Raw genomic sequence first — 144,179 nt, 5'->3', positions numbered from 1 at the left:
AGAGCTGGCTTTTTGAAAGGATATATAAAAAGACCCCTGGCTGGCCCAGTCAGTGGAGCATGTGACTCTTGATTTTGGGGTTGTGAGTTCGAGCCCCATGTTAGGTGCAGAGTTTACTTAAAAATAAAATCTTAAAAAAAAAAAAAGATACACAAAATTGGTAAGCTAACTGAGAAAACTCAAAATCAGAAATGAAAGGGTACCATAGCACTATATAGCATCATAAGAGACTACTCTGACTAATTATATGCCAACATTTGGATAACCTAGAAGAAATGGATACATTACTAGAAACATACAATCTACTAAGACTGAATCATGAAGAAATAGAAAACCTGAACAGACATATAGCAAGTAAGGAGATTAGATCAGTAAACAAAAACCTTTCAATGCAGAAAACAGGAGCAGAGGGCTTTACTGGTGAATTCTACCAAATATTTAAAGAATTGATGCCAACCTCAAACTCTTCCAAAAATTAAAGAGGAGAAAGCACTCCCAAACTCTTTTTATGAGGCAAGAATTACCCTTGATACCAAAACTATATAAAGATATTATAAGGAAAGAAAACTATAGATCAATATCTCTATGAAATTCTCAATGAAATATGATCAACCCAAATTCAACAACACATTAAAAATATCAGACACTTGGGGCGCCTGGGTGGCTCAGTAGGTTAAGCTTCTGCCTTCTGCTCGGGTCATGGTCTCAAGGTCCTGGGACTGAGCCTCTCATCAGGCTCTCTGCTCAGCGGAGAGCCTTCTTCCCCCTCTTTCTCTGCCTGCCTTGTGTATCGCTGTCTCTGTTAAATAAATAAATAAAATTCTTTAAAAAAATAAAAATAAAAATAAAATACCATACACCATGATCAAGGGGGATTTATCCAAGGATTTACCAGCAAGGATGGTTCAACATATGCAAATCAATAAATGTAATATACCACATTAATAGAATAGAAGATAAAAATAATATGATCTTCTCAATAGATGCTGAAAAAAATTTGACAAAATACAACATCATTTCATGATAAAAAACCCTCAACAAATTTGGCATAGAAGAAATATACCTTAACATAATAAATATCTTGTTCTGAAAAATCCCACAGCTCACATCATACCTAGTGATGAAAGACTGAAAGCTTTTCCTTTAAGATCAGGAATAAGACAAGAATGCCCACTTTCACCACTCTTATTCAGCATAGCAGACAGTCAAGAAAAGTAGAATGAATGAACGACATTCTAAAGAATAAAGGAAAATGTCTTTCCCTATATAGATGGGAAAACTCATTAGAATCTGTGGAATGAAAAGGAAGATATTTGGATTATTAACCACTTAATTAAAAGGAATTCATTAAATATGTATTATATCCTAATGTCCTCTCTTCTTCATAACTTGACATTCAGAGACTTCCTGACTTAATCCCAGATTACTCTATCTTTCCATACCATCCACCGCTGCTCTAGCCAAACAGCTACTTATCAGTAAATTAGTGCTAAGGTACTGTTATAATGGCTAAGACAAAAATGTCAACCATCTAGTCAATAAGGAGGTAGACATCCACACAATTTACTAAGATGTAAGATAAATAAGATAAATGTTAATGATAAAGGCATAAACAACATGCTATGTAGTGAACCAAAGGAGCAACTACTTCTTAGCAGAAGATTGCAGTGAATATCATATATTCCAAGTCTTTAAATATGAATCAGTCTTTAACAGGTAGAGATAGTGAAAAAAAAATTGTAGAAGGAGCAATGTGAGCAAAAGTGATGATATGAACATACCTGACATATTTAAGGAATTGGGAAGAGTTCAGTTTGGACTAGAACATAAAATGTTAAGGGCAAAAGTTAAAAGAAAGGAAGCTGGTAAGCTAAGCAGAGGCCAAACAGTGGAAAACTTTGCATGACGTAAGGAGCTTGTGCCTCTATTATATACAGTTTCAGAGTAGAAGAGTAATGTGCTTTGCTCTCTGTAATAAGAAGATGATCAAGGCATCTGTGACTGTGAACATGGATCAGAGAAGTGAGAGAATGGAGGCAGCTTCTAGGAGAAAAGAAAAGAAGACAAGTTAATAATGGGGTTGCTAGTAATAGAGAAAAGGGGCCAATTTAATGAAAAAATAAGTTCACAGAAGCCAAAAAGATTTGGCTAGAAGTCATGCTAGGGAGATGCACATGGAAAGAAAGAAAATAGTGTTCATTGAAACTCTATATTTGGATTACTTTCTTGCAGCCCAGTCTGTGCATGGCCTGAGTGTAGAGAGCAAAGGGAAAAGTGACATAAGAAGAGAGCGCTGGAGATAGTCATGGGGCAGCTCATTCCCATGTAGGCACGTTGAGGATTTGGGAGAATTTTTTATAAGCAGTAGAGCTGCATTGCAGAGATCTTAGCCGGAGAGTGAGATGATCAGGCTCCTCTTTTTGTCACAACTATCCCTATTCTGGCTAGATTCCAAAATACATTATTTCCTCTTCAATTTGTTATCCTTTTCTCAAATCCTTGTCAATCCCTTCAACTTGTTACCTATCTCTTAAATCACTCCTACAAATCATACACTAAACCTTAATCCAGTTGTCTACATTTTCTAGTCCTATACATTGACCAAGTAAAATAGCTTAGTTCTACTTAAATCAATTTTCTTCAACATCATCTTGTCCTTTTATTTGATGAGGGGTTAGGATCCAAAATCCATAAAGAACTTATCAGACTCAACACCCAAAACACAAATAATCCAGTTAAGAAATGATCAGAAGACATGGATAGACATTTTTCCAAAGATGTCCAGATGGCTAGCAAACACATGAAAAGATGTTCAACATCACTCATTATCAGGGAAGTACAAATCAAAACTATAATGAGATATCACCTCACACCTGTCAGAATGGGTAAAATTAACAACACAGGAAACAACAGGTGTTGGCAAGGATGTGGAGAAAAGAGAACACTTTTACACTATTGGTGGGAATGCAAACTGATGCAGCCACTCTGGAAAACAGTATGGAAGTTCCTCAAAAAATTAAAAATAGAACTGCACTACAACCCAGCAATTGCACTATTAAGTATTTACTCAAAGGGTACAAAAATACTGAGTCAAATGGATACATGCACCCCCAATGTTTAAAGCAGCATTATCAATAATAGCCAAACTATGGAAAGAACCCAAGTGTCCATCAGCTGATTAATGGATAAAGAGGAACAGTGTACACACACACACACACACACACACACACACACACACACACACACACTGGAAGATTTCTCAGCCATCAAAAAGAATGAAATCTTGCCATTTGCAACAATGTGGATGGAGCTACAATGTATTACGCTAAGCAAAGTAAGTCAGAGAATGACAGATACCATATGATTTCACTCATGTGTGGAATTTAGGAAACAAAACAGATAAATGTGTAGAAGGGGAAAAAAGAGAGGAGAGAGGGGGAGGCAAACCATAAGAGACTCTTAAGGACAGAGAATAAACAGGGTTGATGGAGAGAGGTAGGTAGGCATTGGGCAAAATGGGTTTTAAGGAGAGTACTTGTTTAGATGAGCACTGGGTGTTATTTGTAAGTTATTCTACTCCTGAAACCAATATTACACTATGTGTTAACTAACTAGAATTTAAATAAAAATTTGGAAGAATAAAAAAAAAATCAACTTGTCCTCAACAGTGCTCAAGATTCTTTCAGTGTTTCCTTGATTATCCCTTTCTCCTATTCTCCACAATAGGTATGTCGTATCATAATATTCTTCTCAGAAGTTCTTCCCTACAATTTACTTCCTCACTCAGTGGGTGACTTTATTTCCTACTTCAAAGAAAGAGTAGAAGCCATTAGAAACTTTTCCAACTTTCTACAACTATGTCTGCAAACAGCATCTATACCCACCTGTATCAGTTAGGAAAGTGACTGTATATATCAGGAAGCATATCAGCAGTTTAAACTTTAAGAGTTCATGTTTTCTCACATAAAAATGTTGGGGCCAGAGACTAGAGGGGAATGGTGAAGACTTAGAATAGTAACTGGGGAACTGGGCAGGTGTACTGAAAATAAAAGGGATGAAAGACCCAGCGTCACTGGCCATCATAACAGAAGATCAGTTAATGGCTACTGCTTTTATTTTTTCTACCATGTTAGTTATCCAAAGTCACAAATCATATCAGTAGACAAGTTGTGACTAGACCAGATTTGTCAATTCCATATACTTTGTTTTCATGTGTGTGTGTGTGTGTGTGTGTGTGTGTGTGTGTGTGTGTTTAAGTAATGTCTACACTGGGTTCAAACTCAGGACCCTAAAATCAAGAGTAGCATGCTCTCCCAACTAAACCAGTTAGGTTCCCCAACCCCAATTTAATATCTTTTGGTAACCCTAATGAAGATAATGTTTTTGACCTAGGAAACCAATGCATATTTAATTCTTTGTAAAGCATTTGCTTTACAAGTGGCTTCTTACACACTGAATCTGTTACATTTATGGCTTCTGGGAGGGGATAATCCACCTAGAGAAAAAGAGAAAAGGGCTCTTTGCTTGGTCTTGAACCTCAAAGCCAACTTTCTGAAGTCCCTTGTGAAGCAATTGTTTTGAAATCCAGGCTTTTCGAAAGGTAAAAGAGGCATCTGAATTCCCAAAGTGTCCCTTTACAAATCAAAAGGAGAGTTTAGTTATTTGAAAGTAGAGTTTTACAATAAGCCATTATGGAGAAAAGATGGAGGATAGTATCCAAGGAAGTCCCACCATATGAAAAGCAGAAAGCACTAGAGAAAGAGTGTGTGTGAGAGACAAGGCAGGAAGAGATGAGACAGTGTCCTTTACTCACAGTGGAACTCAGTGGGTTGATAGTTTTGGGGGAAACTGGGGAGCACCACTGGTGGAGAGGTTAGAAGCCTCTGAGAGAAGCCCTTTGCTAACATGGGGTGGCTACAGAAACAAATAAAAAATTGGTATGGTATGTTAGGCAGAATAGTAGCTAGTTTCTTTCTTTTTTCAAGATTTTATTTATTTATGACAGAGAGATGGTGAGAGAGGGAACATAAACATGGGGTGGCTGGAGAGGGAGAAGCAGGCTCCCCACTGAGCAGGGAGCCTGATCTGGGGCTTGATCCTAGGACACTGGAATCATGACCTGAGTGCAAAGCAGATGCTTAATGACTGAGCCACCCAGGCACCCCCAGTAGCTGGTTTCTTAGAGCTGGTGCACATTGCAGAAAAAATTTAGAGGTTCTTGAGCAATTCTGCAGAGATATAAAGGGTAATTTAGAAATAAGCATTAACATATTTTCCAGAAAGTCACAGCAGAGGAGATCTCAATAGAGGTCTCTGTTCAAAGGAACATCATAGCAGTAACTATGAGTAGGCAGCTCCGAGTTGAGGTCCAGATGGAGGATATTGAGAAGTCTCAGAAGATCAGTAGCATCAGCAGCAGCATCTTCAGCAGTGAAAATCAATGTAGACAGCCTGGGCTGCAGGAGATGGCCGAGTTTCTTGAGAGCAATCACCATGCATTGTCTATACCAAGAGATCAGACTCTTGGTCTTTTTAGCAGAGGTCACAGTGAACATATAGTCCAACTCCCAGAGCCCAGGTGAGGCGAGCTATGTACCAGCCAGACATCATATGCATGCCTGAAGAGGACAACATGAAAACCAGACAAACCCCCCCATCCCCCCGCAGTGTGCTATTGCTAAAATATTATAAACTTCTGTAACCACATCTCAAAAGATGAGAGGGTTAAGAAAAAGAATGGGGGGGGATCTTTGAAAAACTGAGCATTCCATTCAGTTTTCCCTCCCTTCCCCATGGTCTTCCATGCTATTGCTTATGTTCCACATATGAGCAAAACCATATGATAATTGTCTTTCTCTGCTTGACTTATTTCACTTAGCATAATCCACTCCAAGTTTCATCCATGTTTGTTGGGGTCCGTTATCAAAGGAACGAGACTGAGACAAAATGAAAGTTATGCAAAGCTTTATTTTATGTCAAGCATTAGAAGTCAGACTGACCAGCCAGGGCCGCCTCCGAAGAGAGGGACAACTCCCAATCTTACAGGCTCAAGAATTGACTGACCGGTCAGGGCTGCCTCTAAAGAGAGCAACCCCCTCCCAGCCTCACAGACTAACTTTTATAGAGCAAAGGCCATGTGGTTAAGCCTGGCCACACAGGTGGCCAATGAGATTGTAACACACACAGAAAGTTGCATAGTCATGTTAATCTATATGCAGGTGGCCAAATAAATTACAATTTACCCTATAGCAGCTGTTCGAACTAGCCTATCACTCTGGTCAGAACTGGCGCCCAAGTTTGGCGCCCAAAAGGTGGGGTTTACATTCTTTGGTGGTTAGGGAGATAGTATGTGTGCTTTTTACTGATTGGATGTCTCCACCTGGCCTGACTCATCCTTGTATTCTGGGCTCTGTTATCAGGAACTGGCTGACCTGGCCTGATCATCCTTGTATTTTGGGCTCTGTTATTAGAAACTGGCTGACCACATTTTACTGGTTTCCTGGACTTGCTTCTAAGTAAGTTTCTCCGGGGGGTGGGGGAGGATTAATTTAAGTTTACTGCACAAACAACAAAATGGCTGTTTAACTGAGATGGGAGTCGCTTTGGCTAAGTAGACCCTTACATGTTGATGCAAATTGTGGGTATTCATCCTTTCTGATGGCTGAGTAATATTCCATTGTATATATGGACCACATCCTCTTTATCCATTCATCTGTTGAAAGCATCTTGGCTCATTCTGCAGTTTGGCTATCTTGGACATTGCTGCTATGAACATTGGGGTGCATGTGCCCCTTTTTATTATGTCTGCATCTTTGGAATAAATGCCTTGTAGTGTGACTGCTGGGTTGTAGGGTGGTTCTTTTTTTTTTTTTTTAATTTAAAAAAATTTTTTTTATTTTTTTATAATTTTTTTTTCTAATTTTTAATTTATTTGATAGAGAGAGATCAGAAGTAGGCAGAGAGGCAGGCAGAGAGAGAGGAGGAAGCAAGGCTCCCTGCTGAGCAGAGAGCCTGATGTGGGACTCAATCCCCGGACCCTGAGATCATGACCTGAGCTGAAGGCAGAGGCTTAACCCACTGAGCCACCCAGGTGCCCTGGGTGGTTCTATTTTTAACATTAAAGAAACTTCACACTGTTTTCCAGAGTGGCTGTACCAGCTTTCATTCCCACTTTTCTCCACATCCTTACCACACCTGTTGTTTCCTGTCTTGTTAATTTTTGCCATTCTAACTGGTATAAGGTAGTATCTCATTGTGGTTTTGATTTGTATTTCCCTAATGGCTAGTGATGTTGAACATTCTTTCATGTGTCTGTTAGCCATTTGTATGTCTTCTTTGGAGACATTCTTTGGCCCATTTCTTGACTGGATTATTTGTTTTTGGGGTGTTAAGCTTGAATTCTTTATAGATCTTGATACCAGCCTTCTATCTGTAATGGCATTTGCAAATATCTTCTCCCATTCTGTAGGTTGCCTCTTAGTTTTGTTGACCATTTCCTTTTCTGTACAAAAGCTTTTTATCTTGGGGCACCTGAGTGGCTCAGTGGGTTAAAGCCTCTACCTTCGGCTCAGGTCATGATCTCAGGGTCCTGGGATATCACCCCGCATAGGGCTCTCTGCTCAGCAGGGAGCCTGCTTCCCTTCCTCTCTCTCTGCCTTCCTCTCTGCCTGCTTGTGATCTCTGTCAAATAAATTAAAAAAAAAAATCTTAAAAAAAAAAAGCTTTTTATCTTGATAAAGTCCCAAAAGTTCATTTTTGCTTCTGTTTCCCTTGCCTTTAGAGGCATGTCTTGAAAGAGGTTGCTGTAGCCAATGTCAAAGAGGCTATTGCCTATGTTCTCCTCTAGGATATTGATGGATTCCTGTCTCAGATTTAGGTCTTTCATCCATAGTGAGTTTATATTTGTGTGTGGTGTAAGAGAATGGTCCAGTTTCATTCTTCTGCATGTGGTTGTCCAATTTTCCCAGCACCATTTATTGAAGAGACTGTTTGTGATGTACTAATTGGCTGGCTAATTGAACATAATGAAAAAAGTACTAAAGCCAATCACAAATTTAAAAAAAAAAGAAAAAAAGGAAAATTGGGCATTAGTCTTCTGTAAGAAGACTAATTTACCCTAAATAAATTTTTTTTTTAAAGATTTTAACCTAATCTCTACAACCAATGTGTGGCTTGAACTTACAACCCTGAGATCAAGAGTCACATGCTCTACTGACTGAGCCAGCCAGATGCCTCCTAAATAAACTGTTTTACCTTTAATTGAGAAAGCCTGAGTTTTTCACTTTTTCTGCCCATTTTTCAACTTTATATTTTGAAAATTTTTCAAACTAAATCAATAAAAAAGTTGAAATATTTTTACAACAAACTTTCCTATTTTTCACCAACATGCATCAATTTTTAACATTTTGCCTTATTTGATTGTCTTATTTAGCTAGCTAGCTAGCTACCTACTTACATATCATCTATTAATTTTTTTTGCCTAACCATTGAAAGCAAGTTGCAGACATCATGACATTCATGTCTAAATATTATATTTAACCTTGTGAAATTCCTTATGTTTAGTCATTTTTGCATGTTCAACTCAATACTTCAGTGTCCATCTCCTAAGAATAAGCACATTCTCCCACGCAACAATAATACTACCGATGCATGTAAGAAAATTCAATCAATTCTGTAATATCTAACATACAGTCCATATTTTAACTTTTTCCAGTTGTCCAAAATGTCTTTTAGAAGTGATTAGTCTTGCCCACTCTGGTCCAGAATCCAGCTGAGGTTCATCCATTGCATTCGATGTTTATATGTCTTTAGTCTATAGAACAGGTCTTTGTCTATTTTCATGATATTGATTAAAAAAAATAAAAGTCCAGGCCAGTGTCTTATAGAATTGCACATTTTCGATTTATTTGAGTTATTTCCTTGTGACTAGTTTTAGGTTAAATACATTTTTAAGTTTATTTATTATTTTTCTAACTAATCTCTGTACCCAGCGTGGGACTCCAACTCTGACGTCGGGCTCCAACTTCTGACTGACCTGACCAGGTGCCCCATAGTTTTAGGTCAAATATTTTTGATAAGAGAGGCACCTGAGTGGCTCACTGGTTAAGCATCTGTCTTAGGCTCAGGTCATGATCCCAGGTGCTTGTTATCTCTCTCATTGGCTCTCAAATAAATAAAATAAAATCTTAAAAAAAATTTTTTGATAAGAAAACTACATAGGTGACAATTGCATACTTACTGAGTCTCATTAACCAGACACATGACACATTGTTCAACTACTGGTGACGGTAAATTTGTTTGTTTAGTTAAGGTGGTGACCACACAGATTTTCCGTTATACGGACACATTTTCCCCTTTTCAATTAGTAACTAATATATGGAGGGGTGCCTGGGTGGCTCAGTCGTTAAGCATCTGCCTTCCACTCAGGTCATGATCCCAGTGTCCTGGGATTGAGCCCAGCAGCCGGCTCCCTGCTCAGCAGGAAGCCTGCTTCTCCCTCTCCCACTCCCCCTGCTTGTGTTCCCTCTCTCGATGTCTCTCTCCGTCAAATGGATAAATGAAATCTTAAAAAAAACAAAAACAGAACCCTGATATATGGAAAAATATTTTGAGACCATATGAATATCATGTTCCAACAACCTTTTATCCAAAGGCTTTAGCATCTGTTGATGATCCTTAGCTATTATATTGAATTGCCAAATGATGATTTTCAAATTCTGTCATTTCTTCTATACTTATTAGTCCAATCCTTTAAAAAAAGAGGATATAACTCAAATTCTCTCTCTCTCTTTTGAATATCACTGTGGATTCATTCATTTTATTTTAGTCAACATATTATAATCTATTATCATCGTTGTTCTTTCTGAGGTTCAAATTTTCTTTTTCTTTTCTTTTTTTTAAAGATTTTATTTATTTATATGTCAGAGAGAACACAAGCAGGGTCAGTAGCAGACAGAGGGAAAAACAGACTCCCTGCTGAGCAGGAGCTTGATGTGTGGCACTTGATCCCAGGACTCTGGGATCATGATTGGAGCCAAAGGTAGATGCTTTACCAGCTGAGCCACCCAGGTACACCTGGTTCAAATTTTCATATATTTGATCAGTAGGCAACCACTTCAAGCTGGCTCTTTTATCCTCTTGGTTTGATCTCATTAGTCTTTGAGCATTTCCTTGCTTTCTGGCACATCAAGATGTTCCAGATTGACCCAGTACTTTGGGTTCTTCAAGGTTCTTCAAGTACTGGGTTCTTCGGGGATTGTTGTCTCCTTTTAGTGGACAATGGTATTTAGAAACCAAGATCTGGGCGCTAGTTGTGTTCATTGCTGTGGAGTGCATTGCTTCTAAGCCTAGATGGGCTCCAGAGCACATCTGAGTCTTAGTGTGAAAATTTAACTCTCACCCAACCCCCAAATTATATTTATTAGGCTTATTCCAATGACTCATACAGTGATCAGAGTGGTATTTTAAAAGATTTTCCTGCTTAAAATCATCACATACTAAACTTCAGCCACATTGGTCTTCCTTAAGTTCCTCTAAAGCATTAGTCTCTGAAAGTGTTCAAAATAGTCCATTTTTAGAAACATTATTCTTTAAAACTTTCAACTTTTTGTGTATACAATGTACATTATGTTAATACATAGTACACACAATGTAAATATAACCAAACAAATATAGTTGGAGTTGTGCAAGCAAAAGAAATTTCTAATTGATGACATGTCCAATCACTTTGGAATTTGGAAACCACTGCTCTCATTCTAAATTTTCTACTGGGGCTTTTGCTGTTTCCATAAGGAATTTACAGGTTAATTTTGTCTGTCCTATAAAATTATGAATACTGTGTATGTATGGATCATGTTTTACTTCGTTGTATAACCAATCACCTAGAATAGTGACTAGCTAGAATAGTGACTAGCACATAGTATTATTCAATAAATATTTGTTGGATACATGTTCAATAGAATAAATAGAAAAGAGAAAAGGATGGGAAACACAATTTGGCCCATTGACAAAAATATTGCAGAAACACTTAATTATTTTTCATGCCATTTATTTCACACGTGATTTGCTCACTCACATATGAGGGAACCAGTTGGTAGGTAACTGGTAGACTGAATAAAAGAACACTGTAATAAACAGGAATTACCATGGAGGGAGTTACTGTAGTTTTAAAACATTTAGGGGTAAATAGATTAATTAGAAACTAGAAGAGGTTACATTGAACATTCTGCCCTTGAGTAGGCCAACTGGAGTATCAAAACTATTTTAGTGTTTTATATATACTCCATAAAATCTTGATGGTTTAGCTGTGTTTCATACACAACAGACTATCTCTATCCTTGCATCTGTACTCTGCCTTATTTAGGCCACATCTGTGGCACTTCCCACAGAGGAATTTCTGGGTAATTTGAGTAAAGGCTTAGCTTTAGGGTTTCTTGGCTCTCCCAAATTCTTTTTTTGTTTGTTTGTTTGTTTCTTTTGGTTTTCTGTGAGATTGAATTATAATAGGCATACATCTCACTGTGAGTGCAAAAATGCTCTCTGTTAACTTCCTTTTAGAGGGGCATGGTTCTAGAAGTTAGGTGACAGTAAAATGAATTTAGCAAAATTAAATGAAATTTTCTTCTGCACAGATTCAACATGATATTTTCAATTGCTAGTACTGATAGTGGTGTCATGGGTAAGTCAGCTATCTCTGGAGGAGAGGTTTGCTCTGAAATTAGTGGTGTTAGGGATCTTTTTGTGAAGGTTTTCCTAAGAAACCTAGAATTTACATTTAAGCCCCCTAAATGATGTCTCTGAATTTGATGTCTTTCTGTGCGATTCAAATGTGCATAAGTCAAATTATACTTCTTGTGGTCATGGAGAATTAGAATGAAGAGACAAAGACTCTGTAAACTCTCATTCCAGGGGTCCTTCATTTAAATTCAGGTGAAATTTCATTATAATGAATCTGTGTCAGCCTGGTTACCAGAGATAAAGGGAAGAAGCGTTATTTAAGGCTTCATTTAAGGCTTCATGCATCCATAGTGGTATGCAGGAAGGGGAAGGAAGACAGACTCCGTTTCCTCACTCCTTCACATATTGGATTTTGAGCAGTGAAGTCTCAGGTTTTTTTTTTTTTTTTTTAAATGCACTTGTTGACTATCCCACTCTCTTCCCACACACCATCCTTTCTTTCCTTTCCTTTTCTTTTCTTTCTTTCTTTTCTTTTTTTTTTTTAACCTTTTTTAGTTCTAGTCACAGAATTGTAGGTTCCCTTAAAACCTCCGCTGAGGTATTATTTTTTTCTTTTTGCATGTCAATTTTAAAAATAAAAGATTTTTTTTTCAAAAGTGGATTCTTTTGACATCATTTGGTATTAACATGATTAAAATCATTGGGGCTTTTGTTTTCCCTTTTCATTTCCCCTATAGTAGTTAATTTGTAGTTAGACATTCAATATAGAATATTTCAGCAAGAAACACTCTTCTGACGATTATATTTTTCAACCTTTTTAGTGCAATTGCAGTAACATATAATTAATGCCAATTATGCCTTGTGTAGTATGAATTATATTTTCATTTTGGTCTTCAGTATAATATGTATTACAAGTTCATTTTCCCTGTTGAGCTCACTTGCTACTTTCAAATGAGGAACATGTATTCTTTTCCTCTATTCCGATTATCTTTTACTCTATAGGGAGCCTGGACAGGGCTAGAATGATCTAAGAAGAATGATTATACTATGTCTAACTAAAGTTGCCATTTTAGCACCATGACTATTTTTTCAAAGTATTCATTCAGAGCATTTCTGTAAGGGAAGTAGAGATTAGGCCAATTTTATCCTTCTTTTCATCATCATCATCATCATCATCAAATAAAATGTGTAAGTTTCCTTATGCCCAGCAGAATCACTTGTGACTTAAAAATTACTAAATTTACTGTAGTTATTCTCATTGGTGGCTCCAAGAACAGCCAGAAATGTAGAAACACCAATCTCTCAATATCTTTCTTTAGAAATCATGATTGATTGGAGTCAAAATCTTGATCTTTAGTTCTGAGGGCATGTAGATAACATCAGAACCAGAACTATACCCAAGGATTCAGTTCCATCCCTGCTCTCTGATGATAAAACTCAATTGATGAGATGTAAAAACAGGCCCAGAGACACAGCCCATAAGGCTGCAATGTTACTGGTAGATGTGGCTTGTTAGGCCTGCCATGTTTTACTTTGTTTTATGTGTTAATCAACATGAACAAAGGTTTGTTCTAGATTCCTGACTCTTATTGAAAAACCAAAATCCTGACATCTCTAGGTTTCCATTCCTACAAGGTAACCTGGGAGTGTTGCACAGTCCCTATCCTTCACTCAAGTACAGTATATGTATTTAGACTGCTTGTGTCATGTATTTTAATAGGTATTCTACTTGCAGCCATTAATCACAAATATGCAGTGTGGGCTAGTTAGGAAACACGTGGCCTGGGAGGTGGTGTGACTTTGAAGTCCCCAAGTCTGTTTCCTCATCTGTTCAGTGAGGCTAAATAAACCTCTTGATGATCTCCTGTGATAATTGTGACCTCCAACTGAGAAAACACGTGTAAACACACTTTGAAGTGCTACAAGTATAAAAACTTGTTAATTACATCCATATATATATATGTATATATATATAATAGACATAATTTGTCAACTTAATCTTTGAGCTCCCTCTGCTGAGAATAGTACTGACACCATGGAAGGAGTAAGTAGAAAAAAAGGAACCTCTCTCTGGTCTGAGGCAGGAAGATTTTATTTCATAGGTTGGTATCATGGGAAGAGCCTGGTATTGAGTTTGAAGGGCTGCATCAAAGTACTGGAGGCTGTGTACAAGTCAGTGAACCTTCACAAATCTCATTTTCTTACCTATAAAATATGGAAGACAGGACCTGCAGTCTAAACTCACAGGCATGTGGTCGGGATTAAATGAAATAAAGGATGCAAAAGTAATTAATGAGAAGACATTATTCTAAGGAAGGCAATAATTAGTACTTAATAACATATGAAACACATCAAATGGACTCAGAATATTTACAAGCCTAATACTTGTACACCTTAAGAGTTTGAAGAGATGACACAGTAGGTTTGTTGTTGTTGTTGTTGTTGTTGTTGTTGTTTTTAAAGGAAACTCTACCCCCAGGGTGGGACTCAGACTCACCACCCTGGACATCAAGGAAGGCATGCTCTTACTGACTGAGCCAGCTGGGCATCCAGACAGAGAAGTTCTGAATTAAATCAGAGACTGGGCCTATTTTGCTAATTAAAATAAGCTTGTTATTTGTATTTTATATCCAATGCATACCTTTGTTGTTAGAGGGATTGGGTATTTCACATGTTCTTTAGATGACTTAATTCAATACAATACATGATGCAAATTCAGGAAGAGTACAAAAAACGTGTTATGATTTTGGGATACAAAAAAAAAAAATCTCAGGACATTTATTAAAGCTGGATGGAATCTTTGAGATGATATTTTACAGACCAGAAAACAGAATAGAGGACTTCTACAAGTTTTCAGAGGCAAAATTCAAAACCAGGCATTTGAACTCCAGTGTTCTTTCTGCTACACACCAGTGATGCTGGGGCTACTTCTGGCTAGTGGTACTGAATGGAGTCACTAGATATTTAGATAATCAGATTAGGGTGGAAATGTAGGGAGGGAAGGGAAAGAAGTGTTAGTAAGATCACTGTTAATTAGTATGTGGGTTTAAGGGAAAAGTCAGCTCCTGTAAAGGGGGAAAAAAAAAGATGTATTCTTTTTGTACACTGGTAACCCCCTCACCACTCTACCCCTTCTGCCCTTCTTTTGAAGCCTGGTTACTACTTTTACATTCTCAGACGGATCTTAAACTTTTGCATGCCCTTGCAGTCCTGGGTCACTGGCGAGGTTCTTTCTCTGATCAGCACGCCAGATGAGGACAGCTCCTCTAGGAAAATGAAAACTTTCCAAACCCCTAATCAGAAAGAATGCAACCACAGGGACAAAATTTGTACCGGAGACCAAGAAATCACTCCACCCCCACCCCCCACCCCAGTCCCTCCAACATCTGAGAGCTTGAAGTTTCTTTCCTCTATTCCTACAGCCCCAAGGGAACTGTCTAGAGTCCTCGTTTCAAAGAGTTTTAGGGCGTGAACTAGGTCATTCCTTCCAAGTGTCTGGGGGAGGGCTGCCTCCGGAATTAGATTTCCACTGTCTTTCAGTTTTCCTCTTCCCTTCTTGGTTCTGGAGGGGCAGAGGCATTCGCGCGCCCCGGGGCTCATTCGGAACTGGTGCCCCGGAGGAGGATTTTGGGGAAGTCGGTGGCTGGGCCGAGTTGCTAGAGCCCGTGCTCGTTCTCTTGCAGTTAGCGAAGAGTTCTTGTTGGCCTATGGAGACGGGTGTCTTTCGCGCCCGCCCCCCGGCCCCCACACCACGTCCAGCCGCCTGGGAAGGGGTTTCGCAGACCCGAAGGAAAGCAGGCAGGCAGAATGCGGGCCTCACCGGAGTCGGGCTGCCTGGTTTTCCACTTCCTGGCCCCAGAGAGCCGAGGGCTCCCAGCTTCCCCCAGCAGCCCCCCGCTGCCGCCACCGCCGCCTTCCCCAGCAGCGGCTGCTAGATGACGGCGTCGTCACTGGTTGGATTGGAGGTGTCGGCTCAGACGGGACACCGGGGTGGGAGAGTAGGGGAGGGAGGGTGTGGGCAAAGGGGAGGTCAGCTCTGGGCGGGCGCTCCGGGGACCCTGCGCTGCCCCCTCCAGCAGCTGGAGCGGCAGAGCAGCATCTACAGTCGCCACCGCAGCCACAGCGGCCACAGCAGCGCTAGCGCGAGGCTCGCAGCGCTGCGCGGCCGAGAGCAGAGGGGCGGCGGCGCCCGCGCCAGCCGAACCGAGCCGAGCAGAGCGCTCAGCCTGGCCGCCGCCGCCGCCTCGCAGATGCCATCACAGCAACAAAGGGCTTGCTGAGCGGAGAGCCGCGGCGAGAGCTCGCCTGGAAACCGCCGAGCGGGCTGCGGTAGCCCGGCGGCAGCCGGAGGAAACGCGCGGGGGGTCTGGGGGAGGGGCGGGGGCAGAAGATGGCTAAGAAGAGAGGGCCCCCCAGCATCAAGGGTGAGTTCCGCTTCGCTCTCACCTCGGCCCAGCCCACCTCCCACCCGCGGTCCGCCCCGGGGTCCTGCCTGTTTACATCCAGACTCCGCCAGGTGGAAGGTTGCTTGTAAGGGAAGAGTTTGCCTTCTCTGGGAGGTGGAGGGACCTCAGCACTGCTGCACCTCCCTTTGCCTCCGGGGAGACTCTGACAGGAGTTTGTCTCCTTTTTCTAACCTGGGAAAACCTGGAGATTCTTTCTCTCACCCCACCCCTTTCCTACTCCGAGAGCTTGGGTATCTGTTGCGCGTTCCCCCCTGAGGGCACTGGGGAGAAAAGAGACTCCTGGCTCGTAGCGTCTCGTCCTTTTAGGAAACAGGCTGCATGTGTGTGCGCGTGTGCGTGTGTGTGTGCGCGCGCGTGCGCGCGCGAGTGTGTGTGTCAGAGAGAGTGTGAGTTTTTTCCTTGGTCTTTCCTATTCCCTCCTCCCAACCTCCCCTCTCCCACCGCCCCTCCATCCCTAGGGTGACAAGTTCTGCATCCATTTTCCCAACCTCCAGCCTGAGGAGGTAGTAGCTGTCTGCCTTTGTTGAGAGGAGTTGCTACCGGCCGGGTCCCTGCACGCTATTTCCCCCTTCCCGACCTGGGCAGGCAAGCAGTGCCCCCCTGTTGCTCCTTTGGACCCGGGGTTTCCAAAGTTGGGAAGTTCAGGGGAGGAGAAGCGATGGCGGAAAGGACAAGGAAGAGCTTGTTGCTGGGGTGGTCCAGGGCTGCACCCGGGAGGGAGCCTCGTGGGCAGCATCCGGCTTGGCGGGGCAGGGGACGGAGGGGTGCGTCTCCGGGACTCGCAGAGCGCTGCTCAGCGGGAGCTCGTGTACCGGCCTCAGGCGCCTGAAGCAGGGACTCGTAGAGGTCGCAGGTCACCGGCTCCCTCCCATTCCCGCGCGGGAACCGGCGGTGGCCGAGAGTTGTACGCAGCACTGCAGAGAGGTGGAAGTCAGCTCGGTAACCGCGCACGCGGAGGACCGCTGTGTGCCTGGAGATGGGGGGCCGGACCTCAGTAACTTGGGGAGGAGGAAGGGCCAGTGCTTGAAGTTGGATTTCGATCCAATGGGCCTCTTGGACCGGTAGGCGGAGACATACTGTGCCTTAGGGTTATATAAAATAGGACCACCTCTCTGAGATGGGAACCCGTAAATTATTGAATATAACGGCTAGGTTACAGCAGCGCGCTCGGCTTTGACATGCTTCTTGCTTTCCCCCCAAGTCCTGCTTGTGGGAGCTTAGCTCCACTCTAGAGGTCACTTAGCGGGACACAACTTTATCTTGGTGATTCAGCTTTCTTGTTAATTGCTCTGGGGTACTCAAATCACTTACTAGAAAGGGTTTTAAACCATGATCCTTAATCTTTTGGAAGATTTTTGGGGAAGATGTTACTACAAAACATCTGGGATTCTGTTTGAAAGTGATATATATATATATACACACACACACACATATACATATATACATATATGTATCATATATACATATATAATACATACATACATATATATACACATATATATACATATATATACACACATATATATACATATATATATACATATATATATACATATACAGAAAAGGCCTTGAACCTGATTTTTTATTCTTCCAATGAATTAGTATATGTTTATAGTGGTAGACGACTTGAAGAATGAGAGGATATATTCATCTTCAATTTCTTTATGGTAATATCAGATAATTCCTCTATACCCAGATTGACAAGGTGCATTAGTTGCACTTTTGTTTAGCTCCTTTTTTATGGAACCATATGGCCTGATGAGCAAAACAGAAGGATTGTTTTTCAGCACTGCTGATGTGGCTATCCATTGGCAGGAATACATTTCATTTCCACTCCAAACCTTGCAGATTGTAAATGGTCCATGAACAGTGGAAAAAATTTTACAGTTTTTCAGTACATGCTTAAAGACAACCTTACTCTTGAAGTTAACCTGGGCAGAAGCACACACACACACATACACACACACAAATCCAAAGAGACCAAATTAATGAGAAGTGAACCAGTATAAGAGGTTTGATGAAAAGACACCTCCTTTTAATTCTCCCCAACCCACCAAAAAACACCAAGAAATTTTTGCTTGGATGCCAAGATAGGATTGTGTGTATTTCCTTAAATTTAAGTTGATGGTGAAATAATTGAAGAATAGTGGTTAATAGAGTTTTGTCATTTAAGTGTTAACAGTTCTTCTGGAAGAATTAATAATCAAGCTTTCCTAAGATTTGTGGCTTCAAGAAATTTCATTGCAGTTTTTAAAAAATAAGGTTTTCTTATGCTACATGTTTTCCTTAAAGGGAAAGCTATGTTATTTTGCTCTTGCTGACTTGTGGGCATTTTTTCCCTCTCTGCTCATGTTGAATTTCTCTTTCTTTCTTTCTTTCTTTTTTTTTTTTAAACCAGCTTATTTAATTCTTAGAAGGAAAGATGCTTATTTTTCTTTTTTAAGCCTTGGAGTTTCACTTTGGCAAAGCAGGTTTAGTGGTGATACTTTGTAGATAACAAAAGCAAGCCCAGGAAGTTGTAATCCTTGACCTGCCTCAATTTTTCCTTTTAAAAAACCAGCTCTACAAAAGCATCTGACTGCAGGCTTGCAGAACTGCTTGCTTTCAGACGTCTGCTTGTAAGCTACAACTAGCTAAATGGAGACTGCCTGGTAGAAAAATAATTGCTCAATTTCTGGACTTTTATTTTTATTTTTTTCTTTTGGCAGCCTGCTAGGGTAAACTTTGCAGGATAATAAACCATAGGTTTAAGAGTATTCTATGCTGTGTTGGTTATCATCTTAGGAGAGCTGCTTCTCTGCTTAGATAGACTGCATAGGGCCAGAGATCATTTGTTGTGGCATGTGACAAGCAAGTTGCTCATTGGCTTCTGAAGTCCTAGCAATGGGTACTACATACCTAGAACAGCTAGAAATTGGCCAAAGGGAAACTGACAGAAGGATAGGATGAGTTGGCAGCATTTCTCAAGGAATCCTGGCATTCATTTGTGATATCTCATCAAAAGGACAGCTTTTCAAAAACACAAGTAGAGGGGCGCCTGAGTGGCTCAGTGGGTTAGGCCTCTGCCTTCAGCTCAGATCCTGATCTCAGGGTCCTGGTATCTAGCTCCACATCGGGCTCTCTGCTCAGCAGGGAGCCTGCTTCCCCCTCTCTCTGTTTGCCTCTCTGCCTGCTTGTGCTCTCTCTCTCTGTTAAATAAATAAATGAAATCTTAAAAAACAAAACAAAACAAAACAAAACAAAAATGCAAGTGGAATATTTATCAATCCAATATTTATAATATTTTATTGAAAAAATGCTATAGTCCATGATCAATAAAAGTCTTATAAATACAAGTTAGTTACATTAGTTATGGTGACCTTAACCACTGTGACCCCCTTCCAATATTAGTGCAGGATTTCTCAGTTATTTAAATTTAAATGTTAAGTTATGCTTGGATTCATCTTCATGCATTCATTCAGCACATATTTACTGAGCACTGAACACATATCAGATTCTGTGCAAAACATGAGGGACACAGGGATGAGCATGATAGGCAACGAAGAGTAAGTGCATTGGTAAGGGGCCTGGAAAGAGCAGGTAAACAATCACATGAACAAAAAAAACATCACAGTTATGATACCATGAAGAAAATAAAATAGGACAAAGAGGCAAAGGAAAAGAAAAAGAGAGACAAACCCAGAAACAGACTCTTAACTATAGAGAGCAAACTGATGATTATAAGAGGGGAGTGGATGGGGGAAATAGGTGATGGGGATTAAAGAGTACACTTATTGTGGAAACAAAGAAAAGAAAATAGGATGATGTGCTAAAAAGTGATGGTAGGATTACTTTAGGTTGTCTGAAGAGGTGACAGTTGAGGTGGGAACCAAATGAAGAGTAATTTACATGCCAAAAGCTGGAACGTAGCAATGCAGGTCTTAAGGCAGAAATGATGTTGCAGCTTGGCATGTTCAAGTATGAAAAGAAGGGCAGTTTAGCTGGAGTGTAGTGCATGAGGTAGAGACAAGTGGGGAGTGGTTTTTGACCCTAAACAGGAGTATAGATTTTATTTTAGGTGCAGTGGGAAGCCAACTGGATGGTTGAGGTTACTTTCTTATCCTTGAGGCTGATTTCAGAAAGAACAGCTTTCATATGTCGGGGAGCAAGAATTCCTGTTAAACCTCAAAGGTCCTTCTAGCAGGACTAAGAAATTATTGACCTGGGGCGCCTGGCTGGCTCAGTTGGTGGAACATGCAACTCTGGGTCTCAAGGTTGTAGGTTCAAGTCCCGTGTTGGTGTAGAGTTTACTTAAAAGTAAGAAAAAAAAAAAGAAAAGAAAAAAGAAACAGGAACATCTGGGTGGCTCAGTCATTAAGTGGCTGCCTTGGGCTCAGGTCATGATCCCAGGGTCCCGGGATCAAGCCCTACATCGGGCTTCCCACTCAGTGGGAAGCCTACTTCTCCCTCTCCCACCCCTGCTTGTGTCTGCTCTCTCGCTGTGTCTGTCTCTGTCAAATAAACAAACTCTTCAAAAAAAAAAGTTGACATGAAGCAGATTAACAGGTTAAAATGAAATTTATTAAGTATACGTACGGAGATTCCACAGAGATATGGAAATTCAAAAGACAGGCAAAATGAGGTATATATGTCACTCTGAACTAAGGAGAAGGAGTTAGGGGTCTAGAATTCCAGAGGAAAGGAATGCATTTCACAAGGCAATAAGGAGAGCAGATGTTTGTAATTAGATGTTTGCCCTACCATACAGATTGATTATTCAGATAAAATTGATCTCTGTTAATAACCCTTATTCTGGGAAAGACCGCCAATTTGGTTCTTCCGTGTGGCTAAGGGAAGGACAGAGTTTCTCTTGAGCTTGCAGGTGCCTTCAGCTCAAATCAATCCATATGGCAAAGTGGCACATTGTGTGTGTGTGTTGGGGGAGTTGTTGGGGTCTGTCCAGAACCCCTACACATATATCAACTCCTTAGGCCAAGTAAAGCAACCCAATGGACATCACTTTTCTAAAAGGCCTAGTTATAGTCAAGTGTCCTCTCCTACTGCTTACCAAAATACCTACAATATTTTGGGCAGAGATGTTGATAGAATTTCTAAAAATTTCTGCTTGAAAAACAATTCTAAAGAAAACGAGTACTAATTCAAAATTGTGGTAATGATTGTTGGGTTAGTTAGCCACCTAGCAAGACTCACAAAGAAGCCGAATCTTTGGACAAACATACTGTAATGTTAGAAGGGAGAATTATAAAGAGTCTGGAACATGAGTGTGTGGTAGGTGGAATGCGGAAGGCAGCAGGAGGGACTCCTAGGTAACGGAAAGGAGTCCATGAAAGAAGAGTGATGGTGGGAAAGGGGACGTAGGAAAACCTCTACAACAACATCAGCCAATTCATGATTTTTGCCAAGAGAAGCGGAAGCTTGATGTGAGAGTGTTCCAAAAGAAACATTCTAATTCAAACACAAAGTTCAAATCAGGGTACCTTTATGCTTTTGACTGATCTTTTACTTGTGAAGCATTTATAACAAAGCATACAGGCTTTTAAAAGATCACTTTGATTTTACTTAATCATTATTAGGTTGTTCTTATGGATTACAGATCTCACAGATGAAAGCAGCATGAAAGAATTAATGATAAAAACTGTCATTTGTTGGAGGGAGCTGCTTGACAGCTAGTTAGCAGGGAAAGTTTACCCTTGGGTCTCTGATCTTATTGTGGAGATATTGGCAGGGGGTGGGGGAGTATGGGGTGTTTTGGATGATTTTCTACTCCCTAAGCATTTGTGATTAGAAAGTGCTATGGTGTTTAGGGAAGATATAAATTATAAACATTTTAAAGCCCTCCATTGCCTTTTTCCAACTCCAAACTGTCTACTTCTTTGCCAAAGATTAATACTGAGAATATACTAAGAATTTTTGTTGGGTCAGGGCTTTGTTTAGTCCCCTCTGTCTCTTTCTTTGAACTCGAAGTCTCTCTTTTGAGCCTAGCAAGGCTGGTAGGACCTCAGGGATTATGTAACTAAGAATGGATCTGGCCCTTAGTGATACTGCAACATAATGTGTTTGTGACATCAGCTCTTTTTCATACTATTGAGAATCACAGTATGTTTGAGTTAGAAGAAATGCTCAGTGTCCACAGAGTTATTAGAAGAATGATAAAGAGGTGAGTGATGCTGCCACATATGAATAGTGTAGGTCTGTAAGGGATTTGATCAAGATTATTATTTATAAATATATATTCTGTATAAGCCAAGATTTATGTCTTGATTGTATATATGTGTGTGTTTGTGTGTGCATGTATATATACATGCATGCATATTATATATTATATGTACATGTATACGTGTATATAATTTAAAGTCCAGAAATATCTATTTCAAATTTGGTTAAGTTATTCTCTTTTTTTAAAAGGATTTTTCATGTATTTATTTGGGGAGAAAGAGAGCAAGAGAGTGAGCATGAATGGGGGAGGGGCATCTGGAGAGGGAAAAGTAGACTCCCTACTGAGGGCTGGATCCTAGGACCCTAAGATCATGACCTGAGCGGAAATCAGATGCTTAGCCAACTGAGCCACCCAGGTGCTCCAAGTTTACTCTTTTTAAAAACATATTCTGTGTAAGACAGATCTATATCTAGCTCTATTTATATCTCTATCTTTATATGTTACATATATATTTACATATGTATGATAGAGCTCAGTTCCCAATTTATATTCATACTTCACTCTTTACATATGTGAATGAATATTATTTGCATTTTACATATGAGGAAATTGAGATACAAAGACATTAGGTGCTTTCCTGAGGTCTAGGAGTAAATTGTGTACTGTGGATAGAGACATAACCAAGTCCAGTGACTCTTTTTACTTTGTCTACATCCAGTATTTTAATATCTGTTCATTTCCCTCAAGGTTTATCAAATCTAATGTAGAAAGGTAGATCATGTTTTTTCCCTTCTGAATCAAGAGGATGATATATCTTCTTATACTTTCCTCAGAAGTGTCACAACTTTATTGCTTTTAAAATTAAAAATACATTGTTAATAAAAAAACATGCTCACAGATATAGGATGATATTGTATAATGGTTTTATATTATATTATGTATATATATATTACATTATATTTTGCCTCTCCGTCACTAGAGATGAAGAGGCAAAACAAGGTGAATAAATGATCACACTTTTTGAAGTGGTATAAGCAGGAAAAGATGCATCCACGTCAACTCTAAGATGAATTGAGATTATTTTTTTATTTTTTAAAGATTTTATTTATTTATTTGACAGAGAGGGAGATCACAAGTAGGCAGAGAGGTAGGCAGAGAGAGGGGGAAGCAGGCTCCTCGCTGAGCAGAGAGCCCGATGTGGGACTTGATCCCAGGACCCTGAGATCATGACCTGAGCTGAAGGCAGAGGCTTAACCCACTGAGCCACCCAGGCACCCCTGAATTGAGGTTATTTTGCTGTTCATGTGACAAACGATTTGACTGTTGTGGTAGCCAGCCTTCAAGATGGCCTCTATGTCCTTTGTCTACTGGTATTCACACCCTTACATTCTTCCCTCTTACACTGAATCTGGGCTGACCTGTGTGACCAGTAAAGTATAGTCGAAAGCTACATTGTACGTAAAAGCATTGTAGCTTCTGCCTAGCTCTTGTGTATCTTTTGCCTTCCTATGTTGCTTACTTCAGGGAAAACTAGCTGCTGTATTGTGAAAACATTCAAATATCCCTGTAGAAAGGCCCACTGTGGGAAGGAGCTGAGGCCTCCTGCTAAGAACCAGCACCAGCTTGCCAGCCATATGAGCGATCAACCTTGCAAACATACCCTTCATTCCAGTTAAGGCTTCAGTTGTCCATTGCCTCAGTCAACATCTGACTAAATTTCGCAAGAAACCCTAACCCAGAAATGCTCACTAAGCTGCTTCTGGATTCCTGTATCACAGAAACTGTGAGAGATAATAAACGGTTACTATTGTGTTAGGCCACTAAATTTTAGAGTAATTTGTTGCATAATATTAGATAATAATATATTTGTAATTTATTATTTTTGCATCTCTATCTTGGGAGATCGAGACCCTCTCAGGGGTATATATAAATATTAGGGGAGATGCATGTGGAAGAATATATTTTTTTTTAAACACTCCGCTACAATGGGATTAATTTGCTTATTTTTTTTTAAAGATTTATTTTTTATTTATTTGACAGAGAGAGAGATCAGAAGTAGGCAGAGAGGCAGGCAGAGAGAGAGAGAGAGAGGTGGAAGCAGGCTCCCTGCCGAGCAGAAAGCCTGATGCGGGGCTCGATCCCAGGACCCTGAGATCATGACCCGAGCTGAAAGCAGAGGCTTAACCCACTGAGTCACTCAGGCGCCCCATTAATTTACTTATTTTGACAGTTATCTTGAACCCTATCTGTCACTTTCAGTCTCTTAAGAATAAAAGGAACACTCTAGTTCACAATCTTTCTTACTAATCTCAGGCATGTCCTTGAATTTTAGCCATCTTTCCTACTGTAGTGAATTGGACTGAAAACCTAAAGTTCTCTTTTCCTGTTTTCCTGGAGTTTCTTTTAGCAGCCTGTCACTTTCCCATATTTTTTGATCCTCATCCCTAGCCCCTTTGTTTCTCTCAGTTTAGAAGTTACCTTCCAACCAGAAGCCCCACTGAACTAAAAATCATAGTGGTAAAGAGAACATAGAAGTCCTAAAATCCCCCAGACAGCCTGAGACTTCACAGCTGAAACTGAAAAGACAAAAAGTCTCTTAAAACCTATAATCTACCAGTAAAAAGGTCTCCAGTTATATTTGTCTACTCCTTCCTACCAAAGAATCCCTTCTCCCTCCCAGCCCAGCTAGTGCTTTGATGTGTAACCAGGAAAGTGAGAAAAAGGATAAAGAAAAAAAAAAAAAAAAAGAAGGCTGCAATCTCTTCTATTTCAGGGTGGGATATTCATCCATTTTATTTCACTCATTCATTTGACAAATATTAGCTGAAGACGTACTCTGCGCTAGGTACAATTCTGAGGGACTTACCAGAGAAGAAAATGGAGGCTTTTTTGAGGTTTCCATTCTACATAGGGAAGACAGATAATGAATAATAAACACTAATAAGCAAATCGTTGATATAAAAATTGAAAAATGTTGTGAAAAAATGTAGAGCACGGTGAGGAGGATTTGGAACGCTGTTATGGGATGATGGAGAAGATCAGTTGTGGGTAGTAATAGGATGCTTAGGGTAGACCTAATTGAGAGGTAATGTTGGAGAAGGTTAAGTAGTTACTCATGGCAGGGGAATAACCTTCTAGATAAACAGAGAGCAGGTTGGGTGAATTTAGAAAGGAGAATAGAAATAGGAAAGGGGATCAAGAAGATGAGGGAGGACCAGCTTCCATTAGGCCCTTTAGACACTTTAAAGGACTTTACCTTGAGGGTGCCTGGTTGGCTCAGTCAGTGGAGCCCTCTTGATCTTGGGGTCATGAGTTCAAGCCCCACACTAGGTATAGAGATTACTTAAAAAAAATCACTAGCTTATTAATAAAGTGAAATAAAGGACTTTGACTTTAACCTTGAAGGTTTTTAACAGGTTTTTAGCAGGAGAGTAATATGATATGACTTACATTTTATTTTTTATTAAAGATTTATTTATTTTAGAAAGAGAGAGTGTGAGCATGACTGGGTGAGGAAGAGAGAATCTTGAGCAGTCTCCTTGTCCAGTGGAGTGCCCACCACCACTGTGGGGCTCAGTGTCAGGATGCCAAGATCATGACCTGAGCCCAAACCAAGAACCTGCTGCCCAACCAACTGCGCCACCCAGCTGTCCCATGACTTACCTCTTAAAAGAATTGTTGTGGCTACTGTGTTGAGAGTGTCCTATAGGTTCAAGGAGAGAAACCAGAAGACTAGTAAGGTGTTTGCAGTATTTCAGTTGAGAGATGCTGGTGGCATCCATTAGGGTGAAAGCACGAGACATGAGAAATGCAATAAATAACCGAATGTATTCTGGAGGTGAAGCTTATATGGTTTTCGGAACTAACGGTGTGTGGAGGGTGAGAGAAAGATAGGCATCATGGATGACTGCATGGTTTTTGGCTTGAGTGACTAATAGGATGGAGTTGCCATCAGTGATATTAGAAAATTGTGGATGGGGCAAGGTTAGGGGGAAAGATTGGGGGTTCAATTTTAGACATACTTGGGTTTGAAACATTTATTTGATATTCAAGTGGAGGTGACAAATAGGAAGTTGGATATATGAGTCTGGAGTCTGGGAGAGAGGCAGTTTGGGAGTCATCAGAACATAGGTGGTATTTAAGGCCACAGACTGGATGACTCACCGGGAAATGAGTGCAGACTGAGATAAATGACCTGAGCCCAGGCTTGCTGTGTTATGAAGAGGACGGGGAGAAGAGGAGGAAACCGGTAAAGGAGATTGAAAAACAGTAACTAGTAAGTAAGGGGGAAATCAAGAGAGTGTGTGGTCCTGGGGCTAAGGGGGAAAGCGTGGGAAAGAAGAGGAATAATCAGCTGCGTTCAATGCTGTCCATAGGTGAAGTAAGATGAGGCGGACTTAGAAATGGCCACTGAATTTATTAACGTGAAGGCGACTGCAAACCCTGACAAGGGTGGTTTCACTGTGGTGGTGGTGATGGTCTGCAGGGACCAGGTTCCGAGAGATGGGAGGAGGATTAGAGAAGCTTTGTTCGCTCTTTTGAAGGTTGTTGTTGCAAAAGGGGCAAAGCAGAGGTGCTGCGGCTGGGGGTGGGAGGAGAAGAGAATTTGATTTTTTTGAGATGGGAGAAATAATAGGTTTCGTTCCTTGTTGTGTGTTACTCTTTGCTTTTTGAGATGGTCTTTAACCTCTCTTTTACTATTTTACATTTTGGCTGCTTTTTTGACAGTTTCCTGAGGAGGTAAGGAAGAGTTCGTGTAGAGTGACTTTCTATCACTGAGTTATGTTTCTTTTTATCTTTATTTCTTTAAATATAGTAAATATAGCACTAAAAGAGGTATATAAATGGACCTCTGGGCAAACTATTTAATAAAATATGCCACAATAGGAGAAAGTTGCCAGGAGAGAACGGTTTACTAGACATCATGTTTCTGCTGTCGTAGTCCATTCTCCCAGGTGAAAAACTCAAAGAACTAAAGAAAAAATAAAAAATACACTGGAGTCACTTTTGTAGTGTCTGGAGGCCGTCTTGTAGTGTCATGACTGGGGTAGTGGTATTGGGATCTAGTGCATCGACACCAGAGAGGCTAGTAAACATTCCAGAACGCTCAGGACAGTCCCTACAGCAAAGAATGACCTGGTTTGAATTGTGAATAGCACGGAGGTTGAGAATTTCCGGGCTAGCCCCATTATTTTTCCATTCTTCCAGAGGGGAGCTAGGAAGCTATTTCTGAAAAAGGAATCCAAAACAGTTGGCTTTACCTATTTCATTATTCTGTTTAGACGAGGCACAACTTTTTAACAATTAGTGTTCAAAATAAGAACATTTCTCTCTTTGCTTTGCTTTCTCTTTGCCCCCTCCTTTCTCCCTCCGTCTGTTGGTTGCTGATGCAACGGTTTTTCAATAAACTTACATTGTTTCTCATTAAGGTTCGTGATATTAGAGGAACATTAAAGTCACAGTTAAAAATCCCTAGTTCAGGGGCACCTGGGTGGCTCAGTGGGTTAAAGCCTCTACCTTCAGCTCGGGTCATGATCCCAGGGTTCTGGGATCGATCCCCACATCAGGCTCTCTGCCCAGCAGGGAACCTGCTTCTTTCCTCTCTCTCTGCCTGCCTCTCAGCCTACTTGTGATCTGTCTGTCAAAAAAAAAAAAAAAAAAAAAAAAAATCCCTAGTTCAGGGGCGCCTGGGTGGCCTCTGCCTTTGGCTCAGGTCGTGATCTCAGGGTCCTGGGATCTAGCCCCGCATAGGGCTCTCTGCTCAGCGGGGAGCCTGCTTCCTCCTCTCTCTCTCTCTCTCTCTCTGCCTGCCTCTCTGCATACTTACGATCTCTGTCAATTGAATAAATAAAAATATTAAAAAATAATCCCTAGTTCAGTTGAGGTACCACAATTTCACATTGTTGATTCCTGTTCTGCATCTGTCTGAATATTTTGTGAAAGAAAGGATCAAGAACACAATGTTTTGTTAAGCTCTGGCTCTATCTCTCTTTAATGTGAAAGGATGAGTAGCCCCCAAACTACTTTCTGTGGCTTCTTTTGGCCATTAGGACTTTAGCGGAGAGCTGCACTCTTACTAACCCTATCATGTAAAGAACACCAGTCAGGACTGGTCCTAAGTGCTTGAGCAATTTTCCTGTAGGAACAAAACTAATATAATACTATATGTTAATTATACTGGAATTAAAAAAAAATAATAAAAATAAAAAGATTAAAAAAAGAATTGCCATATTCAGTGCAATTTTTTCAAAATTCAGTTTTATAAGAAGCAATTTAAAATTTGTGCATTTTAAGAACTTGAAGGATGGATTTTTGGGTGTATTTTGTAGATCATTTGCCTGTGTTTCAGTATTCAAATCACGAGAGGAAAAAAAAGATTTTGTAACTGACAGTAAAATTTTATTTTATTATTTTTTTAGAACTTTAAAAAAAAAGATCATATTTATTTATTTATTTGTCAGAGAGGGAGAAAGAGAGAGAGAGTGTGCTCAAGGCAAGCAGGCAGAGTAACAGGCAGAGGCGGAGAGAGAAGCAGGCTCCCCGCTGAGCAAGGAGCCTAATGAGGGACTCGATCCCAGGACCCTGGGATCATGACCTGACCTGGCTTAACCAACTGAGCCACCCAGGCATCCCGACAGTAAAATTTTATTAAAAATTTATTGTCACTCCAGGTTTGCCTTACAAAGAACTCAAAAGTCATTTTAAAGTTAGGCTATGATCATGTATATTTTGTAAATAGTTGAAAAATACCCAAAGTCACAAAATGAAAAAAATACTATAAAACATCCTTAATGGACATTAATACTACACAAATTCAAGTATTAACAGTATTTTTCAGTTTGAATTAAATTCTTTTTTCTTTTTATTCACTGTTTTCAGCCTCTTATTCACAGTTCTTTTGCTTGGCTGCCCAAGAAAGTCATCACATTCTTTTCCCATGGCAATGACATTGATTCTGCTGACTAACACCTTTCCTATAGTGCAAGAGTATCAGTGACTAAAGAAGAACCATTAAGTCGTGAAAAAATTTTTTTTGGTCATAAGTAAATGTGTCCAGAGGTATCTTAGCTGTATGGGGGTAGGACAGACTTGTAGTTATAAAGAATAGAGTTGGAATCTACCTCTTCCCTCATCCTTCTTAACCACTACAAAAGCCTTACATTGAAATGTATACTTAGTGAAACTTCATGGAAACTCTGCATTGAATTGTTATCACACTTCCCACACATTAAACTTTTATTTAGTAATCTATAGAAACAACATGCAGACAAAAGGAGGACATATACTTCACATGCCTAATTCTAAAATAAACACTCCTTCTTATGTTTTAACCTCTGTAGATTCTCACTGCTTGGTTCTGAATTAATGCCCTAGGTATGATAAAGAATAAACAAAGTAATAGATTATACACAAGTTTGTGTGGGTTCAAGAGAGGCATGTAACCTGTTTAACCTACTTGGGAAGCACAGTTTTCAAGTTTTTGGCAGCACTAAATGCTGCCAAATATACCTTAGAAACAACTTTTTTTTTTTTTTTAAGATTTTATTTATTCGACAGAGAGAGGGAGAGACAGTGAGAGAGGGAACAGAAGCAGGGGGAGTGGGAGAGGGCGAAGCTGGCTTCCTGCTGAGCAGAGAGCCTGATGCGGGGCTCTATCCCAGGACCCTGGGATCATGACCTGAGCCGAAGGCAGACGCTCAACGACTGAGCCCCCCAGGCGCCCCGAAACAACTTTCTAAAGGAAGTCTTCGAGGAATTTCAATGGGCATTTTTAAAGCTAATTGCTTATATTAAAAAGATTGAAATATCTTTTGAGTATTTAGAATTTTTGTGAGTCTAGACTTCTTTCCTGTAGTTGGTCCTGTTTAATGAGGTTTTATGCTGTATCCTGTATTTCTGAAAAATGGGATTTTTAATGTATTAAAGCAGAAAAATCTCTAGAGAATTGCCATTGTTACACTAGTGGTTCAATAATCAAGCCTTTGATTATTGGAGGGCTCTTTATGAAGGATTTCCTGAATAAACATGCAGTCCTTTGATTCCTGTAGATATGCTAAAACTTTTTCTTGGAGTCAGCCAGACCCTGAAATAGCTCTTTACCCAGCTTGGGCTATTTTGGCCCCCACAGATGTGCTTTTGCTGATTTGTGCTTAGCTGTTGTAACATTGACTGACATCGAGATACTTGACATCATTTTAATTTCGCAGGTGTTATTTCTTGTGCTGATCACTATTTCACAAAGTATCTGTGTTATGAGTACCTGATGGAGAAGTTTCTCGGAGAAGCCACTAGCTAACAGTGGATAAACAGAATTCATGGCATCTCCTACTATGGGTAGACAGCTAGGAAGCTCAGAATTGAGTCTGAGAGTTCACTCAAGACTTGTAAATCAGACATTTGTGGATTTATTTTGTTTCTCATCATCTCTATATACTTTGTTTTGTTGAATTTTAGGTATTTCTGAAACTATTTTAAATCATCTTCAAAACTAGAGGAATTATAAACAAATTAATATTGGCTGAAACTAAATCCATGGAAGTTAACTAATCTATTTAGTTATAAACGAGTAATTTGCAGAGCTTGCATTTAAACCTAGATATAGTCCCAAATAATTTTGTACGTACAATAGAACACTGAAAAGGTTTTGGGAAACTATCCTACTGTCCTAACCCCCATTTTTTTTTTTTTCATCTAGTCTTTGTTCATGTATAGTTCTCCATAGCTGTGATTTTATTTTATGGCATTTTTATCCACTTGGTGTCACAAGCTGAGAATCTGAAGTTATCCTTGATTCCTTTTCCATGCCCCTGCTTAGCCCTGATCCAGTCAGTCACTACTATCGATCCTAAGCATCTACTTCTCTCTAATTCCAATGTATAATTGAGCACTCATCATTTCTAGTATGGATTGAACCACCTGTACACTAACAGGTCTTCTTGCATTAGACTTTCATCACCTACAATTAATTTTTTCACTCTATTGCAAATCTTGTACTCCTACAAGGCAAATCTGATCACTTCACATCCTTAAAATCCAATAATGGCTCTCCATTACTACCCCAGTGTAAAATTCAAAATTTCACAACAAGGCACACAAGGCTGTCCAGGATCTGACCCCTAATTACCTTTTCTGCTTCATCTTCCACCACCTCCCAATCTATCCTAAGTTTAATGATCCTACCATTCTAACACTGGGGACCACACACATTCTTTTATGCTTCTCTGTCTTTCTGATACTGGATTTTTGGTTATGGTGAAAATCCCTTTTTATCTTTCAAGCCTCAACACGAATGTCCCTACAGTCTCTGTGAAACTTTCCCCATCTTCCCCTCTGGCACTCCCGCCCTGCCCCTACCCTATAGGCTGAGTTAAGCACTTCCTCTTTGGGGCTCCTGGACTTGCACGTGCTTCTGTTAGTGCTCCGGGATGATTTAAATTGTAGAGTCCATCTCCTTTCTCAGTCCTTCTGTGGGTCTTCAGTTTTGCCACTGCCCTGAAGCAAAAGGAACCAAAAAATCTGACAAAATCAGCCAGCGCCTTAACAACCCAGGGTCCAAACAGCGCCCGTGCCATAGCTGACCCCTGCCTCCCACTGTTCTGGTGACACCATCAGGCAGTTTCAGGCCAGCCAGTCTGTGCTTGGTGCCTGGAAGAACAGCACCTTTCCCAAGCCAGTCGTCTGGAAGCATTCTGCTCTTTGCTAGGGCTGCTTTCTGTCTTTCTGTATCTTGACTTAGTTCTCTTGGATCAAACCTGGCTTTGTGTAGGTTGTCATGTGCCCCAATTTGGACCTGCATTTTACTGGATTGCAGCAAAGGACGGCTGCCTCGCACTGCTTGGGGTTTACACGTGCCCGTTTGCTATCCACTTCTTTAGGGCCCTCCATAGATGTCCACGAGTAGGCTGTGAGCTCCTTGAGGGTTCTGATTGTGTGATATTTATCCTATAATCCAAAATGTCTGGTATAACTCTGGGCATGTCACAAATACTAAATGACTATAACATTGAATAAATCAAACATACATATTTCTCTATATTTTTACATAGTCTTCATAATTTTGATGGTTTAATGATAATCAGTAGCATAACTAACATATATAACTGAATATATATATATATATATATAACATATATAACTGAATTTTCCAGGTTTTCTCTGTGTATACAATGTTTTAATAAACATCTGTCTGTGTGTATATGTGTGTATGCATTTACCATGTTGAACTATCTCTTTAGATTAAAGAGACTCAGTAGTATCTGAGTCTAAAAGTTAATGTGGCCCATTAAAGGGAAAGTGAGGGGCGCCTGGGTGGCTCAGTGGGTTTAAGCCTCTGCCTTCAGCTCAGGTCATGGTCCCAGAGTCATGGGATCGAGCCCCGCATCGGGCTCTCTGCTTGGCAGGGAGCCTGCTTCCTCCTTTCTCTCTGCCTGCCTCTCTGCTTACTCGTGATCTTTGTCTGTAAAATAAATAAATAAAATCTTAAAAAAAAAAAAAAGTTAAAAAAAAAAGGGAAAGTGAATTTGTTATTGATGTATCTAGGGAATTGTACTGATTGGATAGTACAAAATCCGATGTTAGCTCAAAATTGTGACAGTATTATCTTGTAGTAATGTTATAAATTAGAAAGTTAGCTAGAAAATTATTCCAAAGTCTGATATGAAATAATAGCTCAAGTTCTAACAAAAAGGTACAGAAGAAAGTGATGCTAAATCATCTTTCTTTAACTAGAACTCCTATGGTTTTTATATTCATTTTTCTTTTTGTCCTATTCTTCCTTTATTGACAGTACATTTTCACATGAAAATGAAATTAAACCGTAAACTTTTTTATTTTCAAAGTATGCTGCTCAGCATATGCTCATTTTTTAAAAAAAGATTTTTATTTACTTATTTGACAGAGAGATAGAGAGCACAAGTAGGCAGAGAGGCAGGCAAAGGGAGAGGGAGAAGCGGGCTCTCTGCTGAGCAGGGAGCCCAATGAGGGACTCAATCCCAGGATCCTGGGATCATGACCCAAGCTGAAGGCAGCCGCTTAACCAACTGAGCCACCCAGGCGCCCCTAAAGTATAAACTTCTTAAAGTAGAGACTACTAAATTTTTATTTTGATGCCCAACACTTAGTAAGTGTTTAATAATAATTAGTTGAATGAATATATGAGTGAATTTTAGGATGTAGTTCTTTTGCAGTGAATGGAATAGAGCACTTATGCCTGCTCCTAAACTGAGACCCATAGACAGAGCTCAGAGCAGGTGTTCCTTCTTCCCATAGTAGGAAGAGTTCCCCACACTATGTCTGAATAATCCATAATGTGAATCTATTTCTGGATAATAGGGAGCTGTTACTGTTTGTCTGTCTGTCTGTCTTTCTTTCTATTTTATTTATTTGAGAGAGAAAGAGAGGACATGAGCAGGGGGAGGGGCAGAGGCAGAGGGAGAAGCAGACTCCTTTGTTGAGCATGGAGCCCTATGAGGGGCTCATCCCAGGACCCCTCAGATCGTGACCTGAGCCAAAGGCAGATGCTTAACTGACTGAGCCACCCAGGTGCCCCTACTCTTTTTATTCCTTTAAGACTTAAAAGAGGGAACTATTGAACTCATCTGCAGAAAAACTTATTGCAGAAAAAGTTGGTTTCATGATCTACAGGGAATAAATAACTTCTGGGCCAGGGCCTTTGAGATGTTTTTGAAACACTGAAGTCAGGTATGTTTAGACAGAAAAATTCTGATTTAAAAATATAGGCAATGGGATGAGAGTGGTGAACAAGGCATGAAAGGCTGCCCTTAGGCAGTATCTTTTCCAGAGGATATATCACTGTCACCTAGAGATACTCTTCAGTTTCTAATAAATGACTTTTCCACATTTGGAGTCTTTAAATCCCATTACTCTGGAATTATTTTTGAAATACCTGGGGAGATATTTTTTTCTCTTCCCTCCCTCTCATCCTCCCTCCCTTCTTTCCTTCCTTCCTTTGGTATAATTATTTTCTTATTTTGGGTTAGTCTTGGTTAATAAAAAGTAATTTATTGAAAATGGTTTCATTAAAAACCACAGCTATTTAATACCAAGTATAATTTTAAGGATTGTCAAATTAATTTATCTATTTGTATTTAACTATATATGTTTTGGTAAGATCTGGAGCTAAATATTATATCTTGAAAAACTAACTTGATATGAAGGTTGTTATTATTTAACATTGTGGCTTTAATCTTTCTTTTCTTATTAATATGATTTAAAAGAAAAAGGTACCATATGCCCTGCCTATCTCCGTTGCCTTGTTAGCTTTCTTCCAAGGTATGAAACCTTTTATGAGACTGAAACCTTTTAATTGTTAACTCATTAATCTTCAGGAGGGAGAGAAAGTTTGTAGATAGTATTTTCCCCATTTCTAAAGATAAGAAAGCACCTTCACCAAAGAATTTTTGTTGCTTATTATCAATTTACATATCACTGGATGATTTCATTATAACTTTGAATGTCAGTTTACTTGTGACATATGGACAGTTTTTAAAAAGGTTCACCTGCAAATGTGATATTATTAATACTGAGGTTCAACTTTCCTAACTTTTAATCTTGTTATTTTTCTACTCTGTAGATAGTCAGATATTATGATACAAATGAGAATTCTTTTAATATTTCATTTGAAGACACTAATGACATTTGGATCTGACTTAGACACTCTTATGCTATATTTAAACATATTCTTTTTTTCCCTTTTAGAACTTCATTTTTCATTTCAGTTTTTTAAAAGCTGATGTATTTCCATTTGTGAGTTCAGTTTTTCTTACCTTCTTTAATATTAATTGTGAAATTCATGTGACTAGGGCTCAACATATTTTTAAAATAATGTACCTTGAAATACTCATCAATATTAAAGTCTAAAATTTTAAGATAGTTTTCAATCAATTTCTGATTAGCAAGTTATGATATGTAGTTAGAGATCATGAGAGTTAGAACTCCAGGCTGTGTTAAAAATGGAAGATTTTACCAATGGGTTAGCTTAACTTCATTTTGGATAAATAAACTTTGGCTCACAGAGGTTAAGATTACTTTCCTAAGCCAGAACTTAGGCAAGTCTAGATTAAAATGACTTTAGTTCAATGTTGCTTTCACCACGTGCTCTGGAATTGGCTCTATTGTGTGTAGATAACATGGCAGGTGGGGCAACAGAGGTCTTTCATTTATGGACTGGAATTAGAGTGGTTGTGTGCATGCACATGTACACATAATACAAGAAAGTAGAAAAAATGTGCTTTAATTCTGCTTACTCATGCTTTAAGTCCTTCTATACCTCCTTAGGCTTTCACTTGTCACAGCATTTATCAAACCATTTTAATTGTATGTATTGTTGAGGAAATAAGAAAAACATTATGGAGTCGATATGGGGATCAGATATCTTATTCTAGAAAGAACAATCCCACGTCTCAGGGTCCTGGGATCAAGCCCCATGTCAGGCTCCCAGCTCCACAGAGAGTCTGCTTCTCCCTCTGACCCTTCTCCCCTCTCATGCTATGTCTGTCTCTCTCTTAAATAAATAAATAAAATCTTAAAAAAAAAAAAAAAAAGAACTGAGCCACATAGCTGAATGAAGAAAAAAGTCATAAAAATAAGTTGATTATCAAAACTCTATCTGAAGGGAAGGGCTCTCCTGACACAGGCCATCATCTTGCCTTGGTACAGAAAGTGAGCTATCAGAGGTGAAGCAACTACTGATGAGGTTCAGATTAGATAATAGACCAGGTGGCCAAGAGTAAAGAAGGAAATCTTAAAAAAGAGTGTTTGGCTCAGAGTGAGACTATTTTTTTTTTTTTTTTCTAATCTACCACTAACTAACTTTGTGATAGAGCCCCAGGTTACAAAGTCTGTTGGTAAAACAAACTGTTATATGCTTGCCAATTGTTGTTATTGGTATTATTTCTTTGTTTTAAGGCCAAACTTTTGTTTAGGAGGGTGGTAGGAGAGTTTACCTCCTTTGAGAACCTCTGCTCTAATGAAAGAGGTATGACAGGGAGATGGTTGTCTATATACCTCTAAACTTTCCCGTGGGGTTACCATGAGACTACAATTAAAAAAAATAATCACAAAATTACTCTATTCCAAGTGAGTTTCCATTCATTCATTCATTAAGCATTTTATTGAGTGTCTGCAGGCACTGTGCTGGCCTCTGAGGGTACATAGATAAGTATGACCTGATCTCTACCTCCAAGGACCTTGCTGTCTACTAAATGGAAAAAGTAATGCTTTACGAGTTCATTTCCATACTAAGCTAAGTGCAACGACACTTGGCAAATTGATACAAATTGCAATGGGACTGCAAAGATGTGACCTTCCCATTCACCCTAGGAGTCTTCTGAGGCTTCGTTGAGAAAGGTGTCATCATATAACACTTTATTTCAGATCATCAAACAGAGTTAAATTTGCTGATATTGAAACTATAAAATTTTGATACTGTATTTCCTGTCTATTGTTTGTTTTCATTTTATATGGACATAATTTTTGGATGTGATTAATGTTTCTCTAACGCAGTATTTTCTCCAAGGGTCATGACTTGGAACAGCTGCATCAGTGGCATCTGGGAACTAGCTAGAAATGCAAATTCTTGGGTCCCACCTCAAGCCTACTGAATTGGAAACTCTGGGGGGTAGGGCCCAGCAATCTGTTCTTACACGTTACCTGACATCCCACTAGACTCACGCCAAAGTTTGAGAAGTACTGCTTTAATAATTCACTGATTATCTCTCATATGTTATATAAAACATTTTTATAAATATGCATAAAATAATGTTTTTAAAAGCAGGATATGATCTATATACTTATATGAATTAAGTATGTGTTCTTAATTAAGTATCTATATGCATCTCCTCATTTAATCTTCACAATAGCTCTGAGAAGCTTAGTGGCTCTCACTTCTGGGTTACTTTCCAAATACGTGTGAAGCATACAAGTACTATTTGTCTAGACCTTGCCTCAGACCTACTGAGTCAGAGACTACAGTTCCTCATTTGTGCTGTTATTGAGAATCACTGAAGTAGGTATTCTTACTGTATATTTTACATACATGAAAATTGAGGTTTGGAGATGACGCACAATTTGACTGGAATTCTGACATAGGATGAGGTTGAACAAATATTTCATTATTTGCTCAGCAAATACCTACTGATCTTGAATGATTACTGAGACTGTCTGACTCCAAGGACTGTGCTACTAGTCATTCAAGTAAATTCTTCTTACGTGATCTAACAGAAAAAAAATTTTTTTTTTTTGAGAGAGAAAGCTAATATTTGCAAAGTGGTTTACAGTTCCATAACAAAGCATCCCACTGTTGTTATCATTGCTGTTATAAATTGGAAACCAAGGCTGAGTAAGAGTAAGTGATTTGCCTAAAATTACGCAGCCAGTAAGTCTCGGGGCCAAGAGTGTGAATGTGGATTTTCTGAGTCTGGATTTCAGCTTTTCCCCAATTCTACTTAATGGCAATTTTATGTACAAAATTAGAATAAGGAAGCTAGTTACATGATATTTACAGGATAGTTTGCTTTCCTGATCACGAAGTTTATTTAGGAATTGTAAACAAAATAAGACTAATGTAGTGTTTATAGTTGGATTTTATTTTCCCAAATCTTAAGGAAAACATTTGTGAATCATCCGTTTTCTAAATATGAAGACTGTAGCTTTTTTTTTTTTTTTAATATTTTATTTGTTTATTTGACAGAGAGCTAGAGAGAGAGTGCACAAGTAAGCAGAGTGACAGGGAGAGGGGGAGAGAGAGAAGCAGGCTCTCTGCTGAGCAGGGAGCCCGATGTGGGACTCGATCCCAGGACCCTGGAATCATGACCCGAGCTGAAGGCAGCCACTTAACCAACTGAGCCACCTGGGCGCCCCAAGACTGTAGCTTTTAAAGTTTACTAGTAGATATACTGATAGTGTCCTAATTTATTTCTAATGCAGGATACATTTGTCAATTTTATTATGGTCCAGATTTTTTATTTTAGTTGATAGATACCTGGGCTAGTTTATTAATGTAGCGACTGAAGCAGATGGGTTTATTTATACCAGGAAGAATGTAATTAGGATAATGTGCTGCTCTTTCTATCGACCTTTTAATTACCTTTGCCTTATGCCCTTTCCACCCGGGCTAAATCACAAAACAGTTCAATAAAAGGGCAGTTTCTAAAGGAACAGAGCCATTTTGAGTGAGGGCCTTCAGCCTCTTATTTTGGATTTCTCCTTTCGAGGCAGTTGGGTGGCAATTCAGAAAGACAATGTCATAACATAGTTTTGTTTGAAATCACTTTACATCTATAACAACATAAGGAATGGTAGATGTTCTGTTGTTTTAAATACTTGAAAATGCAAAACTTAGGACACTGGGTGAGTTACCTCCATACCTCAAAAAAGAGGTGCTAGACACAACCCCACAGGAATTACTGAAAAGGGGTCAGATCACCAATCTGGGTATCTGTCTCTGGTCTATTCAGAAGAGAGATTCATTTAAGATCCTTGGAGGGGAACTCATAGGAATTGAAAGCAATGTGGCATTTCTTTTTCTTCTCTTACAGGGAGGGAAGGGAGATGTTTCCCTCAGCCCCAACTCAAGAGTTGGGGAATGCAAGAGTATTGCTTTTATTTTTTTTAGATTTTTAAAATTTTTTAAAAAAGATTTTATTTATTTATTTGACAGAGAGAGATCACAAGTAGGCAGAGAGGTGGGGCGGGGGTAGGAAGAAGGCTCCCTGCTGAGCAGAGAGCCCAATGCAGGGCTCCATCCCAGGATCCTGAGATCATGACCTAAGCTGAAGGCAGAGGCTTTAACCCACTGAGCCACCAAGGCGCCCAAGAGTATTTCTCTTAAAAGTTACGGTGGGGGAGTGCATCCTGGGCAGCTCAGTTGGTTAAGCATCTGCCTTTGGCTCAGGTCATGATCCCAGGTTGGGGCTTCCAGCTTGGTGAAGAGCCTGCTTCTCCCTCTCCCTCTGTTGTTCCCCCTTGCTTGTGCTTTCTCTCTCTCAGAGTTATCTATGAAATGGTGGGTTGACAACTCATGCTCTGGCTGGATGTTTGCAAAATGGTAGAGACTAGAGGACTTTCCCCATGCCTCTACATTAGCAGAGTGTGAGCATTTTCTTGAAAGAATCTGACATGTGGACCCCCATAATTTGGAGCAAAGTATGATCATAACAGCTTTCAGCTTCTCCTCTAGGGAAGACTAAAGATAGGAAACAAAATAGAGCTGCCCTTAACTGAAGGGCCAGGAGGAAGTGGTCAGCAGTTTCCAAAACTGCACTAATATTATAATTCCTGTGAGCCAAGCGAACCCCATCAAAGAGGGCTGCTTACAGTGGCAAAGCAGAAAGGGGCTGGATATAACAGGTCAGTTGAAGAGTTCACTGTTGCAGGAAACATGTAGACCATATAACCTTGTTGAGTATCTCCCAACTCCACAGACGTGTCTTGTGAGATCCTATATTTGGAAGACAATCATGCAGGATGCATTTAATAGTCAAATAATAACTGCAGAAAATACTTTAGTTTTTGATGCTGCATCTCTCAGGATCTGGAAATGAATGGAGCAAGGGTGGGGGTGAGGTGAGGAAGGAAGAAAGGAGCATAAAAGAACAGAGCAGAGCCCTCTTCCTTATCTTCCTACTGCTTCTCTTCCCACACACCAGGAGCCATTTCTGAATTGGAGGGAAGGGAGAAACTCTAACTCTTCTATGAGATTAATGCTTTGATTTAGACAAGACCAATCTTTTTAAAAATACCTGATAGTGAAACTATTATGAAAAGATTTCTGAAAGGGATGCTGTCAAGAGTAGAGGAAGGGAGACCCGATGGAGAGTGTTTGGATGAAGTGATGAGAGAAAAATGAAGCTTTTTCTTGATCACTGCTCCATCTGGTTCATGAAATAATGGATAATGAAGGTCCTCTTTCTCTAACCGATAGCTTATAAGGAAAAGAAAAAGATGGAAGAGGATTCTGCTTTCTGAATTATAAACAATTTAGAGTGTATAGGAACACTTCATTTAAATGAGAGGCTGACTTAGATCATTTCCACGATACCTTCAAACTTCAAAAATTCATACCTTTTTGGTGTGTGGTGTGTGTGTGTGTGACTTTTTAATGGGTTGTGGCTAAGAATAATTTTTCAGCTCCAAGTATGCTTTTGTAGATAAGTGGAGCGCAAATATTATTTTTGGAATACTGTCTACCTTTCCTGTATGGTTATATCCCATATACATCATTTTTATGAGTTATTAGAGGAGAGTTTTCATTACAAATTCTGAATTTACATTCTTCATTGCTGACAATGCAGCTTTTAAATTGTTGGTCCTAATAGTGGTATTAACTAGTTGGCATTTTTATTATTTTGTGCCAGTGGATCCAAATGACTCAAACCTTTTGAATAAAGGCCAGTTCATTCATTCAGCTAGATCCACTTCTTTAAAGCCAAGATACACCATGGAACAATTTTCACAGGTAGATTTCATGACCAATTTTTAGACAATGAACTTCGGTTTTGGAAAACTTGATCATACGTTGTAATATAAAGTGCTACTTTCCCCTCCAATTTCTGTTTTAAGCCTCTGTCTACTACTAATGCTAACGGTCTCTCTAGGTAATGAGAGAATTAAATCATTGGAGTCGTTGTATGTTAAATGTGGCTATTTTCATCAGCCTTCAGGATCTGGCCTAAGTTTTAAATGGGCAAAGTTGAATAATACCTTTTGTTTTTAAAACTTCCAGTGCCTTAGGCTATTTCTAACTTTTTGACATGTACCCAGAGCTAGGCATCACAGGTAGTAGGTATCTGAGAAAAACTTTTTTCTCCCCTTAGGCACTAATCTTGTATTTTAGATTTTGATTTAAAAAAAAAAGTTGTCTCTGAAATATATTAAGTTACTGATCCTAACACGTTATTTTCTCTAGAGCCAATGAATTCTTAAGCAGTATAACTCTAGGGTGTCGTCCTTTCTTCTAATAAGCCTGGTTATCTAGTGCTTACCCTGTTTCTTCTCCATGAACAGAAGACTATGGACTATAGAGACTATATAGACTATAGACAGTAGAGACGATGTAAGAAAACACAGATACTTGCATCTGACTCTCAAATTGCAAGTTTTAGAGCCAGTCATATGAGAATCTCACCCTCTCTATTTCACAGGGTGATAATTTGTTGTTTAAGATGCTGCAAATTTTGCTTCCCATTGTCTAGGCTCATAGATCCTACAACTGTCCATAAATATTCTTTAAAGCTTAATTTCAGATTTTGCTTTTTTTTTTGCACCTTATAATAAAAGTAATATAGATCCTACAACTGCTCATAAATATTCTTTAAAGCTTAACTTCAGATTTTGCTTTTTTTTTTTTTTGCATCTTATAATAAAAGTAGTATATCTGAGACTTAGATTTGCATTTTTTGACCCTAGAAATATAATTACTTTACTCTATGCTGTGGGTAGTTTTGTTGTTGTTGTTGTGTATTATTTTGGGAAGTGCCTGAATAAGACTCTACTTTTAACGTTTTAGCAATAGATGCTTATGTAATGTGAGTACCATTGCAAAGACTGAATTACTTTCGGTAGTTTTCCAAGTGTGACACTTTCCTGATTACAACCACCTCTTTCCTGGTAAATTAATGGTCATAATTCAGAGTCCATTTCATTTCCTGACTGAAATCCCTACCTTCAGGGTTTAAACTGCAGATTTTAACTCTTTGGTTTATAATAAGCATTTAGAGCCCAAAGATCCCAGTTTTTAATCAAGAATACTGTTATTGATGAGAGTACTTATGATAATATGTACAATTTTAGTTCACAGGGTAGATTTTGTATGCCAGTGTTTTTATATTTCAAGTGCTGAAATTTGGCAACATAGATTTTTTTTAAACTTAAAGTACTTTGTAAAAATATATATGGCACAATATACCTATATTATTGGTTAGGAGGGAGAAAGAATGAGACATTTAATATGTAAAATCTTGGGTTAATTAAAGATTATTATATATCTATATATATAATATAAGTCGGGATTTATTTATTTCTTTTCTTTTCTTTCTTTCTTTCTTTTTTTTTTTTAAGATTTTATTTATTTATTTGACAGACAGAGATCACAAGTAGGCAGAGAAGCAGGCAGAGAGAGAGGAGGAAGCAGGCTCCCCGCTGGGCAGAGAGCCCGATGCGGGGCTGGAATACAGGACCCTGGGATCATGACCTGAGCCGAAGGCAGAGGCTTTAACCCACTGAGCCATCCAGGCACCCCTTCTTTTTTTTTTTTTTTTCTTTGCTGAAAAGTTTCCATGCCCAATGTGGAGCTTGAACTCCAACCCTGAGATCAAAAGTCACATGCTCTACCAACAGAGCCAGCTAGGCACCTATATATATTTTAAATTAGTAAGTGATTTGGCAAAAATTATATTACAACAAAATGCCTATGCCAGCAAAGTTATGCAAAACAATCAAGGTTTTCTAATAGTGATGCAGAATATCTACTATGAACACTTGCTATCCTTGTGCTGTTGCTATGGAAAGATGCTAACTGAGAGAGCTCTAGCTGTGTTGGTTTCCAAACAGCCACCTGAGTACTATTCATATTTTTGACTTATGATCCTGTTTTGTATGGAATTTAAAAAGAAGCAACGAGAATGATAGAAGAAGATAATGGTATGCTAGATTGTTTTCTTTGCTCTTTATGTAATTTATTTCAGTGCTTCTATAAAATTCTTTTAACTAATTGTTTAAACTCATTTAGCTGATAACACTTAAGAAATCATAGAAAATGAATAGAGAAATATATAGAAATTATCTATCACTAGGAATTTTTGTAATTCTCCTTACATAAAATATACTTAGGGAAAATGTATTTAGAGACTATTTAAAAGAGATAAAATATGTATTTAATGGCTATTAAAAGCTAATTTTTAACCGATCATCCTTGTAGGGAATGTCTTTGGGCCTTTATGATCACGAGTTTTTAATGTTAGATTAATTGCATATTGAAGACAAAAAATAACCCCAAACATTAAGGAAAAATAAAATGCTTTGAACCTAAAATAATCTATGATCAAAGTATATACTGAGGAGACTTAAGAAACTAGAAGTCATTATATAAATGAATACACTGAATAAATAATAGCTAATACTTAGTATATACTTAATATGTATCAGACATTTTTAGATGTTTTGTACTTATTAACTTATTCAATTATTTAATAAGTATTTATTGGGAAATGTCTCTGTGATGGGTATTAGTTTAGTTTAGACTCTGGGGGATATATACCACCAGGTAATTTAAAAAAAAAAAAAACCCTCTGCCCTCTGGGGATTTATATTGTAGTGGGAGAAGACACACAATAATTAAAATTAATAAGTAAAACATCATGTGTTATATGGTGATAAGTTTTGTGGTTTAAAAAAAAGGAGTAAAGGAAGAAAGGGTGTGTAAGTGAATGTGGGAATTTTTTTTTAAAGATTTTGTTTATTTATTTGTCAGAGAGAGAGAGAGAGTGCGCACAAGCAGGCAGAGTGGCAGGCAGAGGCAGAGAGAGAAGAGGCTCCCTGTTAAACAAGGAGCCCAATGTGGGACTGGATCTCAGGACCCTGGGATCATAACCGGAGCTGAGGGCAGCAGCTTAACCGACTGAGCCACCCAGGCATCCTGGGAATTCTTTAATTTTAAGAAGTTTAGTCAGGGAAGGCCCCCATTAAAACCATGACATTTGAGCAAAGACTCGAAATAGGTGCTGAAGACATCTGGATAGTTGGAAGAAGAAAGGCCGAGAAAGAGGAACAGGTGCAAAGCCCAGAGGTGGGAGTAGTTTTGCACATTCATTCCCAGTATATCAGAGAAGCCCATGAAGTGGGGACAGAGCAAGCAAGGAGGAGACTAACAGGAGATGAAGTTAAGGAGAAATGATCGAACTGATCATTTAGACTTGCACTATTATTTTATTTTCTTTTAAGGATTTGTTTATTTTAGAGGTGGGGAGAGGGGCAGAGGGAGGGGAAGAGAGAAACGTAAGCTGACTCTGCACTGAGCACAGAGCTCTGTCCCATGACCCTGAGATAGCGACCTGAGCGGAAACCAAAAGGGTTGCCCAACAAGCCAGGGGTTGCCCTGTTCTCTTTATTCACACAGGAAGTAACAAGGGTAGGATTGAAACCCAGGCAGTCTGACACCACAGCTCGTGATTTTAAACACTGAGGTGTCTACATCTAAAGAATTTAGAAATGAGGATCATCATGTTGAGTTCTATAAAATCATGACATGATGAAGTCCTACCTTTAGGGCGTCTGGGTGGTTCAGTCGGTTAAGCATCTGCCTTCAGTTCAGGCCATGATCCCGGGGTCCTGCATCAGGCTCTCCTCTCAGCAGGGAGTCTGCTTCTCCTTCTGCCCCTTCTCCTATTCGCATGTGCTCTCTTTCTCTTTCTGAAATAAATAAATATCTTTATTACTTTTTAAAAAATTAACATATAATGTATTATTAGGCCCAGTGGTACAGGTTTGTGAATCGTTAGGCTTATACACTTCCCAGCACTCATCATAGCACATATCCTCCCCAATGTCCATAACCCAACCACCTCTCCCTACCACTCTCTCCCCGGGAACCCTCAGTTCGTTTTGTAAGATTAAGAGTCTCTTATAGTTTTTCTCCCTCCTGATCCCATCTTGTTTCATTTTTTCCTTCCCAACCCCCCAAACCTCCCACTTTGCCTCTCAAATTCCTCATATCAGGGAGATCATATGATAATTGTCTTTCTCTGATTGACTTATTTCACTCAGCATATTTACCCTAAAGATACGAATGTAGTGATCCAAAGGGGCACGTGCACCCGAATGTTTATAGCAGCAATGTCCACAATAGCCAAACTATGGAAAGAACTTAGATGTCCATCAACAGATGAATGGATAAAGAAGATGTGGTGTATATATATATATATATATATATATATATATATATATATATATATGTATATATATATACACACACAATGGAATACCTGCAGCCATCAAAAGAAATGAAATCTTGCCATTTGCAATGATGTGGATGGAACTAAATAAAATCTTTAAAAACTAAAAAAGTCCTACCACCTGAGATCCAGGGCATCTGGCAGTATAGATGTCTCTTTTTAAAGAACCATTTATAAAAACTTAAGTGGTTTGCTCTATCTATGTCTGTGTCTGGGTCTATGTCTCTCTCTCTCTCTCTCTCAATCTTTATCCTAGAGAGCTAGTTCTCTGTATCTCTTTAGGGAAAGGGTTTTCCATACTACATAACTGTAAATAAATGTGGCAACAGTTCCTATTTCTGGTACTGTTTGTATCATGCCTCTTAATCTCAAGCTTTCCACTATCTTAGCTTCAGAGAAACTCCCGTGATTCCTGATTACCTCTTGAATGTTGGTTGACCCAACATTCTGATAGCCTAGACGTCCATAGCTAACGGTATCGTTCAGGCGTAGTATATCCTTATGGTTCCATTTGGCTCAATGTGCTCATCATTGTCCAGCTTACCACATGGCAGTTGTTTAGGCTTCCTTTTGTAAGTTAATCTGTCTACACAAGCCCAACTTGTGTTGCATTGTGCATAATTCAGCAAAACAAATTATTACCATTTTAATATATATCCTCTATATTAAGTAAGATAGCATTAATGTGGACTATACTCTATATAATTTGTACAGAAATTTGTGGAGTGGAAAAATTTTAGTTTTTAAAGGATTACTTATGTTGTCGGCTAAGTTTTGTACTAGCTCTTAGGAAATGTTTTATATCTTGGCATGATATCCTTGGAAACATGTATTTGTAAACGAATGGCTGACATGTCGCTAACTATTCAGCAATACATTCACTAATCAATACAAATGTAGTGCATATAGTCAATAATATGAATCATTTTTCTCTTGGCAGTTGGTCCCATCAGAGTAAGTACAGTATTATAAAAAGCTGAATTTTTTCTTTCCTACATGGTATGCTGTGTTATTGCATGATTAAACCAAAGCATTAAAGTCTGAACTCATGATATTTCACACCTACAAATAAAAATACATGTGTCTGGAAGCACTTAGTGAAACAATGTAAATAATTGAGGGAATTTAAGCTTATACTGTATTGAAGTTAAGCTTGATTAATTATTAAAAATGTGTTGGGTGCAGAAATGAACTAGTTTTAGGGAAAGAATATGATTTTCGGATTTTTACTTGTATAAACTTTAATAAGCATCTTAATGTGTCATAAATGTCCTCTAGAAAATGGGAGTAATAGCATCTTTCTTCCCTGGACTACACTTTTTGGAGTCCCTTTCCCTAAGACTTCCCTCATTCTTCACTGTCCTTGTTTATTACCCCAAAGGCATGTGTAGTGCTGCATTTTGTGTTTGACTCCTGTTAGTTCTCAGACATGTTCCCTATAAATATTCATAAAAGCATAATCAGTCCTTCTCCTTCTGTATCTTTTTTTTTTCTTTTTAAGATTTTAAAGTTTATTTTAGAGAGAGCGGGGAGAGGCGGAGGGAGAGGGAGAGAGACACTCAAGCAGACTCTGCCCTGCACATGGAGTGGATGTGGGACTCCATCTCATGACCCTGAGATCACTACCTGAACCTGAAACCAAGAGTCAGATACTTAACTGACTGTGCCACACAGGCACCCCTCCTTCTGTAGCTTTTATTGTTTAAGTAATTTTCTTATATTACATAGATTCCCACACTGGAATCCCACCACACTGTGGGCTTAATGCTTCTGCTAATGAATGGGTCTAGGAGAGGACAGAGCCACATCCAGGTGAGTTGTGTTTACAAGGTAGTAGCTGCACTGGGCTGATTTCGAAGGGCGCAGGTGTTGGTTTATGGGGTGTTTGTAGGAGTGAGGAGCTCCGGTAGAGCTGGGTCACTGAAGGTTACTTATCCCACAGTTTTTTGCCTAAGAGCCAGATCTGTTTCTGCTCTTACTGTTATTAAGCAATTCGCTTTATCAGCATTGCTAGGTCATAGTTTAATATCAGGAATATTTATTACTTTCAATATTTCATCAAGATTTATCTGTTTATCTGTTATTTAAAACTGCATAAATTTCAGGTTGTACAGAAGAAGAAAAGTTCTCGAATTCAGTCACAGATAATAACTTACTACTAGGATATTCTTGCTTCAGTCAGGTACACCAAAGCCAAGTGGAACCGTTTAGATCACTTACTAAACAATATCAATGTATATTTTCTGTCCAGGCTTCCTTGAGATTAGTTTGTTGCAACACAGTCCACCTGGGACAACTTTTGAAAACGCAACTCAGAAAATGAGTGAAGCCCGACTTCTTACCAGGAGGACATTGTTCTTGTCCTCTAGTTCCGCTGTTTACTTCTAGGTGTAATCAGGGTGTTAGTTCTGACGTGTTCTGCTTTCTCTGCTTGTTAGCTTTTTCCAAATGCCGCCTCATGAAGCTTACTCAGCAGAGACTGAAATGAGTTGAGACTTTTGCTGACATTGTCTCGATTTGCCCTGTTTGCTGATGCTTTGGGTGCACCAGTGCATGGGGTGCGTAATTATCTTTACCGTAAATATTGAACCTAGATAGAAGATGCAGGCACTCTGTTTGAATCTCAGTGTAGGGACAACATGGACATGGTTCTCAAAGCAGCGAGTATTCTCATAGGAAGCAGAAGGAAACTTTTTTCCTGGCTTCATTGCTTGAATGATACCTCACTTCATTTTGTTTTGTGCTAATTTACATAATATTTATTAGGGTGGCCCCTGTTTGTTTCACAAAATTAACCTACATCATTTGTAGCCCTAGGGCTCTTTTGGGGTGGGGCCACTCCTCTCTTGTCATCTTTAGTTGTCAGAATGAGACTCAGCAACCTTTAAACATATTCATTTTACATTATCGGTGAGGGGAACACTGTGAGGAATATCGTCATTTCTCCATACATTGACAAACATTAGATTTTAGGGGCGCCTGGGTGGCTCAGTTGGTTAAGCGGCTGCCTTCGGCTCAGGTCATGATCCCAGAGTCCTGGGATCGAGTCCCACATCGGGCTCCTTGCTCGCCAGGGAGCCTGCTTCTCCCTCTGCCTCTGCCTGCCACTCTATCTGCCTGTGCTCACTCTCGCTCTCTCTCTCTGACAAATAAATAAATAAAATCTTTAAAAAAAATTAGATTTTATTGAAATAATAAATTCATGTGGTTAAAGAAAGTCCAATAATACAGAAGAATTTACAAAAAGTTACAATATCTCAGAGATGCAGTGGTAAGTAACTACTAGAAGGGTCAAAACAGAAATGTTTTAAAGCTGGTCATCCCTGTGGGTAGGGAAGGAGGTGGCTCAATATTGTGGAGATTATATATATATATATATATTTTTTTTTTTGTAAGTAGATACACACACCACTATTTATCAATTCATTTTTTTCTTTCTCTCACTGACTTTTTAAAAAAGATTTTATTTTATTTTTTCAATGTTCCAAGATTCATTGTTTATGCACCACACTCAGTGCTCAGTGCGTATATACATGCCCTCCTTAATACCCACAACCAGGCTTACCTAACCTGCTACCCCCTTCCACTCCAAGACCTTCAGTTTGTTTAGTTTGTTTCTCAGAGTCCACAGTCTTTCATGGTTCATCTCCCCCTCCGATTTTCCCCAATTCACTTTTCCTTTCCTTCTCCTAATGTCCTCCATGCTATTCCTTATGCTCCACTGGTAAGTGAAACCATATGATAATTGATTTATTTAATTTTTTACAAATTTTGTTTCCTTCTTGATATGCTAGATTGGGACTGAACTGCTCTTCTCACCTCCTCATTGTCCTTTTTGTACATATAATAATTAGTAGTCTGTTTCCATACAGATCACCTTTGGTACTTGAAAAGCATAGTTAAATCTTCCTTTCCTTTTCCATTAACTGTAGACAGTGCTCTTAACTAGCCACTTTATAAGATAAACATACTCCCATTTCTTTTCACCTTCTACTTCCCAATCTTTCAAGTCAATAAATAACATTTTCATTAGTATGACCAGATAAATATTATTTGCTGTGGAGTCTATATAGTGAGATGGTATTAACACTTCCTTCCCTGTGGGTCTAATGTTGGGACTTCTCTGCCACTCAGTGCAGAATGTTCTTAGTTTCAAATCCCAGGGAGAATGAACTCGTTAAACATTCTACCGATAGACTTTATCATATCCTTATCTTTTTCAGAGTTCTCAATCCATTCAGTTCCCTCTTTTTCATCCCTCCTGGGACACTGTGTCTTTTGGGTCCTGTCTATACTGACTCCTCTCTAGGGTCTTTCCAAAGTAGTGATCCTGAGACTTACTTTCTTTCTCTCCGAATAACATTCTATTTCTTGGGTAGTATGTTTTCTTTCTGGCTTACATCCTCAAGTTAACTTCTTCAGGAAGGGCACTCAGGAGGTAAAATGATCAGAGAAGATAGCTCAGATTTTTTTGTGCAGGGTTAAGTGTCTGACTTCAGGCAGTCTTAATTCCTGAGGTGGGGGAAGGGCTTGTATGACTATTGACTGTTCTATAAACTGAGGGTCAGTAAGTGTTTTCTGTAATGACCTGGTGGTAATATTTAGACTTTATGGATTACATACAGTTTCTGTCAGATAGTCTTTTTTTTTTTTTTTTTAAAGCAATGCTTTAAAAATGTAAAAACTATCTTAGCTCACTGGATATACAAAAACAGGTGGTAGGCTATAGTTTGCTACTCCCTGCAAAACAGACTTACAGTTAATTCATTTCCTGCCCTATGTTTCATTCTCAACTTTTGAGTCTTGATCCTGAGACTGGGATTCCACAAAGTAGATTGAGTCCCAGCTGAGCTTTTCCTGGGCTTAAACCTTTCTCCCTGTGTATTCTGGGCTGTGTTTACTTTTCAGTCACTAGCTTTCCATCTTTTTTCTGTCTCCCAAGAATCTGTTGAAAATTCATGCCCACTTATGGCTCCCTCACCATTCTCTTGTTATTGTGTGTGGTAGATGCTGTTGGTACCTACATCCCCTCCTCACTTCCAGTTTCCCAGCACCTCTCCTATTTTCAACTGCCAGCACCTTCAACTCTTAGAGGGTTCTGTCTGGCTGTAGGAGTTTCTTTTGTCTGCCCATGGGGTAGGCTGGAGGAACCAGAGACTGTCTGCTCCCACCAGCCCTCAACTGATGTCTAACAAGAATGCATGAGTAAATACCACAGCTCCCTCACACTATTGCTGGGATAACTCTAAGGTGCATGTTGTATACTGGCTCCAGAGTTGCCTGGCAGGATTGAGACTACAGGTTCTAATCTCTTGCTTGATAATGAACCCTTTGTTGGCTCTTCTCTATTCCATGACTCATTTTCCCCTCTCCCTAAATTTCTTGGGATTACCTCTCACATAAGTTCTTGATTTAAGGGACACCTGGGTGGGTCAGTTTGTTAAGTGGCTGCCTTTGGCTCAGGTCATGATCCCAGGGTCCTGGAATCAAGTCTCACATCTGGCTCCTGGCTCAGCAGAGAGCTTGCTTCTCCCTCCCACTCTGCCTGCTGCTCTCCCTGCTTGTACTCTCCCTTTATGTTAAATGAACAAATAAAACCTTAAAAAAAATTCTTGATTGAAATCCTTATCTAGAGTCTGCTTCTGAGGAACCTAGATGGAGATACCATGGGCTAGTTTTTTAAATGATTATTATAATTTTAGTGAGATCTCAGAAGAGCAGATAACTTTGAGTACTTATTTTTTATATTGAATCTGAATTCAATGAACTAATATTATATTCAACATTTACTATGGACCAGGAATTATTCATGGGGTAAAACAAATAAATTTGACATGAATTCTACCTACAGGGAGCTGAGGAGATAATCCACACAGAATGTTTTATGTGTTGTTAAGAAAGGTTAAGATGTACACATCATGAGGTTTCTCAAGCATGAGAAGTTATTTGGTGATGTGTGATGAGAGATGACTTTAAGGAGAGGTGATATTTGAATTCGGTAAAGAGGAAATTGATGTGAAAACAGAATGATGGCTGGGTCAGTTGGTAGAGCATGTAGCTCTTGATCTTGGCGTCATGAGTTGGAGCCCTATGTTGGGGGTAGAGATTTTACTTAAAAAAAAGAGAAAAAAAGAGAATGATGGGACTGGGCATTCCTCGGGAAGAAAACAGAATGAACACAAATCCTCTTCACGATGCACATAAAGAGGAATGGTTGACTCAAGAGAAACTTTCCATTTCTGAGAAGAGGACAAAATCATGTAAAACAAACATGAGTACATATAAACACATACACACACACACACATACATACATACATACATACACACATTAAAATTAATTAAAATTGTAGGGATATTCTCATATGAATATTCCTAAAGATAGGTGGTAAATGATTTATATAATTAGGAGTTTGGATATGATGTGGGAAAAAATGGGAGCCATCAGATTTGTCTGTGAAGGGAAATTAAAAATATCTTTTAAGGGAGAATGTTGTGATACGAGATGTTTTATTCTTGTGAGGAATAGATTGAATGGAGGTGAGGAGGAGACTATTGCAGGCAGGTGCTGATTTTTCAGTCCGTGTCATTGTGGGGGACTGTGAGACTAGGAACTAAGGGCTAATTTGAGAAATATGGGGGAGAAATCTGAATTGCATGGAGAATGGGAAAGCAAGGAAAAGTCAAAGAAAGAGGTCAAGCTCTTCCTTTGAGAGGAAGAGAAATCCCTCGAAGTGTAAGGATACTAGAGCAGAAGAGAGGAAGACCTGTATCTGGGAGCTGGATGGAGCTCTTTCTGCTTTACCTTCCATTTGCCCTGTCACTATTTCTAACCATTATGCTCTCCAGAAGAGTTGGTGAGGAACTGTATAAACCAACTGAGGTTTCAGCTTTGGGTTTATTTAAAAAAAATAATAATAATTTTTGTTGTTGTTGTTGTTGGTACCTGTCCTCTAAAGGAGTTTGAATGAGAACAATTTTTTTTAAAAAGATTTTATTCATTTATTTGACAGACAGAGATCACAAGTAGGCAGAGAGGCAGGCAGAGAGAGAGGAGGAAGCAGGCTCCCTGCTGAGCAGAGAGCCCAATGCGGGGCTTGATCCCAGGACCCTGGGATCATGACCTGAGCCTAAGGCAGAGGCTTTAACCCACTGAGCCACCCAGGTGCTCCAAGAATAATTTTTAAAAATAGAAAGTAATATATTCTTCACTGATAATAAAGTCTTGAGCCCAAGTGAAATACTCCTAGACCCTTTAAATTGAACATGTGAGTTTCTATTTAAACTTGTTTACTGCTGTAGTCACAACATTTACTTTGCTGATTTCCATGTGAAGCCTTCCTGTATACAGAAAAGTACAAAACAGAATCTGTTGCTTTCCCACAATGTTAATTTCTTATATATCAATCCATGAATTAGTGTTATTAGTGGGGAAGGACACCCTCTGTCTAGCTATGTGTATTTAATCACACGCTGAAAAGATGTGCTCATTATTGCAGCTATAAGGTAGATCTAGCTACACATTAATAAGTTATGAGCTGCTATGTCAGAGAAATTGCTCCACCAATAATAAGTAGTCTTTATTCTATTTTCCTTCTCCCTTGAATATCTGCATGGAATAAATTAATTCAGAAAACAATCTTAGAGAAGTGGGAAAGCTTAAATCATCTCCAAACCCACTTTTGCTTCCCTTCCCCAATCTTATCAAGCTGCATTTGGAATTATTCTAGCCTATTAGTTGCTCTTTCAGACCCTAAATTGTAAGTATTTGTTTTAGTTTATATGTACCTTCAAGGTTACCTCCCACTACTTCTTCTGTTTGCAACTGGTAGAAGTGTTATCACACTCTTCTAGTTTTCTTTTTTACCTATCAGTCATTTACTCTGAAGATTGTTTTCCTTTCTTCTTACATCCAACAACATGAAAGCTGACTATCCTCTAGGAATTCAGCTCTTTTCTTAGGACTTTGGAATGAGCAATTCCTGAAAAGCCCCTGGGTACTCCAAGAACACTTTTCTTTTAATTTCACTTATTTATTTTTTTTAAAGATTTTATTTATTTATTTGACAGAGAGAGAAAGGTCACAAGTAGGCAGAGAGGCAGGCAGAGAGGCAGGCAGAGAGAGAGGGGGGAAGCAGGCTCCTTGCTGAGCAGAGAGCCTGATGTGGGCCTTCATCCATGACCTGAGCTGAAGGCAGAGGCTTAACCCACTGAGCCACTCAGGTGTCCCTCACTTATTTTTTTAAAGATTTTATTCATTTTTTTAGGTGGATGGATAGATAGATAGATAGATAGATAGATAGATAGATAGATAGCATGAGCGGGGAGCAGCAGAAGTGGAAGGGTATATGGGGAGGGAGAGGGACAAGAAAACTCCTTTCTCAGTACAGAGCCCCTAGAGGGGCTTGAATCCAAGATTCTGAGATCACGACCAAGCAGAAATTAAGAGTCTGATGCTCAACCAACTGAGCCATCCGGGCACCCCTGATTTCACCTATTCTTTTAACAAACGTATCATTGCTTATAATCCACTGTGATAGAATATTGCTGCTTAGTTACTGTCAGATATTTCTGCTTAGCAAATTATGAGAAAGGTTCTTTTTAAATATTTATTTATTTAAGTAGGATTCAAGCACAACTTAGGGCTTGAACTCACAACCCTAAGATTAAGAATCACACAGTATGAGAAAGGTTCAAATACGAGGGCAGAAGGTACATCTTCTGGGAAACTTCTAAGGTTGTCATATATATGCTGTAGAGCTGTGCTTAACAAGGTACCATCTTTTCTGTTCCACATTTAGCTTTGGAGAGTGTGCAACATCCTGAAGGAACCAGGGATATCTGAATACTTGCAGTAGTTGTGTGGCTCTGCCTGAACTTATCCACTTCTAAGATCATATAATCATTAGGCTAAGGAACTTGAAAGAAGAGACCATGTAGATTTGAGTACCCTCCTCTGCTTCCACTCAACATTCCTATCCAGTACTTGGCCAGTGAAAATATGAGGCAAAGATGGGACAACATAACATAGTAGCTGAAGTGTGAGTTCTGGAGTCAGACATTGAAATCCAGATCTTTCACTTACAATTGTATAATTTTGGGTGGGTTGATTAACCTCAAATTAACCTCAGAAGCCTTAATCCCCTCAGCAGTAGACTACAGTCATTAATAATACCTACACCATTGAATTGTAGAGATTAAGTGAGGGACCTATAATGTCTTAAATATTAAATAAAGTGTTAGTTGTTGTTATTTGTTATTTTCAGAACATGTAAGGGCCATTTCCTTAAGTTTGTGCTGAAATCTTTTATGGCTCTCATTAAAGAAATGCCTTGTGGGGCGCCTGGGTGGCTCTGTGGGTTAAAGCCTCTGCCTTTGGCTCAGGTCATGATCCCAGGGTCCTGGGATTGAGCCCCGCATCAGGCTCTCTCCTCGGCTGGGGGCCTGCTTCCTCCTCTCTCTCTGCCTGCCTCTCTGCCTACTTGTGATCTCTCTGTCAAATAAATAAATAAAAAATCTTAAAAAAAAAAAAAAGAAATGCATCGTCAGTCCAACTTTTTGAACTAAATCTTTTGTGCTCTGTTCTGCACTGTATCAAACTAACTTAATAACATAATTTACATATTCACATGTATATACATCTTTGAGTTATTTTTAAAAATCTAACTATGTTTTCACAAAGTTTTAATAAAAAGGGCGTTAGAGATGATAAAATATTTATCTTTTAACGGCACAGTTTATTTTCATGCTGTTGTTAGGGCTATTTTCTATGACTGCTTAAAATTACAATGAGAAAAACTGCTTTTACTATACCTGGCATTGACCTTTTTTCCATAGACTCAGTCTCAGACCTTTGAAAAATAAAGACAGTTTTACTGATTATTTGTTTCTATCAAATGATTTCTGAATCTCATAGAACTTTAGTTGTTAAAAGTAGACTCGTGGTGATTGTCACATGTATTTTTATCCTAATATAACTAGAAATTACTGGAATAACACCTGCCCCTTTTAATTTTGTGTGAGTTGGTGCTCTAATCACCAGGCACTGAGTCTCAATAACTGCTGGTGACATTCTGTTTTTTCCCAATTCTCACAGGCCCCAAACACTTATTTCAGAAGTGCCTCATTACTGCAATAATGTTCCTGGATCATTGTCATGAACAGATAGCCTGAAGTGGAATGCATGCTACTTAAAGATAGTGGTGTTTTCTTTTTCCTTTTTTTACATTTGAATAATGCATCAGCGTGGAAAATGGCACCTTCAATATTAAGTTTTGGAAGAAAAATTGAATTGTACAAAATTTCAGAAGTTTGTGTCTCAAATGCTACTTTACGTCTTTATAAAGCTCTCTCCATACCGGGTAGGGAAAGCATCTCATATTTATTTAGTAGCTTTCCGGTGCCAAGCACTTTGGATAAATTATATCATTTTATTCTCATAATAGCTCCTAGAGGTAGGAATCATTACCCTCATTTTATGGAGGAGGAAACTGAGTGTCACAGAGGTAAAATGATTTGCAAAAGTAGTAAGGGCAAAGCTGGGACTTGAACCTGGATCTGACACCTTTCCACTCTACTGCCTTGAGTGAAGGAGAAAGAAATGTGTGCAGCAAAAATGCAAATGAGTATGACCATCTGGAAAGATGGTTCTGCCAAGTTCTAATACGAAAAGTGCTGGACCTTGTTATGGCAAACATTAACATAAAGTTGTACCCATTTACAGAACGATTCCAATTCCTATGAAACACTCTGATACGAATTTTCGTTCTGAGTTTTGTTCCCATACATGAAGGTACAGCAATGGCCATAATTATTGCTGTTGTAACTTTGTATATGAATGGTGATTTTGTAAGACTAGATGAATTTTCCAATTTCGTATGAGCTTGATTGTTCTCTCTAGACTTCCCTTAATCTCCTGCTGAGATCTTGTTAAACATTTTGAGGATGAACTAATCAGTGTTTTGCATCCTTTCAATAATGTGAATGCTTGTTTTTTTGGCATAATTTAATGTGAAACTATTCAGATGGAAATAGATGGAAAGATGCTCTCACCAGTTATGGTCTGGGAAAATGGGCTGGCTTAGTGATGCTGGAGAGTAGGTGACCTCATTAAGATTTAACCTGCAGTAGAGGTTTTAGATAAATGTTTGTAGTGGGCAACAATTTATAAATACTTACTAGTCATTTATTCTCTCATTCTCAAAATTAATGGTTTCCAGGTCAGTTGCAGATACAGAAATTCTCATGGGGTTATTATGAGAGGAAGGTGAGGATTCACAAAATCCTCATAGCCAAACTGATAAGCTTCTGATAGTGTCTGTTGATGCTTGAAAATCAAATTTGCTCTTCCTCCCACCCCAGTGGATCACTTCAGCATAAAATTAGAATGCCTAATTTGAAACTAATTCTCCCCAGAGGAGAAACAGGTCTAATTTTCCTGTCGAGGTCATCAGTACTTCTTTGGGTCTAGGGTGAGTCGATTACAGTACTTCCCATGTTGCTCCTGGGTCAAGATCGTCTCCTGGTGTATTACAGCTTATAACAAGGAGCCAGCATGTATTTAGATAGTATTTAGTATTTAGATAGTATTTCGATGTATGAGATGAAAATATGTTTTGATGTCTTTGATGGCAACAGTCTTTAAATATAACTTTATACTATTTGAATTTGTAGAGACGGGGGTATAAACCTGTCTCTTTTTTTTTTCTATATATTGTAGGGTACAGATTCTAAATTTGAGCGGTATAATTCAGATTTTTGCCTTATATTCTCTATTATTAATCTGAATATTTTCCAAACTTTTCAAGGAGAGTTCTTATGATTTGGTTTAAAACAGAATTGGAAATCGTAAGCTGTTTGTATAATTTTCAGACACCTGTATGAAAACTGAAATGGTCAAATGCCTAGATAAATAATATAATGGAACAGTTATGCTATTCTGAATTATTATGTGGTATAGGATGATGAGTTTACATAAATGTAACCATTTCTCTTACATTTGAAACCAAGATCATAACTCTGGCTTGTCTTATTAGGGGAGACTTTAAAGTTCCTTCAGACCCATATATGCAACCATGCTCTAAATTATTTATATTTATATCTATATCTATATGTAGATATTATGCTCTAAATTGAATATATACCCATAATTCATCTTACAGGATTTGTTTAACTATTCTTTTTTTTTTTTTGTCCGTTTACTTCCTCTCTTTGTTTAACTATTCTTAACTAATCCTTTTGGCTATCATTTAAAATATTATATAAAATATTTTTTCTAGGGGTGCCTGGGTAGCTCAGTGGGTTAAGCCTCTGGCTTCGGCTCAGTTCATGATCTCAGGGTCCTGGGATTGAGCCCCACATTGGGCTCTTGCTCAGCAGGGGGCCTGCTCCTCCCCACCCCCTCCTGGCTTTCTGCCTATGTGTGATCTCTCTCTCTGTCAAATAAATAAATAAAATCTTTAAAAAAATATTTTTCCTAAATAGTATTAAAGATAGTATCTGAACTGGAATGACAGTACAACATTTCATTCAAGATTTTGGAGTCCAGACTACATAGAACAGATAAAAGACTTATTTTACAGAATAGTTTCTAAATAAGTGAAGTTATCTTCACTGTTATAAAATAAATTTCTATTTTTGCCTTTTCTGTTGCCAAGAAATTTACTACTAATAAATTCTAATAGTATAGAGTTTCAGACTACAGTATAGAGTTTCTGAAACTCCATGTCTAATTACACATAATTGATTTCTCCACTTTTTCATATGTTGCAAAGAACAGATTATGATTCTAGGAAATTTGGATCATGCTGAGAAAAGATTTCAGATAAAAGTGGTCCATGAAAATATAGACTGACATCTTGCTTGCTGCCGGAAGCCACAATCAAATAGCTAGCTGAGTGCTGAATTAGCCTATGGACGAATGTACAGGACTCTTGAAATAGTTTTAATTAGAGGTGATTTTTAACCCTATCAGATTATTTTCATTAGATGTAGCGAAATAGAATTGAGTATTTAATTATCAACCTGGTTTAGGTTTTGACAGTATACATTGTCAGTATACATCTAAACTGTAACTAGGAGTGGAATTGTTGGGTCATGCGATAACTCTATATTTACCTTTGTGAGGACTTTCAAAATGTTTTCCAAAATGTCTGCACCATTTTATAATCTTTTTTCTTTTTTTCTAAATGTGGGGCTTGAACTCATGACCCTGAGATCAAGATTTGCATGCTCTAGGGGCGCCTGGGTGGCTCAGTGGGTTAAGCCTCTGCCTTCAGCTCAGGTCATGGTCCCAGGGTCCTGGGATCGAGCCCCACGTTGGGCTCTCACCTCTGCGGGGAGCCTGCTTCCTCCTCTCTCTCTCTCTCTCTCTCTCTCTCTGCCTCTCTGCCTACTTGTGATCTCTGCCTGTCAAATAAATAAATAAAATCTTAAAAAAAAAAATTAAAAAAAAAAAAGATTTGCATGCTCTACTAACTGAGCTAGCCAGGCACCCCTGATTTTACATTCTTATCAGCAATGTAAAAGAGTTCCAATTTCTCCATATCCTCACTAGCTCTTGTTATTCTCTTTTTTATTATAGCCACCCAAAATGTGAAATGATCTCTCATTGTTTTTGATTTACATTTCCCTAACTACTAGTAATGTTGAATACCTTTTCATGTGCTTATTGGCCATATGTATATCTTCCTTGGATAAATATCTATTCAAGTATTTGTCCATTTATTTTAAATTGGGCTGTCTTTTTATTGTAGAGTTCTAAAGGTCTTTATGTATTCTGGATACAAATCCTTTATCAGATATATGATTTGCAAATATTTTCTCCCATTCTGTGGGTTGTCTTTTCACTTTCCTCTTTTTTTAAATTGAAGTATAGTTGAACTACAATGTCTTCTCACTTCCTTGATTGTATCATTTGCAGCACAAAAAACTAAATTTAGTTCAAGGGCACCTGGGTGGCTCAGTCAGTTAAGGAACAGCTCTTGATTTAGGCTCGGGTCATGAACTCAGGGTTCTGAGATTGAGCCCTGTGTCAGGCTCCACACTGCGCTTGGAGCCTGCTTACGATTGTCTCCCTATCCTCTCTCCTTCTGCCCTCTCCCTCTCACTCTTGTTCTCTAAAAATAAATAAGTAAATAAATAAAATTAGATGAAACCTAATTTATCTAGTTTTTCTCTTTTTTGCTTGTGCTTTTGATTTCATGTAAAAAACATTTGAATAGTGTAATCAATAAGCACCTGTTTATGCTAGACACTATAAAAAGTGCTAAGCATGGGTGATTCCAGGGATTGGCAACTTTTCTGAAGTTACATCATAAATAATCATGAATAATTTCATTATATTTCAGAGGATGTTTTGTGATAAGGAGCAAAGTGTTTATGAAAGTGCTGTGATTTGAAGTGGCCTGATTAAACCACTCAGTAGAAGTATGGATGGGAAATGCAATGAAGGTAGTATTTTTAAGAGAACTAAGAAGATTCCCTTCTCTTTAAGATTGAGAGGGTGAGGTTTGACACTGGCTCTGGATGTGTCAGTAAATCATTTATGTGTCATGCACTTTATCTAAATTAGTCATTTAATTTTCATTAGATCCCATGACCAACTTCTCCAATTCCTCAGGAAACTAATATTCAGGAAACGAATTCTTCCATGGAGCTTCCTGGAGTGGGTGCTGCTCATTCTCGTGTGGTCCGGGTATCATAGATCCCAGAAATCTCATTTGAGTTGCACACTATCTGGAAGTCACTCCCCGTCTCTTCTGTTAACTATAATTTACTGGCACACTGGTTACTCTCTCATGCCCATCAAGGCTTTAGCATTTTGCCTTCAGCTTTCCCCTCCAACTGGAGACTTACCAATATTCTGGATGGGCGTCTTCATCTGTTATTGACCACTTATTTCTTCTTTATAACATCTAGTCGATTTCTACTGTTCATTAGATCAAATTCATACCTCTCCATATAATACTCAGTGCTCCTAACTTAACTATCCCACAGTATCGTACCCAGTGCTTGGTGCCAACTGACCGTGAAAGCTAGTGTTATTTTTTTTGTGACCCAGACACTCCTACCACCTGTGTGTGCTTCTAGCTTGAACTTTGGCTTAAGCGATTCCTAGCATTTAGATTCATATTTTGACTTCTGATTCATATTTTGTCCATCATTTAAAAACCCTATTCCAGTTTGGCTTTATTTTCCTTGACTGCTCATTACTATTTCCTATTACTCTTGTTTGAGCCAGACAATTAATACTTGTTAGGAGCTATTTATTTATTCTAGTTTCTAATATTCTGTACAGTTCAGTTTAACATTTTTAAAAAAATTTTATTTATTTATTTGACAGACAGAGATCACAAGTAGACAGAGAGGCAGGCAGAGAGAGAGGAGGAAGCAGGCTCCCCGCTGAGTAGAAAGCCAGATGTGGGGCTTGATCCCAGGACCCTGAGATCATGACCTGAGCTGAAGGCAGAGGCTTTAACCCACTGAGCCACCCAGGCGCCCCTCAGTTTAACATTTTAAGAATAGTACAGACTTATTTCCTCATGGTGCTGTGTTTGTAAGACTTCTTTTCACTAGAGAGCTGGCTTCTTGTGAGCAAGTCAGTGTCTACGCGTCTATCCCATAGTAGTTTGGCAGATGGTCAGTAAGCACTTAATATACTGACTCCCTGATCCCTTTGGGAATCTTGACTCTCTGTCAGTGAGATGATGAGTTTTAATTAATAATAATTACAATAAGTTATAATAATAATAGGAAGAAGAACAAGAAGAAGGAGAAAGAGGAAGAGAAGGAGAAGGAGAGGTTGGAGGAAGATGAGGAGATGAAGGGAAGGAAGAAGGGGAGGAGAAGCTATTTTATTTTTTGTCGATTTTGGGTTATAAATGTGTGACTGAGATCACTCTGCACTATTCTTCCCTTTGGGTGAGTTGATTTCAGGTGAATATGTGTTTCTCAGATCAGACAGTGTTGGTTTTGTGATAGTAATTCAATATCGAGGTCTCAAGACCTGCATCAAAATATCACAAAATCATTGATCATAATAGAAGAAAATTATATACAGCTCATGTCCTATAGTTCTACATGAAAGTTGACGGATTTTCTGAATGTGCTCTTTATTTTCTTTTGTCTTTTTAAAAAGCAGTTAACCAACCAACAGTATTAAGGCAGCATTTATATATGAATGTTTCCTTTTCTCTGAGTGGAATAGCAAATCACCAATGTGCAACTGCCATGCTCACAGATGACAAAGGGCAGGAAACTGTGCCTGTTTTGAATACCCACTTTTAGTACAATGTAATTTTCTATGCTAATTTCTTGGCAGCATCTCCAACAGAAAAGAACTGATATGTATCTGTAACCAACACACTTGATCTTTGGCAAAATAATGTGAAAATTTATGTTACATTTTATCAAGTGCTAAAAGTTTTAGGTAGGATGTTTTTAAGATCTCTCAGGCATAAACTCCTCAGTGCTCTTATTACTTGATGTTCTTGCTCAGCTATCTTGCTGTTGTTTCTTCTAAAGAAATGTTAAAAATGAAAAAATGTGAAGGCAACAGAAATCAGAATTAGAGGGACATTTGCTGTGTCAGTTACATACATCGGCTCTACCATGTATCAAACTGTTATTAGATTGTGATTTTTTTTTTTTTTTTGAGGCAGGGACTATGCTTTATTTGATTTCTGAACCTAGCACAATGCATAGCTCACTGGAGATGCTTAGGAATAGATGTTTGCTGAATTTTTCCATATGTTTTTGGAGTGAGCTAATATATAATATATAATCTTTAATAATTTAGACTGAAAAAGTGAATTCTTAATGTTTGACTCACTGACCAAATATTATATATTAATAGATTCATAAAAAGCAACACTCACTCATATTTTGTACTTGAAAAAATGTTCTTCATGTCTACTGAATTCTTGAGCAAATGAATGACATCCATTCCAATTGAGCAGAATACTGGGTGCTAACTGTGTAGACATAAAATGTCCAGGATTGATATCATAGTTAGAAATGAATAGAGATTTGCTTGTATTTCAGTCACTGTGGAAACATTTAAGCCTTCTAAACATGAACCATGTTTTTTCTCTTAGCTCATTAAAAAAATTCATTTTCTTAGATATGATGTTCTGCCTATCTTGCTTCTTCACACCCAGATTACACTTGTGGAAATTTCACACTTGTAAAAATTGCCCTGAGAGAACATCAGAGAACTATCTAGATATGAAACATTCAGGAACTGGTACTGTATCACAGGGCAGCACAAGAAGCAAAGCTATTGGGGGCACCCTGGGTGACTCAGTTGGTTAACTGTCTGCCTTCGGCTCTAGTCATGATCCCAGGGTCCTGGGATCGAGTCCCATGTCGGGCTCCCTGCTCAGTAGGGAGCCTATGTTGCCCTCTCCCTCTGCTTGCCGCCCCCCCTGCTTGTGCTCTGTCAATAAAATCTTTTTTTTTTTTTAAGATTTTATTTATTTGACAGAGATCACAAGTCGGTAGAGAGGCAGGGAGAGAGAGAAGAAGGGAAGCAGACTCCCTGCTGAGCAGAGAGCCTGATGTGGGGCTTGATTCCAGGACCCTGGAATCATGACCTGAGCGGAAGGCAGAGGCTTTAACCCACGGAGCCACCCAGGTGCCCCTCTGCCTAATAAAATCTTAAAAAAAAAAAAAAAAAAAAAAAAAAAAAAGCAAAGCTATTGGATAGAAAATGTGTGAAGTTAAGCCGTAGATCATCACTTCCCACCAATCCCCTGTGTCATAGTCACTCCTTCCTTTCTCTTCTGCTTTTTCCTTAATTATGCTTACTTTCCCCATAGATAAGAAACTAATCTGTCACTTAACAAAGACCTATATGTTCCCTGTAGCACTCAAAGTATATCAAATCCATGTTTCTCAGGATTAAATTTCTTCCCCATATTTGGCATATTAAGATGCCTTTAGAAGAATTTACAGAAAGCTTTATTCATATAGCATCATGGTTAATAGCCCAGTTTTGGGAAATAAATCGAGGTCAAATCCTGACTTTACCTGTTAGTAATTGTGGCAGAAATTACTGGTTTGCTCCTCTGGCCTACATCTGCAATCCTTTTCTTCTTAGCGACCTTCCAGTTAGGGGCGGCCCTGTGATATAATTCTAGCCAATTGTATATAAGCAAAAGCTTACTGGGTAAGGCTGCTGGGAAAGGTAGGAGATTGAGCTAATATCACTCTTTTTCCATTCTTTCTGCTTGGAGTCCTGTGATGCCTGAAGGCACAGCAGCTACAATGTAACTCTGAGGCAATTAGTGTGCTACCCTTGCTGGAACAGAGAGCCTTTTACCTTTGGTCACATTGTTTAGCAGTGAAAACAAACATGCATTGCCTACCTATAGCCCTCTTTTTTTTTTTTTTTTCTTTTTCTTTGTTTTTAAAGATTTTATTTATTTGTCTGACAGAGAGAGGAGTGTGCGTACAAGCAGGGGAACAGCAGAGGGAGAGGGAGAAGCAGGCTTTCCACTGAGCAGGGAGCCCCATGCGGAACTTGATCCTGGGACTCTGAGAACATGACCTAAGCTGAGTGCAGATACAAATCTTTCAGTTTTTTTTTTTTTCTTTTGTGTTTACTCAGTCGATTACCAGTTTATTACACAAGATGTTAAAGAGTACAGATCTACAGCCAGGCAAGAAATAAAAAGGGCAGGTATGGAGAAAGAGCATGGAGTTTCCAAGCCAACCAGGTGCACCACTCTCCCAGCACCTCCATGTGTTCACTAACCTGGAAATTCTTTGAACTCTGACCTTTTAAGTTTTTGGTTTTTTTTTTTCCTTTATGGTCTAATCTTTAAAAAAATTTTTTAAATTATAAAACATGTAATGTATTATTTACCCCAAGGGTACAGGTCTGTGAATCATTAGGCTTACACATTTCACAGCACCCAGCATAGCACATACCTTCCCCAATGTCCATAACCCAGCCACCCTATCCCTACCCCTCCAACCTCTGCAACAACCTCAGTTTGTTTTTCATGAGATTAAGAGTCTCTTATGGTTTGTCTGCATCCTGATCCCATCTTGTTTCATTTTTTTCCATCCCTACCCCCCACAACCCCCTGCCCTATCTCTCAAATTTCTTATATCATAGAGATCATATGATAATTGTCTTTCTCTGATTGACTTATTTCGCTCAGCATAATACCCTCTAGTTCCATCTGCATCATTGCAAATGGCAAGATTTTGTTTTTGGCTTTTTGATGGCTGCATAGTATTCCATTTACTATGAATACCACATCTTCTTTATCCTTTCATCTGTTGATGAACATCTAGGTTCTTTCCATAATTTTGATGTTGTGGACATTGCTGATATAAACATTTAGGTGCATGTGCCCCTTCGGATCACTACATTTGTATCTTTAGGGTAAATACCCAGTAGTGCAATTGCTGGGTAGCAGGGTAGCTCTATTTTCAATTTTTTGAGAACCCTCCATACTGTTTTCCAGAGCAGCTGCATCAGCTTGCACTCCCACCAACAGTGTAGGAAGGTTCCCCTTTCTCTGCATCCTCGCCAACATCTGTCACTTCCTGACTTTTTAATATTAGCCATTCCAACTAGTGTGAGGCGGTATCTCATTGTGGTTTTGATTTGTATTTCCCTGATGCCGAGTGACGTGGAGCACTTTTTCATGTGTCTGTTGGCCAATTGGATGTCTTCTTTGCAGAAATGTCTGTTCATGTCCTCTGCCCTTTTCTTGATTGGATTATTGGTTCTTTGGGTGTTGAGTTTAATAAGTTCTTTATGTATTTTGGATACTAGCCCTTTATCTGATATGTGAATATCTTCTCGCATTCTGTCAGTCGTCTTTTGGTTTTGTTGACTGTTTCCTTTGGTGTGCAAATCTTTTGATCTTGATGACGTCACAATAGTTCATTTTTGCCCTTGCTTCCCTTGCCTTTGGCAATGTGTCTAGGAAGAAGTTGCTGCGGCTGAGCTCGAAGTGGTTGCTACCTGCGTTCTCCTCAAGGATTTTGACGGATTCCTGTCTCACATTGAGGTCTTTCATCCATTTTGAGTCTATTTTTGTGTATGGTGTAAGGAAATGGTCCAGTTTCATTCTTCTGCATGTGGCTGTCCAATTCTCCCAACACCATTTGTTGAAGAGACTCTCTTTTTTCCATTGGACATTCTTTCCTGCTTTGTTGAAGATTAGATGACCATAGAGTTGAGGGTCTATTTCTGGGCTCTCTGTTCTTTTCCACTGATCTATGTGTCTGTATTTGTGTCAGTACCATACTGTCTTGATGATGACAGCTTTGTTATAGAGCTTGATGTCTGGAATTGTGATGCCACCAACTCTGGTTTTCTTTTTCAACATTCCTCTGGCTACTCGGGGTCTTTCTGGTTCCATATAAATTTTGGGATTATTTGTTCCATTTCTTTGAAAAAAAATGGATGGTATTTTGATAGGGATTACATCAAATGTGTAGATTGCTTTGGGTAGCATAGACATATTCACAATATTTGTTCTTCCAATCCATGAGCATGGAGTGTTTTTCCATTTCTTTGTGTCTTCCTCAATTTCTTTAATGAGTACTTTACAGTTTTCTGAGTATAGATTCTTTGCCTCGTTGGTTAAGTTTATTCCTAGATATCTTATGGTTTGGGGTGTAATTGTAAATGGGATCAACTCCTTAATTTCTTTTTCTTCTGTCTTGCTGTTGGTGTATAGAAATGCAATTAATTTCTGTGCATTAATTTTTTTTTACCGAATTCCTGTATGAATTCAAGCAGTTTTGGGGTGGGGTCTTTTGGGTTTTCCACATAAAATATCATATCATCTGCAAAGAGTGAAAGTTTGACTTTGCTGATTCGGATGCCTTTAATTTCTTTTTGTTGTCTGACTGCTGAGGCTAGGACTTCTAGTACTATGTTGAATAGTGGTGGTGATAGTGGACATCCCTGCTGTATTCCTGACCTTTGGAGAAAAGGTCTCAGTTTTTCCCCATTGAGAATGATATTCGCTGTGGGTTTTTCATAGATGGCTTTTATGATATTGAGGTATGTACCCTCTGTCCCTACACTTTGAAGAGTTTTGATCAAGAAAAGATGCTGTACTTTGTCAAATGCTTTTCAGCATCTATTGAGAGTATCATATGGTTCTTGTTCTTTCTTTTATTAATGTATTGTATCACATTGATTGATTTGCAAATGTTGCACCAACCTTGCAGCCCAGGAATAAATCCCACTTGGTCATGGTGAATAATCTTTTTAATGTACTGTTGTATCCTATTGGCTAGTATTTTGGCGAGAATTTTCACATCTGTGTTCATCAAGGATATTGGTCTGTAATTCTCCTTTTTGAAGGGGTCTTTGTCTGCTTTTGGGATCAAAGTAATGCTGGCCTTATCAAATGAGTTTGGAAGTTTTCCTTCCATTTCTATTTTTGGAACAGTTTCAGGAGACTAGGTATTGATTCTTCTTTAAATGTTTGGTAGAATTCCCCTGGGAAGCCGTCTGGCCCTGGGCTCTTGTTTGTAGGGAGAGTTTTGAGGATTGCTTCAATGTACTTACTTGTTATGGGTGTGTTCAGGTTTTCTATTTCTTCCTGGTTCAGTTTTGGTAGTTTATGTGTCTCTAGGAATGCATCCATTTCTTCCAGATTGTCAAATTTGCTGGTGTATAGTTGGTCATAATATGTTCTTGTAATTGTTTGTATTTCTTTGGTGTTGGTTTCATGTCTCCTCTTTCACTCATGATTTTATTAATTTGGGTCCTTTCTCTTTTCTTTTTGACAAGTCTGCCCAGGTGTTTATCCATCTTATTAATTCTTTTGAAGAACTAGCTCCTAGTTTCATTGATCTACTCTACTGTTCTTTTGGTTTCTATTTTATTGATTTCTGCTCTGATCTTTATTATTTCTCTTCTCCTCATGGGCTTAGGCTTTCTTTGCTGTTCTTTCTGTAGCTCCTTTATGTATAGGGTTGGGTTGTGTACTTGAGACCTTTCTTGTTACTTGAGAAAGGCTTGTATTGCTATAAACTTTCCTTTGAGGACTGCTTTTGCTGTGTTCCAAAGATTTTAAATAGTTGTGCTTTCATTTTCATTTGTTTCCATGAATTTTTTCAATTCTTCTTTAATTTCCTGGTGACCCATTCATTCTTTAGTAGGATGCTCTTTATCCTCCATATGTTTGAATTCTTTCCGACTTTGCTTTTATGGTTGAGTTTTAGTTTCAAAGCATTGTGGTCTGAAAATATGCAGGGAAGGATCCCAATCTTTTGGTACCAGTTGAGACCTGATTGGTGACCCAGGATGTGATCTATTCCGGATAATGTTCCATGTGCACTAGAGAAAAATGTGTATTCTATTGCTTTGGGATGGAATGTTCTGAATATATCTGTGATGGCCTTCTAATCCAGTGTGTCATTTAAAGCCTTTATTTCCTTATGGATCTTTTGCTTAGATCATCTGTCCATTTCAGTGAGGGGGGTGGTAAATTCCCCCACTATTACTGTATTATTGTTGATGTGTTTCTTTGATTTTGTTATTAATTGGTTTATATATTTGGCTGCTCTTATGTTAGGGGCATAGATATTTAAAATTGTTAGATCTTCTCATTGGACAGACCCTTTGAGTATGATATGGTGTCCTTCCTCATCTCTTATTACAGTCTTTGGCTTAAAATCCAATTTACCTGATATAAGGATTGCCTCCCCAGCTTTCTTTTGATGTCCATTAGCATAGTAAATTGTTTTCCATCCCCTCACTTTAAATCTGGAGGTGTCTTGGGTCTAAAATTAATTTTTTGTAGACAGCATATTGATGTTTTTGTTTGTTTGTTTGTTTGTTTGTTTTTTAATCCATTCTGATACCCTGTGTCTTTTAATTGGGGCATTTAGCTCATTTACATTCAGGTTCACTATTGAATGATATGAATTTAGTGTCATTGTATTACCTGTAAGGTGACTGTAACTATATTTTCTTGGTTCCTTTCTGGTTTGTTAATTTTAGGCTTTCTCTTTGTTTAGAGGACCCATTTCGATATTTCCTGTAGGGCTGGTTTGGTGTTCACAAATTTGTTTAAATTTTGTTTGTCCTGGAAACTTTTTATCTTTTCTTCTATTTTCAGTGACAGTCTATATATAGTCTGTCATATGTAGTGTGAATATATAGTATTCTTGGCTGCATATTTTTTTTGTTTAGTGTCTGAATATATCATGCCAGTCCTTTTTGACCTCCAGGTCTCTGTGGTCTGCTGCCAATCTAATATTTCTACCATTGTATGTGCCTAACTTCTAACCTCAAGCTGCTTTTAGGATTTTCTCTTTGTCACTAAGACTTGTTTTATTACTAGATGATGGGGTGTGGACCTCTTTTTATTAATTTTGAGGGGAGTTCTCTGTGCCTCCTGGATTTTGATACTTGTTCCCTTTGCCATATTAGGGAAATTCTGTACTAAACTTTGCTCCAATGTACCTTCTGCCCCTCTCTTTCTTCTTTTCTGGGATCCCAATTATTCTACTATTGTTTCATCTTATGGTATCACTTAACTCTTGAATTCTCCCCTTGTGGTCCAGTAGTTGTCTCTCTTTTGGTCATCTTCTCTATTCTCCATCATTTGGTCCTCTGTATCACTTATTCTCTCTTCTGCCTCACTTATTCTAGCAGTATGAACCTCCATTTTTTATTGCACCTCATTAATAGCTTTTTTGATTTCAACTTGGTTAGATTTTAGTACTTTTATTTCTCCAGGAAGGGATTTTTTTTTAATCCAGAAAGGGATTCTCTAATATTTTCCATGCTTTTTTCGAGCCCAGCTAGCACCTTGATATAATCATCATTCTGAACTCAAGTTTTGACATATTACTAATGTCTATATTGATTAGGTCCCTAGCCATCAGTACTGCCGCTTATTCTTTTTTTTTTTTTTTTTGTGGTGAGTTTTTCCACATTGTCATTTTATTCAGGTAAGAATAGATAAATGAGAGAAGAAAATACTTAAAGGGTGGCAAAGACCCTTTGAAAAATATATGCCAACCAAATCAGAAGAGACCCGAAACTGGGGGGAGAAGAAAGGAGGGAAATATATATATATATTAATTAGAGTGGTGAATAGAACAGAGCCACACACTTGATTTTGGTTGTATTCTGGTGTCTTAGAAGAAACTACCTCCCAAAATTTTAAAGAAAGAACAACATATATATATATATATATATATATATACATATATATATATATATACACAAAAATAAGGGTAAACATGATGAAGGGATGAAATATTAAAGACGAAAATTAAAAATGATTCTGGAATAGGAATTGATAAGATAAGAAGTTAGTTGGAAAAAGAAAAAGAAAAGGGCGAGAATGTGATCAGGCTCAAGACTAGAACAAAGCCATGCGCTAGATTTAGTGTATATTTTGATCTAATAGAGGAAATTGTATCCCAAAGTTTTAAAGGAAAAAAAACCCTATATGTATACAAAAAATAAGGTTAAATACAATGAAGGGATACAATTCAACTATAGCAGTGAGAATTTAAAAGATTTTCTGAAAAATGTATTGATAAAATAGTTTAAAAAGTTTAAATAGGAAAGAGGAAAGTTAAAAAATAAGAAAAAAATAAAATTAAAAAAATTTACAAGACTAAGGGATCATGGGAAAAAAGCCATGAATTCTATGTGTTGCTTTCCCCTAGCTTTGGAGTTCTGCTATTCTGATTGATCGGTGAACTTGGTCTTGGCTGGATGTTCTTGCTGATCTTCTGGGGAGGGGCTTCTTGCAGTGATTCTCAAATGTCTTTGCCCCAGGCAGAATTGCATTGCCCTTGTTAGGGGCTGGGCTAAGTAATCTGCTCAGGTTTGGTCTCCATAGTTTTTGTTCCCTGAAAACTTTCTGTACAGCTTTGGAGGAGGGGAACGAGGATGGCAGTCTCAAATCTCCGACCCTGTAGGAGCCGGGAGCTCTGGACTCCACTCCCCAGTGCACCCTGAGAGAAAAGTAGTTAATCCTTTCTGTCTCCCTGGTCTCCAGTTACACTCTGAGGTCACCCAGCCTGTGACCCAGCATTTCTATCTCTGGCGCACAGCCCCGTTTGGGGTCTCCAAACCCAGCAGATTTCTGCAATGTGCTCCTGTGCCTCTCCTTCCGGAAGAGGAAGGTGAGTCTTCCCGGATATGCTGCTTGTTGGGTCCCTGCCTGAATAGAAGTGGCTCAACGGTGCCTTAGATCATGGTTTAAGGTAACCCAGAGCTGAGCGCACACTCCTTGGCTCTATCTCTGTTGCCAGCTTCCCTGCTCCCATACCTGGGAGCTCTGTCACACTCAGACACCCCTGGTCTTTTTGTGACCCCTCGGGTCCTGTGACCACACTGTCCCAGCGAGGGCTCTGCCCCCCACTTAGCCTCTGGAGAAACATCCCTCAGTGGATCAGACTTCTAAAAGTTCTGATTTTGTGCTCTGCTGCTCTCTCACTTTCTGGGAGCCGGCCCCTCCCCATGCAGTCTATCTTCCTGTTGCTTAAGAGTCACTTCTCTGTACGTCCTAACTTCCAGAAAGTGGCCGATTTTCTATTCCTAGAATTGCTGCTCTTCTCTTTTTTCTCCTGTTGAGTTTGTAGGTGTTCAGATGGTTTGATAACTGTCTAGCTGAATTCCTGGGATCCAATGATATTTCAATCTCCTACTCCTCTGCCATCTTACTTTCTCCCTCCTCTCTTTTGGTATTCTTGCTTGTATTTTTTTTTAGTAATAGTGGCAACCATTTCTTTCTAAGCCATTGAAGCTGGTTTTTCTGCTACTCACAGTTGAACACATTCGTAATTCTGTGCCTTCAGTTTCTTCATTTATAACTTGGGGATATTAATACTATCTACTCCATAGGGTTGATGTGAGGATGAAGTGAGAGACAGAACAAAGTGCCTGGTTCATTATAAACCCTCAATAAGCATTAGCCAATGTCACTATTCCAACTTGAATATTTTTTTTCATTATCTTTAGTGTTAGAAATTTATGCTGTAAATACAGATCATATGTTAGTTGGTATAGCTATAACATTTTATCTATCACCTCTCCCAAGATCATTTTAGTATTTTTTACTGCAGTTTTGTTGAGATATAAGTGACTACATAAACTGCATATATTTAGTCAGTTTGATAAGTTTTGACAGATGTATTACCTGTGAAACCAATATAAGGCATAGAAGTAGAGCAGGATAGAGCATGATTCATTCTGCCTGGAAGAAGAGGGGTCAGAAAAGGTCTGAAACTCTCACTATCATTAAGATAATGGATATATGCAATGATTTCTTCATTTCCCTTTGTAATCTCTCCATTCCATCAGGTCTTATCTCCCTCTCCCTATGGCCACCCCCTTCATCTGCTTCCTGCCACTAAAGATAAGTTTTCATTTTCTGGAGTTGTATATGAATGGAATCAATACAGTATGTCATCTTTTTAGAGGAAGCTGGATCTGGCTTCTTTTCATTCAACATAATTATTTTGAAATTCATCCATGTTTCTACATGTTCAATAGTTTTTTAAAAATTGTTGAATAATATTCCATTGTGTGGATATACAAGCATTTGGTTTTCACCTGTTGATGCGAAATTTGTAGTATTTTTAACTATTTTTAAGCATCTTTCCCAGAATACATTGTTCATAATGCTAGTAGAACATATCTCAGAGTATGTATGTTTGTATGTGTGTGTATGTGTGTGTGTGTGTATTTTTTAAAGATTTTTATTTATTTATTTGTCAGAGAGAGAGCAGAAGTATGGAGAGCTACAGGCAGAGCAGGCAGAGCAGGCAGAGGGAGAAGCAGGCTCCCTCCCTGCTGAGCAAGGACCCTGATGTGGGAGTCAATCCCAGGACCCTGGGATCATGACCTTAGCCGAAGTTAGGTGCTTAACCGACTGAGCTACACAGGCATCCCTCAGAGTATGTTAAATTAAGTTATTTTCATATATCCTTCATTAGACTTGTGCTTACCCTTCAAGATTAGGGACTATCTTATTTTTCCTTGCTCTTCCAGCCTCTTGAATAGTGAGTGGTGTAGCTGAAAATTGGCTCTCCGTATAAACAGCTTTCTTAGGTGAAGCCCAAACTTTTTCTTCCTCCTATACTGTCTCCATTATTGCCACTTACCGATTTGTTCAAGTCAGAAACTTGAGAGATATTTGCTTCCTATTTTTAAAAAAATCTACTTTGTTTAGATATAAGTTATATACAATAATACTCATCCATTCTAAGTATACAGATCAGTTTCTTTAAAAAATGTATAGACCTATATAACCACCAAACCATTTATTTGATATGGAACATTTCATCTCAAAGGTTTACTTTTGTACCTTTGACTATAGAAGACTGATTCAAATGGTCAGTGTCTTGTACTAACTCTGTCCTAGGCAACCACTGGTTTGATATTTATCAATATGAAATGTTTTGGTCTGATTTAAACTTTTCATATAATTTCAGTTATTCAGCATGTACTCTTTTGGTACATTTCTTTCACCCAGCATAATGTTTGTGTGGTTCAACCATATTGCACTGATTTGTCCTTTAAATTGGGGATGTTTAGTCTGTTTACATTTACTATGATTATTGAAATAATTGGGTTTAAGTATACTATATTGCTAGTTTTTTATTTCTGTTTCTTCCATGTTTTCTTCTTTTCTTGATTTCTTTGGGTTAAATGAATTTGTGTGTGTGTCCCATTTTATTTCCTCTATTGGCTTCTTAACTATACTACTACTACTATACTACTACAACTGCATCTTCTTCTTCTCCTTATTATTTCAGAAGGGAAGAGGGGCAGAGGGAGACAGAGAATCTTAAGCAGACTCCATGCCCAGTCAGGGCCTGATGTGGGGCTTGATCTCATGACCCTGAAATAGTAACCTGAGCCGAAATCAAAAGTCAGACACTTAACCCCGCCCCCCACCCGGCACCTTTATTATTATTTTTTAAATGCTTGTTTAAGGGCTTACAGTATATATCCTTAATATGGCATAGTCTATTTAAAGGCAATATTCTACCTTTTCATATTTCCTACTTCCTTTTCACACATCCCACTTCTCATTTCACAAATATAAAAATGTTAATTATTATTATTTCATTTATACCCTTTCCCAAATTCACTTTTTCATTTAAAATCACTCAAATGACTGTTGTCCATTCTTTTCTGTTACAAAATTTAAACTCTTCACATGGCTTACCAAATCCATAATATTTTGGGCCTTATCCACATCTCTAATGACCTTTGCTGCCACTTTACCTCCAGTAATACTGATTTTTCTTACAATTCTTCAGGCACAGCTTGCTGTTTCAGACCTCCATGTCTTATACATATTGTTCCTTCTGTTTGGAATACCTATCCCCTTTTGCCATTGGGAGAATTTTTCTGAGGAACTTTATGTCTGTGAAATTTTCCTGGCCCTTCTCCTTCCAGGCAGAATTAATCGTTCTCTACTCTGCTCTACTTCTGTGCCTCATATATGCTTGTTCATCCTTCTTGTGCACCACTTCAAATTTTCTTGGCCCTTTTATTCCAGTCCATGTCTGCAGTGACAACTTGTAGGAAGATGCTGTCCATCTTCATGCAGGAACAGTCTGACAGTGCCGTGCCTGAGGGCTTTGCAGTTTTCACTCTCACTGGTTCCCCCACCCCCCCACTTCCCTGCTGTCCCCCAGGGATTCTTTACTTGATGGTGAAGTAGCATGGGATACCTCTGGGATTTTTCCCGGTACTCATGTATGTGCGATTCAGGAGTGATGAGGAGTTAATGCCCTAGGGGTACACCCTGGACTAGGGAAGAGCAGAGTAATGTATACATGCTTTCTGCTCCCCACACCCCCACCCCGGGGAGGTTATCAGGGTGTTCTATGAGACTGAGAATCCAGCCATCCGTATGGGTAGCCAGTCAACTCGATAATGAATCTTCTTCTGACTCTCTTTCCTTCTCTGGTTTGCTCCCTCTTTTCTAACTCTTATACCCTGACTCACATTCCTTTGTTTTAGGCTCTGTATTCTGGGGAACCCAGGTTGAGAAAATACAATTATTACTTGTAGAACACTGTATGGTATTTATTTAAGTGTCCATTGCTTCCTCTAGACCAGTGACTTTTTAAATATCTCAAAACAATAATATCTTATATCAACCCCCCAAACACAGAACTGGTGAAAGGAGAGCAATTCTGGTTGATAGTAGAATGGGACAGAAGTTTTGAAAAACAAACAAACAAAAATAATGTACTAATTAAGCTGTGAACTTCATGAATTAGAAAATATGTCTTGTTAAACTTTGACTCCTAAGAACCTGGTATAGTGTCTGGTCCCCAGCAGGTAGTCAGAAATGTTTGTTAAATTGAACTAAATTGAACTGAGGGGAACTGAAGTCTAGAAAATATGATTTTATTTAGGCTACAATGATTATGGATAAAAGAAGAAAGAAAACAGAAGTATAGTTCTAATACTTTTCCTGGAAACGTGAGAGGTTTATTAGAAAAGACAATAAAACTTCTTCTGCAAGTGTGTTTTCTCATTCTTGACTTGGTGTGCTAATTTTCAAATTGTTGTCCTGCTTTTGTTTTTTGTTTTTGCTATATACCAGCAGTAACAGATTTAAATTGAGTTTTTAAAAATCCCCTATGTATATACAATGGAATATTACCCAGCAGAGAGGTTGAATACCTACCATTTACATCAACGTGGTTGGAACTGGAGGAGATTATGCTAAGTGAAATAAGTCAGTCAGAGAAAGACAGTTATCATATGGTTTCACTCATATGTGGAACATAAGGAATAGCATGGAGGACCATGGGGGAAGGGAGGGAAAACTGAATGAGAAGAAATCAGAGAGGGAGACAAACCATGAGAGACTCTTGATTCTGGGAAAAACTGAGGGTTGTGAAAGGGTAGGTGGGTGGGTGTTGGGGTAACTGGGTGATGGGCATTAAGAAGGGTGTGTGATGTGATGAGCACTGAGTGTATACACAACTGATGAATCATTGAACACTATATCAGAAACTAATGATGTGCTATATATTGGCTAACTGAATTTAAATAAAATTTCCCTACGTTCTTTAAATTATTTATTAACAAAGGTGAAAGGGTTGGGAAAGTTATCATTTATAATTACTTCATAGTCACAAATGTGGAACAGGTGAGATAGAGAGCTAAAGATAATTTCTAGTAAGTAAATATGCCACTACAAAATTGAAGACTTGGAAGCTCCTGTTACATCCTGTTATTATAATCAATACTGAATTGTGCCATCATTTCCTAAAAGTGACAGAAACTCCAGAAGGATAGCTATCATGAGCAAGGTTTTCTGGGCATTCTGAGATGGGGAAAAAACCCAAATGAAAAAAGCTGGGCAGGAAATTTATGCATTAAGAAGGTATATTTTAAAAGTATACTTCTGTATGTATTTTGTATAAACCATTTTGCTTGTTGACTGACCCATCAATCCACTGCCTCATTCATTCATTCATCATCATGATGTTGAGGCTGGAACATAGAAAGCCTACATGAGAGTCTGTTCTTTACCTTCAGTCAATGGATTTTTTGTCAATAATTTTTCTTTATACAAGAACTTTAAACTTTTATGGATAACTAGTGCCCGATTTCCATCTTCTTTATTGTAAAAAATGGGCTTATTTATCAGATTTTTGAACAAAATATCTTAACATCCATTTCTCTAGTTATCGACCTAAATGGCAATCACACCTACTTTGTGCTAAGTTGTGAGGATTCAATAGTGAATATAGTTAGACATGGCACAGTTACTGATTAATGAGAAATAGCTATATCTATATATCTATATCTATATCTATATCTATAGGCTAAATGACTTGCCCAAGATAACAGAGCTTGTGAATAAATTATTCCTCAGAATATATAAGATTATTTTCATATGCCACTTTTACTGGCATTAAGCCTTCAAGCATTACCAAGTGATAAACTATGAAAACAGCCAGTTGCAAAAGTCATTACACAAATGAGAGAACACGAAAAAGGAAACTAGAATGGGGAGATTTAGGAATAGATTGGAGTGAAGTGGGAAAAAAAATTTTATTTCAGTTCATCTGGAAATTTTTCAGACTTGGATTTCCCCCCTACTGGATTACATATGGTTTGCATATTAAAAAATATGCAATATATTGCATATAAAAATAAAACATAAACTAATGTTTATTGACAGCCTAACATGTGCCAGGCACTATAATATTTATTAACACGTTTAATAATTACCAGTATCTGTGAAATATTATATTCTTATATCTGGATGGTCGTTTCAACCTGGTATTACAGTGTGCATGTCAAAAGTGACTATCGTTGCCCAGAGTCTGACACACAGCTTTCAGGTTTGGAAACTGGGTTACTATGGGGTCACCCAGAGGTTAATAGGCCCAGGCAAATTGATTCCTTCTAGCTAAACTTACAAGAGTCTGATTATAAACCAGAACATCAACTTACACGTCTCTGTGAAGAAATTAACTGCCAAGTAGCCTAGAATACTCATGTGAGTTGTCAGCACATTTTATTCCCTGTGGAAAAGGAAGCTTGGAAACTAAAATTAAGGACAGAAAGATGCCAAGGAAGTATAAAATTAGAAGAAAATGAGTCGGATGCTTTTTTTTTTTTTAAAGATTTTATTTATTTATTTGACAGAGACACACACGGAGAGAGAGGGAACAGAAGCAGGGGGAGTGGGAGAGGGAGAACCAAGAACCAGGCTTCCCGCCAAGCAGGGAGCCCAATGCGGGGCTTGATCCCAGGAAACTGGGATCATGACCTGAGCCGAAGGCAGACGCTTAACGACTGAGCCACCCAGGTGCCCCTGGATGCTTTTAATAAGGAAACTGTTGTGCCATTATTTGAGCCCAGCATGCCTTCTCCACCGTAGGAATGCACTTGTCTAGCTAAGGGATCCGAATATAATTTTCAGTCAGTCAGATCCCTCTCTCAATACATCTCTGAAAATGGCCAGTTGTAGCCTCAGCTGCGGCAAGACAGAGCAGATTGGGAGAGTCTGAGATTGCTCATAATAGAGCAGGCCAGGCTCCTGCAGGTGCTGGAAGGAGGAACAGAGAGGCAATGTATGGAGTAAGTATAGTAATCAGGCCAAAGATTGTAACAATAATAGTAATCTCGAACAATGATTGAAGATTTATTATGTGTTAGAAATTGTGCTAAGAACTTTATATCAGTTACCTAATTTGATTCTCAGAGCAACCATCTAAGGTAAATACCATTCGTGTTCCTGTTTTATAGATGAAGAAACTGAAGTCTAGAAAAGTTTAAGTAATATACTAGAAAGTATACATTTCTTATACTGCCACTACATGTTGAATTGCTCTATCTCAGGGTTAACAGGTCCAAAGTTGAGCTCTTCATTTCTTCTTAAAACGTGTTCATCTGAAGCTTCTGAATATCCCTTTCTCCCTTCTTCCTGCCTTCCCTGCCTCCCTCTCTCCACCTCCGTTCCTGACATCAGCAAACCCTCTAAATTTTACTTCCAAAATGCACAGTGGGTCTTTCCCCTTTCCAATCTCTACTGTCACTGCTCTAGTGCAGTTACGGAAACCACTGGTCTACTTTTCCTTTCTATGAATTTGCCTATTCTAGACATTTCATACACAGGGGATTGTACATAAGTAACCTTTTGTGTCTGGCTTCTTTCACTAGGCATAATGTTTTCATTATGGTTCATCCATTATGTAGCATGGATTGGTGCTTCATTTTTTTATGACTGAATAATATTCCCTCATATGGATATCATATGTTGTTTATTCATTCATCTGTTGATGGACATTTAGGTTGCTTCCACTTTTGACTATTATGAAAAATGGTGCTATGCTTGTTTGTGGACATGTTTTTGTTTGAAAGCCTCTTTTCAACTTGCCAGGGTAATCTTTTAAAAATGAAAGTCATGTGGTTTTCCTACTCATAGCCTTCAATAGCTTCTCGTTAGAGTTATAATCAAAATTCCTTTCTGTAGCTCCCAAGGGTTTGCATGATCTGCTTCTCCTTTAACGCATAAGCATTTTTCCTCTTCCCTCAATATATTCCAACCCCACTGGCTTCCATTTAGCTCCTCCAACTCCCTAAGCATTTTAGGGTATTCACACTTGCTACAGTTCAGCTAGAAATCCTCCTCTTTCCAGTGCTTTTCATGACTAGTTCTTTTTCATCCTCCAAATCTCCATCCTCAATGTCAGTCAGAAATGCTTTCCCTGATTAAACTCCATTATTTCCTATTTGTTTCCTAATACTTTTCATACCATGTAATTACATGGCTGTTTCTTTGTGTACCCACTTACTGTCTGTTGCCCTCAGAGGAATACAGTTTCTTAAGCTCAGGAGTTAAAGTACCCCCCGCTTCTTTTTAAATCACTACTCTCTCACATGAGTTTAGCAAAATATTAGACATAGAAGAGGTACTTCATAAATGTTTGTTGAATAAATGAGAAAGATCACAGGTGTGGGAAGTGAGATAGAGCAATTCAACATGTAGTGGCAGAGTTATACGAACAAGAAGGAAGAGCAAGCTGGTGGAGAATTTTTAGTTACACTGATATTTAAAGATCTAGGCAGGGGATTGGTCAACAGATAGGGAAGGACAGTTGTTGGTTCAAGATGGGGAAATCTGGTCAAGGAGTCAAGAGCTGCAGTGAAAAAGTTAAGAGAAAAGAGCATGTTTAATTTGATGTCAGTTGTAGAGAGGCTGGCTAAATTTCATGTCTAAAATCAGGATTGCTTCTAGAAACCAGGCTGGGACTAAGATTGAACCATAGCTTTTGGGAGAGGAAGGATGCAAAAGATGGGGGAACTTGGCAGGGCTTGACAAACCCGAAATTGTGTTTTAGAAATAGAAGTGAACTTTTAATTATTTTTAATTGTTCAGTTGCTTAATGGTAAACACATTTTAAAAGATTATTGAATTTCAGACTGTTAACATCCCAAGTATTTTTTTCACTGAGGTTATTGAATCAATGCATTTTCTGAGGATTACATTTTGATTTTTGTCTGAACACAAAATTGAACTAGGGGGATAGGAGGTTCCTGGTCCTTAAATTATAGGATGGCTAAGCCTTCCTTATTCTCCACCATGTGATGAATGAAGTGTGATAAAAATGAGAATTAGTTTGTACAAACCAGAGATATATTAACAAGATTCTTGGATAGGAGTTAGACGTTTTCCAGGACTAATTAAGTAGCACTGTCACGAGACAGAGTTAGTCTTGGATTATAATTGGAAGTTTGAAGCAAGACTTAGAAATTTCAGTTTTATGAGGTAGGAAAAGGGTTAAATGGAGCAATATGAAATGTCAGTTCTGGGCTTCTTAATGTAACGTTGAGAATGTAAAATTTTTTAAAACGTGATAACATTTAACAAAAAAGATTTAAAAACAACTTGAAAAGTCTTGAATTGGGACATACTTATAGGAATACAAATACGAATCAAGAACTTTAAGAGAAAGGAATGGTGACATCAACTAATAGACGTAGAAGAAATAATGGAAGTAGAAAAAAACCACTATTTTGGAACCACTGTGGAAACAAGTGACTCAGAAGAATGATTAGTGGATGATAAAAGTCTGAGGAAGAACGGCATATATAATATGTATAAACAGAATACCTCTGCAGAGAATACTTATTAATTGCAAAATGAGAAATGGTAGTTTATAGAGGAGAAACCTCACTGACACCGCCTTACTGGGGGATCAAAGTTAATATCACCCATGACAGAAACACTGAGATTTGATTCCCGTTGTGATGCACTGAGAACATTAAAACATGGTTTATGTAGTATTCTGGCCCAGAAGGCATAACCTGAATCTAGTCATGTGGAAACAGGTTAGACAGACCCAAAGCCATATTCTTCAGAATAACTACTCTGGTACTTCTGGAAAATTGTCATGAAAAGAGAAGTTTGAAGATCTGTTCCAGATGAAGGGGACCAACAAGATATGCCAACTACATGTGGGCTGTGGTCTTGGATCTGGACAAGAGAGAAATTCTATAAAGGACATTATTGAGACAACTGGAGAGAGACGACCATATATTAGATTAAAATGGTATATAGATCTTGTCAGAATATACACAGAAGATTTTGATAATTATACTGTAGTGTAATGGACGATGTTAGCAGAGGGGAAGCTGGGTGAAGAGTATACACAACTGTCCGTACTATTTTTGCAACTTTTCTGTAGGTCTAAATTTTTTTCAAAATAAAAAGTTAAGAGACATACATAGAAAAAGGATGGACAGGAAAAATGACCAAATTTTAGTGGTGATTTTCTACCTGGTAAAATTAGCTTTTCCCTTTCATTAAAAAAATACTTTTTTGTAATAAGTTTTCACAAAGAGTTATGTGTTGTTGCATAATCATTTAAAATACTTAGCCTAAAGTTAGGGAAAGAAGAACTAAACACAAAAGAAAAACGCCACCTACTACAACCCCATTTGTTGATCAGCGTGGCAGCTAAACAGAAAAGCACTGATGGGAGTGTTGAAAAAAAGGTGCATAAAAGTGGAAGACAGGATAGAGAAATCAGCTGGCTAGGGATGCATGTTACAGGTGGTGTGAGGTGTGAGAGTAGATAATAAAAATAAGGACCGAGATTTAGGAGGCTGTGGCAGAGAGAATTTTATTCCAGTAGTAAAGAGGAGAACACAGTTTCCTTCAAAGAGAGTAGATGCCAGCAGTATTTTATGTGTTAGAAGAGCATTAGGCTAATTCTCCCGGTTCTTAGGGAGTATAAATTAGGGTTGTGAGAGTTTTCCCCACATGTAGGTTTTTAATAAGTTAAAACCATTTGCTTTAGATAATCATCTTCATACTTGTTTTTATCACAGACTCCTTTCTAAACAATTCAACCTGGCAGTGACTCAGGCATCCCCTGAAGAGACAGCCTCTTAATGAGTGACAAAGGTAATCACCTACTCCGGTTACGTCCCTCTTGCTCGAGACTTCTGCATAAAATATTATTTGTTCACTATTAAATAAGGACAGTAGGGAAATGAATATACATTGCGGTGTCATGAGGAGCCGCACCTGAAAACCTGCAGCGTGGTAGACGTTATGGTTCTCCGTCTCTTCCTAGCTCAAGACCTCTGAGACGCAAGATACCCTCTCTTCTGTGCCTGGGGCCTCCTGAGAGCTGGGGTGCTGGGGCAGGTGTGGGGAGCGGGGGCTACGTGGTTTGTAAAAGCCCACCCCCAGGCATACTCAAGTCACTTCTTGAGTATGGTTCCCTTTTTCCTGCGTCGTTCCCCCTACCTGAAGAGTTATTGCTAGAACTGGAATCGTTAACCTTTATTTCAGAGGATGATTATTTTCAGCCCCCTTTCTCGTATTGTGACACCGCCAGAGCTTCGCTCCTTAGAGAAGCAACACACTGTCACTTGTTCCTTGGAGAGGGACCATGGGGCTCCACTTCAAATTTTAACCCCGATTCCTACTATTTCTATCTCCGTAATTAGGTTTTAAGCTCCTGGCAGTCACAGACTGGGTCTCATCTATCTTTTTTACCCTCTTTAGGCCTAGCCTTTTACTTTCGAAAAGCTAGTTACTTAGTAAATGTTTATTGAAAATGAACACTGTTTTCCTTAAGAGCACATTTTATTCCTTCATGAAGGAAAATCTATTCCTAGCTATGAAGAAAGAGCACATTGTTGCCTGAGTACAAATTAAAATGGAAGATCTAGGATGTGTAGCTTAAAGCTAAGCTGTGGCTCTGGTCTTTGGCTGAGCATTTTGAAAAGATTAAAAGGGTTATTAAAAATAGGATCTAAAGATCTAACAAGATGCTTAAAAGGGGTCCAAGAATGTGTCTAAATGTGTGTAGGTTCCTGAAGGCTGTAAATGCACTGTAGTATGTGGCTGGCCACCGACAGGAATCCCTGCTCCTATGAACGTGCTCCTGGGGATTGTGTGTCCAGAGATTGGCCCTGTGAGTGGGGATGACAACTGTTCCTCAAGTGTGAGAACTGGGGAATAGCCAACTCACAGGACATTTTCTTTTATGCAGACGTACAGTGTTACTAACATACTCATGTCTGGGGCAGATGACATTAGTCTTTTAGGCCGGTTTGCTCATCAGTAATTATCACATCGACCAAGGCCTGAGAGGTAGTAGGTATATGCTGAAGAAATGGTGGCTTTTACAATTGTCCACAAACTATAATTCAGAAGTGTGTTACAAAAGGTTGAATGTGTTTGAAATTGAGTTACTAGGGCTGTATTTTACTTCAACAACACTGCAGTTTAGATTGGTTTATATGAGCAAAGAGCAAAGCATTGCTACCATGTGTAACAGTGCTCTAGAAAAATAATTTCTCAAAGCTATACCATTAGTGTTCTCCTGGACCTTTGGAGCCATGGGGCACAAGTACGCTGAGTGTTACCGAGCCCTTTTGCCTGTTGCTCATTTAATATTTACCTCTCTCCTCTGAATATTGGCTACCGATGATCTGGAAGAGGCATCACAACTTCCACCACCAGAAAGAAACCATTTCATTCACCGTAATACCCACTTTTTTCACTTCCACTAATAAATGCTTCTGTCAGCCTCCATCTCCAGGCCTTAGACTGTAAATTAATAAATGACTTTCTCTATAGCATTTATAAGTCAAACTCCTTGGGCTTGAGTCATTACTCAAATCACTCTGTAAGGACACTTACTTTTTATTTTTTAATCCCATTTTGGGGTAGGTTTTAATGTAATAAATGAAAACAACTGATGATGATTAGACATCTGTAGCCAAAGTCTATAGGGGATAGCATAGATCCTGGCAAAAACGTGTCCATTTAGAGGACAACACTTGTCCATTTGTTAGAGTAGAGGAGAGAAGCTGCAGCGTCACCAAGACCACCGCCATCAGTACAAAATAGCCCGTAAACAAAATGACCAGTGAAGCTGTGCTAGGCATCACCATAAGAGAAGCATATTGAGAACAAGTGACCAAGAATTACTTACACAGAATTGATAGATGTTAAACAAGTATCTCGAAATGGGCACTGTAGTTTTCACGATATTCAAGTAAGGTACAAATGAAATTTTGGCAGGTCCCAAAGGCCAATTAGGTGACTGAAGTCGAGATTAGAGATAAAATTTAAGGCTTTTGTGTTTGTCAGATTGATCTCTATCGGTAACAGTGTGATTTTGTTCTTTTGAGTCTGTCAGGGGATAGGGCATTTCAGTTTTGGTGGCCACCAGGACAGGATATCAGGACAGAGGCATGGAGAGTGATAGCTGTTATTCTTTGGAGGGGGTTCTTCAAGGAGGACCCTGACTCTGGGTGAGCCTGGTGCTAGTACCTGGTTGCTGATGGCTCGTGCTTCATTTCCAGAATGTGCCATTGGCTCCTGTGACTGGGGGAGGGGTTAGAGAGGGGAACACTAGTTTTTTTATGCATGTAGCTCTGGGTGGTGCATGGCTTCAGGGACAACAAAAAGGAATGCCAATGCCAGAGATAATCAAAGGGCAAATAATCTAGCACCAAAAATGGCCTCAGAGACGAATAATAAATTTCAAATCTCACCTGATGTGAATTTTGTATTTTCAAGTGCACGTTAGCAACAAAACCAGCAAATATTTAAATTGAATTTTCAAGCTGCTAGTTGACTCAGAATGTCCACGTTAGCTTAAATGGGAATGCCTCAATTCACTCCTCATTCAATTCTGCATTTGAAAGGAAGCTTTTTATAGTAGACCTTAAAGCACACTGAGCATTTATTGTATGAACATCTTAATTTGGCTAAATGTCAATAAATGCTATGCCTTAGAGTCACTCTTCTGTTAGAAATTGCCCTTAATGAAAATGTTCTATTGTAAAACTTAAGAATCATACTGTAACTCATATTTCTTGAAGCCAAGATGCTATTTCTGGTCTTATCTCTAACGTTGACAAATGATCTACATGTATATCCATATCTGTATCTATTTGTTGCCCAGTGGTCACACTCTCAAACATACTTAGAGAAAATAGAAGTGGACATGGTTAGATAGAGTTGATAAGATTAAAAATCATATAAAAATTAGCAAACACACATACTTAAGAAAAAAGGACTGCAATAGTGAAGGTAAAGGCAGTAACAATTTTTCTTCCACCCTAAGGCAAACAAGTTGTTTGAGACCCCTCTGTTTGTTCTTAGATTTTCTGTTCTATCTCTCTGGTTGACCTCACTTCTATAGCACACATAACAACACTGAAATATTACAGAGATTAGCATAGCTCCTGTGCTAGGCAGACTCACAAATTTGTGAAGTTGGCATATTTTTGCATAGTTAATGACTACTTTCTTTGGGTTCCCACCTCATATTGCATACACATTGGCTGTCATCTTTCCATTTTATAATTTTTTGTTTACTTCTCTGTCTCTCTCATGAAGCAGAATTCCTAAAAGAAGGAACTTAATCCTTTTTTAATGAAAAAAATTTTACACCCCATGAAAAAAACTTCAAATTCACAATCCCAAAATCAAGAGTCACGAGATCTGACCAATTGAGCCAGCCTGGCACCCCAGAAAATTATTCTTTGGATCCATCGTGGCTAGCATTGGGTCTGGCTTCTAGAAAGCACCCAGAAAATCCTTAATGAAAGAATAACAGGATGAATAAGAATTTCATGGTCTGCGAATAAGAAACAGGCGGTAATTCTTTGTGTTCATCATGCTCACCCAGAAATTGATTCTGAAACAGTTAATCCTTTTCTTCCCTCCTCACCTTATCTTCCTGATGACAGAATTTCTATTTTAGTGTGAGCCCCGCATGGCCACCTCCTATTGATAACTAGTAGGCACAACTCAGTTTCATGATGGACAGATGGACTGGCCTGCTGTTGTTATTGGCCATGAGACCGTTACTGCTTATTCTCTTAGATGCATCCAACACGACGTGCTTCCCCTCTTTTTATTAATTTCTTTTGCAGGACTGTACATATTTGCTCCTAACACTGCCTTGCTGTATTTGTAGTATCAGAGGCCCACAAGCAGGCTCTGGAAGACAGATTAGCAGAAATACTTTGAGAGGTGCATGTTAATCTAACACAAAAGAAGAGGACTCCATGGAAAAGAGGCCATAAAATATTGCCATTATTCAACGGAACAGGGGTAGATCCTCCCTCTTTCCCTTCTAACAGAGTGGGATTGACTGGAAGAAAAATACAGTTGCAATATATTTCTGTGAAAAGGGATCCAGATGATGCTGCCAATTTGAATTGTTCAGCTAGAGGACTGCAGAGTTATTCATTGAAATTTTGTATATAATTACATATATGAATAGTAGCTGCTTCAGATTAGTTATATAAACTATAATTCATAGACTTATCTAAACGCTGGCATGTTACTTGATTTTTTATTTTTTAAAAAATTTAAAAAAGATTTATTTATTTGAGAGAGAGAGTGTGTGCGTGCGAGCACATGAGTAGGGGGAGGGGCAGAGGTAGAGGGAGAGAGACTCTCAAGCAGACCTCTCGCTGATGCAGGGCCTGATGTGGGGCTTAAACCCACCATCCTGAGATCAGCTGAAATCAGGAGTCGGGTGCTTTACTGATCAAGTCACCCAGGTGCCCCTACTCTCTTGTTACTTAATTTTTTAAACCATATACAGCACCCAAAAACATTTTAACATGGATATCTTCTTTATAAGAAAAAAAGGAAATGGGGGAAGAAAATTATTTACTTAGTTTCTCTCATGGGCGAGTCATTTTTATGCCTTTTCCAGTGTTTTTCATGTAATCTCAGAATAAGCTGTGAAATACATTTTATTATGATTATTTTATAAAAGAGAAAACAAGGGCTTAATGACAGTACTGCTCATGGTCACTAGGAATGACAAAACTAATAACAAGGCAAGTGTTTCCAACTCAAATTTATTCTCTGTTTACTGTGTTGGATGAACTAGCATACAGTAAGTTTTCAAGAAATTTGGGCTTTAATTATGTAAATAACAGTGTTTTAAAGAATTTTCCATATTGTGAATGGTGTCTTAGAAACTAATTTCTTCTAAGTTAGGTAGGGTACTTGTCCCCTTGATTAAAAAAATATTCAATAATGTGCTGCAGGGGAAGTGATTTCTGAATTTTTGGAATGCCTAAGCCAAAAATCAGAGTGCTCCAGTGTTTCACAAACATGTCTTGGGAACTACTGTTCTTCTAGAAGTCATGGTTTCTCTTGAGTATTCTTTTTGCTTTCAGGATCCATGCCTGGGCTAACATGATGGGGTCTGACCAGAGCTCTTGGTTTCATTTTGTTTTGACCAAATTCGCGGACTACCAGGGCTGAACAAGGAGCTCGATATGGGACTTGATCCCAGTATGCTGGGATCCTGACCTGAACCAAAGTCAGAAGCTTAACTGACTGAGCCACCCTGGCATCCCATCAAAGGGGGTTGAGGTGAAAATCACTCCAGTTTTACCAGGAGGCTCTTAGCAAGCATCAGTTTGTGGCTAGATTTCTCTGAGGCCCATTGGGATTGTTCCTGTATATCTATACCCTAGGAGAATCCTCTAACTGACTGCCCTTTTTTGTGGAGCAGGGGCAGTACAGGCCTTGAACTTCCTCTGTGAGTTTCAGCATACAGTCCTCCTCCTCTGGTGTGGTGGCAGGGTCTGTGTCAAAGAGAAGAGATTCACATATTTGCTCCTTTCCTCATCCTACCCTTAAATATGAGTCAGATTAATTTTCTCAGGGTAGAAGGATAGAGTATGGGACTAACTGCTGGTACCTTACTACTAAGTAACATAGTTGTGAAAATGGATTAACTCTGCAAAGTAACAGAACTGCCAGTTGTCATCCTGGTTTCCTTGGGTAAAGCAAACAGTGCCAGAGGCAATTTCTGACTGTGTTAGATGATGGTTTCTCCCCCCAAATCAGCTTCAATTATAGTATACCTAAAAATAAGGGTTAATCAAGACAGAATTATCAAATGGCTAGGCAAAAATTTGATGTCAGTTTCATTCCAACTAAGTTGCAAAGGCGATGGCAATATTTGGAAACTGTGCTTTAGGGAGAGGATCTGGAAAATTATAATTCTTTTTTTTTTTTTTTTTTTTGGACAGATAGAGATCACAAGTAGGCAGAGAGGCAGGCAGAGAGAGAGAGAGAGAGGAGGAAGCAGGCTCCCCGCTGGGCAGAGAGCCCGATGCAGGGCTCGATCCCAGGACCCTGGGATCATGACCTAAGCTGAAGGCAGAGGCTTTAATCCACTGAGCCACGCAGGCGCCCCTGGAAAATTATAATTCTAAAATGTGAGCATGTTTTCTGTGATGAGGAAGTGGTCATTATTTATATTAAAATAGATGTTTATTTCTCTCCATTATTTTCTTTTTTCATATTCCTTTAAATACATTTTTCTTGTAATTTAAATTTAGTGATTAAGCTGAACTCCTAATAATGCGTTGCCATTAATGAGAGAAATAGCACCTTTTAAAAGTTGATTCAGTAGTGTTAGTTATTTTGGGACTGGATTTGAGCCCCGTTCTTTAATGAAAACTATTCCCTTTTCTTTTTCTAGGATAGTGGAACGGAAATAATCTGTTTTGTCTATTTCCAGTCATGACACATTCTAGGCTTAAGTAAATAAACCCAACTGAAAAATAAGAGACTAACCAGCTCTATCACTTGACTCAAAACTGTCATTTTTCATTTCAACGTTATATTCATGAGCATTAATATGAAAACTCTCTGTCAAAGGTTTGCTGTCTGTATTTTGATTGCTTTAGAATGGAAACTTAAATACTGCATTTCAGAAATGAATGAGGAGAGAGAGTAGAGAGAATTCTGGAGAGGAGTCAGGATGATGGTTCTGGTCTTGGTCTGCTATCATGTACGTGCCTGGACAAGTCAATTTAAATCTCTTAGCATCAGTTTTCTTTGCTTTTAGAACCAAGGGGATTAGACTGTTAGGATGGAAATAGGTGTCCCCTTGTCTGCTAGGTCTGACCAACTGGTAATGGCTGCCTAGAGGGCCACATTGGGGATGACTGTGGACCTCTTCCAGACATAGATGACAGGAAGACTGGGGGCCAGAAAGCCACTAATTTGCATTCTCTGAACTCAACAACTTCTTGGGTCATTATCTGCTTCAATTTTGACTTTCATTATTCTTAATTTTTCACTTCAAGAAAATGGTCTCCCCATACTTGAAAATATTTTGAAAATTTGACAGCAAGGAGACATAGTCTCCTAGTCAAAACAAGACTGATGTATTTAAAGGTACTTTGTAAAACGTAGAGCACTGTTTTTGTTATTTGAGGATTACATGGCTAATTAATGGTGAATTTTTCCTGGGATTCCTTTGAGGACTCCTTCCTCTGTCAATTTTCATGAATGCTTATTGTATGACGGATGTAGCCTCTCTCAGTAAATTTAAATTTCAGTAAAGTTACTCTTTCCATTGGTAATTAATTAAGATAAGTTAAGTGCTATTGTATAGTATGTTGTATTTATTGTATATATAGTATATTGCTATTGTATAGTATAGACAGTAACACTATAGACATTCAGAGAGTTAGTCATCAGAATTGTCAGGGAATATTAAAGAAATAGAATTTGAGCAGGGTCTAAAATGAGCAGAAGTTAAATAGGAAGGCATTGTTAGGTATGGGACAGAATTTGAATAAAGCATGTAATAAGACAGAAGCATAATTTGGAACAGTAAATGGGAAGCATAAGCTATTGTGTTTCAATAAGAAAAATTTGGATTGCTATAATATTAATATTGATAATCATTAACATTTATTCATTCCTTAACCATACCAATTGAGTACATCCAATGTACCAGACCCTGACTAGTCACTAGGAATACAGCTCTTAACAAAATGGACAAAAATCCTTGATTTTATAGAACTTACATCTTAGTGGGAGAAGGCAGATAATAAAGCAATTAGTGGATATATGTTATATGTTAGAGAATAATAATTGCAAAGGCGGAAAATAAACCAGGGGAGGGGGAAAAGGGAATGGTAAAGGTGGGTTGTGATTTTGGACAGAGTAGCCATGAGGTCCTCACTGCAAGAGTGACAATTGGGTAATGACCTGAAATACATCTCAGGCATTCTGCTAAGTCAGTTACATACACAAAATCATTTAATTTTCATAGCAACTCTGTGAGAATAGGTACTATTATTATCCTCATTTTATAGATGAGAATGTGAAACACAGACAGCTAAAATAATTCCTTAAGAGTGCACAGCAATTAAGGATTTAAATCTGGGAAGAGCTTATACTGTTATTCTGTTTAAGACCCGATAACGAAAGTCCTTGAAAAGCCTGTTTGAGGTCTAAGAATGATTCTATTTTAGAGCCGGAGGGAAATCTACTGATTATCTAATCCAGTGGTTTTCAAAGTGTATCAGAATCACCTGGAGAGCTGGTTAAAACCCAGGTTTCTGAGGTGCCTGAGTGGTTTAGTTGGTTAGACAACTGACTTTTGGTTTCAGCTCAGGTCATGATCTCATGGGTTGTGAGATTGAACTGAACACTGCATAGGGCTCCTGATCATCAAGGGAGTCTGCTTGAAGAGTATCTCCCTGTGCTCTTACCCCTATTCTCATTGCCTCTGTCTCTCTCTCTCTAAAAATAAATAAATAAATAAATAAATACGTAAAAACAAAACCCAAACCAAAAAACCACAACCGAGGTTTCTTTACCCTGTCCCCGGAGTTTCTGACTCAGTAGGTCTGGGGTGAGGCGTGAGACTTCTCATTCTAACAAGTTTCCGGGTGTTGTTGATACCTGGGCAGCACTTCGGGAATCATTTAGTCCAGTGGTTCTCAAACTTGGCCGCCCTTAGAATCACTTGGGGAGTTTTTGAGAACTGCCCATTCCCTGTTGAAGGTGTACTGACAGCTTGTATTTTCATTGGTCTGGGCTGAGACTCTATAATAGGATGATGTCCGTGACTGCAAGATACATGGAGGGTTAAATACCACCGGTCGGGTTTAGCCGTCATTTTAAAGATTTTATTTATTTATTTGACAGACAGAGATCACAAATAGGCAGAGAGGCAGGCAGAGAGAGGAGGAAGCAGGCTCCCCACGGAGTAGAGAGCCCGATGTGGGGCTCGATCCCAGGACCCTGGGATCATGACCTGAGCTGAAGGCAGAGGCTTTAACCCACTGAGCTACCCAGGTGCCCCAAACCCTCATTTTATAGATAAGGAAATTGAGGTCTCAAAAAAGTAGCTCCTCCCTTCTTGTTTTGGTTCCTAGCATTCTGCACATCGTTTCTTACTCACCTACTTGGGACTCAACAGTATAAAGTCAGGGGCTCTGTATCTATTTAGCACATGGTACAATTTCAATAAATGTCTACTGTTGAGTTATTAATGTTGAAAGGAATGGGGGACCACTAAAATTTTTTGACCAGCAGAGGAATATATATTGGAAGTAATAATTTATTTATTTATTTTCTATAAAGTTTTTGGTTTTTTAAAGATTTATTTATTCATATCCAGAGAGAGGGAGAGAGAGTACGTGAGTGGGGGGAGGGGCAGAGGGCGAGGGAGAGAGAGAATCTCGAGCAGACTCCCTCCTGAGTATGGAGCCTGGTGGCAGTCTCCATCCTGCACCCCATGAGATCATGACCTGAGCTGAAATCACAAGTTGGACACTTAACTGACTGGGCCACCCAGGTGCCCCAGAAGAACTTTACTTTTAAATGGTGTCAACACCCAATGTGGGGCTCAAACTTACAGCCCCGAGGTCAACAGTCCCATGCTCTTCACACTGAGCCAGCCAGGCACCCTGAAAGTACTATTTTAGGAGGATTTATTATTAGGAAGGAAAAGATAAAGAGACTGGAGATGTGATGATCTTCCTACCGCGGTGGTTCTGTAGAGCCTCGCTACTCAGCATGTGATAGAGACCAGCAGCATCAGCATCACCTGAAGCCTTCTCAGCAGTGCAGACTCTCCAGCCCCAGCTCAGACCTACTGAGTCAGCATCTACATTTTTACAAGATCATATGTGCGCATATAATTGAGATGCATGCACATACAAGTTTAAGAAGCACTGCTCTAGGACATCCTATGACCAGTGCTGGACTTACAGGGGAGCCCCATGGGATCAAAAAAACCCTGAAAATATGAATGGTTGGTCAGGTCAGCTTTTCCTTAAGCCTATTCCTTGAGATTACTGGTTCTCTGGGATCTTAATAGGTCAAAAAGATTTAGCAAATCCTAGGTTAAACAATGCTAAACAAGTTTCTTTATGGGCAGACTTCTTTTATCTTTTAATATGCTAATGTACTTTCTGAGTCACCAAGAGAAAAACTGTATTATATACATCATGGAATGTATGTATGAATGTATTACATACATTATGGAAGTCAGTTTGGGGGCACCTTTCCATATTACTATTTTGTGTAGCACATCTTGGTAAAGTTGTAAAATGCCTTTGTGATATTTAGGGTCTCAGACATAAGATATTCTAGCCCCTAGGCAGGAAATGGTCTTACTCCTAAATTTAATAGATGCCCACCCTTTCTGTCACTGGCCCAGGTAAGTACTTTCACTTCTGACTCACTTTCACTGGCTGAAGCCTATTTGGATGGCGTCATAGGATAGATTTGTGGGTTCTGTTAGTGCTGGTCTGGGGAAAATTTTAAGAGTTAGTTGCTGGTTATGGTGTTTAATGAAAATGAGGAGGAGACCCTGGAAAATGTTAGGGTCACTGGTAACATACTGAATTTTAGTTTGTGTGTAGCAGTGAAATCAGGGGTGAGTAATTACTAGGTGAACAAAGAAGATAGAAAGAAATTTGATTGACAATTATGAGCCACAACATCTGTCAGCAAATTTATAGCCAAAAATGAAAAGCAGCAGATGAACAGATACATTTTACAACTAAGGTTGTTTTGGACTTAGGACAGTCCAAAATTGGTTTTTCACAGTTTATTTCCATTGATGCCTTTTTTGAAAATTTATGGCCCATTTTAACACTGACATGTTGATTATCCTACATTTTTTAACTCAGAAAGCATTTGATTTTAAATCACACTCACCAATAAACTACCTATATTTTGGATAGTGCTTTGTTTTATGTATCCTTGACATGAAGTTTCACTTTTTCTTTTTCTTTATTTTTTTGGTAACAGTATACTCCCTGCTCTTCATGGTAAGAGGAATGAAAATACTTTCTCAATGATACCCTTACTGTAGGCAGTAGCAACATCACTTTTAATTTTTTTCTTTTCTGTTAATAAAGCAATAGAAGGTATTTTTGATTTGGATCTGTCCTTTCAAAAGATTTGCTTTTTTTTAAAAAAGATTTTATTTATTTATTTGACAGAGAGAGAGAGAGATCACAAGTAGGCAGAGAGGCAGGCAGAGGGGGGAGGGGGAAGCAGGCTCACTGCTGAGCAGAGAACCCAGATGCAGGACTCGATTCCAGTACCCTGAGATCATGACCTGAGCCGAGGCCAGAGGCTCAACCCACTGAGCCACCCAGGTGCCCCAGAAGCTTTACTTTTTATTCCCTTTTCCTGATATAAAAAATGTCATTTCTTGCAAAATCAAGGAAGTACTGTTATTTCTACTTATGAGCCAGTATGCTTTTTCTTAGGAATTTTTCTCTTTAATGGGTAAATTTGGATCTATAAATCTTTTTGTTGTTGTTTTTTAGAGAGGGAAAGGGGAGGGGCAGAGAGAGAGGGAGAGAGAGAATCTAAAGCAGGCTCCATGCCCAACATGGTATTGACACATGGCTGCGTCTCACAACCTGACATCAGGACCTGAGCTGAAATCAAGAGTGGGATGCTTAACTGACTGAGCCACCCAGGTGCCTCTGGATATGTAAACATTTTAAACCCGATTCAACTCAGTTTCTCTTTACTGTACCCTTAGTTAACAGAATTTCCTGCATTTTCAGAAGAAATTTTAAACAGAAAGGAAGAAAATTTTTGAAAAATCAAGCAGAATAGATTGAATTAAAGTAGTCTTTGGTTTCAGAAACTTCTAGAAGATGTTGGTGTAGTTTCAGCCCACTTTTCTCCATGTCTAAAATTGACAGTTCCCATAACACTACGACTAGAATGGTGATCTGAGATTTTATAAGCTATTAAGTCATCCCAAAGAAATTAAGTTTTTCTTATTTTACTAGATTTACTAAGACAGAAAAGTAGACTGAAGCATTATGTAATTCCAGCCTTTGGAAGGAATGCTAAGATGCTTGAGCTGTCCTATTGGCAGGATAACAATGGTGGGAGATGCCTTTTACTAGGCAATTCTGCGTCTGCAGTGGAGTGGGACAGGGGATTTTGTAGCAGCTGAGTGACTACCTCTGGACAGGTGGAGAGGTCTAGATGGGTGCTATGAGAACACCAGCTACTGGACTTTGGACAGCATGGGTGGCTTGTCCCAACTACAAGCCCTTGGAGTTGGTAGGAAAGAGATAATAGAGGCAGCAATTGTCCCACATATCAAAGGTAATTTACTAATAATCCTTATTTAATATACATGCCGAGGGTTGCCAATAATTATTCTAGAAAGATTTTCAGCAAGCATGGGAAATAAGGATTCAACTTAAGCTTTGGGTCACTAGACAATCCCATTACTTAAATATTTGTACAACATCAATCCAATAAAGTATTTATCAAGTATCATTAGGGGTCATGTTCTGTGCTAAGTGCTAGAATGCCAGTGCAAGAAGAAGATACATGTTACCATTGCTATCCCATTTCATGCTGACTAGCATGTGATGCAGATAAGTCAACAAGATGATATAACACGCCATGAGAGGAGAAATAACAGGGAACCGTGATAGTATACAGAAGGGGATACTTGGCTTTTAGTGATGGAGCCAGAGAGGCAGAGGCATCTACATGAAGGATGACTAAGCATTGGATGGACCAAAAGGAGTTGGGCAGAAGAAGCATTCTGGGCAGGGGAAAAAAGCATACACAAAAGCTCAGAGGACGATCTTAAAGAATGTTTTGTCTAGAGCATACAAATCTTGGGAAGAAGGAGAAATGGTAGAAATGAGGTTAGAAAAGTAAACAGAATCTTGGCATATAGGGTTTCATAAACATTTGGGCTTTATTATAGAAGAAATAGAGAGCCATTGAAAGGTTTTCCAACAGAGAAATGATTGATGTGCATTTTAGGACAATGAGTCTGGGGGCATTCTAGAGAATAGACTAGTGGGAGGGAGAGAATACTGGCGAGAATCAGACCAATGGGGAGACTGTTGGAGACGTTTAAATGTGAGAAGATGGTAGCCTGTATTTCACAAATGATAGCATTCTTCCTTTTTTTTTTTTAAAGATTTTATTTATTCATTTGACAGAAAGAGATCACAAATAGGCAGAGAGGCAGGCAGAGAGAGAGAGTAGGAAGCAGGCTCCCTGCTGAGCAGAGAGCCTGATGGTGGGGCTCGATCCCAGGACCCTGGGATCATGACCTGAGCCAAAGGCAGAGGCTTTAACCCACTGAGCCACCCAGGTGCCCCACAAATGATAGCATTCTTAATGGCTGGTACTTTCTGACACACTGGACACTAAAGTTATTTATTCCTACTTTAGTAAAAGTATAAAGTGTTTATTATTTTTAACTTTATTTCCCATTTTATACTTATTTAAGAAACCATTCTTATTTCTTCTTTCTTGTAACTTTGTTAATTATTATGTCTGTTGCTTCCTGAATATTCTCCTGTAAATGTCTTTTCTGCTCTTCACATGTATTTTCTACCTTTTGTCATTGTGATTTCTTTTCCCTTCCTCCCTTCCTTCCTCCTTCCCTTCCTTCCTTCCTAATTTCTTTTTCAAACTTGAGTATAGAGTTAATGATGAGAGAAAAGAAATTATGATTCTAGTGAATAGATTTCAGTTACCACAACTAGGGATAGCCTGAGATTTCTTGAAAAGGACAAGTAGAAAAAAATTCAGTTTCCAGCACTGGAAAGAAAGAACACAGCTTAAAGACAAACAATGTTTTTGGAGGGGAAGAGACTTGCTGTACAGCAATCAATACAGTAGAATTAGAAAAGACCAACATGAATCAACCCCGAAGTGCAAAAAGTAATTAAGGGCACAAAAAGCACAAAATAAATGTCAAGTACAAAACAGAAGCTGAGAAATTACAGAGTGAAGTTCAAAGTTTAAAAATGACAGAAAGACCAAAGGTGGTAAATGACAAAAACATTTCATATAAGACTAACTAAAAGTGCTAAAATATCACAACAATATTACATAGGACACAACAGGTCAGGACACAGCCTTGAAAGGTGTCTAATGGATAGTAAGGGTGAATCATTGAGAGGGTCTTATAGACATTGATTTAAAAAAAGTAAGATAAAAGAGTTCTTTGTCTCAGAACTTTCAAAAAGCTTAGTCTTGCTAAACAGAGAAATCAATGTAAAATGAAAGAAATAAAATTGTTCTTTGGAAATGTTACCAACCAGTAAGTGGCAAAGAAATTGAGAAATTTGAATCCTTATATAGGACCAGATATGCTTGCTTTTAGGATTAGTGATGTCCAAGGCCTTTAGAAATACTTTATAAAAGAGTATGTTGCTTTTGTGTATTTTTTTCCCAAGTCACCCAAGGTAGGCCACTTTTAAGGCTTCCTTGGCTTTCTGTGTGTTAGAGTATGACACACCTGTCCCTTACCAGGTAAAATGAAGGAAAACATCAAGAGGATGTACAGAAATCATAGCAAAAGAACTTCCAACCTATTAAACCCTTTGGGGGGAAGTGGGAAAGGAGAATGTGCTCATTATGTGAAGTGGACAGCTGGAGGAATGGGAATGCTCACTCTGGAAATCCTTTGTCTTAAACCCTTTGGGCTGCTATAACAAAACTATCATGGACTGGGTGGCTTAAACAAGATTTATTCCGGGGGTGCCTGGGTGGCTCAGTGGGTTAAAGCCTCTGCCTTCAGCTCAGGTCATGATCCCAGGGTCCTGGGATCGAGCCCCACCATCAGGCTCTCTGCTCAGCAGGGAGCCTGCTTCCTACTCTCTCTCTCTGCCTACCTCTCTGCCTACTTGTGATCTCTGTCTGTCAAAAAAAAAAAAGACTTATTCCTCACAGTTCTGGAGGCTAAAAACTTCAAAATTTACCAGGAGCCTATTTCGTTTGTTTCTTGGCTTCTACAAGAAGTCTTGTAGACAGCTGCCTTATAGTTGTGTGTGTGTGTGTGTGTGTGTGTGTGTGTGTGTGTGTGTGTGTGAGAGGGAGGCAGACAGAAAGGCAGTCAGGCAGACAGACAGACACATAGACTAATCCCTTCATGACGGCTTCACCCTCATGACCTAATTACCTCCTGAGGGCTTCATCTCCAAATACCATCACTTTGGGGATTAGGGTTTCAGCATATAAATTTGGAGAGGACCAGGAGCATTCAGTCCACAGCATTCTCAGAGATAGAAATTTTCCAAAGAGAGAGCAATTGTTCTTTTAAAATTGTGTGTTAGCGGCAGGATTCAAAGCATGGGTGTGCCTGATTAATTTATGCTCTATTCTCATTATGCTTGGGGAACAAGGACCACAAAAGATGGAGTAGGCAGAGAAGGTGGTAGCACCTGAGGGTGTCACCTGAGGGACAGGAAGGCAACTGAAATAAATCACAGGAACTGAGAGAATCAATGGAAATGGAACATGAAGAGCTGGTCTTAGGCAATGCGGAGGATTCTGAATCCTCTGCAGGCTGTCGCAGGTTCTCCAGTTTCACGCAACTGTTATGTATCTGGTCCTGGAAAGACAGCCATCAACTCTGGAATTACTAATTATATTACTTTAAATGTAATTATATGACTTCAAATGTAACTTCCAAATATTCCCTTGATTTTATATTTAAGCATTTTCCAAATATCAGAAAACTTCAAAGAATAACACAATATGAGCACTTACATACTCATTACCTTGATTCAGTAATTGTCTATATTTTGCCATATTTGCTTTAAATAACTATTTATAAGTATATATTTTTTCCTGAATGCCTTAAAAATAAGCTGCAGACATTGTGATATTCACCATAAATGTTTTATATAACCATAATATTATCAACAGACTTAAGAGAATTAAATATATATATAATGAAAAGAGGTTATTTTCAAATTTTTTCAATTGTCCACAAATGATTTTTATTTTTTAAAATTTTATTTATTTATTTGAGAGAGGGCAGGAGACAGCATGAGTGGCGGGGAGGGGAAGGATGAGAGAGGGGGAGAAGCAGACTCCCCACTGAGCAGAGAGCCCAATGTGCGGCTCTATCCCAGGACCCTGGGATCATGACCTGAACTGAAGGCAGATGCTTAACCAACTGAGCCATCCAGGCACCCCAACAAATGCTTTTTAGATCTCTTTTTTAAAAGCCAGTATTCAAAGAGGATTCAGAGATTGTAATTGATTTCTACGTCTCTCCAGTGTCTTTTAATCTAGAAGTCTCAATTTCTTTCTTTATAACTTTAACTTTTTGAGGACATTGCAGGAGAGTTGTCTTTTGGAATTTCCCACATTCTGCATTTATATGATTTCTCTCATTTGGTGGTGTTTTCCTAGTTCATATATTCTCTGGATTTCCTTCAAAATCAAAAAGTAGATCTAATAGGTTGATTAGATTCAAGCTAAACATTTAAAAAAAATATTTTATTTGTTTATTTGACAGACCGAGATCACAAGTAGGCAGAGAGGCAGGCAGAGAGAGAGAGGAGGAAGCAGGCTCCTGGCTGAGCAGAGAGCCCAATGTGGGGCTCAATCCCAGGACACTGGGATCATGACCTGAGCCGAAGGCAGAGGCTTTAACCCACTGAGCCACCCAGACGCCCCAAGCTAAACACTTCTTTAGCAAAATATTATGCAGATTATGTCCTTATTTCATATTATGTTACTGCAAAAGGCATGTAATGCCAGTTTTTCCACTAAAATTATGTTTGATAATTTGGTTAATATGAAATCACCAGATCTCTTCATTGTAAAGGCATATTTTTTTCTCTTTACAATTAGCAAGAACTCTGTGGGATAATACCCTGAGACTTTGTGAATAGCCAGCAATCTTTCACCTAAAGATTTTATTATTTTTTTAAAAATATATGGAACGCTTCACAAATTTTTGTGTCATTCTTCTGCAGAGGTCATGCTAATTTCTGTATCGTTCCAATTTTAGTGTATGTGCTGCACTCCCCTATAGGTTTTAGTGTCCAACAAAACTCCTTGCCTAAAACAACTATATCATTAGGAATTGCAAAAGTTGTGATTTTTCTAATTTATATATAATTTCTTCTACATTTTTTAGCTGGCATTCTTCTGTGAAGAATAACTGTCTCTCATCAACTGGCTCTTGTATTTCTTTCTAAAGAAGCAGGACACCATCATAATTTTAAAAAATGATTATAGCAATTTTGAATATAGAGAAAAACAAACCCAGCTGTAATCTCAACAGATAGTAAACCAGTGTTAACAATTCGGTGTGTTTCTTTCCATTCTTCTTTCAAAGCCTATAAGTATATATATTACAAAATTTGATACATAAGTTTTATATCCAGCCTTTTATAGTTAGTATTATATCATTATCTTTACTATGTATGCTGTTAAATATTCTTTAAAGTTTTTTTTTTTTTTGCTGGCTGTCTGCCATTTCATAATTAGGATGTGGCATACTTTATTTACCTATTCCCTTACACCAGGGGGCCACATATCCTGCTTTGTCCAGGGCAGTTCTTATTTATGACTGTTGTCTTTGCAAAATTATTAAAGCACCCCCTTTTAATCCCGGAGTCATCTCAGTTTGGAAGACAAATTATATAGTCACCCTATCATCACTGTATCTGCAATTGGCCATTTGCTGTTTTTAATTTTCTAATCTATTTACTCTTGCATAAATCTTTAGGTGTTTTTATTATTTCATCAGGATAAATTTCTAAAAGTGAAGTGACTGGATCAATGTGTATGAATATTTTTGAGGTTCTAAGTATTGCCTTGTTTGTATTTCTGTTAAATAAGTAAAACACTGTACTGTTAAACTGGACTCAACAAATTTCTCTGCTTTGCCTTCCCTTTGGAAGGGTTTATCAATATTGGCACTATTAACATTTTAGCCCAGAAAGTTCTTTTTGTAGAGGGCAGTCTGTGCATTGTAGTAGCACCTTTGGCCTTTACCTACTACCTGCCAATGGTGCCCCCACCCCAGTTGTGACAATCAATACAATCTCTAGGTATTGCCAGATGTCCCCTGGGAGGCAAAATAACTCTCCATTGAGAACCACTGGCTTAAAAATAATAAATGTTTTTGTTTTTCAACATTCCTTCAGCGATTCAGGGTCTCTTCTGATTCCATACAAATTTTTGGATTATTTGCTCCAGCTCTTTGAAAAATACCGGTGGAATTTTGATCGGAATGGCATTAAAAGTATAGATTGCTCTAGGCAGTATAGACATTTTAACAATAAACCTGGGGGCATCACGTTACCTGATTTCAAGCTTTACTACAAAGCTGTGATCACCAAGACAGCATGATACTGGCATAAAAACAGACACATAGACCAGTGGAACAGAGTAGAGAGCCCAGATATGGACCCTCGACTCTATGGTCAAATAATCTTTGACAAAACAGGAAAAAAATATATAGTGAAAAAAAGACAGTCTCTTCAATAAATGGTGCTGGGAAAACTAGACAGCTATATGGAGAAGAATGAAACTCGACCATTCTCTTACACTGTACACAAAGATAAACTCAAAATGGATAAAAGACTTAAACATGAGACAGGAATCCATCAGAATCCTAGAGGAGAACATAGGCAGTAACCTCTTCGATATCAGCCACAGCAACTTCTTTCAAGATATGTCTCCAAAGGCAAAGGAAACAAAAGCGAAAATGAACTTTTGGGACTTCATCAAAATCAAAAGCTTCTGCACAGCAAAGGAAACAGTCAACAAAATAAAGAGGCAACCCACGGAATGGGAGAAGGTATTTGCAAATGACAGTACAGACAAAAGGTTGATATCCAGGATCTATAAAGAACTCCTGAAACTCAAAACACACAAAACAGACAATCATATAAAAAAATGGGCAGAAGATATGAACAGACACTTCTCCCATGAAGACATACAAATGGCTATCAGACACACGAAAAAATGTTCATCATCACTAGCCATCAGGGAGATTCAAATTAAAACCACATTGAGATACCACCTTACACCAGTTAGAAAGGCCAAAATTAGCAAGACAGGAAACAACATGTGTTGGAGGGGATGTGGAGAAAGGGGAACCCTCTTACCCTGTTGGTGGGAATGCAAGTTGGTGCAGCCACTTTGGAGAACAGTGTGGAGATTCCTCAAGAAATTAAAAATAGAACTTCCCTATGACCCTGCAATTGCACTACTTTGGGTATTTACCCCAAAGATACAGATGTAGTGAAAAGAAGGGCCATCTGTACCCCAATGTTTATAGCAGCAATGGCCACGGTCGCCAAATTGTGGAAAGAACCAAGATGCCCTTCAACGGACGAATGGATAAGGAAGATGTGGTCCATCTACACTATGGAGTATTATGCCTCCATCAGAAAGGATGAATAGCCAACTTTTGTATCAACATGGACGGGACTGGAAGAGATTATGCTGAGTGAAATAAGTCAAGCAGAGAGAGTCAATTATCATATGGTTTCACTTATTTGTGGAGCATAACAAATAGCATGGAGGACAAGGGGAGTTAGAGAGGAGAAGGGAGTTGGGGGAAATTGGAAGGGGAGGTGAACCATGAGAGACTATGGACTCTGAGAAACAATTTGAGGGGTTTGAAGGGGCGGGAGGTGGGAGGTTGGGGGAACCAGGTGGTGGGTATTGGAGAGGGCCCGTATTGCATGGAGCGCTGGGTGTGGTGCAAAAATGAATACTGTTATGCTGAAAATAAATTTAAAAAAAATTAAAAAAAAAAAGAAAGAAAAAAAGAAAGAAAAGAAAAAGAAATAATAAATGTTTCTATTCCCCCTTATCTAGCTTATTTGTCCTAAGCTGTTAGTTTTCGGCAAAGAATTGCCTATTTAGCCTACTGGTAATAATAAATTGTAAAAGTTCCTTGTTCAAGGTTACCTGATAAAAATGATTGAATAGGAATTTGAGCTTAGGTCTGTCTGTTGTCAGTCTTATCCTCGGGTCCTGCTGCCTCATGTAAGTACTGTCATCAGGTACCCACTATTGCTACACAGGCCAACAATGAGAAAAGAAGTGTTTTTCTCTGGTGAGTTTTTGGTAATCATTTGGGGTCTGTTTGATTGTTACCAAGATAGTTCTTATTTATTTTTATCATCTGTAAATGGGATTGGCTGTGTGAAATCAATGTATTGAAACTTGCAGTTCAGGTCCTGGTACACAGTGGGTGTTCAATATGTGCTGGTTTCCCCCTATACTTATATTGGGTTATCATAACCATCTGCTAATGGGTCTGCACAGGGCTTAAAGGAGAAGCAAATGAAGGGGGGCTGCTCACCTTTCCATCTAACTACTTTCAAAAGCTGCTCTCTCTGATTTTCCTCAATGTTGAGGGCTCACACGTTGAAGAAAGAACAGGAGTCAGACTCCAGGGCATTGACAAATGAAGGAAACACAATTTAAGTCACTGAAAATGGTGTTGACCCCTCTTTTAGTCTTCTGTTTCAAAAGCTGTTTGTTCAGAATAAGAAAGCCGTCTTCAAGCTCTGGAAGTAGAACACTGCATATGTGGCTTCATTCCAGCTTGTTTGGGGACAGGTTCTAACACGTAAACATAGGGCTAGTGAGAGGGGAGAGGACAGACTGGAGAGAATATCATCCACTGATACTTCCCAAAGTCACTCCACTGCTACTGCCAGTTAAGTCCAAGTGATGATGGGCCGACAGAAGGAATCTGGCTGACTCTTCTCTCCTAACACAGGAGAAGGAGGTTTGGCTGGAGTTCAGCAGCTAAACTCAACTTAGAACCTTAACTATGATTATTTCAGGAAGCATGGCTGAACTAAAGCTAGTTTTATTTAGGTTTCTCTTAAATAGTGGACACTGCTGACTGTGAAGGTTTTTGAAAGGAAAAGCAGAGAGACGCTATGACAGAATCACATTTCCTCCAGAAGATACTAAACCAGGAAAGAAAAAAGAGACTGGATGTGAGATACAGGAAGTTCTCATCTATTCTTAATGTATTTTTAATTTCAAAGTGTGATACTTTAGGCTTTACAGTAGTCTGTGGTTTTTAAAACATTTTCACAAGGGATGCCTGGGTGGCTCAGTCGTTAAGCGTCTGCCTTTGGCGTGGGTCACGGTCCCAGGGTCCTGGGATTGAGCCCTGCATCGGGCTCCCTGCTCAGTGGGGAGCTTGCTTCTCCCTCTCCCACTCCCTCTGCTTGTGTTCCCTTTCTTGCTCTGTCTCTGTCAAATGAATGAATAAAATCTTAAAAAACAACAACAAACATTTTCATGAATAATAGCTTTTTGACCACTGTAACACGGCCTCGAGAGGCAAGTCAGGCAGACCCACATTCTGGAAGAAGAAATGAAACAGGGAGAAGTTGTGATTTTCCTCAGTTTTACAGAATTAGATATGACAGGGGATCCTTGATGCCTACATCAGCATGGTCTGCATTCTACCCCAATTCTTATATAGTTCTAGAGCTTACACCATTTCTCCGCTCTTAGACTTTTTTTTTTTTTTTTGGTATTGCTTTGCTGGTTTTTTAAACTACTCCATTTGTGAATAGTTGTTAAAAGAATGATTATGTGGTTGCCTCCTCCAACTTCAGTGCAACATTTCAGAGTGTGCCTACCATGTTGTCTGAAATGTGGGTACTACCCACTACTCTCTGTTTTTGTTGTCCTCTTTTGTGTCCTAGTGTAAGGCTGAGCAGAGTTTATTGCTGTACATATATCACATTTTGAATTTATGATAGCTTTCTATTAATGGGTTGGATATTATTGTGTTTCAACTTCTGTGACCCTATGTCAGGACAACTCAGCTTGGGGATATATTGCTGAATTGTAATTTAAAAACCCTTGGCCCTTCTCCCCGTCAGACAAACTTGAACATAAACCAGTGTTGTCTTAAATAGGACAGAGTTAGGATTTCTTTTTCAGTAAACAATGGATATTTGAAAAACAGCATATGCTTAAAATAGCATGTGTTCTCTCTCTCTCCCTCCCTCCCTCCCTCCCTCTTTCTCCCTTTCAGATTGATCACAATGTATGAAAGCATAATACAAAAGTGGGAAATGATCTCTTTTAGTTATCATGGTGCTGTTTTTTAAAAAAATCTTATATCTTGCTCACTAGAAATAATAACATCAAGCACTTATGTCTTAGTTACTTCTAAAAAATTTTAATTCCAGTATAGTGAACATACAGTATTATATTAGTTTCAGGTGTACAATATAGTGATTTAACAATTTTGTACATAACTCAGTGCTCATCATGATAAGTGTACTTTAATCCTCTCTACTTTTTTCACCCATACCCCTACCTGCCTCCCCTCTGGTAACCATCAGGTTATTCTCTATAGTTAAGAGTTAGTTTCCTGGTTTGTCTCTTTATTTGTCTTTGTTTTGTTTCTTAAATTTCATGTATGAGTGACATCATATGGTATTTATCTTTCTCTGACTCACTTAACATTATACCCTCTAGATCCATCCATATTGTTACAAATAGCAAGATTTCATTCTTTTTTGTGACTGAATAATATTCTATTTCATATATATATATATATATGTGTGTATACATATATATATCACTTCTTCCTTATCCATTCTTCTACCCATGGACACTCAGGGAGCCTCCATAATTTGGCTATCAGAAATAATGGTGTAGTAAACATATGGGTGCATATATATCTTTTCAGATCGTGGTGCAATTTTAACTTCTAACTCTTAACTATTTTATTTTATAAATCTTTCAGACCCAAATTACCTTATGTCCTAAATAGTCTTCAATTTCAGCCAGTTGAAATTCATAGCTTTATTACTCTCTCCATTTTTCTTATTTCCCTTTTCTATTATACCCTATCCATCCATCCATCCATCCATCCATCCATCCATTCATCCATCTGTCTATCCATCCATCTGTATCTCTTAGTAGAGGAAGCCCCCAGGGTTAGCATGCATAGAAGCTAAAGCAGCACAATTTCAGAATTTAGTTTAAAAAAGTATTCTTAAATTAAGCAAGTGTAAGTGAGTTTGAAATTTATCTTCTCACTCCTATTTTGCAAGTGTTTCATCATGATAATATTATTATCTCTTAAATATAATCTTATAACCAAGTGCTCATAATTTATTGACTTTATGTGGTATCACATTAAGAAGCTGAAGAGGTTGAAATTTGAAGTCAAAATTAGAGTATAAAATTTAAAGAATTTAAATTTATTGAGTTTAAATGTATCACACTTATTTATTTTTATTTTTTAAAGACTTTATTTATTTGATAGAGAGACAGCCATAAAGGGAACACAAGCAGGGGGAGTGGGAAAGGGAGAAGAAGGCTTCCTGCCAAGCAGGGAGCCAGATGTGGGGCTCCATCCCAGGACCCCGAGATCATGACCCAAGTGGAAGGCAGACACTTAATGACTGAGCCCCCCAGATCCCCCTAAATGTATAGAATTTAAATTGAAATTTAGAGTGCTGATAAAAATGGCTTTCAGTGTCTATCCTCGTATGTTGCAGTAACTGATCTTTATGATTTCAGTGGCTGGGCCATTTCAGTGTCTCTGCCCACCTCCTTGTATACGCCCTCGCAGCCCCATCTCCTCACAGGATGGATCCTGTCCTGCTGGTATCATGCATCATCACCCCCAATCTGTGGCATTTTCGTCAGTTACCTCAAGATTACCTTACACTCCAGTCTCTGAAGGAAATTGACAGGTGGTCAGAGAGTTTCAGCAGTTAAAAGAAATGTCTTACTTCCTAAGAGAAAACTCTATGTATAAATTTCCGTCTTAAGAAGGGTATTGTGATGAATTTAGATAACTTGGAGCTAAGTGACTGGAGGGTTATTACATTGTAAGGATGTATTATTTTTAGGAGATGAAGGTCAGAGTTGTGTAAACTAAAAAGTAAGAAAAAAACAACAGCTTCAGTATCCACATGTTTATTATTTGTGAAATGCTGCATATTTTCCAATATAAAATAGGGTTACTTATGTTTTATTATAGGAAATTTGGTGTGCATTGGGGAGGAGGTACAAATAATAATGTAGTAAATCCAGAAGAATTTCTACCTAGTTTATGAGCTAAGAAATATATCTTATTCTCACACTTTGTTGTAAAGTTGTCTCTACTGTCTTTTGTTGAAATATGAGAAAAGAAAAAAGAAAAATTTTTTAAAAAGATTTTATTTATTTATTTGATAGACAGAGATTACAAGTAGGCAGAGAGGCAGGCAGAGAGAGAGGAGAAAGCAGGTTCTCCGCTGAGCAGAGAGCCCGATGTGGGGCTCGATCCCAGGATCCTGAGACCATGACCTGAGCCGAAGGCAGAGGCTTTAACCCACTGAGCCACCCAGGCACCCAGAAAAAAGAAAATTTAAGGACATATCCAGAGTACAACCCTGAAGGCCTGTTTGTGAGTTCAAATTGAAAAAAAACAAAACAAAACAAAAAACCTTGTAATGAAATAATCTTTACTAATACTTAAAATACCTATCCTAAAGAGCTTTACTGAGATAGACTTTCATTTTATATAGTTCTATTTAAAGTACACAGCTCAATGGTTTTAGCATATTTACAGAATTGTGTAATCATCAATATAATCTAATCCTGGAATATTTTCATCTCATTAATAAGAAATTTCTTTAGCATTCACTCCCCATCCCCTACCCCAATGCGACTACTAATCTGTTTTTTTTTTTTTAATTGATTTGCCTATTCTGGAAATCTTACATAAATAATCATAAATACATGCTTTTTGGAGATGGACATCTTTTACCAATAATTTTTTGTTATTATAGAAGATAATTGTTTTCTATTTTTTTAACATATGATTTTTTAAAAGAAGAAAGAACCGCTTCTATCAAATAACTCCTAACAACTTTAAATCATTCAGTCTTTCTTTATTTGTTATTTTTTCCTTAATTTGTTTGAGAAATATTTATTGAGTACATAATATGAATCAATCACAGTGCTGGGTGCTGGACATATTGAGGTATACAAGAAAAGCAGCTTAAGAGTTGTAGATAGAATAGGTAATAATGGGGGCACCTCGGTGGCTCAGTTGGTTAGGTATCAGACTCTTGGTTTCAGCTCAGGTCATGATTTCAGGGTTTTGAGATCAAGCCCTGGGTCAGGCTCTGCAGTCAGCATGGAGTCTACTTGAGATTCTCTTCCTCTGTCCCACTCATTCTCTCTCTCTCTCAAATAAATACATCTTAAAAAACAAAAGAATAGGTAATAATAACCATTGTAGTGAGTGCCACAAAGGAGAAGTATAGGCTGCTGTACTGTACAGTGTGGACCTAATTTAGTTTTTCTAAAGAAATTATTTAACGTATGCCTATGTATATATGTTTTAAATAATTGGGATCATATGATATATAAAGTTTAGTGTATTTTTTCTTAAAACTATATTATGAATGTTTTTCCATTTCTTTTTTTTTTTCTAAAGGTTTTATTTATTTATTTGACAGAGAGAGAGAGAGACACAGCAAGAGAGGGAACACAAGAAGGGGGAGAGGGAGAGAGAGAAGCAGGCTTCCCATGGAGCAGGAAGCCTGTTGCCGGGCTCAATCGCAGGACTCTGGGATCATGACCTGAGCCAAAGTCAGATGCTTAACGACGGAGCTATCCAGGCACCCCTATTTTTCTATTTCTTTAAATATTCTTTGAGAATGCTATTTCTTAAAAGATTTATTTATTTATTTCAAGGGGAAGGGAGTGGCAGAAGGAGAGAGAGAGAGAGAGAGAGAGAGAGAGAGAATCCCAAGCAGACTCCCTGCTGAGCGTGGACTTTTCCCCCCCAACACAGGGCTCAATCTCATGTGAGATGATGACCTGAGCCGAAATAAAGTCTGACGTTTAACCAACTGAGCCACCCAAGCATCCTATAGAATGCTATTTTTAAAGGCTCCATAATTTTCTACTGGATGTATATACCAAATTTATTAGAAACGAATATCCTGGAATTTAGACTGCTCACAGGTGGCTTAAGTGGCTTTCATCCTGAGGCTTATAAAGACAAAAAGTTCACATGTGAAAGCATATGAATTTGTAACCAAGAACTACTAATTAATTTCTTTTAATTATGTCTGCCTTGTACATTTTGCTTTAAAAGGTCTCTAGAATCAGGACTTAGGATTTATGGCTCCTGGAGATAAGAAGGTAGTTATAACACTTTTTGCCTTTAACAGCCTCGCTGTCACTGCTTTATGATATTTGGGAAATCTCAGAGAATTAAAATAGAAGGGAAGACAGAATGATGGCTGAGCTCTCACAGTCCTTCTGGACTCCAAACTGAGAGCTCTTTCTGGACTTAGTGTAGGTATTTAGCTGATTGTGGGGAACTTAGGGACAGGAACATATATTGTTGAAAATAAACTTTTTAAAGAGATGGTGACTCCACAATTATTGATGCTTGGAAAGCATTTTCTTTGATATTTATTTATGAGTTTACTTGCTTTTTATTTTCCCTTTCCCAACTTTTTGCTCTCCTTTTAAATGTGTTCCTGTGTGCTCCCACCTTGTTTTGTATGGCATGCCTTCTGTTTATCTGAGATCATTTCTTTTGTGTGTGGGTCAGAACTATTGTCAGATGTCTCACTGGGGTGAAAGTCATGTGAACATAAATCTTTTTTGCTCTCTTGCTTTCCCCCTCCTCTATGTGTGTTGTCATTTTCTCCCCCAGTTTTGCATTCCTTCTTTTGTTTTCTTGAGCTACTTGTTCCACCTTCCTTCCTCCTTGACTTTCTTGGGTCCTAAGATCTCTTTTATACTCAGTGGTATAGCTGCTTCTTTTCATTCTACTGTGCTTTGATATTCTGTGCTGCCTTTCTCTTTCTCCCTTTCTCTCTCTCTCTCTCTCTCAGTGTATTTAATATGCGTTTCACTTTGGCTCTGCTCATTTGTGCTTTTGAATTGCTGCAGGAACTTCTCACACATCCTATGTAGACTGAGGGAAAAGACAGATGTTGTAGTCACTAATGGAACAGCAGCTCCAAATGCAGATTCACTTAGGAAAGGGAATAACTGAAGAAGGAAATTTCCCTAATATGTTTCTCCTATTAAGAAGTTCCCTGGCTGGGGCTGTGTCACACTAAAAAGCTTTTGCACAGTGAGGGAAACCATCAACAAAACAAAAAGGCAGCCTGTGGAATGGGAGAAGATATGTGCAAATGATAAATCTGGTATGTGGTCAAAATCCAAAATATATAAAGAACTCATACAACTTCACACACACACACACACACACACACACACACACACACACACATTCTCTCTCTCTCTCTCTCAAAGCAAATGATCAAATTAAAAGATGAGCGGAAGACCTGAATAGACATTTTTTCAAAGAAGGCATGCAGATGGCCAGTAGGGACGTGAAAATGGGCTAAACATCACTAACCAAAAGAAAATGCAAATCAAAATCACAACAAGATATCATCTTATGCCTATCAGAATGGCTATTATCAAAAGACAACAAATAACAAGTATTGGCAAGGATGTGGAGAATAGGGAACCCTTGTACAGTATTGGTGGGAATGTAAATTGGTAAAGCCAGTATGGGAAACACTATGGAATAGAAGTAAACTTAGAAGTACAGGGGCAGGGATGCCTGGGTGGCTCAGTTGGTTGAGTGGCTGCCTTCGGCTCAGGTCATGATCCCAGCGTCCTGGGATCGAGTCCCACATTGGGCTCCTTTGCTCGGTGGGGAGCCTGCTTCTCCCTCTGCCTTTGCCTACCACTCTGTCTGCCTGTGCTCTCTCTCTCTCTCTCTCTCTCTCTCTCTAACAAATAAATAAATAAAATCTTACAAAAAAAAAGTAGTACAGGGGTGCCTGTACTACTAGTTGTTAAGCGTTTGCCTTCGGCTCAGGTCAAGATCCCAGAGTCCTGGGATTGAGTCCTGCATTGGGCCCGCTGCTCCACGAGAAGCCTGCTTCTCCCTCTCCCACTGTACTGTGTTCCCTCTCCTCGTGTCTCTCTCTGTCAAGTAAATAAATAAAATCTTAAAAAAAAAAAGTAGAAATACCATATGACCCAGCAATTCTACTTCTAAGTATTGAACCAAAGAAGACACAAACACTCATTTGAAAAGACATATGATTTCTTATGTTCATTGCAGCATTATTTATAGTAGCCAAGATATGGAAGCAACCTAGGTGCCCATAGATAGATAAATGGATTGTGTATATATGTATGTTGTGTGTATATATATATATAGACCTACATATATACACAATGGTATATTAGTCATAAAAAGAATGAAGTCTTGTCATTTGCAACAACATAGGTAGGCCTGGGGATGCTGTGCTAAGTGAAATAAGTCAGCTAGAGAAAGGCAAATACTGTATAATTTCACTTATATGTGGAATCTAAAAGTCATAATAAAGGAACAAACAAAACTAAAAAGAAACAGACTTATAGATACAGAGAATAAACTGATGGTTGCTAGAGGGGAGGGGTTGGATGAAATAGGTGAAAGGGAATAAAAGGTCCAGTTGTCCAGTTATAAAATAAATAAGTCGTGTGAATGTATCATACTGCATGGAGAATATAGTCAGTAATATTGTTAACAATTTTGTTTGGTGATAGACAATTATGAGACTTACTGTTGTGACCATTTCATAATATATTTAAATATTGAATCACTATGTGATATAGTCAAACATAATACAATATTGTATGTTAGTTATTCTTTTTAAAAATTTATTTTAAATTTTTATTTTAAATTCTAGTATAGTTAACATACAGCATTATATTAGTTTGTGACATACGGTGTTAAAGTAGTTTATATATTAATTATTATTCAATACAATTATAAAAATAAATTTATTTAATAAAATTATAAAATTGTAAGAATAAAATTATAAAATTATAAAAAATAAAAATAATTATTTAATAAAAATGTTCCCTGCTCAGTCTATTTTTTTCAAAGAAGATCTCTAAAAATAGGCTGGTCCTCCAAATATGATTATTTATGGAGCTGCACCCAAGTCTTCCTGTGAACAGAACTATTTTGGAGACTTGCAATGGGAAAGATATTCTAAGAAGCAGCTTCTTAGAACCACTTTGAAATAAGTTTTAAAAATTTCAAAAAAAAAATTCACACGTGATATGCTTCAATACTCTACATGACAAAAAGGTTATTCCAGAAGTCTTAACCTAGCTTGCAAGAAGAAGGGTCAACGAGTCAATCTGACCAAACTTACTGTGGGGCGACTATGAGCCATGTCTTGTTGTGGTTGCTGGAAATGGACAGGTGAGTGAGTAGGCATACGTAGTACCTGCCATGGTCACAGTCTTAACAGAGAACTCACATTCATCTTTCAGCTCATTCATGTATTTATGCTACATAAATGAACTGTTTTCGACCTTGATTTCACAGCCAAACTGTTGCTTACTGTCCATGGGAACTCATGCTTTAGATAAGGAACTCACATTTTACATACAAAAAAAAAATAGTATGTAAAATCATTGCATGGTGTGCTATGGAATATTTCATTGATACCAAATTTCAGATTTTGGATTGATACAAAATTTTTGAAATAACCAAGAGCTTTTCATAGTGGCCCTATTATACTTAGGCAATTGGACTGGATAATTTCTAAGACCCCTTTCAGTTATTAAAAAACATGTTTTCGGGGCGCCTGGGTGGCTCAGTGGGTTAAATCCTCTGCCTTCAGCTCAGGTCATGATCCCAGGGTCCTGGGATCGAGCCCCACATCCGGCTCTCCGCTTGGTGGGGAGTCTGCTTCCCCCTCTCTCTCTCTGCCTGCCTCTCTGCCTACTTGTGATCTCTCTCTCTGTCAAATAAATAATAAAATCTTTAAAAAAAAAAAACATGTTTTCTGATTTTATTCATGTCTGTTTTATAATACATTTTATTAATAAATTGCTCTCCATCTAAGAATCATATACCCGAAAAACCTTTGTGTAACTCAGACCAGGTAAAATAGTTTTTCTACCCAAACATCACATTTTCTTTTCAGTTAAAACAGGTGCCCTCAGATAGTACTGGATATAAGGTCTGGGTTTGTCCTCATAAATCAGTGTAATTCGCTGGCCTTGAGTAATTATGTCAGAATAATTCACCTTTATTCATAACTGGATATTTAAATAAAAAGTCTGTCGTTGCCTTTGCAGAGTCTGAAACGAACTGCTTGGTTGCTGCAATCAGTGTGTTTTCCAACAATGTGTGTTTGAAAATACTAATTACCTAATTAAGTACTAAAAAATAATCCTTTTCCAAATTGATGTTGGTAAAAGAGAAAGATTAAAACAATTATCTCAGGTTAGAGAGGAAAGGAGTCCTAATAGAAAAGAAGCTCATTCATTTGGTGTCTGTGTCTCATTTTTCACTTGGACACCATGGCGGCATCTCCTTCAGCCCATGTAGAGTATCTGGCCCTTCACAGGACAGCGGCATCTACTCACCTGTAAATGTAACACAATTTTATAGTTGTTGTCACCCTCAGGATCGGGGTGTGAAAGGAAAATGTTGGGTGAAAGGCCACTGTAGAAGAATGTGGGTTAGCTTTGAAGGGCTCAGAGGTTAGACTCAAAGAATTATAAAGCCATTAACAAGTTTTGGCTAGGGATATTTGGTTCTAATACGTGTTACAAAAGAGATTGTAACCAAGAGCCACAGCAGGTTAAACAGATTTTTTTTTCATATTAATAGTGGCAAGGTATAATTTGAATAGGAAATGATAGGTTAGTGGTCCTTTACATATTATTGATTTAAAAATTAGAGTGAGATTCAGTCTACTCATCATGCAATAAAAAGAAGAGGCAATAGGAAAAGTATAATTTCCCTTCACGGGCTCCCCTTTGTATGGGGGATTAGACCTCCTCCTGCACTTCCAGTTATGTACTGATCAATATGGTTGAATAACATTCATTTTCAAGAGATTGGGTGGCAGTCTTTAACTACGTATTTACATTTAACTAGAATTGTTTTAGATATATGTAAGGAAACATTTTTTGCTTGTATGTGCCATTTAAGATAAGCTTTAAGTTTACTAAGAGCACTCTGTTATATTTCTTCTATAAATTCAGCATGATTTATTTTTAAGCTTTCATGTTATAGAGTGGTTTATGTCACTCATTATCTAGTAAAAATGGCTAAAGTTATGAACAAAGATGCACTTTACACATCCTTAGATTATGAGTTCTATGAATAAATTATCTAACAATAGTCTGAATTTGAGAAGCCAAATGATTGTATTCTGATAAACACGATTCCTCCATTAAAATCATATATATTAGCATAGCACATTTGAGAAATGTGTTATGCCAATTCATCTAATTCAAGCTTTGACATGAGATTTGCATCAAAATTATAAATGATGGCCACCGACAGAAGTTGCTATAGAGTTTCTTCCTTCTGTTTAATGTTGTTTGTGTGGTTCAGACCTAAGTCTTTCTCTAATAGCACTGGACTTGGAGTCAGAAGATTGAGATTCCAATTCTGGCTTCACTGATGACTAACCATGTGACAATGAATAAATCCTTTTATCTTGGGCTCAAAGTTCTCATAGGTGAAATGAGCCTAACGTATTATCCTACCGAAATGATAGAGTTGGTATGAGGATCAAATAGAATTAAGTAAGAGAGTGGATTAAAGAGCTCTGAATACTGTAATCACCTCAAGTAAATTAATAATAAAAATAAGATAGACAAACTTACCAAATAGTTTTTAATAGAAAATTTTCTTATTTTTTAATAACACGAAGTGAAATTTTTCTGCCATAAAATATATAAGGGAAACATAACTATGGAATATAATCCCATAGTTGTCCATTTCCTTCCTCACCCCTTTTTGCCTAGTTAACTTTACTCAGACTTTCTCAGAAGAATCTTATTCAACTGCTTTATCTTTCACACATACCCCATTACAATGGGTAATTATGCACTACCCCCATTATACAACCCAACACTCACTAGACTACTTTTTTTTCCTTCATTAGACTACTTCTGCATAGCATATATGACCTTTGTAATGTCTACTTCTGTGCATATTTGATTATCTCTCCCATTAAGTCATAAGCTTCTTGAGGGCGTGAACTTGGTCTGCTCACATACCTGAACACCAAATCGTCATTGCATGACTGTTGGATAAAAGTTTCAGCTGTTAGTATGTTTGTCTAAATCAATTTGAATCACTAACCAAAAATTGGACTCTGGATTGCTCAAAAAGTCAATATAGTAATCTGCAGAGATGAAGGAATAGTCAGTCATTCTACTTGAACTTGTATTAATTATGCTTGCTTTAAGCCCAGATGCAGATTGCCACCTTTGAGGTCCTAGGTTCAAAGTAAATTCAATTCTTTTAATGTCATATGAAAGGAATTTCTGGTTTTAGTACTATTTCTTGAACTGCATTCAGTCATCTTAAATGTTCAAATTTTCTGGTTGTAAATAAATTTTGGGTTAATTTTTCATTATTCATTTATGAAATAATTCCTTTAAGTAGGATCACATTTTCAGAGAGAAATCCGTATCTTAAGGGTTTTCTTTTCTACTTGAGCTCTGCTTATTTACATGGGCATGTTTCCAGATTTATTGAGGCCAAGCCACAGTACATCAACAAGCTTGTGGACCTAGCACTGGACCCAGAGGCTTATGAGTTCCTGTCACAACTCAGCACATAACTTCTCTGTGGCCTTGTGCCAGTCGGTAAGCACTTCTGGACTTTAATGTCCCAGTCATGTTACTGGGATTATAATATGTGTCTCTTTCCTGCCTCACTTGAATGGTGAGGGGATTAATGAATAGGCTGGCTTGATCTACTGGTGAGAAAGAAGTAAATCACTTGCTTTTTATGGGGTTCATTAACTCTTTGAAGCTAGTAGCTGTTTAGTGCTTGGAAAAGATAATTCACTAAATGACCCCAGGTTAGCCTCAAAGATGTAATGCACTTCTCCAAAGTGAGAAATTGTCCCCTTCTTGCTGGCAGGAGTAGGCATTCAAGCTTGTATATCATTCTGCAGGAGTGGGTCTCATAGATGTGCATGTTCGTCACATCACTTTGTTAATACTTCATAAAAATGATGAGATTGTACTGAGAATAGATGAAAGTGGATTTTATAGGTAGGTAACATTTGTTCAAATGGGAAACACTCTGCTTACTTGATATTTATGTTATTTTGTATTTCTAATTATTTTCTTGGGAAAAAAGTGTTTAAGCAAGTTCTAAAAATCATATTTGCTTCTGTCATAGCAATGTTTGTTCATTCACTGCCCTCCCCCACACAAAGTCTTTATTTTTTAAATTAAAAAGTATTCTTTAAATTAACTGATGTAATTACCATGTAAAGGTCTGTAAAACACATTTTATGCTATAAAAGAAGTCCCCATAGAAAGTACTGTCCAATAACAAGTCTGACTATATATAGAATGCAAGTCTGGCTACATTTAGTGTTCCTGTCCCTGACTTTTAAGATTTAAGGTAACGTTTTGGATTTTCTCCAATGTTTTTTACCACTTCTGTTTCATTAACTGATTTTCTGATCTTTGTTGATCAGAATTGGGTTCAGAGAGCAGGTATCTTTATTCTTCCTTTTAACTCCTCAAACAAGTTTTCTCAAGGCACACCAAGAATTTATCAGATGCTCTGATTTTAGCAAATGGACTTCTTTGAGACACATAGCTACCCGAAGGCCTCCATAATTACTGTATCTTGAGATATGCTATATGTGTATGTGTTCTACACAGTATCTAGTAGCAACATATAGATGTTCAGTAAATCTGTTTTCATTCCCTTTTTGCCTTTAAAACATCTGTATCAGGTGTGCGACATTCACATCATCCAAATGGTCAAGTGGCCTGTGGTATATGCCCTCAGTAGTGTCAGGTCTCTTTCTTTCTCCTTTAACCCTCTTACAAGTTTTCTATTCACAGCACTGCTTTTTCTCCAATCCAGGTTTCTTTTCACTGAAATATGCATTGTCATCTCTGAAATCTAGCTGCAAATTTATCCTCTCAGGTTTGGGAAATGCATGATTTCCTCTGTCTTAAATGCCCTTGCTCTTTCTGCTCTTCCAGCCTCTTATTTAAGGACCAGCTACTCTAATAAGATTTCCCCAACCCTCTGCTTTGATTTAGATAACCCTCATCTGTTATGTAATGAAAACCCATATGTATCTCTATTGGTATTTAAAATATTGTAATTGTTGTCTCCCTGATCTGCTTCATCCACTAGGCTGTAGGTCTCAGCCACTGAGGTTCTTACCCCTGTATTTCATCTCTGTAACCCAGGGCTAAGCACGTGATCAGCATTCAATAAATATTTACTGATTCTATAAATAAAGTTGCACTTATTTTCTTGTGTTAGTATCTTTAATTTATTACACATTGTGCTTTGGAGTGTAGACATCTCAGATCATAACTCTCACTCCTGCCTCTCCTTTATAAATGGATTTCTCATGTAAATTATTGAGTATTTCCTTCATTGCAAGTGTTCTTCCAATATCATTTATGTCTTCCAAAGTAACCATTCTATTTTTATAGTTTTAACTGAGCATTTTTACCTTACCACTTAGATTTCCCACTTGAAGTCTTCTTGGTCAAAGCTGTTCATTTCTGGGCAAACATTATAGATTCTTATATTTGTGTAATCACCACCAACATCAAGAAATATGCATTTTCAGCCCCCTTAAAATCCCTCCAGTGGCCCCTCCCAATCACTACCACTTCCCCTCAAGGTAACTATTATTTTAACTTCTAGTACCAGTTATTACTTTCCTATTTTTTATATACTAAGATTAAAATTATAAAAGCGAGAAACACCCATTTGTAGAATAAGATAAGCCTTGGGGGAAATGGAAATTTTGTATATTAATTTACCTTAAGAGAACTTTATTACACACATACACACACATATATGAAGCCACTTTATCAACTTAGGGTCATAAAAATGTTGTGTGTGGCTCCATTGGCTCATGGAAGTATTAAAAATGGATCATTGGGAGATAAGAAATAAAAAGGAGAACAAAAATTTTCCCCTCAGCATACAGGGGAAAAATATGTAACAGTCTGGAAACAAAATCTGAGATTTTTAAAAAAAATTTTCTTTCTTTTTTTAAAGTTTGTACATTCTCTCAGATTTTGCATCTGTAGCCTACTGATGTGGACACATTAGAGACCTTTTCCAGCTCTTATTTGGTCACTCAGAGTACTGCTGTGCCATGGCCATGATAGATTAGACTGGCTGAACATTACTACCGGAGTAGTCCTATGGCTCTTTATGTAGACACAGTCTCTCTTTCCTTGCAACCTAAATACTATGACAGGCCAATAATTCTGTCAGCATGTGAGAACTTGTTATTGCAAATGGACAATGGTATTACTTCAAAGGTTCGTAAAGTTAGTACATTTTTTTTTTTTCAGGGAACGTGATTCAGGTACTGAGATTTTGAGTCCACAAATACAAATTATTAATGTGTACTAACATTATTAAGGAGAGCAATAAATTATACTTACTTGAGAGGAGATGTTGAGAAAAGGTTGAGAGAATGTAAGACTACTCAGGAATTCTGAATGTTTTTATAACTAATCCTGTGGCTGTGTCACTTTGTTTTTTATTTTTACATATATAGATTTATTGGTATGCTTGACATACAATATCCTGTTAGTTTCAGGTGTACATCAGAGTGATTCAATATTTTTACATATCATGATCCCCATGATAAATCTAGTTATCATCCTTCACCGTGCAAAGTTATTACAGTATTATTGGCTACGTTTCCTATGTTCTACATTGTATCTTCATGACTTATTTATCTTATAATTGGAAGTGGGTATCGCTTAATCCCCCTTACTTCTTTTGTCTGCCTTCATGCCCCTCTCTTCATTCTGGTAATCAACAGTTTATCTCCTCTATGAGTCCGTTTTTGTTTTGTTTTCTAGATTCCACATTTAAAAGAAATCATATGCTATTTTTCTTTCTCTGACTTATTTCACTTAGCATGATATCTTCTAGTCCATCCATGTGTCACAAATGACAAGATTTAATTACTTTTCATGGCTGAGTAATATTCCACTGTATATATTTATATACACATTTATATATCACATTTTCATTATCCATTCATCTACCAACGGATACTTGGGTTGCTTTCATATCTTGATTATTATAAATAATGCTGCATTGAGTTTAGGGGTGCATATATCTCTTTGGATTGGTGTTTTCATTTTTTTGGATAAACACCTGGAAGTGTAATTGCTGTCATATGATAGTTCTATTTTTAATTTTTTTGAGGAAACTTCATATTGTTTTCTATAGTGCTACACCAGTTTACATTCCTGGTTTCATACTGCTGTGGTCAGGAAAAAAATGCCTGCTGGATTTCAATCTTCTTGAATTTACTGAAGCTTTTTTGTGGTCTGATATGTGATCTGTCCTGGAGAGTGTTTCATGTACATTTGAACAGAATGTACATTCTGTAGTTTTTGGATGAAATGATTAGTGTATATCTATTAAGTCTATCTGGTCTAATGTGTTGTTTAAAGCCAATGTTTCCTTATTAATTTTCTGTTTGGATGATCTACCCATTTATGCAAATGGGCTATTAAATTCTCCTATGATTGTATTACTGTCAATTTCTCTATGTCTGTTAATGTTTGATATATATACATACTCTCATGTTGAGTGCATAAATATTTAGAATGTTATCCTTTTTTTGGATTAACCCCTTTATCATCATGCAGTGTCCTTTTTTGTCTTTTGTTACAGGCTCTGTTTTAAAGTTTGCTTTGTCTGGTATAATTATTGTTACATCAGTTTTCTTTTTCTTTTTGTTTCCATTTTCATGGAATATCTTTTTCTTTCTTTATTTTCAGTCTCTGTATGTCTTTAAATATGAAGTCTTTAGATATGAAGATGCCTCTTAGAGGAAGCCTTATTTTTTTGTCTATTGGAACATTTAGCCCATTTATATTTAAAGTAATTATTGGTAGGTACATGCTTTTTAAAAAGATTTTATTTATTTATTTGATAGAGAGAGTGAGAGTGAGAGATCATGAGCAGGGGAGCAGGGTAGAGGGAGAAGCAGACTCCCCCAGTTGAGTAGGGAGCCCAATGTGGAACTCGATCCCAGGACCCTGGGATCATGACCAAAGGCAGACATTTAACTGACTGAGCCACCCAGGTGCCTGATAGGTATGTACTTATTGCTACTTTGTTAATTGGTTTCTAATAGTTTTGTAGTTCTGTTCCTTTCTTCTCTTGGTCTCTTCCATGAGGTTTGATGATTGTCTTCATTCTTGTATTTGGGTTCCTTTCTCTTTATTTTTTTATTTATATGTAAATATGTATATTTATATATAAATACATATATATATAAAATTAGTCTATTTTAATATGATAATTGATTACATTTAAGTGCATTCTAAAAGCAATATATTTTTACTACTCCCCCTCCATGTTTTGTTTTTGATGTTTTATTTTACATCTTTTTCTGTGTTTATCCCTTAACTTATTATAGTTATAGTTGATTTACTATTTTTGTCTTTTATACTAAGTGTCACTTTGAATAAGACATAGAGTCAGTGATATCCTTTGTTCATATAACACATATAACTTTAATATCATTTAATTCTCAGAATAACCCTGTGAGATAGGCAAGAAGATTATGAGCCTGATAAGGAAATTAGGGCTCAGGAGAGGATGAGTGGATTGAGGGTGAACAGAGAAAGTTGCTGGCCAAGCAAAGACTAGAGCTCCCCTCCTGAGATCCTAGTGCCAGGATTGTTGTATCATAGTACTTGGATTTGTTTCAGAAATATGCTAAAGCCCAATTTGAGCCACTTCTAAAGAATAGTAAATCTTTGTATGTCAGTTTACAGGCCAAAAAATTTCTGTTTTAAAAAGTATGGATCTTGAAATTTATCCTTATCCTCTTCATGCATGAATATTAATTAAGGGTGCACAGGATGGTTGGCACTGCGATTGACTATTTTCATGTGAATTCTGACTTCCCATGAGGCAATGATAAAGTTAAATGATGCTGGACAAAAACATGCTGGCAGATATATAGCAAAAATATTTTCTGTTTTTTGATCAGTATTGGTTAGGGTTATTGAACTAAACTTTTGCCTCACTCTGCAGGTAAGCAAGACATAGTAGGCACAGAGTTGCCACTTAATTAAAAGAAGCTCTGTACTCAGAGAAACTCCATGGGTTTGTTTACATGTGTGTATGTATGTGTAGTGTGAGATTTGGCCATTTATTTGGTGCATGAAATTGTTGCTTTTCCTCTGTTGCTTTTGTTAATAAAAACTATTGTTGGCACTTCACTGGTACCATGCATCGAATTTTACACTGGCTTTTATGACTTGAATCTCTCTTATGCATCACAAAGATCTTTAGTAATTTTATTCACCTTGTACCTGAGTGATCACCTTTGTATCTGTGTCTTGGTGTTGTTAAATTCATTTTTAGCATGTGTGTGCCTAGAGAGAAAGTATGTTTTTAAAAAGAACAGCAGGAGTAATTATTTTGCTATATAATGCTGTTTTATTAGGCATTTGGTTTTGGTATTTATTCATTGACATCTGTTATTTCTCTTTGCCTGAAGCTTTTAATTCAGATAGCAATTCATCAGAGAAGAACACCTATTCAAAAAGAATACTCTGTGTAAGAACCTGGAGTATAAACTGCTTCATCTGTCTTTGGGAGTTATGTGGCAGCTTACTGATGACTAAGAAAAACACTGTAATCTCTCCTTGGCTTATGAAATTCATTACTGCAAGGTTTTACTTCTCCTAGGTATTACTTGATCATGTTTCTTTCATTATAAGGAGAAAATGGATGCAAAAGTTGTTTGGACTTTATAGAATGCTTAGCAAACGTTAGAGTATTGTTATTATTATTTGTTATGCCTATCAGAATGCCCGTCCTAATAATGCAAGATTACCTTGAAAAAGGAAGAAGAGCTGTTATCTTCAGTTTTGTACTGGTTAGCGGAATGTAGTAACAAAGTCTAAGCTTGCAAAGAGATATCTGATTTATTATACATTTTTTACTGCTTTTTAGGCTTTCAGAGCTTGACAAAAAAGAATGCAACTGAGGAGAGTCAGAAAAATAAAAGATAAGAGGGACATAATTTCCCGAGAGACTTTCACTGAGATGTGATTGAAAGGCTGGTTCTTGGTCTCTCTTTCACCTTATTATCCTGCTCGTGTATTGTGTTTTCTAATGTCCACTGGAGTCCGTGATTGGAGTCTTTTACTAAACTAAATTAAATATACCAATACAAACTACTAATTTTCTAAGCTTTACTTAATACCCTGAACTTAGTATAGGATTAGGAAAGAGAGTAATTGCGCACTTTACTCAAGGCCCAACTGTGCCCTAAGCATGTTGTATAAGTTATAATATTGTCAAAACAACTCTACAAAGTAGGGTGGGTTCTCTCCATTTATATATGGGAATAAGGGGGCTCCGAGATGATAAATCTATTTATTCTAGGCTCCACAACTAGTAAGTGGTAGAGCTGGCATTCAAGAATATGTTCTCAGAACTCCTTAACAGTGCTTTTAACTTTGTACCTAGCATACTGACTTTGAAATGAAATGCTTATTGATTTGATGTTTTCAAGGTTCTTTCACCAAGGTAATTTTCTCTGACTTTACCAATAATTGTGTTGATGGGCAGAAATACTGGGTTCATTTTTTCAAATGAGCTTCAAATTGTTTTATCAGTTAAGATAGCTGTTGTGGCAACAAGTCTGAAAGTGTTTTATGATTTTATAATGACAGAAGTTCATTTTTCTTTCATATAAAATTTTAAAAATCCATACTTATAATTGGTGGTTTGGCTATTTTCCAAGCAGTGATTCGGGCACCTAAGTGCCTTCCATTTGGTGGAATCTCCATCTTAAACATATGGTTTCCAAGACCTGCTGGTAGAAAGGGTGTAAAGAGGGAAATAGTCATGTCAGAGATCACTGCTGTTCCAGTAGTGGTGAGAGCTATCCACATGACCCTACTTAATTACAAGGGGGGTGGGAAGTGTAATCTCTGGCTAAGCAGAGCCATAGGTTAGAGGATACAGGATCTATCTTATAGGTTTTGGTAGGTGATAGTTTTCCCAAGTGTTTTGCCACTGTATACCATGGACCTCCATCTTTCCAGCCTCTGACATTAATTACTTATTATTCACTGCTTGGCTGCAAAGCAATGGCATATATTTTAGGTTTTTCTTACAATAATACCCCATTTGAAGGGATGGCTTTTCTGTATTGATTGTAATAGACTAATTTCTGTACCAAGTAAACCTTAGAATTGTTATGGTTTAATTCAGTAGAAGTTTATTTCTTGGCCACATAATAGCAATGTGGGTCCATATTTGTACGTTGGGGGTGGGGGAAATCAGGGTTAGGGGGACTGTGCTCTACACAAGTCATTTGAACATCCTGGCATTCATTGGTTTTCCACTTTTAACAGGTGGCTTCCAAGATCACTTGGGCATTGACAACAAGAAAGTGATGGGAATGCTTTTATGGGAGGCCCTAGTAGTGGAGCCCATCACTTCTGCTCACATTGCATTAGGCAGAATTAAACCACATGGCCACATCTAACTGCAAGGGAGGTTGGAAAGTCTGGTATAGCTTGTGCCCAGCCAGAAGGTTGCAGTGGTTTGGTGAATAGCTATTCTGTTCCATAGTGGATACTAATTTTTAAAGCATATTTACATCGGCTAACTCTATACATTTGGCAAAGGACTGAGTATGTTCACATGAACTGAGCAAGTATTGAAAATATTCGTGTCATCGTACAAGGAGAATGAGAGCTAGTACAGTAAAAAGCCTCCTACCTGTAGCTGAATCCTCCTGTGTCTCAATTGAGTAAATAAGATGCATTGCCAAATATGCAAAACACTAGGCAAACTGGTTTTGATTCTATTTGCTGATAGTAAAAATTTGACTTACAAAGTGCTGCATATAATTCTGTCGTTTGAGAGAAGGAGTATATTTGCAGAACTATAAATGAGTTCTCTCATCTTGAAATTAGTCCAATTCATTTCATAGAAAATTTACACACTTGCTGATTTAAAGAATATGATTTTAATAACAGTATGTACGTCCTACCACTGACCATATCTGACTTTAATCCCTTTGCAGAGGAAAAACAGACTGATTGTGTGACTCCTACTCTATTATTAAAACAAAATATTTTTAAGACTAAAGTAAAATTAACTGTATAGCATGCAAATGTTAGCATCAAACTTGAAAACTTATTATTTGAAGGATAATAGAGATTTAAAATAGTAGAATGAATGCTATATTTTCCTATGCATATCTTAAAAATGCAGCATAAGGTTCAAACTTGTAAAGAGGAAAGAAGAAATCGTAATTAAATTGACTGAAATAACATCAAATTTTAGTAATATGGTTCTAGTTCAACAGTTTTATTATGAGGGTTTATTGCTGGTTCCTTGACATGTATATATTTAAGACTAGATGTATGGAAAACTGAAAGCTGACACTGAGCATGTATGCTGTAGTGTTCCATTACATGTGACCTTTTGAGAACCATGAGCCAGAAACTAGGTTTTAAGAATCATTGGCTGAGGGGCGCCTGGGTGGCTCAGTGGGTTAAGCCTCTGCCTTTGGCTCAGGTCATGATCTCAAGGTCCTGGGATTGAGGCCCGCATCGGGCTCTGTGCTCAGCAGGGAGCCTGCTTCCTCCTCTCTCTCTGCCTGACTCTCTGTCTACTTGTGATCTTTAAAAAAAAAGAATCGTTGGTTGAATAAATGAATGGTATATTTTCAGGCTGTTTGGTCCAACGTATTGACTGAAATAGAAGCCTTAATTTATACATAATCATGACTTTTTCTTTTTCTTTTTTTAAAGATTTATTTATTTATTTGAGAGAGACAGAGAGAGGGAAAGCATGCATGTATGAGTTGATCGAGAGGCCGAGGGAGAGAATCTTCGAGCAGACTCCCAGCTGAGTGCAAAGGCCAATGCGGGGCTTGATCCCACCACCCCAATATCATGACCTGAGCAAAAACCAAGAGTGGAGGCTCAACCAACTAAGCCACTTGGGTCCCCCAAATCATGATTTTTTTCTAACAATTTTTTTTTTAAAGATTATTTATTTATTTGACAGACAGATCACAAGTAGGCAGAGAGGCAAGCAGAGAGAGAGAGAGGAGGAAGCAGGCTCCCTGCTGAGCAGAGAGCCCGATGCGGGGCTCGATTCCAGGACCCTGGGATCATGACCTGAGCCGAAGGCAGAGGCTTTAACCCACTGAGCCACCCAGGCGCCCCTTTTTCTAACAATTTTAAAGTTAGATTGTATTCTTATCCAACTGTCCAAATGTGACAAGAACCTTAGCTGTTTTAAATAGCCATTAATTAGTATCCTTCTTATATTTCTTTCTAGTTTTTGCTGTCTAGAATTTTAATTTTTCATTTTTTAAAAGATTTATTTTATTATTTATTTGAGAGAGAGAAAGCTCACATGAGCGATTTCAAGCAGACTCTCAGCTGAGAAGGGAGCCCAATGGTGGGCTTGATCTCACCACCCTGAGATCATGACATGGGCTGAAACCAAGAGTTGGACACCCACCTGACTGAGCCATGCAGGTACCCTCATTTCTCATTTTTTAAACATATAAGTAAGTTACTTTTTTGATAGTCATTAATAATTTATCAACACTCAAAAACTTAATTTCTATGATTATCATTATTTCTTATGAACTGTACTTTTCCTCTCTGTGTTTTTTTTTTCAGATAAAGTATATCCTCAAGTGATTTTTTTTTTATTTTTTTTATTTTTTTTATTTTTTTATTTTATTTTTTTTTTAAGATTTTATTTATTTATTTGACAGACAGATCACAAGTAGGCAGAGAGGCAGGCAGAGAGAGAGGAAGGGAAGCAGGCTCCCTGCTGAGCAGAGAGCCCGATGCGGGACTCAATCCCAGGACCCTGAGATCACGACCTGAGCCGAAGGCAGCGGCTTAACCCACTGAGCCACCCAGGCGCCCGTGATTTTTTTTTTAAAGATTTTATTTATTTATTTGATAGAGAGAGAGCACAAGCAGGCAGAGAGGCAGGCGAGGCAGAGAGAGAAGCAGGCTCCCCACTGAGCAAGGAGCCTGATGTGGGGCTTGATCCCAGGACCCTGAGATCGTGACCGGAGCCGAAGGCAGCAGCTTAACCCACTGAGCCACCCAGGCGCCCCCCTCAAGTGATTTTTTTAATGGATGGTTTGCTTTATATTCTATAAATCATTAGGTATATCTGAAGATGTCAGTATTTTATCTTTATTTATACATATATTTCCTCAGGATTTTGAAGATGTTGTTACATTGTTTTGTGGTCTTGTGGCCAATCATTCTGTTGTAGATTTAATTACTCTCCTCTTGTGGTTAGCATATTTTTTTCCCTCTGATAGCTTTCCTCTCTGTCACTGATTAATCATTTATTCATATAATTCTATCAATTGTTGCATAATACATTTTGAGGCTTGTATTGTTAAGTGCATATATGTTGACAGGGCGTGTGTACTAACTGGAATATAAATATACCTTTGTCCTTGTTGACAGCTGATTTGAACATAAAGTTTAAATGCTTTCCAGAGTTAATTATGGGGGCAAATCGTCAGACACAGCCAAAGGTCAGAGAGCCTGTGGTAGTCTCTATGTATTATTGTTCTTTCAGTTTTGGAAATTAGAAATCTAACACAAAGTAGCTTAAACAAAAAGGAATTTTTTAGTTCAAGTAATTGTAAAGGGCAAGGTGGATGTGTATGAAATTGGAACCTAAATGCTTCTATAATGCTCCTTCCATTTCTCTGCATTTGGTATTTATTTTCTTCTACTGTAGATGGGCCTCTTCCTGTGATAGAGCCATGCTCTTTGGCAACTCAGGGCTTATATATGAAAACTTTGCAATCATATGACAAAGGGAACTACTTTGCAATCATATGACAAAGGGAAGTACTTTGTGAGCTCTATATATTGAAGGCCTAGGGAAGGGCTTTGATCCTCCCAGCTTTGGACATTTGCCCATCCCTTGTCTAGTCTACTGTGCCCAAGTGGATGGGTAGTATGATAGACTCAGTCTATCTGAAAGCCTGACACTATGGTCAGGCAGAGTACAGGTGGGATTTGTTACCAAACGAAAGGGGAAGGGATGCTGAAAAGATGAAAGCAGTAGCTTTTACACCGTTTTTCTACTTTTCCTTGTTAGGAATATGACCCATCCTTAATTTTAATCCTGTTCTATCAGTATATCTCTATCTTTTTGACTAAGCCTTCCTTTGTCTTAACTATGTGTATTTAATTACTTCTTTGGATGTCTTCTTAGCAAGTTGTGTTTCCTTTATGGAATTTATCACTTTGCCTAATGTTTATATCTGTGTATGTCTCCCTTATTAGACTTTATTCTCTTTTTGGTAAGAAATGTTTCCTTTTCATTTTTGTGATCTTCATTTATTCATTCATTCAAATAATACTTATGGAGTGCCACCTTTGTGCCAGGCACTATGATAGCCACTGGGCAAATAGTGGACATTCCATAAATGCCTTCTTGAGTAAAGCTTTCTGTACATTCTGAAAAAACATTTGTTATGCTAGTAAGGTTTTGACAGGCCAGATGCTTTCATTTCATTTTCCTGTTGTAATTTAAAAGCACGAAGTCTAAGGAATGACCTTTGAAATGTTGCACATGATGTGCATTTCAAGGGAAAAAATTTGGCTTGGCACACCAACCTCCTGACTGTATTTTAAGATGTGATACTTCAGGGATGAGGCAAAAGAGCAAAGCAGGCCAAAATCATCTCCATGGAGAGATGAACCACAGGCCTGATACATCCCTGTTTTCATTAAAACGGGGAAAATATCCATAGTGCTCAGGCAGCTACAAGCTATTTGAAGACACTTTTTAATACTATAAAGCCACTAAAATAAATTCCAGTGCTTCTCAGGGTAGCATCAAATAAAACAAAGGGCAGAATTAAAAAAAATGGAAGACTTGAAGACCCCATATTCTACCTTCTGGACTACACTTGTCATAATCATAAAAAGCATATTAGAGCCATTTCGTTTTCTAAGACAAAAATCTCTTTTCTTTAGAAATAAGTAACTAGGGATGCCTGGATGGCTCAGTTGGTTGAGCAGCTCTGACTCTTGGTTTTGGCTCAGGTCATGATATTGGGTAGTGGGATCAAGCCCTGCGTTGGACTTTGCACTCAGCTGGGAGTCTGTTTGTCCCTCTACCCCTGCTCCTCCCCCTGCTCATGCTCTTTCTTTCTCTCTCAAATAAATATGTAAATAAATAAATTAAATATAAAAAAAGAAATATGCAAGTATTATTCCCATCTTCCTGAAGACCTTGTGATGTTACCAAAAATCTAATTAACACAGTGTGTGTGTGTGCATGTGTGTATGTATGTATGTATGTATGCATGTACCTGTGTATGAGTTTGTTAAAATCTGTGGCACCCTAAACTCTAGAGGTTTTCTGAGAACAACTGTGTGTTATGTGTGTGTGTGTGTGTGTGTGTGTGTGAATAAAGCATCATAGAACCAGGAAGTGCTTTAAAAAGTGGAAAATATACTTACTCATCCAGTTTTATCCCATAGAAGTGTTCTTTTTCACTATTCTTTTTACTTTATGCATCTTGTTTCTTATCCCTGTATGGCTCCTCCCCCTTCCATGTATCGAATTCATACTCTTCCTCCAGCTGCAAGTAATAGGAAATCCCTAACTCACATGGATTAACAAAAAAATCTATTATGGGACCTAACCTTTCCAGGGTTGGTTAATTCAAATCTTATTAACATTACTGAGAACCTGGGTTTTTGCCTTTTTAAAAGTCTTTGATTCTCAGTGTATCAGTTTTGACATCAGGCAAATTTATTTTGTGGTTGCAAGATAGTTGCAACCACAGGACATCAGTCATGATGTCCTGATGAAAAGGGTACATCTTTTCCTACATGTCTGTTTTTCAGAGTGGGGAAATTCCCTATAAGCCCTAGCTGACTTCCCCTTACAGCTCATTTGCCAGGACTGGCCAGATGTCCTGACTAAACCAACCTCTAGAAAAGGGAATGGGATTAATACGATTGCCTTGGATTTACAGAATTAACTTCTGAGGAATAAGAGGGAAGGGTGGATCCTGGACAAAATCAGGATTCTCCAATGAGGATGAAAGAATTGGGTACTAGGCAGATCACCCTTGGTGCTAGCTATGCTCACCTAGAACATTGCTCTTCCTGACCACTTCAGGTAAAATTAATCTTCCTTTTCTATGCTCCCAGTGCAAACTTGAATGAGCATTTTGTTTCTGTTATTTGAACTTAAAAGAAATTACTACCAACATTCCATTTGAAGTTTATGCATAATATTACATTCCATTTATAACCCATGCTACCTTTGTTGGTCAAAATGAGGATTCCATCACACCAAAACAGACACTGGTGTTCAAAACTATTGCAGTATGATTCCTTATAGATACATTCTTATGTCAGTAACAATAGTGTGTTGTTTTTGAAAATATACCTCTAAAATATCAATATTAGATGCTGTCCCATCCTGTCTCTCTGCCTATTGTGAACGTTTGCTGGAATAATGGAGCAGACCTGGTTAGGAGTATTGAAGGGTGGATAGAAAACAATGGAATCTGAGAGGCAGCAAAGTTTGTGTCTAACATGTGGGGACACATAGCTTAGTTTTGGGAGAGAATAAAACTCTAACATTATTTTAAAACATCTATTTCAAATTGTTTTCTCTTTAAAGAGCAATAGTGGCAAGATCAGATGAAGGCTGTGGTAATAAAGCAGAAGTTGAGTAAATAGTCTCAATAATCATCCTTCAGATGTTGACCTGCGATATAACAAGGAATAGTTTGGAGAAAAATGTTCTTTTCATAAATAGTAAACATTGCTTCTATAGAGAGACCAGTCCTATTAATTTAAAAGATGACTTTATCTCAATGTGTTTTTAATGGAAAACCAGGAAAAAAGAAGTCACTGATAGGTGATAAATCTGAGAAATCATATAATTCACAAAGATAACCCAAATGCCTTCCTTAAAGCCATAGCCAATTTTAAGTGAACAAACACATTAATATCAGTATTTAAATGTAATGTTCTGTTGACAAATCAGTAATTACTAGATAATGATTTTTCATATTCTTAGATATCCAATGCATTAGTTTTTCCTCCTTTGGCTGAGATATGAGAGAATCAGAGTGATTATAGGTTTTATGTAGTGATTTATAGGAAGAATAGATTATTTAGATAAATATTAAATGGAGGCATTGTTGCCTCACTGTTTATTTTTTGTGATGTTTTATTAACCTTCTTTATTCTTTTTTTTAAAAATCATTTTACAATGTAATGTTTTCATGAGGAGTGGAGGTTCTAATGGGTGTGAATTTTAGTATCCTTATTAGAAATCAAATACCCTAAAGGGGATTCAGCATGTAATAATTTATGTGGCATCTTGTTCTTCTCTTAATTTTTCACATGAGTTAGTGCATAATGAAATGGAGTAAAGAATTAATATTCTTTCTTTGTACTTATAAATAATTTGTTTTGCTTATTAAAAGTGAGTAAATTTGCTGTTCCAAAAGCTGGTGACTAAAGTTATTGGTTCTTAAATAATCTTTCTTGAATATTAAAATCTACTTATTTTATGTCAGCTTCTTTGAAAAATTGTTTTGGTATCTTTTGTTTTCTTGACTTGCCGGTGTAGTCCATTCATTCATTCACTCGGTCACAAAAGGCAATGGGACCCAGACTCCACTGGGACAAACAGACCACTCGGTTTGATGCTTCTACTTGTCTCTTTAATGCTGCTTCTGGTTTTTCAAGGGCTTAAGCATGAAGAAGCCCTGAATAAAAGCAAACAACCTGGCTCTAGACTCTTTTATTCTTTTTTAAAAAATTTTTTTATTTCTTTTCAGTGTAACAGTATTCATTGTTTTTGCACCACACCCAGTGCTCCATGCAATATGTGCCCTCTCTAATACCCACCACCTGGTTCCCCCAACCTCCCACCTCCCGCCCCTTCAAAACCCTCAGATTGTTTTTCAGAGTCCATAGTCTCTCATGGTTCACCTCCCCTTCCAATTTCCCTCAACTCCCTTCTCCTCTCTAACTCCCCTTGTCCTCCATGCTATTTGTTATGCTCCACAAATAAGTGAAACCATATGATAACTGACTCTCTCTGCTTGGCTTATTTCACTCAGCATAATCTCTTCCAGTCCTGTCCATGTTGATACAAAAGTTGGGTATTCATCCTTTCTGATGGAGGCATAATACTCATAGTAGGAAGACCATATAGGAAGACCACATTTTTCCTTATCCATTCGTCCGTTGAAGGGCATCTTGGTTCTTTCCACAGTTTGGCGACCGTGGCCATTGCTGCTATAAACATTGGGGTACAGATGGGCCTTCTTTTCACTACATCTGTATCTTTGGGGGAGATACCCAGTAGTGCAATTGCAGTAGACCCTTTTATTCTATAGCTATGGTCCTTCACTGTGCACCATTAATGATAGAGCATCTGGGAGCTGGCCGCATATTTCTGTTTTCCATCCAGTTGTTTTGGTGTCAACACACTTTCGTCAGTGAGGCAAGAGTTACGGAGCAGAAATTTGGAGAATCTCTATTTTTAGTTCACTAAAGTGCTCTGACCCTTCTCTTCCTTATATACATGAATTTTTATTGTTTGTTATATCCACTCTCTAAATTCACAGAACAGATCTTGGGCTTATTTTCACTAATGAAGGCTCTTTTCACTTTGGATTGGAGAATAGCTATCATAGTTTTAGGATTGGTCTCAGCTATCATTGATGTTCGACTTAATTATACATATTTTTAGCAAGTTGTATATATGTCATCAGAGCATTTCACCACAGAACGTATAAATTAGTCCCATAATTACAGGGAAATGTCACATGCATCTCATTATCACATGGCAGAATTTGTCTTAGAGAAATAAGTAATTTCTATCTAAGAAAAGGATAAAGTTCAAGTATTTCTGGGTACTGCCAACACCCTAATGCATAATTGAATAAAAATGAATGGAGGATTAAATATGAGAGATTAGAATGATTTTCTAAAAATCCAGATTATTTTTTTTTTTAAAGATTTTATTTATTTATTTGACAGAGATCACAAGTAGGCAGAGAGGCAGGCAGAGAGAGAGAGGGAAGCAGGCTCCCTGCCGAGGAGAGAGCCCAATGTGGGGCTCGATCCCAGGACCTTGGAATCATGACCTGAGCTGAAGGCAGAGGCTTTAACCCACTGAGCCACCCAGCTGCCCCTAAAAATCCAGATTATTTGAACAGTCCTTTCCAAATCCAGATAGAAATTGCTCCATACTCTGTTATTTTTTGTTTAGATTTGGCCAAAAGTCAATGGAGTATCTTGACCCAAGGACCTCATAGAAATGATCATAGTTCAGTGAGGTCTGAATCAACTCTTCAGGTAGCTCATGTGGATTATGTCTTGAGGCTCTGGGTAATTTCCTAGTCCTTCGACATCCTTTTCTATGCAGTACGTGTGATTCATACTTCTCTTCTTCAGATTCTTTGAAAGTACCAAATTTTATCTTGCTTCATGGCCGTTGCCCATGCATTTTCCTCTGCCCAGAGCTATTTTCCTTGTTTAATTTGCATGGTTTTTCCATTCTTATACTTCAAGTTGCAGCCAAGTATCATCAGTTCTGAAAGGCCATTTTTGACTATTCCATCAAATTCCCTTTTTCTGTTATTCTCATTATACTTGTCTCTTCTTTCATTTTACTTGTCATAGCTTATAATTGTGGACTTATTTTATCTCTGTCTTGTCCCTATTCTGACCTCTCAGGGACCATAAACTCCAAAGGGATAGACACACATAGTAGGTGTTCAGTAAATACTTGATGACTGAATGTATGTTGCTGGTATCAGGGCTGGAACTGAACTCTAGATCTCCAAATTTCTACTTGCTGTGCTTTAGCCACTGTGCACTTCTACCGCAAAAGATATTGAATTATTTTGCCTTTTCTCCATAAACGAAGTAAGGCTCCGCATGGCCTAAATTCAACCAACATGTCATTTCCATGTTATATTTGGAAAGTGTAAAAGAAACAAGCAATTAGGGCCTCCCTCTGTATATTATTGATGTGTAATACATCATCAAGAATAGCAGAAAAAAAAAGAATAGCAGGATGCTGAACAAAAAAGTGACAGTTTCTTTTGACAGCTTAAATCTTCTGCTTTTCAAAAAGCCTGATTGACTCTGAAGTCAAAAGCTACCTCTTGAAAGATAAATCATTTATTTTTTGGAAGGGGTTTCCTCTGAATTTTGGCAAATTGATAGGAAAAGCACAAAAATAGGCCTTATTTCTATGGAATTCAGCCTTATTAAGCTGTTTATTTTCTTAAAAAAAAAAAACCCAAACTGATTATTCAGCACCATATCTTATATATACACACATGTGCCCAGACATGTACAGACACAGAAGCTCATCCTGCATTTTTTTCAAGCACAAATTATCCTGGAGGCTTACTTGATTGACTTAGCTGTGAAATAATTTTCTTGTCTGTGTCAGGGATAGATATGTCAAATTTTTTCAGATTTCTCTTAGCAACAGTCAGTTCATTTGCTATCTTGAGTAGAGCCTTCTGAAGTTTCCTTTGTGGAGGAAATAGCATATTTGAAAATGTGCCAGCATTTTCTTTTCCTTTTAAAAAAAAAAAAGATTATTTATTTATTGAGAGAGAGAGAGAGAGAAAGAGAGCATGGGAGGGTGGAGGAGCTGAGGGAGAGGGACAAACAGACTCTGTGCTGAACTCTGACTCCCATGTGGGGCTTGATCCCATGATCTTAAAATCATAACCTGAGAGGAAATCAAGAATCAGATGCTTAACTGACTGAGCCACCCAGGCGCCTGTAAAAATGTACCAGCATTTTCATATTATTATGTTATTACTAGATAAAGCAATTTATATAATTTTAGAATTAGAAGGTTCCCTAGAGATAATCTGGTCCAATACCCTCATTTATTATTTTATAGTAACAAAATGAACTTTTATTTACATAATGCTTTTTTGAAATGTATTTGAAATAAAATTATTGTGCATAAAAGTCTTTAAATAAGGAATATTTAAACATTTTCTTTCCTCTTAAAATAGAGAGGGAATAGAGAATTTAATCCCCTGAACATTTTAGCAACTTTTTATTCTAAGGTCTTACTTATGTCCACATTTAGATGTTTCATCTCATATTTTCTAAACCCTAGGTAGAGAATATCTGTTTCATCTTTTTTCAATTTATGAGGACTTTCTGATAAATAAGTTGTCCCATATGCTAGTAGATAATTTGTGAGTTTAGGGAATAAGATGTCTTTAAGCTTCTTTTGAGGTTAAGAATTTTGATAATAGAGTAGCAGTAGTTATAAAGGACATGCTGATTTTGGGATCAAAGCTTGCTAGCTTTTTAATTACATTTAAGGACCCTCTTTACCTCATAATTTCAGATTGAGTAATCTCCCTCTGAGACCACACACTACTCTTTCTCTCAGGCAGGGCTGCCAGCACTGTTTTCCCTCTGTCCTGAGGTAGCAGGCCATTCATCTCATCTCTCCTTACTCTTTTCTAAATGTTTGCATTAGGAGCTTTCTTAATTTATTATTATGCCCAGCAAATAGTAGATGCTCAGAAAGTATTAACTGAATGTGAATGAAAATGTAGTTGATTATATTTTGCCCATAAATGTTATTTATTCAATTTCAAGTTTATCTAATTGCTAAACTTAACACAGTCATGTGATTTTCTATTACTTGTAACATATCATACCATTTATTCTATACATGAATTTTTTAGTGTGTCAGATTTCCCTGAAAATCTGATAAAGTAATTTAGGAAGAAAAGGAAATATATCTGAAGATGAAAAATGAAACTTGTTCTTACGCTTCAAAACAAAAGATTTTATGGTTCTTAAAGGCAGGGACTATGCCGTATGTTTATTTTATGATCTCCCCATTTTTATCCACTGTTCAGGTTAAAGAGAAGATTGCTATCTTTTAGAACTTTTTAAAAAAGAAATTGTATTAGACTCAAACACTTGATATTTTAGGACGAAAGGGAATTTCAGAAATAGTCCAATCTAGTCTTGTCGTTTTTCAGATAAGGAAATCGAAACATGAGAGGTTGTTGCCATTTGCACAGTGTATGTATATAGGGACTAATAATAATTACACGTATTCAACACTTAGGCTACAAAGTATGATTCATTCTAAATGCTTTTCGTGTATTACCTCGTTAATCCTCATAACTCCCTGTTGAGGTTTTTTTTTTTTTTTCAAAGATTTTATTTATTGGCAGACAGAGATCACAAGTAGGCAGAGAGGCAGATAGAGAGAGAGGGGGAAGCAGGCTCCCCGCTGAGCAAAGAGCCCAATGTGGGGCTCGATACCAGGACCGTGGGATCATGACCTGAGCTGAAGGCAGAGTCTTTAACCCACTGAGCCACCCAGGTGCCCCTTGAGGTATGTTTTGTTTGTTGATGAGAAGAAGAAGCCCTGGCAGTTTAAATGAACTCCTCACCCCCACATGGCTAGAGTAAGTGGTAAAGCTGGGATTTGGATCAACCTCTCTGAGGTTGATTTTTGTATTTAACCTCTCTGAGCCTTACAGATGCTGCATATGCTATATTGTCTCTCTTATTAGAGCCAATATGTTCTGAACCCTGATTCCTAAGCCTCTAATGTTTTCCTGTTCTCTGAAAAGTTTAGAGACGGCTGAGTGTCATTAGTGAGGAAGAGATATTAGAGCAGCAGTGGAAATACTGGGGGAGAATAACAAAAGGAAGCTGGTGAAATGGGAAGAGGATACCAGAGATCTTTTAGAGGAGGTGGGATGGTGGTGTGGAATTCGGGGGGGGGCAAGTAATCATAAAACATTATTGGAAGAAAATAGATCTTCCCGAGTAGCCAATGAAATGATATTTGTTCAGAGGAATTTAAACTGATTTTCTTGCTGTTAGATGGGTGGTCCTTCCCAAGAGGAGGAGCAAAGCGAGAGGTAATTGCAAAGCTCATCTGTAGGAATCTCTGTTAGATACCTTCCTTATCGTGCCTTTCTCTCTTCTGAAATGAATTTGCTATTATGATTGTTATTTGTCTTTTAAAAGGATCCCTCAAATGATATTGGAAGGACACCTAGACAGAGGACATAAAGGCCACTCTCTTCATTTGGCTTCTTGCTGAAGTGTGAATATTTAAGAGATGAGGCGTAAAATCATCACTATTGATGTTATTTTGCCTTATGAGGGGTTCTTTCATAAATGACACAGAGGGCAAGTAGGAAAGGACAAAGAACTTAGACTCCTCATTTAGTTTCCTGCTGACATGTGAATAATTCAGGGGTGGTACATAGCGTTTTTATTTAATACCATTTGTTAGCTCATGCAGGCAGTTGAATTGCTGGAGATCTCTTACTGGAGGTCTTAGTAGGACCCTCTTAGTAGAATAGCACTAGGGAAGAATTCAGAACTATTTGCAAATTCTGGTTACTAAGGGGTGCTTTATAAACCAGATTAAATGAAAAGGAAACTTATTTACCATAAGGTTAGTACAAGGCAGAAGTTTCTGGATTTTTTTTTTTTAAAGAAACACACTAAGATCATAGATTAAATGTGTTTAAGTGAGAGAAATTCAGGGTATGAAATTCCACTGTATATGGTTCTCTCTTATATTATCATTTGGAAAGTGTGCTTCAGCCACATAATCCTAAACCCCAGAAAGCAAACAGTTAAGTTGGCCTCCCAATTGGCAATAAGACAAAACATTGTAGCCAAAAGTTACACAGAAGTGTTTTACTATCAAAGTTAGTTAGTGGCCTATATCTTAATTTTATGAATGACAGTAAGTCTAGTTTGCTGATCACCAAGCCAGGAAATGTTAAAGTCAGAGGAGAATGTTAGTATTAGGTATCTATTTGAAATGATTAGTATTATAAGATTGAAATAACTTGTTCTAATAGATGACTATAAATATATATAAGGATAATTATCCTGGGCCATGTCTAACTTAGCTTTATCATGCAGTGTTAAATGATTTTATTTAATAATAAAATACCAAATGAATCTAGTAGGTCTAGACTGGACAAATTTACTATAGACACCGAGTGCCTCGGAAATGATAGGTGCAGAATGTATGATAATGAAACAAAAATATATATTGTTAGAGGCTTTTGGCTTTCTCTTACTAGATTGTTACCATTTTTCTCCCCCAGATCCTAGTATAAAATCTGCTATTGACTGAACTGATTTAATGAAGGAGTGTTAAATATTCAACAAGGTAGCAAAACCACTCACATTTTTATTAGCATATAATTTTGAAGAAACAAAACAAGTCTAAAGAAAAGACAGAGTCTGAGAGATAAGCATAAAATAAGGTCATGTTTTATGGACTAAATTATTTGGCCTCTCTGATTTTCTATGACAGCCACATAGCAAAGCCATTGAGCTTGTACTTAGAAGATTGGTTCCATTACTTCATACTAAATATTCTACTGACAGCTGGTTTGGACGTATTGTCATTGGAAGAAGTCTGAAGGGGCTACCACAAAGAAAAAAGATCATCTTATTTAAAAAGAACGTAATTTATAAAATTGTTGGAAGTATGTGAGAAAAAAATAAGACTAAGATCTAGAGAAAGAGCTTCTAAAATAAGTTGTTGATGTGTTAGAATCAGAGAAGGTGAATATACTCATACACTAAATTATCGTCTCTTGAAAGTAAACATAGAGATGTTTCTAAAACAAAGAAGATAGATTAATGAAACATGTACATGCGGATGAATTTTGAACGGGGCATGTAGGTAACTGTTGTTAGCAACGAACAGCACAGAACAAGTCCCTCTCCCTCATAAACAGAAAAGTGAAACCCCATGCTCCTTTCTACCTTGCCAAAAACCATATGACATAGTTGGTTTAAACCCATGCCATCAATTTAGGCATTTTGCTTTGGAAACCAGCCAGTGAAGTTGGATTATATCTCCCAACATCGTCTTCTCTCTTTGGAAAACTACCAATACATTTTCGTTTTACAAGCTGTTTGTTTTAATTTTTAACCCGCATTAATTTATTCAATTCTTGGCTCTTGAATGTCCCTGAAGAAGTTTTTGAAGGATTGTGCAAAACACTGCTTGCTTTGGAACTTCCATGTAGGCCCTGGAGATGTTGGGAAATGCTTGTGAGTAATTTTCAGGCAGAAAAAAAGGACACCTCGCTGAATGCTCAACTGTAATTCAATTGGGAAGTTCTGATGGCATTCTAAAACTGGAAAGTACAGTTTGAATGCTTTATGCATAATACCACATTGCCAACATTGAATTACAGCTAGTATTTTTACTCGAGGACTAGGAATACTAGGAACATAAAACAATTTTATAGCCGGTCACCTTTGAGGTTGAGGGAGATGACAATTCATCACACCAGAGGTCTTTAGTGCATGCCACAGAGAAAGATCGTAATATGTGTAAGCATGAGGGCTTGCCACTTGTTAATCTATAAGGAGAAGGATTTGAATATAGAGGACACTGTGGTCTGCAAAGCGTTACAGGGATTGCGATATGAGGACAGGATTGAAATGCTTTTGAGGATACCCGGGTTGATCCTGGTCCTCATGCACACCACATTGATACTTTCATCGGAAGAATTCTATTGAGAGTAACCTTTCAGCGAGGGAGTATTATCTAAACAGAACACAGTCGTTTCAGCTGTTAGATGAAAACTTACATTTTATGAGCCTAGAGAGAAGTGAGTTGAATGAGTTGAATGTTATCGTGAGGTAACACATGTCCTGAGGCACCCAGGGGTGCTGATATCTCACATCCCAGCACAAGCTCAAAAACCCTTACCCTGCCTGATAATTTGTCAAAGTTATTTTAATTTGAGCCATAAGCAATTATTTATGTAAAAATGTACTGCAAAGATGATAGTTGGAAAAAAGAGATGATAGTTGGAGAGCAAGAACATGAAAATGTATTTTTTTCAGCCTTGTTGAGATTAATGAACCCTCAAAAATGTTATTAACTTTGCAGAATGAGTACCAAGTCTAAACAGCTCTGCATTTAAGAATGTCTTGGCTTTCTTCTTAGAAGAATGAATTAAGTTGATACTCATGACTGAGCCGAAATGTACTCGAGGCAGGTGCTCAGCACATTTTCTCCTGCATGGCTCACCCTAAGGATACCTTAATTTTGCCACAAAAATTCCAGTTTTGCTCTTTGGTCTTATTTTGATAGCTCTATTCCCAATGGCACGGGAGTATGAAGAATAAATGCCCCGTGAGGCTCATGATTCAGTTCCCTTTGGCCTTATGTTGGGTTTCACTATTTTTTTTTTTTAAACCCAGGGATATGTGCTCTGCCTATTGTCCTGCTTAGCCAGAGCACTACTAGAATGTGGTGCCTAATCTCTCCCAACCTGCTTCGTGGGGATCTGAGGAATCCTAGTGGACTCTCCAGGACATGCCACAAAACAGATTAGGGGCTGGAAAATAAGAATGATTAGAAGGTGGTATTACAAATACAGAACAGGGAAAAAAAAACAAACCCTCAGCGGCTCCTTGGTTATGGTTCTTAAGAATGTGCCGAATTTTTGGACAGAAGGTGTTAAGTAGCTTTATTTTTTAATCTTCCCTGTGAATGGAATAAGAGTAAGGGACCTTAAGCAATGACTCTAGGGGTTGAGACTGAGCTAAGAAAAAGCTGCCAGTCTAAGATAGTCAGCAGAAGAAAATTAATAAGAACTAGAGGATAGTGGAATGCCAGAGAGAGGAAACACCTTGAAAAGATTAGAAAAGGAAAAAAAAAAGTGATATCTGAAAAAGAGTCATTAGCTGTGTCTGTATCCTCTCAAGGCGATGATTGCTTGATTGAAGGATTGTGTTCTCCTGGCCATCACTGGGGGACAAAGGATATGGTCAGGTAGAGACAATGATTCTGAAAGCTGCTTATGCCAGTCCTCCCTCCCTTTCTTTTGTCCTTGTTCTGATGTAGTTCAGTGTGTTTGTGTGTGTGTGTGTGTGTGTGTGTGCATGTGTTAGATCGAGAGAAGGATTTGAAATAACTTTCCCTTGTTGAAAGGAAAGTGTCAAATAGAATGACAGTCCCTCTCTCAGAAAAATTTCCATCCTGGGGATCCCCTTTAAAGGCAGAGATTCAAGCAATGTTGAGAAAGGTGCCTTTAGACTTGCCCTGTAATGAGATGTTACAAGCCATTAATTTTATGAAACTCCAAAGAAACCACAACCAGGCCATTAAAAAGGGGAGAAAATAGATCTTATAGGAATCACTGAGAAAATACTAACTTTCCAAGTTCAGTGAATGAATTTGACTGTGTTTTCTTTTTTTCTTTTCCCTTTCTCTGTTGCATCTGAAGCTATAGTGCTTAATTAGCTTTTGCCTTTTCCCTGAAACTCTTGTAAAATGCTTTAGTTCTAGGGTTTTCAAGGAATCAGGGAGCTGGAAGCCCCAAGAAGAGAGGAGGTCAAAGCAGAAACAGTCACTCAAGAGACTTCAGGAGCTCTCCACTGTTCTGAAGATGAAGCCCATGCTTTTAGTTTACAAAGAGAGTTTCTTATCTCTTCCTTCATCCTCTAGCTTTATTTCTCTACCTGAGTCCCCTACCCTCACACCCATACTTCTCTCAGTGTTTTGACATGTCGTGCCTCTCCCTTCCTTGGCCTTGAAACATCCTGTTTCCTCTTCTTTAAACTCCTTTCACTAGGCTAACACCTACCCAGGGTATAGTTTTAGCTTAGGCCTCACTCTCTGCAGGAGGCTGAACCCCCATCATACACCCTTCTCCTCTAGTTACGGCCTCTTGGGTGTGCTTCCACCACACTTTCCATATGTTGCCAGTCATCACACTATTTGATAATTTAGATGCCTGTTTACTTCACTGTGGTTGTCCTCACTGGACTATACATTCTACTGTTATGTGCCACAAGAGTTCTTACAAACTAGCTTTTGTGGAAAGATTATTTCAAACCTGGAGGCTTACTTTTAGTTGTGGCAGCACGTAAGGAAGCTTTCTAAGGGGATACCAACTCTACAGTACATGTTTTCTCTGAATGCCCATTCCCTTCTATCTTTGGGTATTTTTTTTTAAATGGGGGTTGTAAAGTACGAACCTGGGATTTTGAAAAAAATGGAGGTTTTAGTTTCACTTGTGGACGGCATTCAGGAGTTTGCTGGTGGTGTTAAGTCCTTCTTGTCCTGAGGATTGATTGGAAATCTTGGCTTTTATCGAAAGCTTTTATCTTTCCAGGGTCATTCCTCAGTTGCTCTTGCAAAAATACCTGAACTGTGAGAATACCTCTACTGTGATGAAGTGAAGTGGGTGTGATAAGTACTTGCCTCTGAAGAAAGTATTTGGCACTTAGGAGATATGCAAGTCATCCTTGAAGGCCTCCTCCCTTTGAACTGCAATTTTTCATTGTGAGAGGCAAGATACATCTACTGCTTTTCATTTGTCTCATAACCAGGGCATCTTACCCCAATGGCACAGTATTTTTATTCTGTTATACTCCATAACATTTGCTAAGGTTTTTAAGTTTTAATGTTTGCTAAGTGGTACACATATTGGTTTCAGAATGCTATACCAAAAGAAAAAAAGGGGAAAAATAAGCTTTCAGCTAAGGATGGTAATAAAATCTACTTCTAAATTGCATCATTTTATTGTCTTAAATTGCAGACACATAGTGTTAAAAAACAATGTGTATTATAAAGTAATTTATCTTACATAAGTATTTTCAACATTCTCTCAGCAATCATCTCTCTTCCATCTGCGTTATTCAAGACAGTAGCTCCCAGCCACATATAGCCTCTGAGCACCTGAAATGTGGCTAATTTGAATTGAGATAAGCTATAAATTAAAACACAGGCTAGATTTCAAAAACGTAGTTAAAAAAATAAAAATACTTCATGAATAATTTTTATGTTGATTATAAGTTGAAACTGATGATATTTTAGATATCAGGGTTAATAAAAGATATTATTAAAATTAATTTCATTTGTTTCTTTTTACTTTTTAAATGCAGTCAGAGAAAACTTAAAATGACAATATTGGCTTACATGTATGCCTTACATTATATTTCTATTTTACGGTGCTGGTCTGGCCAGTGTCTAAATAATGAAGACCTTTGTTTTCTTTTGCTAGAAAAGGAGGTTATTTAGTCACTATGGCAATTAAAACTTGGTAACTGGTTGATTTGTAGAAATGGGATCCCCCAAAGGCAATTAAATATCCCTAATGTCTTGGGATAAACCACTCACAATACTATTAATAATTATAATGACTCCAGTGAACTACTAATATGATTTACCTCTTTGAGTTTTTTGAGATAATATGTGAAAAGAGGTGACCTAAATAATATTGCCTTGTGGAGAGAAGGGTGCAGGTGAAAACTATCAGGGAGCAATGTAAAAATTATTTTCAAACATGATACATAGTAGTAATGTGTTCTGTTTTCTATGGGTTCAATGAATGTATAAGAGAATAGACTTCTTTTGGTTTATGTGAAGACTTGTCGTGACAGCAGCATTGGTATGTAGCTGTATAATCTGGGTAACCATCCTTTTAAATGGTGTGTGATATTTTATTTAATTGATATGTTAACCTTTATGTAATCATTCCTTTATTTTTGGGTACTGGGTTGCTCTTGTCATTCCCCTATCCCACTATTAATATTGTAGTGATAAATATCTGTAGAACTCTTTCTATATTTTAGGTAATTTTCTAAGGATGTCCAACTGATTTTGAAGTAGATAATGAGTTATGTAGGGGTGGAAAAACCATTCAAATTCCTGGCTAAAACTGAACAAATTATCTAAGTAGGAGGTAGTTGAATATAAGCTGTTTCTCATCCGTTTTGCATTTCTAGGGTAGAAAAGATAAATGGGGCAAAGATTTACCAAATGTTACATGAGGTTGTTCCCATTGTGAGAACACTGGTCATAAAATAGTAATAAAACCAACAGATCTTTTGGATATTTCCATTTCGATATCTAGATCTTGTTAGAACTGAAATCTTGAATGTAGAGTTTTAGCCCCATTGAACAACTGTATGTAAAGCAGTCCAGCTGAGAGTGCCCTGCAGCTATATAAAGGCTCATAATTGAACAGCATCACATGTGAATTAGCTAAATCTGCATACTGGGTTTGGGACGAGAACATTATTTGTGTTTTAGACCTTTCAGTTCCATAAAAAAGGGTCTTGGAAGAAAGGTTTCATTTTGCCCATGACTATATGTTTGTAAAAGTTTTATTTTCGGAGCAGATGTTTAAAGGCCTGAAAGCTGCGTTTACATTTTGTGAATATATTTATTGTCTTAATCACACAGAGCTTCTGTGACTGGTAGCAGGTTAGAAATTTCAACTCATTCCAAATAAAGTTGGGCGGAAATAGGAAGGCAACGCAAATTAAGGCAGGGCACTTTAATAATGATCTCTTTAAAAATACAGCTTCTCATTATCATAATGTTACAAACCCCGTTTGTTGCCAGAGTTCCAGAGTTCAAGAGCAAGTGTTGAGAGCTCATTCATATGGAGGGAACAGAGCAGAGAATGTATATTTAGCGAGGCCAATTTGTGTAGTTTATGTTCTATGCATATAGAGCTGTTAATTTTAACACAGTTGCCCTTACTCTCAAGAATAATCCAGTTATAAAATCAACTCTCCCAAGATTTACTACTTCTGTTGCTTGGTTTGAAGAGCAAAGCTTGAACACTGCTTCTGTGTAAGAAGGTTTTGAAGTTTCAATTGCTGTGATACTGGTTGAACACGTGAAAGATTCCAGGCACCTTGCAGACCATGACTATTGCCCCTGCGTTAGACATCGTGAATTCTAATGACGGTGTGCTGATAATGTGATGTTGCAGGTATGGGAGGAAAGGTGTTCCATTTAGAATCAAAGCATCTGTCTTGGGTGCTGGCTGGGTTGGGCCAGTCACATAACTTCTGAAAGCTACTGAATTTCCTTGTTGGAAATTGAGTGCAGAGCGGATGGTCCTGATTGTTTTTGAATCTTGGTCTGCATAATTTGTTCATCTTTCCCAATCTTTGGGTCAAATAAAATGGAACTTTTGTTTTAAGTGGCATTCCTAGGACACTATCTTTTGCCAGTACCTCCTCTCACTCTCTGAGCTCATCCATTCCCATTGCTTCTGTTATTCTGATGATATCTTACTCTCTTTCACTTGGTTTTCTTTCCTGAGCTCCACACCTATATTAATTTCAACTGCAAATTTCTACTTGAAAATTCCACAGGTATCTTCAAACTCATTAGGTTCAATACCAAACTCATCATTTCCACCAACTCCTTGCTTTTTCTCATAAATCCGCATATACTATTGACTGCACACTTTGTGAAGGCCTTGGGCTAGACACTGGAAAAGGAGTGATAACATAGTTCCTTCACTAAGATCATCAAATAAATATACTTTAAAGAAGTAATTTCAACATGTGATAGGTATTTTCTTCCTTAATTTTTGGAAAGCTAGTTACTATCCTTGATTCCTTTCCCCTATTTTTATCATTTCCAATCAATCAATCTGCCTTCCTGACTATCTCTCAAGTTTATTTCTATCTCTTCATCCATCTATAGTATAACTACCTTTGTCCAGGCCTTCAGCATCTCTTTACTATATTATTGCAATAGCTTTCTAGTTGTCCTCCAAGCCTCTAGACCTATCTCCCTCAAATCCATTATCTGTACTATTATTAGAGTATGTTATGTTTTTCCAGATAGAAACTCTTCAGTAGTTCTGCATCACCTATACGATAACACTTAAGGTTTAGCAGGACATTAGTTCCCTTTCTTTTTACTCCAGTCTCATGACCAGACCTTTGTTTCATGCTTTGTATTCCAGAAATACTGAACTACTTATGTTTGGTTGCTATCCTACATAATGTGCCATTTATCTTCTTCAAACCTGCACTTTTCTTCTTCTCCTGCTGGTAATACATTTTTCTAACTCCATGGTACCATGTTTTGGTTATCTCCTATTATTTTTTTTCTTCAAGATTTATTTATTTATTTTAGAGGGAGAGAGCGAGCGAGCTAGAGAGCACAAGCAGAAGGGGCAGAGGGAGAGCGAGAATCTCAAGCAGACTCTATGCTGAGCATGGAGTCCCATGTGGGGCTTGATCTCACTCACGACTCTGAGATCATGACCTGAACCAAAGCCAAGAGTCACATGCTTAACCAGCTGTGCCACCCAAGTGCCCCTAATTATTCTTTAAGACTCATTTAAGATGAATCTTTTTAAATCTCTTCTAAGATGAGCTAAGTTCCCTTCACTGTGGATTCATTTATCACATAATGTTGGGATTCTCTGTTTATGTGCCAGGTTTCATTCACTAGATTACAAGCTTGTTGAGAGTAGGGACTGTGTCCTATTATTCTCAGTGTCTGGAACATGGTAGGTGTTCAAAAAGTGTTTACTGAACTGAATCAAAGGATGCGGCTCTTGCCTTTCTCAACTTCATTTCGTGCCGTTTTCTTCCCACTTCACTGAATTTCGAGTTCTTTGGAAATGACATGGTCTAGCTTTTTGGCTATTTATAGGAATGATGCTGTTCCAGGGCCTGCAGTAACTTTCCTCCTGCTTCTCTGTGCAGTTAGTTACCATTTATTCTTTAAGTCTGACCGCTAGACTTAGGTATCTCCTCCCTAGGAAGTGCCCATGCTTCTTCCCCAGCATTCCCATTTTATGACAGATTAGAAGTCCACTTTTGTGTTCTTTAAGCATTCTTTTCTATCACAATACTATTTGAACTGATTGTCCTTTTAGTTATTTGTCTTTCTCCCCCAC

Source organism: Enhydra lutris, unplaced genomic scaffold (assembly GCF_002288905.1).
Source record: "Enhydra lutris kenyoni isolate GAN:26980312 unplaced genomic scaffold, ASM228890v2 scaffoldscaffold9, whole genome shotgun sequence".
Classification (NCBI taxonomy): Eukaryota; Metazoa; Chordata; class Mammalia; order Carnivora; family Mustelidae; genus Enhydra; species Enhydra lutris.
Note: the sequence above shows the minus strand (reverse complement) of the source record.